Source organism: Barbus barbus, assembly GCF_936440315.1.
Source record: "Barbus barbus genome assembly, chromosome: 3".
Lineage (NCBI taxonomy): Eukaryota > Metazoa > Chordata > Actinopteri > Cypriniformes > Cyprinidae > Barbus > Barbus barbus.
This window is the reverse complement of record NC_136731.1, coordinates 37,105,658-37,249,361: the sequence shown is the minus strand read 5'-3', so window position 1 is coordinate 37,249,361 and position 143,704 is coordinate 37,105,658. Positions and strand designations below refer to the sequence as shown.

The following is a 143,704-nucleotide window of genomic DNA, read 5'->3' as shown; positions in this document are numbered from 1 at the left end:
AAGGAGGATGCAGACCCTGAATTTGGACACAGCCTAAGAGGGCTTCACACGAGGGCTGCCGCGACCGCTGCCGCGGTATAATAACCTTTTTTATACCAATCCAACAAATCACTACTACAATTCAGCTGAACCCACTTTCCTATTAATCACTAAAAATGGCCAAGCAAGTGCACACACCGACAAGATACGCGATACAGTATGAGACCAAACGCGATTTCGATTTGACATATTTAATTATTGCAGGTTTGCGTCATATTCTGAGTTTGCATTTCACTGTTTTAATTAATTTTGATGAATACTAAATCTGTTTTTTGCGAGTGGGATGAATTAATGCACATTCACATTTAGCATAGGACTACAGTAACAGCACGTTCACACAGCGCACTGTAGGGCTGCACGATTAATCGCATGCTATTGTCATGCGCATCTCGTCAGTAAAGCCGGTTCTTTGATTAGCGGTAAAGCTCCATCACCTGCTTTCAGATGGAACGGCATTTAATACACGGAGCCGTAGTTCGCTGACAAGCCACGCAAAATCGCCTTCATAATCGAATGCGATTTACCGCTAATCAAAGAACTGCCTTTACTGACGAGATGCGCATGACAATAGCATGCGATTAATCGTGCAGCCCTAGCGCACTGTCAGTCAATATATGGGGGAAAAAAGTAACTGGCGTTTTTTGAAAAAGTAACTCAGATATTTTCTTGCTAATTAAAAAGTAATGCGTTACTTTACTAGTTACTTGAAAACAAGTAATATTATTACGTAACTCGCGTTACCCCCAACACTGGTTATGTTTGTGAAGGGAAAAACGTTTTTTTTTTATATTAGATCTGTATGGCAGCAGCGTAATTATACAACTAATAAATCAATAAGTCCACTGCTCTTGTCTCCTCTGAGACTGAGACTCTAAACAGTGTTCTTTACTCTTCAGTATAGCCAAAGACAGAACAGTTTGCATGCTTTGCGCAAACTTTCGCCATGGTGTTAGAACTGGTACACTGTTGTCGCTTGCAAAAACACAATAGCAGCACTGTGGGTGGAAATGTGCAGATTAAGGGGCTGTAATATTATAATAAGATCCTATGTCACAGGGGGAGCGATATCTGAGCAGCTAATTTTTTCACAAGCTTGCAGAGAAAGGCTTACCAAAACAAAGTTACTGGGTTGTCCTTTTTCATGTTTTCTGGGTTGGTAGATGCACCGGGGACCCGATTATAGCACTTTCGTGACAGGTCACCTTTAAAGACATCTATAATATTATAATAAATGCTGTTCTTTTGAACTCGCTATTAATCAATGAATCTTATAAAATTCATTGATTAATAGAAAGTCAAAAAATACGTAACAGTTTTCACAAAAGTATTAAGCAGCACAACCATTTTCAACATTGATTTAAACATCAAATCAGCACATCAGAATGATTTCTCAAGGATCATGTGACCATGAAGACTGGAGTAATGATGTGGAAAATTCAGCTTTGCATCACATGAATAAATTACATTTTAAAATATATTCAAATAGGAAACAGTTATGGTAAATTGTAATAATATTTAACCGCATTACTGATTTACTGTATTTTTGATCAAATAAATGCAGCCTTGGTGAGAATAAGTGACTTTTTTCAAAAATATTTAAACATCATATTGTAAAATCTTGTTAAAATTGTTCCAATTTTTGTCATTTGCAATTGACAGTAAACTTGTGATGCATTAAATGTGATAAGACAAAGTAGCTGTGCAGTGCTTTATATTACACTTGTTGCATTGTATGTTTATTTGCAATTGTTCATGGAAACACCAATTTTTGTTCCATTTTACCACCTGTACTATTATGGTGGTTATCAGTAAATTTTATTACACAGAGCGGCTTTTTGTAATGGAAATGTTGATATATTAACGCATAACAATTAAAGAAATACATATTTCTGTACTGTAAAATTTGCAGGCACCAAAATGCCACCCCAGAGAATTTCTGGCATAGTTGCCAGTTTACATTTAACAGGATTTATTTTACAGTGAAGGATGAGAGAGGCAGAGGGAGAGAGAGAGAGAGATGAGCCTACATAGAAATTCGTTCTGATCGTGTTTCATGAATGAGGCCCTAAGTGTTTCTAATGATAGCAGTTGGCCTCAGTGAAGCATAAAGCACCTTACTGTCCATGTTTTCTGAGAAAATCAAACTGAACATCATCTCATCCATGCTGCTGCATCACTTACAAAATGCAGGAGAAACAAAGAAATTCACAGAATCCACTTTTGTATGAATGCATATCTTTAATCAGCAACATGTTGCATCTACCAGACTTTATCATGTCGTAATCAACATTATGTGACACTGCATGGCAAATATGCATAAGTGGTTTATACTTTATTTTCAGACTGTATTAACAATCACACATCAACTGCGTATCTTAATAAAGCTATTGTTATGTGATGACATCATTCATGCAATATAATATATGTCTACGTGATTGCATGTGAACCCACATATCATCACTCTGCATGGAATAAATCATTCTAAATGCATGGGTGGAATAACAGATGATGTTTTCCTCCATCCCGATCTGTTCGTGCAGAGGTTTTGGAACGGGACGGTGCTGAAATGTGTGTAAGAAAGGAAGCGCCCATGCTTATTTGCAGCATGGCTTATGTGTACCATCTAAAATCTATCTGAGGAAATGGCAAGGAGACCTCTTAGGTGCAAGACATCCATTTTCCAGGGGCTTGATGCCAAATGTCACAAACACAAACAGGACGGTGCCAAATGCACAGACCCAGGGCTTGACGCTTACCTTTTCCCCAAGGAGCACATGTGCTCCTAAGTCAAAACATTTAGGAGCGCATTAAAAAAATTTAGGGGCGCAATGCAAATTTTTCAAATGAGGTGTTTTAGCTTAATAAGGGGATACAAAGAGACATTTACAAGCACAATTATTTAATTTATCAGAATACAGAAAGTACACAAGGTTTTTAAATAATTTTACTTCAGACACTATTTAATAGACTAATTATGTAATTAGTTATAATCCTATTAAACTGTGTCGGTATAAAATTTTCACAATAATCATAAGCTTTTGTCACGGTATATGTTTTTGTTTTTAAATCACAATATATAATTTCTAAGTGAAAAAAAGTGTTGTCCTCCTAACAGGTTAAATAACTTTATTAAAGATAATTTACTAAAAGACTTTTATAAAAAATACATAAAAATATAAAGTAAACGAGTGTTTCAAGATTAGAGTGCAAAAGATTGTTCAAATGAACGAAAGAGCAATAGGTAAGTAAGGTCCCATTTGTTAACATTAGTTAAAGCAGGTCAACATTAACTAAAAATGTGCAATAGCTACTTGTTGCAGTAGTTAATATTCTTTGTTAATGTTGATTAATAAAAAATACAACTATGTTAGTTAATGTTAGCTCCATTGAATTATGTTAAGACAACTTTTGATTTTATAATGTATTATTAAAAGTTGAAATTAAGATAGCATTATTAATAAATGCAGTCATGGTTTTTTTTATGTTAACTAATGGACCTTGTGTTACTGAACAATAATAACGAATCAGTCGTTGATATATAGATAGGCCCACTGTTCTCTATTATAGATCAGTGGATGGGCCATGTTTTAGCTTAGAAACAATTTTTGAAAATAAATAGCTCATTAAGTCTTTAAGTCAGAATTATTTGATGCTATTGTGAAGACTAAAGCGAATATAAATATCTAAATGACTGTGAGTGTGAAACATTATTTGCACAGTTTTAGGAAAGTAGCGCAGCTGATTTGTTTACTGGGTTACCGGGGTAACGGCAGCGGCAGCGCCCTCTAGTGGCGAATGTGCGTCATTCAGCGCGTCTTCACTTTAACTCGCTCCGCTTTTCTTCTCATCTGTGCTCATTTAAATTAAAACGTTGCCTTTTTAAAGTTCTTAAGTAATCATATGAGGCTGCATCGCAATTTTTCCATAAATAAACAGAATAAATTAATACGTTTGTTATAGGCTACTGTATAAGTTAGGCTGTTTTGTATTTTGTTTTGTATTCGCACTTGTGCTCCTAAATACATTTTCCAGTTCGCACACATCTATTTTTAGTCGCAAATGCGAGTGAAATGCTCGCACTGTCGAGCCCTGAGACCATGTATCATGAGCATAAATACTCTGGCATAAAGAAGAAATTTATTGCGGCATAGAAATGCTGTAGCGGACATAATGGATAAACAGGGTTACTGTGGCTCAGCTGGTAGAAGATGGCGCTGCAAGACTAAGTTCATGGGTTCAAATCCAATGGAACATGCAAATGTTTTTGAATGTATTTGCCATAAAAATAGCTGATGCTCAAAATTCTTGTATTTAGTTTTATAATTCTCTTTTGCGAGTTTTGTGTTTGCATGTATGCATGGTATGTGAGGATATTCTCTGAGGTGCTGCTCTACTAACTCTCTCATTACTCATTTTGATCCGCACACCTGGGCAGCGGCGAAAATAAACGACACACATTCCCCCGTGTGCAATCCCACTCTTCTGTTCCGTATCAAACACTAATGTCTGTTCCATTACAGCTACATGTTCATTTTCTGTTGCTTCTGTCTGTCTTTGGAGCAACCTCGTCTCTAACATTATGTGGCTACAGTAGATTTAGGTATAAATCTCAGATCGCTCCATCTACTGTATCAAGATTACTTATGTCTGTGCTGTATCTACTTCATTACTGGACACACACACACACACACACACACACACACACACCTGTTAATCAGCAGTTGGTCCTTGTGCTGTAGTTGATGAGACTCTTGATTGTCGGTGGAGAGCGAGGAGAAAATAGCAGAAGAGCTCGTCAACCCCATTTACATAATGAAAACACAACAAGAGGCTCAATTAATGCTTGTTATTTAATTCTTTTGTGAAACTGAGGCATTATGTAAAGCTATTTTGTGTATTTTGCAATTTCATGTAGCTATTTTCTTTACTACCTCTAAACAGAAACACAATATACGGATCTGGGTAGTAACTGATTACATGTAATCTGGATTATGTAATCAGAAGTATTTGATTAAATTACATTTTAAAATACTCGTATCAGACTCCTGTTATTTTTTTTTATTGATTACATGATTACATATTCACACAATAGCAAATAAATGATTCATATTTTATTGATTCTCCCTAATCCCTCTTTTTAAAACAGCCTGCCGCTTATATAAACTCAGACAGTCTTATGGACATTCACACAGAGATCAGTCATTTGATCACTGGATTTTAAAAATCATTTTATATTTAAGAAGCGTTTCAACATTGCATCAACAACTGAGTAACACATTTATGATTTCATTCAATTTTAGCTTTTCATTAAACTCACAGACCCTCTGCAGTCTGGGAAACCTTTATGTAATATAATGTTTAATTGCACTTCATGTTGTTAATAACAACAAATGGAATATATTTTCTTGCTGTTTGTATTTTTGTATCAATATGGTAAAAGAATATCCTATTTAAATCAATGTGATAACGAGTTAGGTCAGAAGTAATCTAAAAGTAATCTGATTATATTACCTAAAATGTGTAATGTAATGGATTATGTTACAAACTACAATTTTTGTCATGTAATTTGGAATCAGCCATACACAATACTAGACTTTCTTTCTTTCTTTCCTTCCCAGACATTTTATTCAGCAAGGATGCATGATGAAAACTGTCTGACAAATCGACTGATTTATGTAAATAGATTTATGTCACAAATGGTTTCTACAATGGTGTTATTATTGACCTTTCTATTCATCAAAATGTCCTGAAAAAATATTAAGCAGCACGACATTGATAATATATTATTATTATAATAAGTAATGTTTCTTAAGGAGCAAATATGAGCATATTAGAATGATTTCTGAAGGATCATGTGACACGGAAAACTGGAGTAATGATGCTGAGAATTGTGCCATCACAGAAATAAATTAATTTTAAAAAATATATATTGCATTAGAAAAGTTTTTAAATTCACAATTTTAAATTGTGCTAATATTTCACAATATTATGTTTTTTTTTTTTTACTGTATTTTCAATTAACAAAATGCAGCTTGGTGAGCATAAGAGAGCTCTTTCAAAAACAATACAAAATCTCACAACCCCAAACTTTTAAACAGTACTGTATGTGTTTTAAAACAGTAGCACTGAAACAATGACCTTCATTTAAAGAGAGAGAGACAGAAACAGATACAGTTAGTGAAGTGAAGTGACATTCAGCCAAGTATGGTGACCCATACTCGGAATTCGTGCTCTGCATTTAACCCATCCAACGTGCACACACACAGCAGTGAACACACACACACTGTGAACACACACCCGGAGCAGTGGGCAGCCCGGGGAGCAGTTGGGGGTTCGGTGCCTTGCTTAAGGGCACCTCAGTCGTGGTATTGAGGGTGGAGAGCGCTGTACATTCACCCCCCCCCCCACCTACAATCCCTGCCGGCCCGAGACTCGAACCCGCAACCTTCGGATTACAAGTCCGACTCTCTAACCATTAGGCCACGACTTCCCCCAGTTAGAGACTTTGTTGCACTTAGTGTTTTGCGTTTATGTTGCACATTTTCAGTTTTTATTCCAGCAGGTGTCATTTTTTACTTCTGATTAAGCAGGATGAATGCAGGTCTGTCAGAAAGATTGAGAGAAAGATGAATGGCAAATAAGGTGTGAAACTAGTTTACAGGAAGGAGGAAAAAACAGCACAGCATATTTGAGGTCACACACTCACACACTTCTCTACTAAGTAGATCATGCTCAGTGCACAACTCTCTCTCTCTCTGTGTGTGTGCGTGATATTTATCAAATTCACATTGTATAAATGGGCCTGTGTGCTCTTTAAATTTGGTATCATTCCCTGTGTGATGCATACCTACTGTACTCCATTTATCTTTAAAAAGAAACGTGTGAGAACATCTCAAACAGGGCTACAGTGATGAAACACATAGCAAACAAAAATTAATGTAAGCGGCAACACATGAGAGAGTCTGTGGCCTAAATTCCAAACATGATGAATATTGTCCCATGTGCCTCTGTATGGCATCAACATGTGTGTTGTGTTTGTTTGTAACGACTACACAGTAAAATCACACAAGCTCCTGTGAAAAGCCAAACAACTCAGTCAACTGACCCTTTGCTAAGCTTGGTTACAAATGCAAGCTTTACATTCCCATAGGAATGAACTCTAAATGTCTAAAAGAGCAAAAAATTAGCTCGAGAAGTGGAAACAAAATTTAATAGATATTCTTATGTGGGCTGGAATGAAGTATGACATTGGCAAAGCATCTTTATCTGCCATTATTCTTTAAAGAAATTGGTAGATTATGCAGTAATATGATTAAAAGCAGAGGTGGCTGTGAATCAAAATTGAAGCAAATGGTTATTTAAAGCCACATTTAATAGCAGTAAAATTCATGTAAGTGACCTGAATTAATATGTAAAGTAATTAACATAATTTAGGGCTTGATTAACAATTTACCTTTGAGAAAATGTAAGTGTGATGTTACATTTTAATTTGGTAATGAAGGCACACGCATAGTTTAATACAAAGCAAGAACATTTCATGATTTATTTAACAATCCTGAAATGGGAAAAAAAATATCATGCAACAATGTTTATGCATATGGATAAATGTTTTTAAACTATACTCCATATATTTTCAGAAAAAAGCTGTCGTCTTTGGTGCAAAAGCTAAAAGATACATCTTTGTACCTTATTTTCCCTCAAATGGTACATATTAATAACTTAAAGGTACTTGTTATACTTCAAAAGTAGTAAAGTGTACACACAGTATTAGTACCTTGACAGTTTTTTTCTAAAAGTGCAGACTTATATTATAAAAGAACAAAAGCTGGACTAATAAAGCAGACGGCAACAGTTGTTAAGGTATGATTGGTCAAGTTTTTTTTGAGGGAGGACATTTCACTGAACCCATAACTATGTACACACTCACTTTTGCCCATATCTCTTTCAATCAGCCTATTTTCCACTCATCTTATTTTCATGCTCCATATGGCATAAAGTTAGAAAAAGGGACACACACACACACAGTCACTTCGATTAACAAACTATCAGTGTTTAGTTGCACAGATCTTAAGGAGGACAACATATAAAAGTGAAACTTCTTTCACATCTGCAAAGGGCCAAGATTATCTTCACAGCAGTAAAACATTCTCACTGTTATTTCATTGATAAAAAAGGACACACTGACATGATTGAGTTTATGTGTGTCTCTACAGTAATAATTAAACTCTAGTCCATATGGACCCTTGAATTTCCACAACAGACATCTGTTCCTCTGCCTCAGGGCCAACATGCAGACATATTTCCTAATAAATATTACAACAAAATTACATGCACACAAGCACTTGACACCCTGGAACGACAATATAGCTTTGTGCAGAATAAATGAGCAATTATGCAATGGCTGAATTAGGCTGAATAGGTGTGCTTTAATGCATAGTGTTCACACATTGACCATTTTGGCTTGTGCACTGGTGTGAAGATAAATGAGCATTCATAATTTATAAAGAGCTGAGATGCCTTATTAATTACACCATTCTGCATGCAAAAAGTGTTTCTCCATTGATGGCCATTTAAAGTTGTTTTATGATGCTGTTTAGAGTGTGATATCTCCAGCCCTCATTCTTTTTCATTGTATTGGAAAAAACAGCCTGGATATTCCTCAAAAATTCATCTTTTCTGTTCAACAGAAGAAAGACATGTAGATGGGTAAATAATGATACTCTTTCTCAATAATCACAGAGGCTCTAAGGCAAACTTGAAGAATTCTGGGAGCCAATAACTGATCAAAGAAAAAAGAAAAAAGAAGAGAATGAATTATAAACTGTAAGAGGGAAATAATTTATGATGCAAATCTAATGCAAATAATACACATGGGGGTTTTACTGTCCAAACCCTTTAGTTATAATTATCAGTATTCAATTAACTGTACAGACACGCTAATAATGGACTCAATTAGACTCAATTAGTCAGCATGCAAAAAAAACAAATATGACGTGACAAACCACAGGCTGGTTAAATCACAGTCAAATCTAAAATAATTTTTCTTCACAAATAATATTCCTAACATTTTTCTAAAAAAAAATCTGAATTAGTTTATAATTTATATAAATAATTTATTTCTCAAGATCAAAGATCGAACAAGACAACTCAGTTCAGTCATACACTATACCAGAGGTCCTCCCACTCGGTGTCCTGCAGAGTTTAGCTCCAGCTTGCCTCAACACACCTGCCTTGAAGTTTCAAGTATACCAAGCAAGACCTTGATTAGCTGCTTCAGGTGTGTTTGATTAGGGTTGGAGCTAAATTCTGCAGGACACTGGCTCTCCAGGAACAAGTTTGGTGACCCCTGCACTATACCATTCAAATGTTTGAATTCAGGAAGTTTTTTATGGAAAGAAATTTTATTTAACAAGGATGCATTTAATTGATCATTACAGTAAAGATTTGTAATGTTAAAAACTTTTCTTTTAAATAATAAATGCTCTTTTTTTTTAAACTTCTGAATCCTGAAATTTTTTACTGTATGATGGTTTCCACAAAATCTAGCAGCAAACAACATTGATAATAATAAGAAATTATTTATTGAGCAGCAAATTATAATGATTTCTGAAGGGTCATGTGACACTGAAGACTGGAGTAATAACTGCTGAAAATTCATATTTGCCATCGCAGGAATAAATCCAATTTAAAAATACATTAAAAACAGAAACCGCTTATTTTAAATTGTAATAATATTTCACAACATTACAGTTTTTACCAGTATTTTCGATCAAACAAATGCAGTCTTAGTGAGCACAAGCAACTTCTTCCAAAAACTTCTTAGCAACCACAAATATTTGAACAATACAGTATATTGTATTGTAAAATATAGTAAAGCATGCTTTAAATTTAAATTCATTACTCTACACAGATTCATCTGGTAAGTTTGTTGTTTACAGTAAACTTCAGTCAACTCTTCGCTTAATAACAGATCAATAGCAGTCCTTGTAGAACAGTTCCAAACATAGCAACCAATGCAAAACATGAAACAGTATCAGGACAAGCCACTGCAACCCAAGCTGACATCACAGTCAGACAGCCTTAGTATGTTTACGATGAGAGTTCAACACATGGCTCTATCTATCTATCTATGGCAGTAGTTGGCGGAATCTTTTCACATAGACACTTATAAAGCCACATACACATGCACACAGGTTGGAGTCGGATTAATTTGCCAGCGTGACCAGGCATGACAGATGAGCATATTCGTGTGTTCGTTTATTTGTAGAGGTTCTGGTTGTCCTGGTTCTGTCACCATCCTTGCATGTGCAACCCAAACCAAAGAGCCAGCCTCTTAAAAACGATTATTCATCTGAGAGCATGTTCACACACACATACACTAACCTTATGCAAACACTATGAAAAACAGTGCACACAAATCCCTGTTCCCAACTAACAGAAACCCTCAAACACTAAGGATTTTTAATACTGTAATGTATTCAGCCAACGTAGAGGGCAGTAAAATGTACTTATTTTGGGTTTGAGCATGAACAGGCTGCTTATCAAGAGCTCTGTGTTTGAGGTAGCATCGGTGAGACCGTGGTCCCTGCAAATGCCAACTTCAGAGAGAGAGAGAGGGAGCAAACGAGAGAGCGAGAGAGTGTGAAAAACTGCAGCAAAGATCAGATAGTAGACAAGGGTGAGAGAGGGAAAAAAAGGAGAGAGAGAGAGCAGTGTTTTAAACGTTCAAAGAGAGAATCATTGGCAATGTGTCGCACTGAAACATTATGGAATCACTGGACATGCCAGACCCTGAGGGATGACCGAGGAAGATTACTGGAACGTCAGAATCAACGCTAGGGAACATTAACGGAACATTCTGAGGCTGTTAGCTTATAATCTGCAGCCTTTAGATAAGAACCTCCTTCGAATACATGCGTACATGTGTGCGAGTTTCCATCTGTGTATGTGACATTAAAGATGAGGACCTCGCTGGACAGTCAGGATCCCTTTTTTTCTTTAAATCTGTGATTTTTCCTGTAGGAGAACTGTGAAGAACTCAGTGGAATCATGCTTTAGCTCAACTTCAGATCTCTTTCTTATATATTTCCATGCACACGAAGGGAAGAAAAAAGGTAAGCAGAATGTGTATGTATTCTTTCAGCTTCTGTGAGCTCTGTCTCACTCGCATGGACAGTCTACAGGTATTTTCTGCAACCTGTAGGCATTTTGTTTTATGTCTGCGTGCATTCTGGTGCCTTTAATGCGCCTCACATGAATAGAGTCATAATGAGAATGTGATGGTGATCATCATTGCATATTCTGTACTTTCCACTGTGTGTCATCAACTCAATGAGGGGACTGTCACACCCAAGACAGCATTCCCACAATGACAGATGTCCCCTGAATGCTGGAATGTCTGCACATGTGGAGCGCTTCCTTGATTTTAAAGCTCTATGTGAAAAATCATGCATGCAGTTCAATGGAAATACAAATTCAAATGAAGTCTAAATATAGATACGGTCAGCGTAATCCAATTCCTGATTGTGTAAAGGCTGTGCGTTCAACACACAGGCACCTGTTTGGATGGATATAGCATGCCAAAACAAATCAAATCATACAAACCTTCTGGTTTTTGAAAAGCAGACTGGCAAAAAAAGTCACTAGATGCAACTCCATTTCAGCACTGCGCATATGGCGATGGTGATAGGAGTCGGAATTCATAAAGTTTATTAAAGGAGACTGATGCAGCTCTTCAGGGGCTGTGGAAATGTTTGGTGGAGTAATATCTGAAGTCTGTCAACTGCTTGTCAAAGTTCTTACAATCTGTCATCACTTTAATTCCTCATCATATTTGCCATTTCGGGACTGGAGGAGCTGTGGGATGGGTAGAATATGTTAATTACATTCGACGATTAAAACGACAGCTGTCCCTTTTGGTTCTAAGAGTGCATGAAAAGCAAAAAGGAAACAGAATGTTCTCTTCAGATGAACTTTCCATCGACCACCGCCATAGGGCACAGGTATTTACGTCAGATGCCCATAAGCGAGATTATCTTCTATATATCAGAAAACATCTATACCCACAATTCTTTCTGAATGCAACAAAGTACAAAACCTCTTCACACTTAATATTTTTATTGGTGCAAAAGGAACCCAATTTACAGCCCAATTTTACCCAATTTTGTATTATTTTAGTGCAAAATGTTCAGTGCATATTGGAGGGTTCAGAGCAGAGATCATTTAGAAATTTTTGTTTTAGCTCAAAATGCACAGGAAATAGATAAAATATTATAAATTAATAAATGTTTAATTCATATTTGATTGAATTCATAATTTTCAAATAAATCTTCAAATTTTCTCTGAAGATTTACATACAAACTATACATATAAAGCACATATTGAATTGAATATATATATATATATATAAATAATTATTCACACACACAAACACACTCACTTTGAGATATATATATATATATATATATATATATATATATATATATATATGATAAAACAGAAACTTGACAGAATTTAATTTTAATATATTTTAGATTTAAAATTAGATTTGGATATTTTATATGTAATTTAATTTCATTACATTTCAGAACTACTGGAAATCTCAAGAAATTCAGTGGGTCTCAGAAAGTGTCACTAAAATGAGCAAAGAGAAAAGAAAAATTGATAAAATAGGAGCTAAATATATATATATATAAATATAGTATATATACTGAGGACCGAGTGTTTATTAGTTGTCACCTTTAGCTATCACAGAACTTGGATTAGCTTATCTTTACTCATCACAGTACTGCTATCGAACCTCTAAGTGGTCACTGGATCTGCTGACATTTAGATTGGAATTAGCTGACATCACATCAGGATGTAGTGAAGATCCGACCCCACTGTCTCCCCTCGACTGGAAATCGACTTTGTATTCTCACGGCTATCATTGAAAAACTTATTAAGTGCTCAACTGTCTCTCTCTCATCTCCTCTCTCAATTTGGAGTGATTGGCCACCTGGATGATGACTAAAATACCACCGCATGAAGCCGACAGTCCCCCCTCAAACAAACACACACACCTACACACACAAAATTTCTACCAGACAGGTTTCCATGGAAACCTCTATATCCCAGTTTTTCATGTGATTCTTTTAGTTTAGAGTATTGTAGAACTAGGCTGCATTTTTGTGCAATCATGGGTACACATGAAGAAAATGATATGTTTTCTCATTATCACTCTCATTGAATCTGCGGCTTCTTAGCTATTTGCACTCACCAATATAGCAGCACCTGACACTACCCAGCCCCCAGTGTGTGAGAGTGTGTGTCTGTGTGTGCATGGGAAGTTTGTGTGTTTTGATGTCTCTCTGTCAGTACAGTATGTCTTGGAGCGCAGATTCTTGTAAGTGTGTGTGTGCGTGCAGTAGGCGCACTGAGACAGGAATCTATTATTAGAAAGACAGATCACTTGACACAGGCGCTGGCTAGACGCCTAAATCTGGACCCCACCGGCAGCTCTCGGCTCAGAGCTGTGTCAAAAAAAAAAAGTGCAGTGAGAAATTTCGGATAATGATAATCATGATAACCATAACATTAAGGCCCGCAGTACAGCTCCTCTCGGGGCTATGAGGTGTGCACACTTCAGCACTTCACTGCGCAAAAGTGCGAAATTACTTTATTTAGCTACATCTGCTGTGAAAAAAAAAACACGACAGATCTGCACATCTGCTCTTTCCTCGCTCACACTTACAGAGTAGCACTTTTGCACACACTCACGCAATGGAGTAACACACGTTTTTAGCTGCAGTGAGAATTCAGAAGATTTATTTTGGGACTATTTTGGCCTGCATCACTTAGGTTTCCCTTTCATTGACTTTCGATGTTTAAATACTAGAAAATGTATTTATAAAATGGAGAGTTCGGACGGACTGGATGAGACATTTAAAGATAAAAACAAATGCAGACAGACTACTGTAACCACATGTTTTATATTAATGTGCCACGATGTTAGGATACCATAAACAATCTATAGTTAGAGCAATCAACTAAATTACTTTTTAAAGGGGTTGTTTATTTTAATTATTATTAATAGATCCTGAAATTTGTTACCATTTTTCATCATACTACCATTTTCTAAAAGCATTAAGCCACCTGAGGCCCTGTGTTACAGTGATTTTACCATGGAGGCTTTGCGTCTTCCCAAAGAACACCTCTAACCACCTCCCGTGGCTTATTGCATTAGTTTTACATTTTAAATTATTTCTTAGTTGTTCTCAAAATTTTACATACACCTTGTAGAATGTGGATTTTTAAAATGTTTTAGTAAAGTCTGTTATGCTCACTATGGTTGCATTTATTTGATCAAATGACTGTAAAAACAGTAATATTGTGAAATAATTTTACAAGTTAAAAAGCTTTCCTATATTTTAATGTATTTTAAAGTGCCATTTACTCTTTAGATGGCAAAGCTGAATTTTCATCAGCCATTACTTCAGATTTCAGTGTCACATGATCCTTCAGAAATCTTTTGTAAATGACTTTACTGTCACTTTTGATCAATAAAATGTGTGTATTGATTAAACATTAATTTTAATAAAAGGTTATTAAACAAAATATTAAGAAACTTTTAAACATTTAAAGTTTATTTTAATTTCTATAAATGCATTCTATCTGTGGAATTTACTTAAATGTGTGTTATGCAACCCTTTTAGGGCACTACCAAATAAGAGGGATAAGATTTTATCCAATTTATTTGGTAACACTTTAGTATAGGGACCAATTCTCACTGTTTACTAGTTGCTTATTAGCATGCCTATTATTAACATATTGGCTGTTTATTAGTGCTTATAAAGCACATATTCTGCATGACCATATTTTACATCCCTAATCCTACCTAATGCCTAAACTTAACAACTACCTTTCTAACTATTACGAAGCAGCATATTAGGAGTTTACTGAGGCAAAAGTTGTAGTTAATGGTTTGCTAATAGTGAGAATTGGACCTTAAATTAAAGTATGACCATTTATTAAAAAAAAAATCTGCAAGGGGGTTGAAAACATATGAGCATAACCATATGACACACGATATACAATGAACAAAGACTGCATGACTGATCTTATGTTTTGCTTCACCTTCAGGCAACGCAAACTGATCCAGAGCTGCTTTGGTACACTCTCTCACTTACGGATTGGTTCTGGTCGGGCAGAGTGGCATGAGTGTGGGCAAGCCCCACCGCTACAACATCGTGTCATCGTCGGAGGAGGACGTGTACCGGCACGGCAACATGCCCGCCCTCGGCAATGGCTTTGGTAACGGCAAGATCCAGACGCGCCGGAAGGTGCGGAGCCGCTTCGTAAACAAGACAGGCCAGTGCAATGTCAGGTTTGCTCACATGGACGAGCAATCTCAGCGCTACCTCGCTGACATCTTCACCACTTGCGTGGACATCCGTTGGCGCTGGATGTTTGTCCTTTTCTCCCTTGCATTTGTCCTGTCCTGGCTCGCGTTTGGTTTCGCCTTCTGGCTTATTGCTCTTGTCCACGGTGACTTAGACCGGCCCATTAAAGATGACTTCACACCATGTGTCATGCAGGTCAACAGCTTTGTTGCAGCGTTTCTGTTCTCAGTTGAGACGCAAACAACGATCGGCTACGGATTCCGCTGCGTAACTGAGGAGTGTCCCTTAGCAGTGTTCATGGTCGTCTTCCAGTCCATCGTGGGCTGCATCGTTGACTCTTTCATGATCGGTGCCATCATGGCCAAAATGGCGCGACCCAAGAAACGGGCAGAAACGATACTGTTCTCACACAATGCTGTCATTACAATGCGCGACGGGAAGCTTTGCCTCATGTGGCGGGTCGGGAACTTGAGGAAAAGTCACATCGTAGAGGCTCACGTGCGGGCGCAGCTTATTAAGCCCCGAATCACAGAAGAGGGCGAGTACATACCGCTAGATCAGATCGATGTCAATGTGGGTTACGACCAAGGTCTCGACCGCATCTTCTTGGTTGCTCCTCTCACCATCCTCCACGAGATAAACGAGGAGAGTCCTCTATATGGAATCAGCAAGCAGGACCTAGAGACATCTGATTTTGAGATTGTGGTCATACTGGAAGGGATGGTCGAGGCGACTGCGATGACGGCTCAGGTGCGCAGCTCCTACCTGGCCAGCGAGATCTTATGGGGCCATCGCTTTGAGCCCGTGGTGTTTGAGGAACGCAGCCAGTATAAGGTGGACTATTCGCACTTTCATAAGACCTACGAGGTTCCCTCCATGCCACGTTGCAGCGCCAAAGACATGGAGGAGAACAAGTCCTTAGATTCCGCCGCCAACTTCTGCTATGAGAACGAGTTAGCCTTCATTAGTAGAGATGAAGAGGAGCAAGAAGAGGACGGGGGTGAGAGGGGGACTGAGCTAGAGACCCTTTCAGCCAATCTGAACTTCGATCAGAGGTCATATCACAAAGAATCCGAAATATGACCCTTGATTGTCACCTTAAAGACTTTGCTTTATCGTAGACTCAGCCTATTCTTCTAGTGTCGGTTGTAATGGTTAGCTACAGAGCAATGCAAGTGCCATATGAAACCCTGACCCACTGTCCTAGAGCCATGCTGTAGTTGGGGGCAGGTCAGGAAAAGAAAGTGCTTTTTGTAGTTGTTGGAAAAGTGAGGCCTTCCTGTAGGAAAACTTGAAATCTGATTATATGTTTCATACTGTAGTTTGAAGTGATAGCTTTAAGTAGTATCATTATGCAATACTAAGCTAGCCTGGGTGCCATATTGACTAAATCTCTCTCTTGTTAACAGAATTTGCACAAAATAGGTTGTCAACCACTAGTGTGTTTGCTTGGATATAGAGTAGAACATGATACACTCTTGTTTTGGTGTGATTTACAGCAATAAAGTGACTTGAAGACGTTTATCCATGCTCTCTATATTCCACTGATTTTTTTTCCCTTTACGTCAGAGCAAAGACTGCAATGTCTGATAGTTTTATTCTTACCATTTAATGAGGTACTACTTTAGAGGTGTGTGAAAGATAATTAACACCTACACAGACGCTGATTTACTGCTAACTGACAATGAGCAAAATGGTTCCCAGGCTAGCAAATAGACACAGACACAAAGCTATTTATTCAGTATTAGAAAGCGAGTAGAAAATATATACTGTGTGAGTGGATGAGTGAAAGATAAGGCATGATGGGATACAGTAAAAAAAATAATTCACAACAAACCACCATTCAACATTCATGCTCAGTCCAGACGCCCTTGAATAAAACCACTTGTATACTTACAATGACAGCCAGAGAAAAAACAACAGTTTCATGTTGCTTCAGTGTCATATTAAACCCATAAGTTATGAATTTCTACATGTTGCAGACAAATTTTGAAGCTCTAAAACAAGATATTTACAACATTACATGTTTTGCTAAAGCAACAGTTACATTGTGCTAGTGTATGTGTGCTTTATGAGGTATGAACTTCAGTTTGACCTTTCTTTATTGGTGTTTCTTTCCTCAGTATCAAAACAGCTGCCCACTTGCGAATGTGAAAGGAAATGATCAATACTAAAAGCTACTTCTATGGTAGATGTTAAAGAATGAAAAGCCAGTATTGGATTAAGGGCACACTGCAAAAAAACATTTCGTTCATCAGTGTTTTCACCTTGCAATGAAAAACAATATAATGAAAAGCAAAATTGCGTAACATTATGAATATATTTCAATGTTTATTTTCATTACCTCAGAAGTATTATTTTCTTTAAGTTGAAAGAAAGTTGTAAAAGAATGTTGTAAATTTGAAAACTAAATATGAAACGTTGAGCATAATACGACAAGTCCATTTAATTACGCATCTAGTTTTTTTTAACCTAAGAGCTTTTAGAAATGAATTTCAACATGCAACTAACAACAGACCAACACCAACCACCCACCTCTGGTATCTTACGTGATAATTAGTGATCGTGACAATCTCCCTCCTTTTCAAAATCAGAGCAAAGTGAATGGAAGAGGTGAGAACGAAAGCCAGAGACAAAGAAGGAACAAAGGAGAGCGCGTTCTCCCACTCACCTCATCCATCACTTTACTCTGTGGGGGCAAATAAGTGTGCCTGATTAAATAAAGAAGGCATTATATAAGATGATTTAAATAAATTAATCGTTTCATCAAGGTAGATTATAGCCAAAGTCATCCTCGTTCGCAGAGAAGAGAGGAAAGAGAGATGATCCTCTTGACATCATCCTCGCAAAGAAAATACAGTAAACTACGGCACGAAACCATCACATAACCCACAGTCGCACAGTTTATTGTTTTTAAAAGTCTGTCTGGTTATGAAAGGAAAATGGAATCATTATTCACACTATTTTATGCAGCTGCTGTTTTCAGGTCACGTCCTCATAACCTCTTCAGCTGAGTTTCTGAGGGTGAAAGTGAGTCAGCTTATGGTGATTTCAGCTCTTCAGAAAAGGTGGCAAGATAAAACAGTGAGGTACTTTACAGCAAATGAGCTTAGCCCTGCAGGAAAAACCAGGCCATACCAGTTTAAGGTGCTGAAGCTCAATTTTAGATTATGCTAGCTGTTTTTTGCTGGTCTAGAGAGATATAGGGAAAGGGGAAGTGGTGTGTGGCCAAGTATGGTGACCCATACTCGGAATTTGTGCTCTGCATTTAACCCATCCAAGTGTACACACAAAGTAGTGAACATACACCCGGACAGAAATTAAATTTTAGGGTGAACTATCCCTTTAATGACAGTCGGCTGCATGTTTAGTGTCCTATCCCTTTAAGACCTGCGTGTATCTGACAGGCACGCATCCATTTTTCTCTCAACTGTTTACTTTCATTTTAGACATAACCAACTGAGTCTATATGTAAACCTTGTGTATTTTGACCGTATTAACACAAAAGATAACTTAGTTGAGTAATCAGGCGCTGTTAGACATGCTTTTTAGTGTGCGTGTGCTTCAGGTGTAACTTACGGGCTCAGAAAAAGCACATGTCAGACCAGCGTGTGAATGAAACGTTTAACCGGCAAGGCTTAAAAACACATGCAAATAATATACTTTTGTGATTGCGAATAAGTGCAGTGTCCCGTGACAGTTACTCCACCGCTGAGTCAAACACTGATGTGAATGTATGTGGCGTTGTACAGTATCTTGATACGGCGACGACATAACTGCAGCTAATAATGTGCGCTGTAGCACAATACTACGATATTTCTTCAAAAGCAGATCGTGGAGACGTTTTTATCGTGCACGATCAAAAACGTCATATCGAACACCCCTATGGTCAACCAAGCAGCTTTTGAGAGAGTTAAAAACCACTAATGATCATATAAACCCACCTATGACAAGATCTGGATTTTCCAGCAGAGAGAGGAAAAAGTGGTGATACAAATAAAGACAACACAGAAATTCAAAATCTGAAATGCAATAAAAATGTTCTTCTCAGCAATAGGATCCAGAAGTGTACCTTACCAAATCAGAACTACCTGCACGATTTACATTCTAATATTGAACAGAAATAAGCAATAAACCCGATTAGAGATGTGTAACTTTGTGCAGACGTATGTTAGATTTGAGATTATTTGCAGCAATGAGTTCCAGGTAAATAGGTGCAATGTATAACCATAAATCATCAAATCTCACCTCAAGCTGAATGAAGTAACTGAATTGCATGATTTAAACACGGAGATAGAGAATCTGGAAAATAATTAAACACTGGCATGGCATGAGGGTACAACCAAGGAAAAAACTGATCAAACAACAGTAAAACACAGATGAATCATTTTCTGTCAGAAGCTGTGTAATCTAGCATGAAACAAATGTCATTGTAATGCGAGGGAGTGAAGTGTGAGTACTCAATGATTAATATCTCGACACTCTTATATTCAACTGTATTTAAGCACAAAAATGACTAAAGAAAGAAGAATGAAATCTAATTTGAGCGATAGGTGAAGCTCATGACTTTACAATTGTAAAATATTCAAATGCTGTCTTATAACAAATCTTGCTATTGAGCTACTGTCTGTCATCGGAAGAGAATCATAATACATAACCATGGTGACAAATGTAACCACGGAAACAATCTATCTATAATTACTGGACGTATAGGCCCATCTATAGACTTGTTTCTCTGGTGTTTCCCTGTTGCACCACCATGCACCTTAAAATTACACTGTTTATTTTCCAACAATGTCTCATTAATTAACAATAAATGCAATTGTATAATAATGTAAATGAAAAATTCAGACTTAAATATTCCATTCAGTATAAAGCAAATGCCAATTGACAATCGACATTTGATCTTTAAACAACATAAGAATTATGGATTGCAATTTTAAAGACTAAAAATTAATGAAGTGAACATCCAGTATAGGCTGCATACTCTGTTCCTATGGCCAGTGGGAGGGAGAGGAAGTCCACATGCCCCACTATCACCGGTCAACGTCTGTGCTTTGTGATGTCTCTAATTGCCGTCTCTCTTTTAGTACATTATAACTATGGGAACCAGAAGCACGTGTGCCCTATAGGTTCAAACCTAAAAGCTTTGAGAATACTTGTCACATACAAAAGGTCAAAGAGATCATGTACATTTGCCTTCTGAGAAGGCTGGTAATTAATGCCAAATATAACATAAAACCAGGAGGGGAACATGGAACCGCGGATTCAGCATTTACACGTCTACTCGAGCACTCCTTACATAAACCATGAAAATGTCAGCAATGTAGGGATTTCTAGTTCTGAGTATTCACGGTTTGAGATTATTGTTTTAAAACTACTTCATGTGAACATTAAGTTTTGATATTGAGCCCAAGACTTTTAGAAAGACAAAACGATCAACATGCACATCACAGAAAAACAACACACTATGACGAGATAGAATCCAGAAGTGCACCTTAAATCAATCAGAACCGCACAATCAGGGGATTTACATTCTAAAATTAAACAGGAAAAGTATTAAACCTGAGTAGTTGCGTGACTGTGTAGCTGGATGAAAGAGTGTGTGAAAGCATGAGGATATATACACTACTTCCTGGAAAACATTTTACAAGCATTGATCTGTATCAAATCTCACCTTCAACTGCATGAAGTCATTAAATTATGAAGTATTAAATTATGTGATTCCTGTACTGTGTGTATACGTGTGTTGTATGACGTTTACTGACGTGCTACTGATACAGAAACCAAATTCTCCATTTCATGACCCTCCCTCTTTGCTTTACACACAGCACAAACACACGCTTATTTTTCCTTTCATAATAGAGACCTCATACAGACTAGGCTAATATTTCCACTGGTATATATGCACTAAATATGATAAAATGCTTATTTTCTAAAAATGTTTTATTAATATTGGAATGTCAATATCTTAATTAATTACTCCATAAGTTTCAAGAACTGTGTAGTCTTTGAAAAAAAGTTTATAATAATATATTTTTTATTATTATTTTAAAAATATACATCTTCCATTTATTAGCATTTAGCATGTGATTTAGGTTATTTTAACATAACTTAAATCCTTTTAAGTCATGCTTTGGCGCCCAAATGATAGTAGCTATGTTTATTAAACAGGCTTTCTCATAGGTACTGCTGGCTGGTGAAGATATTTTGGTCTACTTATTTATATACTCTGTGATATTACATAACCAACCCACTATTGCATTATATATTCATTGTCTACAAAGTTTAAAATGGGTATTTGTGTAATATGCATACATAAGCTTTCTAAGAGCCAGACAGAAAGAAGAAAATGTTCCACTTACAACTACTACAAGAGTGCTAACTTCTCTATGCTGAGAAGAACCTCCTTTTTTCCTTTCCTCTAACATCTTGGCCAGGCTAAAAAGAGTTGACAAGACATGAAGTAAAAGTTACACAAACCAAATGCAGAGCATCAAAGGTAACATAGCCTCATGGGGCGATTCCGTCAATGTTTAAGTTAGTCAGTATTTTCCTCAAAATATCAATTTACCTGTTATAAAACAGGACTTCTCTTACCATTCCTTGTAAAACGATGTAAACATGGTTCAGGTGGAGGAGCTGAGAGCTGAATATGTAAATACGCTTCCAAGGCAACACAGAGCTGAATAGGATGGACACTCACACACTTTTGGTTGGAGAGAGAGAGAATTAAGGGATTGTCATTTTTAAAATTAATCAGTGTTTTGAAAATTTAACATAATGAAGAGATCATCGTTTCAAAGCAACATGCATTATTCATAAGTAATTACTGACAAAGCAGCCGTCAGAAATTTAATTAGCAAGTGTGCACACCTGCCGCGCTCCCCTCTCCCTCTCTGTAGCTTATACACAGACCCCAGACATGAAAACACAGCTTTACTGAGACGTATTAGCCAGCAAAACATTTCGAGACTCATAAAGGATGTGAAACGATATGGAGCCCGTATTAAATGAGGGGAAACAGCTACCCGTCCTCATGTTCAGATGCTATCGCTTAATTGGTTTTTTGGCTAAATGCTTTCGACGCTTTTGCAGACTCCGTAGCACATAATGAAACGTATTAAATACCTGGGTCAAACAGGACTCCTTAAATCTCCGACAAAACGTCCGACAATATAAACAGTGGTTGGGTGACTTTTTGCACTGGCAACTTTGTGCTGAGGTGAATCACGACATCTAGTGGTTATAAAGGCACTACAGAGATAGCAGCCGCCAAGTGACTTCACGTAGATTTGACTTTGAAGCAAATGCGAAGTAGCACATACTAAATAAATGAGCTGTTATAAGTGCTGTGAAAAATATCAGGAAAAGCTTGGTAAAGGAAGATACAGGGTCACGTACAGTTTATCAGATACCTTAAAGATTAAAAATAATCCGCCTTATAAAAAAAAATCCTAAAGGATTCCAACAAGAATCTAATTAGAATTTTTATTATAATTTGGAACCATTTCAATGAGATTCTTATAGAACCTTTTTTATTTTTTTTAACTGGGATCCACTGGCAACCTAATTAAATCAATCATTCTCTTTAATAAACATCGTCTCAGCAAACAAGCTACTGCAAAGAAAATGAACAGGATAAGAACTAAATCCTTTGTTCAGAAAGCCCTAGATAGGAATCTTATAGGAATGGTTCCAAAATATAATTGGAATTCTGTACAGTTTTCTTATTGGAATCCTTTAGGATTTTTTTTCACAAGGGATAAATAATGATAAAATTGCAGTGTGCAGTATTTAAAAGCTTCGCATATGGGTTAAAAAGTTACACAACCAAAAACCTAAAGATTGGAAAAGCTTGGCTTTATTCATAATTAGAGATGAAGCAAATCGAACAGATTCTCAATCAGGCATAAACATGTAAATATAAACAAAGACAGTTTAAGATTTAGAGAGAGAGTCATATCAAAAATCAATTCTACTCTCTAAAGTAGTAACGCAAACAAGAATTAAAATGACTGGCGTACGTACACACACACCTGTGACTAAAGGTATAGTTAGAATTCACTGTGTTATAAAGATATACAATTAAATAATTTAACCCACACAAGACATTAAAATGCTCCTCTTTCTCTCTCTCTATCACACAGACACACACTCAAATCTTTTGCGTGCTGGTTAATTCAAAAAGCTTCATCCTCTCCAGAACAGTGAGTCCATCTTTAAGACTCTGAGAATAAAATGAGAGATAGTGAGAAAGCTTAAATTTTAGGGAACGTCAGTATTTTGTTCCATGTAAAGGCACAGATGATCCCACCTTGGATCCGACAGGCGGCGTAAGTGTAGAATGGTCCTTTGGGAAGTCCGGGTTGCTCCTGGATTTCATCAGATCTGCACCAGGCATTTACAAATAGTGAATAAGTGCTTTGCCTTCACAGTAACATGTCTGTTCTTGTAGATTTGCTTACCATATTTTAAACTCTGTTGTTTTGCTGGCACCAACCTTGGTTTAGTGAAGTCACTTGGAGTTTTGACTTCTGAAGCAACCAGCTCAGAGTCTAGCTCTTTAAAATACTATTACATTTTTTTAAAAATAGAAATAAAACTAGTGACAAAAACATTCAACTTTGAAGTGGAAGTGTATTCTCCATGTAAGCATTGGTTGAATTAGCTTATTTGGAAACTGTTATGGTTAACATTTGTGATTAAAACAATATCATTTTTACTTATTATAATAGATTTTTGTATTAATTGACAACAAAATTACTCAATATTCAACGATTAATATGTTTTGATTGAAAAAGGTGTTACCGTATTTCCTGCCTGCAGTTCCAGTTTAAGTGAGTTGATCTCCTGTTTTAGACACTTAATCTCGGATTCCTTTACTCTGAGATTTACCTACAGCATCAAAGAACGAGACAGAGCACATCTGTTTTTACGCACGTATACTTTATAGCACCTTTGATGGAATGTACTCTGACATAATCTCATCTGAGCAGTAATAAAACCCATGAAGGTTTCTTTTGTGGAAGCCGATTAAATGTACTCAACCGAGAGTGCAGATAACTTTAATCTGTGTTCAGTCAACCATCCCCTGCTAATTTTAGTAGTACAAGTCAAATTTGGGCACTTTGCCATATGAAAGGGTGTCAAGTTTTACCTCCAGCTGATACATGTCTTTCTCCTGAGAAGATTGGGAATGTTTCACATCCCCATTCATGCGTGAATGCATAAGGGATAATTCAGCAGCCAAAAAGTCATTTAATTCCTTAGAAAAATATGTGATACATTTGTAAGATAAGCAGTGAAACAATGGTTGTATAAATATGCACATTTAGTGTGTGCATGTGCACCTGTACCTGGTTGTGAATGCGAAGCTCCTGGTTCTCTCTCTGTGTTGTACTCAATGCTTCCCTTTCTGTTCCTACAGTCCGATTCAAATGAGTATTTTCCAGGCATTTCTGAGAATACTGCTCTGACAACACTTCCAGCTCCCGGTGTAATGTTTCTAGCTCCTCACTGCAGACAATGCACAAAGAGGCATATGGTTAATATATAGTTCTGCAACCATAAATTGATTTTTGATGTTGTGGCTGACAGTTCTCAGAGTACTGAAAGACATATCATATACGCACTTGTATTGTGCACGAAGCTGGCGGATGTCCACATTGGCTCCATTTTGCAGGGCTTTCTGTGTCTTGTCCATTTCCTCTTTATGAGCTTTTCTCATAGCCTCAATGGCTTTGAAAACAACAAATCATATTGAAATAAAATGGTCGGACAGAACTGTCAAGATCAAGAAGCAGAGATGCTAGATCGTCATTTGTATGTCTAAGCATGCACAGAACAAATTTACATTTATTCATTTAGCAGATGCTTTAATCCATAGTTAAACACAAGACAGTAGCACAAATTTGGAATTTTGTACTTAAAGGGACAGTTCACCCAAAAATAAAAATTGTCATCATTTTCTCAACTTCATGATTTACAAATCTATTTGACTTCTTATGAGGAACTCATAAGTAGTTACTTAGCAGAATGTCCAAGCTGCTCTTTTTCTCACAATAACAGTTAATGGTGACCACAGCTGTCACGGTTTCCTATTCACTTTCACAGTATTGCAAAAGATCAAGAGTGTACATTTTAAAGGTTTACAATGAAAAGTATTTGTGAATGGGAGCTGAGAGTAGTACCTGAAATAGTGGCATTCGTCTCTTCCTGCAGTACTCTTTCTCGCTCCTCTGTCAGTCTCTCCACCTCTTTCTGATGCTGCCTCTGCATCTCCTCAATCACTCGCTGGTGGCTGTCTTCCATAATGCTGAAACCATGCTCATACGTGGCCTAAGACACACAAAGACATGGTGTACCTTCATCTTTGTGTATAATTACATGTTAATCTCACGCTCTAACAAGAAGGCTGTGTATACCTTGATGGTTTCTAGGTCAAGCTGGAAGGCTTTGACATCCTGGTTACTAAGATCCTCCCTCAAACAGGTCACCTCAGTCTCAAGCTCTCCGATTCGGTCTTTCAGAGCAGTCACAGAAACCTGCTCAATCTCTTCACTCTCCTCTAGTTCTGAGAGAGTTGCAGCTTTTGGCCTTGAAAAGTTTTGAATGTAATATTCATGGAGATGGCTCATCTCCTCTTCATGGATTTTCTGGAGCTCTTGGAGCTTCTCCTCAAACTCCAACTGCAATTTTTCGGCTTCTTCCATCCTCAATTGAGCGTTGGTCTCCGCAGAAACACGCTCCTGCTCAGCCTTTTCGACAACAATACGCTCCTTGCGCAGCTTCTCTTCGTAACTCTCCGTTTGTTCCTGGAAAAGAGTCTCCATGCTACGACACACAGCACGACACTCGCACTCAGCCTGCTCTCTCTGCTTGCGTAGGGCACTCAACTCCTGCTGCAGGGCCGAACGGAGACGACAGCCCATGTAAGCCAAAGTGGCCTGACAAATTGCAGCCCTCAGGATGGCTGAGGGTAGTTCAGGAAGGTCGACCTCTCTAACATTAGACTGTAGCTGTGTTGAGAGGTTCTGCAGTGACTGGGCCTGAGCACGGAGCTCTGCCACCAGACTCTTTCTGCAAGCAAGCTGTACCTCAGAGCCCTCAAGGAGAAGATCGGTCGCTGGTTCGTCATCCATTTGTTCACTGTAAGGTGCAAGTTCTGGCGGGCTAATATCAGCAAGTCTGGACCCCTGCTTCGAACAGTTTTCCATTTTGGTTCCAGATGAGGAACTCTCTGGCCAAGGCAAGACATAAAAAAGCTCAGATCCCTTTTGCTCCTGTGAGGGATGAGTACAGAGCGTATGTATGAGGTATGTCATCTCTGCTCTTACACACAGTCTATGGATTGCACTTTCACTCAGCGTATTGTCTACCAGATCTTGCTCGAGAGGGTCCAAGAAGATCTGGGAGTAACTAGGTTCCACAACCCCATTATGACTGCCTCCTTGAGCCAGCCTAAGCACCTGGACATGCACCTCTGACAATTTATTAAGTAACTTTGAGCTGGGATACTCAAGTGCAGAGGCAATCCTTTGGATAATTAGTGCCTCCAGTGACAAAACTCTGCTGGCCATCTCTAGAGCTTGATTTCTCCCTGAACTCTCGCCAACCAACCTCCAGCTTGCAGGTTTTTCATCATCATAAAGGGAGATTTTAGTTTTGTCTGAGGTTCTGTCTAAAGCTGTTCCCTGCAGGCTATGCAAAGTTTCAGTAAAACTAGGCAGAGCACCCACAGAGAGTCGACCCTCCGGATTCTGGAGGGAACTGTGCGAACACCAAGAATCATTGAGTGCATGCGGTCCAGCGTTGAGTTGTTGCTGTTGCTGAAGATGCATGGTAAGCTCTCGAAGTCGCTCTTCGGTGTCACATAACTTGCGCTCTAGTGCCTGGATCACAGAGATCACTCTATGTGACTCGTCTGCCTGAGTAGTAGGTTGCAATTCTGAATCACTCTGCTCTTTCTGTCTGCATTGTTGTGGCTCAATCAATGTCTCACAGAGAACATTAGCTTCAGAAGAATGGGTTTGAGCTTCCTTAAGCCTTTGTTCAGTCTCCTCTAGACTACTGCCCAGGATGGCCATCTTAAGAAGCACTTCCTGTAGTTCTTGTTCCTTCCGGTCTATCTCTTGCTGTTGCTGCACCAACTGGGTTTGAAAGCGCTCCTCACTTACCCTCTCACAGTCCAGCAGAGCACCTCGCAAACTCTGTATCTCCTCACAAGCTCTTTCATAATCATGCTCCATGTCATAATAAAGAGTCTCTTCAGTTTGGAGGCGTGCCTGCAGACGACAGACCTCACTGTCTGACTCTTCCAGCTGGTTTTGTAGCTCCTGGCACCGTCGCAGAAGTTCATCAGTAACGTCACCTGTTGGCCTTTTCTGCAGCTCAGCCTCTTTCTGCCTCAGACGCTCCTCTAGTTCCTTCGATCGGTGTTCTGATTGGTCAAGGCTGTCACTGAAGCTCCTCCTCTCTCTTTCCTGGCTCTCTTGCAGGAGCCGCAGGTGCCTCTGTAGCCTGACCTCTTTCAAGGCTTGCGCCTCTTCGGTTGCTTTAAGACGACCCGTTACCTCCTCCAACCGTCCACGCAGACTCTCCAGCACCTCGTCACGCTCCTTCAGAACAGTTTCTGTCTCTTGAATCTTTAACTCTGTCCTATGAAGACATTGCTTGCTCTCATTGAGCGCAGCTTGGAGTCGGGCCTCACTGAGTCTTAACTCACTTTCTTGAGTGTGATTCCTCTCGTGCTCAGCCTTCAATTCTCTACGCAGGCTCTGAAGCTCCACATCCCACTGCCATTCTGTCTGCGCCGAAGATGAAGAGAACGTGACTGGCAATGGAGATGTGGAGCGATCAACCTGTAATGAATTGTGAGACTTTGTTTAGAACCATGACAAATTATATGTAAATAGTGCAGGGGAATTAAGCATGTAGACATTGGAACACCACAACCATATGCTTGTTACCCTACCTGCTTTTCTTCTTTGGGTTTAGCTTCCAGTAGTTCACCACGGCCGTCACAGTGGACATACACGGTTCCTGCATCAACCTCTAAGCTGTCTGGGCTGATTGATTCTGGGGAGGTGCGACTGGACACTGTCATAAGTGATAAGTTTGATGATATATCAGCGGACATGATATTTAAGCTTTGCCTCTTTGAGATTCTTTTTTTCTGAAGATATTCATTCTCTGATGACTCAGAGGTTGAACGTGTGATCTGCTCTTCAGGGGATGGTGCAGGTGCAGGAGGCACCGAGCGCTCACTGTTATGGTTCCACGGTCTTCTGGATGGATCATTTGACAACTCCTCTTTGTGCTGTTTACAACTTAATTCTGCCCAATCAAAGGTTTTGTAACGCCCCTCTCTACGGCGCTCACGGATGCGACTCCTTTGCTCTGCCTCCTGGGGAATTGTACTGCATTGGCAGGAGCTTGTACGAGCATGTGCACTAGTCATTGGCACCTTTTGAGGAATTGAACTAAGGGAAGAAAAGAAGTGGCTATGATTGACCTATTATAAATTATATCTCTGATATTGTAGTTGTGCGTGTTTTACCATACACTTCATTTAAATTAAAAAACACTCTTGGTCATGAAAACCCGTTCAAACCTGGGTTTTATAGCAGGATTTTTCCTTGTTTAGCATGGGGAAAAAGACAAAAGTTAGAGTGAAAGAGTCAACCCACTAACATGTTATGCTGTTTTGTGAGAAAAATACAGCAATAAATGTATTAGGCTTTGATATCAATGTACAAAATATGTGTAATGGATAAAATATATTTTTGGTAATGGCAGCTAGTTTTGATGTTGTACCATGTGACATCAGGGGCAACGGTTGGACGGATGTTTTTGATTACTGCCTGGACCCAGTTGCGTCGTATCCCATAAGTCATTGCACAGAGGGTGAAGACACCATCCTTTGTCTGTTTGAAAAGAGTGATGAATAAAGTCAATGCAACAGACAAATAAATAAGCTTAAAGTTTAGCAAATATACACTCACATGAATCTGAAAGCCATAGTTCCTTTGTACAGGGTAATCTGTAACATCGTAGCAAGTAGACAAGTCGATCTCACCATCCACATCAGCTGCCTTAAGACACAAAACACAGAAAGACCTCTTAACTGAAAATGGCAAATCAATTTTTATGATGATTCTTTATAGACCAAACATCACAAATCACTTAACCTCTTCTGCTGCAGAGTCACGATAGAATCTCAAAGTCTGGTCCGTAAGAACAAACCAGTGTTTCCGCCACTAGAGACAGAGAACATCAGACCACTTCACACAGAAAAAATCATTAACAAGTAGACTGAGATCATGCACTCAAATCTCAAAATCACCTTTCCATCTTCTCCCAGTCTAGACATCCAGCCCTTTTTGAAATTAAGGAGGTCAGGCTGAGAGGAAAAGAGCATTACTGTAGCAATGACATGTGTGATATGAATGATCAATTATGATTAATTTGATAAATTTGTCGGCACATGCCATAAATTTACTGGATTTAAATTTATAATCAGTTTACAGCCATAATAAAAATACACATTAGAATCATTCTTATTTGTATTGGTTGTACTTACTGTGGGCGTGGAATCAAGCGGCCTGCGCTCCAGCGATTTGGAGCGGAGACTACATGACATTAAATGTTGTGAGTGATCAGCAATATCATTAGGGAAGGAATCCTGAGATGTACTGACAGTTGTCTTATGGTCATTTTGTTCAGTGGAGGAAGTAGTGAAGGTTGAGAGGGGGAGCTTGGTATCCAGAAATGAACCCTCTTGTTGAACAACTTCCTGAGATCTCCTAGAAACAAGCATGCAAACATATAAAAGGCAGTAGATATACATTTTAGGTTAAACTTTGAGCTCTACAAAATGAAAAAAAAATCAGAAGTTCTGAATAGAAAAAACAGAGACACACCCCGAAACAGAGGGTAATATGCAATATAGGCCATTTGGAATTCAGTATGCACGCATTATACTGGTTTCATCAATATCGAGAGATATATACAGAAAATATACAGAACACCTAAAACTGAAATGATCAACAAAACTGTTTGAACAAACTGCAAACATTTGTTTGAGGAGCATCAATGCAGTGCTGCCAAGCATTTTAACATTTAAAGACATTATAACTTTGACAAACATAACATGATTATATTTGGACTAAAATGGCAAATGGGAATGCAAGCAGCCCGGTTTGATCTGACTGATGGAGATGGGATGAAGTCTCCTGAAAGACAAGCAGAAATGAGTGCTTTTGACATGCTGTTGAAGGAATGGCAAAAACATGATGAACACTAGAGGGAGCCACAAACATTACACATAAAATCCAACTCTGTGTAATGAGAGAATCAGGAGCAAAATGAACCTGTCTTACCTGTGCCGATTTCCAAACAGCCGGTGTACTTTTCTTCTTGGGCTGGGCGATTCATGTCTGAGGGTGTGTGTCATGGATGTGTGTGATTGCCTCTCCCCATTGGACTCCAAACTTCTCTCCCAAGAGAAACCTACCACATCTTCAGGATCAACCCCACATGTCCCCTGTGAATTGTGATTAGTTGGTGGAGGGAAGGGGGAGGGGCTAAGGGACACTGAGGTAGGAAACATACACAGATGTGAGGCAGGTGAAGAAACAGAATCACAGTCACACCTGGAGTCAGTGTGTGCTTGTGCATCCACAACACTTGGACTTGTCTTCTCCAGAGACGAATAGCCGCTTTCAGTACCCAATCGATTCTTAGTACCTGAGAGAGCAAATAAAGGGGGGGGGGGGGCTTAAGCAGTAATAAATATTTCTCATGCCTAGTAAAAAGTGCAATATGCAGAATAGCATAAATGTAAACATTGTTTGACATTTCACACAAAAATAAAGTTCTGTCATTATTTACTTTTTTACCTCCTATGACTTTCTTCCATTGAAACAAAACCTCCTAAAGAGCAGATGCCATAATGAACTTTTAACTTTGAAAATTGTTTAGAAAAAATAAAAAATGTTTTGTCAGCTGAACATCTGCCATGTTGTTAAACAGTGCAATTCTTTGAACACACTTGTACATAATCTCTCACAACCTTATTTTCATTACTTTCCAAACTTGTATATGGCAATACCCTGACGAAGGTCTATGCAACTCCAGTAAATGAATAATGGAGCCTTTACATTTTATAAATAACATAAGTTTTGTAAAAGTCACCCAAATATCTGTATGAATAAAGATTTGGGTTAGAAACTGATTGAAATATGCCCTCGTTGTCCTTCAAACAGAAGTCGTCAGATGTCAAATTTATAAAAGAATCATTTGAGCTGGTAAACCTGATTGTCAGATTCATTAAAATATCACTCAAAAGAATGAACTGACCACAAGTTTAACAGGTTTAGATTGATGACAGAATTTAAATGTTCATGCAAACTATTCTGAATTCTTTACAAGAAAAATGAACAATATTCTTAGCTACCACCTACCTTTATTCCCTAAGCTGACAAATCAGTACCTACTACAACCATAAACAAGTACATCCAGTTCAAGTCACAATTCCACACATAAAGGCCACTCTGAGATCATACCGTCTGTGTCGGAGCAGCCTGAGGACTGACTGAGCGATGAAGAGAGAGAGGACCCAAGCTTGGTATCAAGTGATGAAGCATTACCAGTGCTGGAAGGATCCCCGACTTCACCACTGTGTGACTCCTCCTCCAGCTCCTTCTCTGAGGACTGCACCAAGACCTCCTCCACCGTGCTCACAACGCTACATCTTCTGTCATTTCTGGTGGCCCCTTTAGTACTACTGATGCCACTTCTGCTGCTGCCTTTACTGGCACTGCCGGTACTAGAGCCAGCATTGTCGCTGATGGAAACTTTACCGCCACTGTTACTACTAGAACCGATGCTGCCTTGTCTTTTAATGCTGCTGGTGAAACTATTTCCAGAAGTGCTACTCTTCTTAGCAGCAGCACCACCACTGCTACTACTACTGCTGCTGCTGGAGGTTTGGTTTTCTGCTGTCTGCTGAGAGAGAAAGAGAGAGGCAGAGAATATAGGTGAGTAAATCAGCGATTGACAGGTTGCACACAAGCGCTCGGCCAGCAAAATCCAATTGGCACGGGTGGTATAGGAAAAGCCTCTCTTTCTATATACAACCTGCCTGACAAACAAGCACACGTCTTTTGCACTCTGCACCCACTTTGCAAACTCTTCACCCTCCCCGGGGGAGGGGGAGTGCTCAATAATCCTGTCCAGATCACTTAGGTTAATTCTATTAAACTTCTATCTGACTAACGCTTCAAAATACACAAAAACACACAAAATACAGGAACACAGCATTTCATGAACACGCTGTTAATTGTTGCAGCATAGTGGAATGGCACTTTCACACACTAGATCAATTTGCTCTGTTGTCAGCAGAAAGAATATGCAGAAGGGAGATAAAGAGGGATTAGTAAATCAACCAGACAGAAAGATGGACACAGCACTTAGAAATGTAATTAAAGTAAAGAATAGGTGGAGGAGGAGCACATTTAAAGGAGCAGTACTCCAAAACAGCATAATTCTTTCAACATTACTGTGACCATCTAAAAACAAGCATCTTCAGGACGAAATGACAAACTAACTAGCCTTTTTGCACTTAAGTCTACAAATCTGTAACAAATAATGTATGATTATTTATATACATAAGCTGATAAATCAATTAGTTAATAGAAATGTATCTTGGTATCATATGGTATTCTAAGGGTGGTCTGAGATATTGTGATCTCCAAATCTGGATATCTAATCCATTTAACGCTGAACAATAGTACTAAATCTTGCAATAGGTTTAGTGGATCTAAACCTTGCAGATCACAAATGAAATACTGACAAATCAGAAGACAAGAAAAATTTGCAAACTGGAAATTAGACAAATCTTTTGCACTAAAATATAATTCTGGGATAAACTGCGGAGGAAAAACTGGGAAAAATAAATATACTAAAAAGTATTTGAAATACATTTATTTCATGCTAAGTATACTACAAATACATTTACTTATGTGCTTAATAAAAATACCCTGCAATTGTGCGTTTGGTACTAAACTGCTATCCTTAAAGTCTCCTAAACTGGAACAACTAATTATGTACTTAATGCACTTTAGTTGTGAGGAAGTAGAGCTGAAGCCCATCTAAAGATATACCCAAGTATATCTGATTGTGCTAAAGTGGAACTATTGCAAGTATACTTCAGGTACACTTTAAATATCTTGCATTTAAAGACTGATATTATTCAAAGATCATACAATCCTCATCAATAGTGACATTAAAAAAACATTTTAGGCTTAATATTATGAAATGTGCATTGTGCACAAGCAGAAATTAAATTTAATTACAATTTTTATATCAGTAAGTCTCAATTGAAATGTTAGTAAATACTTTAATAAATTTGAACTATACTTAGTATGAAACAAATATATTTGATATATATTCATTTTTTACTAGGGATACTACATTAAATGTTCAATTTATTCATATTTTACCAAAGGAAATATGCTGCAAAGACATTAGAGAGGATACTGGCATTGCCTGTCACAGAACATGATTGTACGAAATGGCATTAAATATGAATGAGACTCACTTGCGGTGGGTGGGCTGGATCCTTCCCCTTCTTCTTCTGATTTGATTTAGCAGCTTTGGGGTAAACAATCAGATTTTCTTGCCACCTAAACGAAACAAACAACCTTAAATTCAAACACACGGCAGACCCCAAAAATGACCAAGGCTGGAAATTGCACGCATATGCAAACTCATAAGCTTTCAGATTTCTCTTACTTCTGCTTTCTGGACATCACGCTTCAAGACTAAAAACCACCAGTTGCAAGGAAATAGAGAATTACAAGCAATAAAAGAACAACCCTGAACAATCCCAACAGAAACAGTTCTAAAGCTGGTGTTCTCAACACAGACAGAAACACACACACGCTAATCCAAGACTCCTTGACACCTTTTATTACACTCTTAAGGGATTAGATCAACCTTGCTGAGATTTAGTGACTTATAACACTTAAGCAGAAACAGAGGGATGAGACTGAAGACATAGAGAAAGAGAAGATTTCAGCTAAACTATTGAACAGAGCTCAGATTTTGGCACAAAACAAGAAATATATAAACTTGGCTTCACCTCTCTTGTTGCATTACATCACAACATGATTGTATACTATAATGCATATCAATTGGGATAAAAAAAACACAACTAGTGACAAAGTAGGAGTTATGTGTGGCCAAGTTCACACCACAGGTCAGGGAGTGCATTACCTACTGATGCTGAAGCTGTCTGTGCTCTCTGTTCGGATGTAGTAGTCTCTGTCAGTGAAGCACAACCTCAGACAGTTCTGGAAGCCAGTTTGAGATGAAGCATCAAGAACCTCACAGCATTGGGACATATTTACACTTCCTTGGGGCAATGTACCTGGCTAGATGAAAACAGTCACTCTGTCATTCCACAGAGTGGAAGGTAAGATTTTAATAATCATACATTTTTGATGCACAATCCAAAGGTCAATGGAAAACCCTAGTGGGTTTTTGTCAACCAAAACAAGGTGAAGATGTATTATTGTAGGTCAGCCTGGAAGTTAGTCTTCAAAAACACTCTATTAATGATAATGCCAAATAGAAATCAGTATGAAAAGAGTTAAAATAAACACATTTCTGATCTGGTGTCAATGATAGGGATACTTAAGCTTGGGCTAGTCAGGTACATAAGACAAAAAAGGTTAGGAAACACTGCATGAAAAGCAAGTAAAACCTCACCATCTCATCCAGAGAGTATCTTAGAAGCCCATGCTCGTAAAGCACAAAATATCTCCTCTGCCATTTCTATAACAGAGATGGCAAAGAAAGATCAAGACTAGAGTTAAAACATGGCTACATATCAATGGCCTGTATCTGATGGAAAGGATTTCTGGAAATGCCAGTCATCACCCGTTTCCTGAGGCCACAACTGCTGAAGTCAGTGTCCTCTGGGGCCAGGAGGAGCCAGCCCACCTGAAGAGGCCTAGTCTGAGACAGAGAAAGATAAATAAATAAAAAGGTCAATGTCAATTAAAAAGTCAAGAAATTATATGCTCACCTGGAACAGCTCTGCTTCGCTGAGTTTGTGCGAATCCACGGTTTTGAAGCAGTTTTGACATTTACTTTTATTGAAGATGTTGGCCTGAAAGCGATGACACCGATTCTCGCGTGCAGAAAACATCGTTTTGGAGGTGAATGGTGAGTGTGTCGACAACATTTACTTTTTCTTTTAGTAATGTAAAATGGCTAAATAACTAATTTCAAGTGACGATTGTGTGTTTACTTTCTTAAGAACGGTAAGGTAGGTTCTCGATGTCTTCATTTATAAATGTGTCCGTGCCGTTCATGTGTATCTTATTGTCTTTCAGTCCTTTAAATCATTTCACTGACTGTTACAGATTTGTGGAGTCTAAGTAGAGGGACACCTGAGCGATACACGGGTCTCAATGCGATATTAACACATGATGGAGAATTCAGCTGCTCTTAAAAGAAACGCCGAAACAAACCACTGAGCGAGCGTGGTTGCAGGGTTGCCAGGTTTTATCGGCAAAACCCTCCCAATTGCTGTTTGGGAGTGGGTGGATGGAATCGTATTCCAGGGGGTAAAATACACATTTTTTGGCGGGGTTCCCCTGGTAAAAGTCGCATTCCAGGGGCGAAATATCACATTATTGGGGTCGCCTTAACCCGCGGAGATGAAAAACATTCCGTGGAAAGAGTTTTAAAGTAGCCCAGGTCCGCGTGAAACCCGCGGACTTGGCAACACTGCGTGGTTGTCAAGGCGTCACTTAGCTGTACTGCTAACTAGTGCTTTCTTGGTAGGGATTTTGATTCATATCAGCGATTCGATTCTTTCGAACCTGTTCACCAGAAAGATTTATTCAGATTCGTTCAGGGACCCTTTATTGTTTTTGTAAAAACAGATTTGTAAAACCTGCAATATAACTTTTGTTGAAACTAAAAAGTTTAAAGCCCTGTAGAAATACACGTTCTTTTACTTTTATGTAAAAATTATATGTCTTATAGCATAAGTGCATCTCTTTTTGCTTTGACTTCCTAAAGGGGCTTTTTTTATGTTTTCAAACTTTAAATTTGTATACAGTGTGGTATGCTGCCACTTGAACTCATTACATTTTCAATTTATTTAATCAAGTCATGTCCAGTTATCATTTTCATTTTTTCATTTTTTTGTGAAAATGCCCTGAACTTGCAATCAAGCAATAAATTAAAAAGATTTATAAAATCACTTTCAGTTCGTCAAACTAACAATAGAAAGGTCAGGTTGTGTGCAGTTGCATTGTGGGGTACATTTGAGAAAAAATGAATATGATTAATAAAATATGAATACGTCAGTATTTTAATTAATTTTATTTATAGTTAAAATACAATACATAAAGGAATATACAGGTTTGATTTCTATATGGTGAGTGGTAATGATGAAATATGTCTATTATCAATGACGTAAAACCAACAAAGATCATTATGGTTAAAAAGATCTTCATTCCACACCTGTCTGTTAAAGCCTTAGCATAAATGCTTGTCTGAATGTGTGAGTGAAAGTGATATCCATTAAAATTCTCCACCCTCTGCTTTCACATCAACTTTCATCTTCTGTTTCTTCATTATGGCCTCCAACTCAGTGGCCTTCCGCTTATCCTGAAGATAGACATGAAGAGAATCATCATTTATGTCTCAGACCTCATAAAAATTCACAGTTACTATCCCCAGTCGAAGCTGACTGACAGAAGAGCCCTTTTCTATTAACTGAGGTCTGACAACTGAAACTGCCAGAGGGGAAAATGAGAGAGGTATTTTGTGAGAACATGTCTGGGGGTGAGTGATTTACCTCCAGCAGTGCTTTCTGCACCATGATCTGGCTGTAGACTCTGGTTCCCTCTTCTGGACAAACAGTACGCAGCTCGTCCTTATTCAGAGAGAAGAGCTGAGCTCCCGTTAGGACACCTAGACTCTGTACAGTGCTGAGACACAGATAGAGATTACAACATGAGCAAAGGTCTTACATCAGTTTCAGCTCCAGATTGGGATGTGTGTATTTTACTCACTAAGCATTGAAGCCTTTGGCCCTGAGCCACTCCTGAACCTCAGCTGGAGGGGAGTGATAGTCCAGCGGTGCGGTTGTCTCATTTGCTTTGTTAATTACCACTGGGCGTATCGATGCTGATTTACCATTGGCCAATCTTTGCAAGAGCTCATCATTCATCAAAAATACTGTTAACACATACATATTACAGTAAGAAATCAAATAAAATATGCATTTTAAAAGTGGACATTTATTACATTCTCTGATATGATATATGTCACTCTGGACCACAAAACCAGTCGTAAGAGTCAATAAACTTTCCATTGATGTATGGTTTGTTAGGATCGGACAATACTTGTCTGAAATACAACTATTTTAAAATCTGGAATCTGAGGGTGCAAAAAAATCTAAATATTGAGAAAATCGCTTTTAAAGATGTCCAAATGAAGTTCTTTGCAATGCATATTGCTAATCAAAAATTAAGTTTTGATATATTTACGGTAGGAAATTTACTAAATGGAATATGATCTTTACTTAATATACTAATGATTTTTTCTTTCATGACAAAAATCATTAGGATATTAAGTAAAAATCATGTTCCATGAAGATATTTTGTAAATTTCCTACTGTAAATATATCAAAACTTCATTTTTGATTAGTAATATGCATTGCTAAGAACTTAATTTGGACAACTTTAAAGGCGAGTTTCTCAATATTTAGATTGTTTTGCACCCTCAGATTCCAGATTTTCAAATAGTTGTATCTCAGCCAAATATTGTCCGATCCTAACAAACCATACATCAATGGAAAGCTTATTTATAATTTATAAATCTCAGTTTTGAAAAATTGACCCTTATGACTAGTTTTGTGATCCAGGGTCACATATCGGTCATTATAAAAAAATCCCAGAGGGGTCTCATATCATTCAGTGTTGTTATTTTTCACTAAAACTATGAAATATAGTTTTTTGGTAATTAAAATAAATATATACATTACATGAAAAACGTAAACTTAAAACACTGTTGCCTTGGCACCTAACTGCAATAAATATGTTTAAGCTGAAGTACTAAAATTCCAAATTTAAAACACAAATAAAAATTAATTAAAGCTATACATAAATAATTTAAAAACAAAAACTGATAAAATGACAAATTTCTTTGAATAAATAATGAAAATCTAATACTAAAAGCTACATTAAAATATTAATAAAAACTATAATAGTATATAAATAATACTCAAATAAAACTAGTATGAATAATGAATGAATGCATACATATAAATAATACCTATTATTTAAAATCAATATTTATTACTGCTTCCTATATAATAAATACTAATATTTGAATTGAACTAATATTAAGAAAATAATTAATAATTAAGATAATAATTTAGTTATGTGAAGAAAAAAGATTCCACAGAATGCTACATGATACAAGCATATTGTTAAAAAAACATTTGCACAAATGGTCAAACATACAGTTTAGTGGACATTATACAGACATATTTGACTGAAGAATGTTACAATTGACCAATCAAAATCAAGTATTTCAAAGAGTCAAATACTAATACTGGAGAAAAATCAGGCAGATGTTTATGAATAAGATTCATTTTAATAAAATCATTTTCAGAAGGACACAAAACTGTTTATTTGCTTGCATACAATACTGATAAATAATGACTTCACCATCCTCCATAACCTTGAGGTATTTGACTTTTACTTCTGAAGCATTGTCTTTGTAATCATACTTTGAATAAAAGGCATTTATTAAATAGTTAGAAGTGACTAATTTAGAAATAATGTTGTAAGAAACAATACCTTTATCTCCGTCATCTCCAATTGATGGCATGCTGTGGGGGCGTGGATCAAGGTGGAATGAATTTTTGCCTGTAGAGCTGGGTAGAACACAGGAGACTCTGCCTCCTCCCGGGGGAGGAATAGGAGCTTTCTATGAAAATATGATAGGAATTAGTTTATGAATTAGCATGTGGGTTTGTTGCTGATTACATATGTGAAGACATGACACCTTTACCATTGACTGGTTGCGCATTACTACGTTGGAAGTGTCAACTTCTGCGTGATTGATAGGCTCGAGGATATTATGTGGAACAAAACCAATTTGGCCGTATTCATTCTTACATTTCCACCATCGGTTTGATGACTCTAACACCTAAGACAGAGAGGATAAGGCACACAGAGACAGACAAAGGGTAAAAGGAGTGTTTGTCAATATTAAAAAATATATGGTGGATAAGAACCCATCCTTATGTTGCTTGTCAATTGTAAATATTTTTATATAATAATACGTTTTAAATATTCTATATTATAATAACAATATTTTTTAAATAATAAAATATGTTCACCAAACTACTTTTTAATACTGTGAAATATTATTACATTTTAAAAAATAGTTTGGTGACTATAAAAATCTTACAAACCCCAAACTTTTGAATAGTAGTGTACATGTGAATTAAAATAAGAACAAAATATAAATCAAAATGGAAAAGGAAGCCGTGTGTATGTCAATGCAAGATACCTCCAGAGTTTCTCCATGTAATACTGAGAGTTCACTACTGTTTCGTGCCACAAAGTCATAACTGCAACAGTACAGCCTTTCTGCATGAGGAGGCAGGGAGTCTTCCATCCTACACCAAAATCACACACACACACACACACACACACACACACACACACACAATGAAACAAAGTGGCATCGCAAAGACACACACAGCTGACTGGTCAATACTAACCCGTCATGTTCCTCCTGGTATACAGTTAGACGTGCCTGATCAATGACCTGTGGAAAAACAAAGGAAGGAATTGAAGGTGGTTTGTATTGCGGCTGTGTTTATATCAGAGAATGAGAGGTTACATACCTGCTGAGTCTGCATAAGGGCTTCAAGTTTGTGCTGGGACTCTACAGGGTCCTTGATGGGTTGTCCATGCATGTCTATGGCCATCGGCTGCCAACCATCCAGAAAGACAGGTTTGTATTGAGGCACAATCTCGCTGAGTTGAGAGCTGACAAACACACACTGGAGTTAACTAACCACTCTTTATTAGTTAATGCCTTTCATTTGCATTAATAGAGAATTTACACTTTTTATAATGTGCTTTTCTTTCTTTTTGAAGCTCAAACACTCCTTTCCCGTTAAATATAATACTACACCACCCTGCATCATATTTGCTGAATGAAATCCAATACTTGTTTCTTACTCATTTTGTTTGGGGTGCTGATTTTAAAAATAGTGCCTGTTTTGTCACACTTTCTCAAAAAATCTGAGCTTTTCATAGCATTTTGCTTTCAGTAGCAGTTTGTAAGGTGAATAGGTCTTAGCCAGTAATAACCAGACATGATTCCTATCTTCCTCTGAGCCATGTTGCAAATATTTGTTCAATTCCCAGCCGATTTTGACATGTATGAATAATTATGAAGACATTACTTTATGCCTAAAGATAGAATTATAGCCTTTGACAGAAACAGAAAACTACATATTTGGGGAAAATGTTATTTGGTTATGTTTATGTAATGTTATTTGTAAATGGAGTATTTGGACATATTTTTCCACTCCTTTGCAGATTGTAAGTTAAATTATATACAGTATTTTGAATACTAAATTCAACTAATTTTGTTATTTTAATACGTGCATTAAGGCTAATATGTATTCACATTATTCATTTATATTTTAGACACAATTTTTATATATATATACATATTTTTTTTTTTAAATATAAATTTTTTAGCATAATCCAATTAGGTAACAAAGCATTTTTTTTGTAAATCAGCTATTTTTTTTTTTTTAAAGATGCAGGGCTGTGTTATAGAAAAGAGCAATTTATGTTGTGTTTTTTTGTGCAATGAATAAGAAAGAAAGTTTTCAGGTTTGGAACAACATTAGGGTGAGTAAATAATGACAGAATGTGCATTTTTGGGTGAACTACCCATTTATAAGTGAGGTTCAAACTGAAAGCAGGTATCAGTTTGGTCATGTATTATAATAGTATAATTTCCATTCAAATTTAAATTCTCTAGTTTTGTTACTGACTATGGCACGGTCCAGTTTGGGCCGAGTGACTTCCACAGTGGTTTCTCTTGTTCATTAAGGTTCTGCTGTAGTAGGGAGATTGCTCCACTGGTCATAGCGGGGCTGGAGACTGTTGCTGCCAACTCAGGACCACCTGTGGTCTTTACCATCTGGTGAGCATACAACAAATCTTATACACCATATGGCAATTACATATTCATTCCTTACTTTGTGGGAAAAAGTAACCTCTGTTTTCTTCTAAATTAAAGTTAGAGAAAGTTATATCTATGTTGCCAATTCTATGTTCTAATATACTAATGCTTTTTGAATTAGGCATATGAATGTTATAGTTTGGGTGTGTTTTCTGTGTATATCTATTGTGTGTGTGTGTGTGTGTGTATGTGTAATACTCTTACCAAGTGCAAAGGGATGAAGACATGGTGCAAGAGTTCCTCTGAGGTTGGCTCTGAGATTTTCGTCTTCAGGCGATCCTACAACACAGACACACACACGGGTCAAGCACAGTAGTTTTATGAAATTCTTAAATACGTCATTTGTGCTCTACTACACAAGCAACCAAACAAAACTGCAAAACAATAACTGGAGAGAAAATTAAACACCTCCCATTTGGGGGGATGAAAGCCAAGATTTAGTAAGACTTGTCGAATTCATCACCTTACCAGTAGACAGAGAGAATATTTAATCTTCTGAAAAATATCCACAAACTCTTGTTCTGATGGTGGCGTCACCCTTTGTGTGAGAGGGCCATCTATAAACATATGATTTATGATTTACTATGTTTCTGAAGGTCTTGGACAGGCTTGTGAATAATGGAGATCCTCGAGGGCGTCTCTCTTACCATCCTGCTCTTTCTTCTTCTTGCTTTTCTTCTTTTTGCTGTTCTTTTTAATGCTCTGTTGCTCTAGAATGTTCTTGGCTTCTGCTGTCTCCTGCAGACGGGCCATGAAACGCTCCACATCAACAAAACAGTGATTCACCAACTCCTACAAGAGCGGGATATGAAAAAGAGTCAACTGTAAGGTTTTAAGCAACAAGTCCAACTACACAAACGCAGTTGTATTTTCAATCACTTTTATTAGTCTTTTCTCTAAAACTAAAATCCCAATAACATCGTATTTTTTCAGGTCAGGGCAACTCGTCACATTTTTATTGAGGTAAGTTGTCATGTTTTTTTTGCAGTTTGTAATTTTATATAATGTTGTACTTCAAACAATATTTTCGTATTTGTAGTGTTATGTTTTACATTTTTTTATGAATTGCTTTATCTTTTTATATTTGTTGTTTTGCTAAATATAGGATATGTTTAATGGCAGATTTCAAAGTGAAAACGTATCCCATATACCCTAATAACAGTGCATGCATTCAATGAACTCTACTTTTTTTCTAAACAATAATGTTGAAAATGATTGAAAAATACTTTCCGGGTGTGTTTATACACCCTATTTTTTAAATCTCTTTTTAAATAAACAAATAACCTTCAGAAATATTCACAATGGTGTAACAAGTGTGACAACTAGCCCCCGATCTGTTCTATTACAAAACTAACTTTTTTTTATTTTTAGGTCTGCATTCTATTCAACAGGAAGTGTCCTGTTTAACAGTCATACTTACAACTTCTCTCTGCGCATGCATCAGATTTGTATCTGTTTTCACTCTGTCTGCTCCATTTACTAAGATAAGCAAATATAGAGCAATCAAATAATGTATTTATATATAAATATATATATACATATACATGGGTATGACAGAGGTATTACAATGTGAAGGTGGTTTATGAGGACACTGCCTATGTCTCCTTAATTCAAAAGGCTTAAAAAAAACATACTAAATGATTTTTTTTTAGAAAATAAAAAAATGCAGAACATTTTCTGTAAGGGGCAGGTGTAGGTGTAGGGCGATAGAAAATACAGTTTGTACAGTATAAAAGCCATTACGCCTATGGAGAGTCCCCGTAAACCACCAATACCAGCATATGTGTTTGTGTGTGTACATTTTCATAAATAGTCAAAACTATGTATTGTCATTATGTATATATTTAATAAAACTGACATACAGAAAATAGACATATACACACATGCATTGACACCTATGGGATGTGAGTTAGCAGCTGTGTTGTTTGTAGACTTAGACTGTCTCCTGGGGATAACTTGGGGAGCAGCCATCTTAGATAGCGAAATAATGAAGATGGAAAAGACAAAAAACAAAGGAAGTTATATAGACAGTGATAAAAAATTCCTGTCATCCAATTGACAGCTTTACCTGGTCACCTGCTCACACACAGTCAATGTCAGGTCTGGTTTGGCTCAACACTGATGAGTCACAAGAACAACAAAACCATGGAAAGCTTGGACAGGTATGTGGCTTTTTAAATGCATTTAAGAGAACAAATAATGTCTGAATTTTTAAATCTATTTAAATTTTATCTGCAGTTCCTTGGTCATTACTCTACTTGAGACTAAACTTTCAGTTAAACAGCATTATGCAACCACAACCCAATTATCAAAGAGGATTATTGGTTAGTGGACTATTGGGGAGAAGACATCAGAAACCGAAGACAGAATTTCATTCAACAGAGCTGGCAGGCAGACAAAGAAGTGAGACTATGCCAAGGAGCCTGAGAGAATCTCTTTATATGGTTTGATGGTTTAATAAAATAAGCTTTAGGATTGGGGCTGCCAAAACTCCCTATAATTAAGACACGCCTGTTCAGATTTATCTTTTTTTTCTCAATGAATGGCTTTTTTGTAAATCTGGTCTTGGCAGGATTGCTTGAGAGTTTCACTCCTTCGTTGTTTTAAGACTCTGGCATAAAGAAGGTAGACATTCCACACATAACCAATACATTACTGCACATTAGCTCAGTCACAGCTATGGCCTCCAACTAGCAGAAACCAATAAGCGTTTGTCAGATCTTTACGATCAATTAGCTTCTTAGTTGTGGGGTCACACCAGAGCTGTTACAGGGTCTCTGAATATTTCTTTTCAGGATGTTCACAGTTTAAAAAACAATAATAATAGTCATTAAAAATTTGCAATTCAACTTTTACAGATGGATTTCAAAGTCTGAGACCACTTAAAAATACTTAATAATTTATTTTCCAGTTTTATGTAAATAAATAAATGCCATATCACCACAGCCCTATATAGGACAAGCAGTTTGCAAAATGTATGAATGGTTAGAAATAAATAAATGAAAAGATATAGACTATAAACCGCATAACAGGTTTGTGCAAAAATGAGTGATCATGTTCTACAGCATGATTTGAGATGATCCATAGAGCATTGCATGCTTCAGTGGAGGCAAGAACATCTTACTGTCTATACAAAATGGCATGATCTATGTCACAAATGTAGTTATTTGATTAGTGACCTAGAAATAGTGTAGAATCTAAAACATTTGTTTTCCATTTTATGTCATAATAATTCTTAATCTAATGTTTGAAATGTTTCAAAATCCTAATCCTTTTTTATTTCATTGGTTTCCAATGTGGATTTTTGGACCCTGACTATATTCCTGAAAAGAAGAAATTTCCAAGAACCCACCAAAATCACCATGTCAAAATCACTGCATTGACTAAACACTGGTGTGTTGTTTAGAAGGAGTGGCAGCATCTATAGCCAGGATTTACAACACAGCTGCTATTATTAGCAGAGATCTATTCAATGACACTCTCATGTCATTGTATCACCAAAGAATAGGTACAAGACAAAATATAGCTCTTAGATATGAGATTATAATGCATTGAACATTGCTATAGACGAGTGAATACTTTTCAATCCTTCAGGGGAAAGCATTCGTTACCAATGTGCATCGCAACTAGCATCTGCATGTGACCATAAAATCATAATATACACCTGTTGCCTTAATTGCTAGTATTAATATAAAGTGTCAATTTCCATGGTATTAATATACAGATTTAAATGTCTGGTTTAAAAGTCTTACCGTGTGTAAGATTTGTGCACCTCCTTTTGTCACATCTTCTGTTTACACCTAACAGAGAAATGCAAATACAAGAAAAACAAGTTGATCTGTTTAACTTGAAGAAAGCCTGGACTCCCTCTCTCTCTCCTGAGTTTCAGGGTATGAAGAGCATAGAAACCTGGGTGGAAGTGGGTTAATACATTCTGATGACTGCATTCCTCTTACATTCCTCTGTGAGACAATAAACACAAGATCTTCAAAGAGATCAGATTTTTATGAGAAACTTTGAGAAGCCCAAACTAGATTATAGAATATATATATATATATATATATATATATATATATATATATATATATATATAAATAATGTGTAAAACACCACATAAACATATGTATTCACACATAAAGACACATAAATTTAATACTCACAGAGCCACAGAGTCTTCGGCAGTGCATCGGTCACTGCTTCAGTGCAGTGTGTTCAGGCTAAGCTTGTTTGTCTAGATTTGTCATTCTTCTCATGCCCTCCCTCTCTCTTTATTTTTTTCTCTTCCACTGTTCCTGTCACTCACAGGAGTAAAGAAATGCTGTTACCGGTGTTTGCTGCCAGCACCCAATGCATTTAGAGAGATATTATCTTATTGCAATGCTTTTGATGCAGAGATTGTATTAGTAATGTATTGTTGTTGCTTTGCTTTTTTTTAAACAATCATATCTCTGAATATTTGCTATTCTATGAAACTCTGTAGCTTGCTCAGTTGTTGGAAATTGTGCAAAACTGTCCTGTTCCTGCTAAAAATAAGGACATCTATTATTAGATATTATAGAACAGGTATAGAATGTATATAGAAGAATTTCTCAAAAGTAAATAATCAACATACACTCCCACGCTTACATAACCTCTAACTTGCAGTGATTGTGTCATTTTGTTATGAATTCTGTCTGTTGCCTCAGACGCCTTGCCAAGTAGAGCACAAACGCTGTTCATCCTACCAGGAACTGTGAATCAAGTTTCACATGACACTTTTTGTACCTGCATTTCCTCTTTTCTCTCATTCAAAGTGCTACCTTATGAATCTGTATTTTGAATCTTTAAAGCGACGATTAATTAAACACTTAGTCTGCAGTCTCTAAGTAGATTTGTAGATGTGCAACTTTTAATAAAGTTAAAAATTACTTGTTTCGTTCGTGAACAACTTCTGTGTATTTAGCGAACAGGTTGAGTGAATGATTCAATGATTCACTCAAAAAGTCTTGCTATCCGCACATACCGTGGAAACATGCACAATTTATTAGGGCACCAAACAGGATATGATGTCACACTCCAATGGCTTTTGTTCATACTGTACATTTAGACTGTGGAAAATATAGTCTTTCCTCAATTCCACTTTCAGAACTGGGTAGTAACTGATTACAGATTCCAAAAAGTGTGTAGGCCTATTTTAAAATACTCAGACTACAGTTCATTTTTTGCCGATTACATATTATTCACATAATAACAATAAATGATCCATAATTTATTGATTCTTCCTAATTTCTCTTTTAAAATGTACTTTCTAAAATAGCCTACCACTTGTATACTTCAGTTTTGTGCACATTCACATTCATTTGACCACTGGATTTACAAAAATCATTTCAGGTTTAAGAAGTGTTTCAACATTGCATCAAATACTGATGAACACATACATTTTTATTTAAATGATCACTCAGTGGGTTATTTAATCACTATAGCTTTGGAAGGCTTCTGTCTTTCAAATACATGAAAATGCACAAATTCACGTTATTTCTTACATTATTCAGGCATGTCATCTAATCATCTTTCACCTAATTAGTATTGTTTGTATTATTAAGTATTAATACTGTATTTTTTAAATTTATAAAATACAAATTTTAAATAAATATTTGAACAATTAAGTATCACATTTGCAAGTTCATGGTTCTCTGACTTTGGTTAAAGCTCACATGACATGCAGGCAATCAAATTAAATATTTATATGTGTTCTATTTTGATTGATGTTATTTTAATTTTCCTTTTCAATGACTTAATTATCTTTTCACTAAAAACTAAAAAAACCTACAGTTCATTTACGAACCTCATGTGAAACCTTTGATGTAATGTTTAATGCACCTATCCCATAATGTGAAGTTAGGTCAAAAGTAACCAAAAGTAATCGGATTTTATTACCTAAAATGTGTAATGCAATGGATTACGTTACTAACTACATTTTTTGTAATGTAATTTGAAATCAGTAACGGATTACAATTTGTAAGTAATCTATCAAGCTCTGTCCATTTTTCACAACAATGCAAACCTGCATCTTTGTTTGCGACATCGTCCTCTCCTCGAATAATCAAGCAATATTCCCTAAACTTTTGTTTAACAAGAAAGTGCAAGAAACAACATAATGACACTGCATACAAGCTTCAAACTAAATTTCTTCTAATGGGCTTGTTTCTGGTCTCCAGATATCACACGCGACGCGAATGAATGCAAGTCAGAGGAACGCAGTGGCTGCAGAAAAACTGAACGAATCATTGAATGATTCAAAAGAATCGACTCACTTGGTTCAATTTGAAGAGCCAGCACTGTCAGCCTTTCACAATTTCATCCCAGACATGATATCTCCCGTCCCACAATAAGACAGAGTAATGCCCATATCCGTATAACTCTAAGGCATTTCAGTAAAGAACCATAGCAATAATAACACTGATAATGCTCAAAATGTAATAATTTTAGAAAGCCTCAGCCAAGTTAGGCAATGGCGCCCTCGCGTGTCAAAAAGTGCAATGGGCCTTCTTGGCAAGAATGAGTCGAGTCGATGTTATGTAACGCCTGTCGGAATGCGTCTTCTTAGAAGAACTAGCTACTTCACTTCTGCTCTTCTGCTTTAGATGTAGTATCTATGCGTACCCACAGACTTTCTATCAACGCATATGAACAACAATGTGCTCATTCAAAATATAAACAAGAGGTGTGGCGCGTGCATTACCATTCATAACTATCCACAGAAGCTCCCTAGATGGTATAATATCAGTTTAAGGGACTTTATACACTTACTGCTTTGTAGGTGTTTATATAGGTGGGTATTTTGATATTAAAGAGAATGCAGACCCCAAAAGGGGAGCTCCGCGTGTTCTGTAATGTGACACAAAGAGCTGTCAAGAAGGGGAGGGCACGTTACAACATAGGTAAAAAAGCTCATGAGTTGTTCTCCAATGACAGGGGTCTGGCGTTACATTTGCCTTTTACCAAAGTTGTACAGTCGGAGACTGGCCCTTCAACGTGGCGATCCCCCAGCCAACCCAAGAGCGGGGTAAAAATACTGCAGTGGGTCTGAACGACGGGACTTTTAGCTGAATCGATAAACACAAAGGCTTCCAGTCGAAGATTAGCGGTTTAAGCAAATCAACCTACTACAGGGCAACTCCCCCTGAAACGGGCTGCAAGGTAAGGGTCAAAGAACTGCTGCAAGTTTTCTCACCAGCTGCAAACGAGAACTTTTCGACTGAATTGCAACATGTGCATGTGTGGATATAGGAGTCGGATGTTCTTATTTTCTTACCAGGTTCTACCAACAAACGAGTAAGAAACTATCAAATTGTGTCCAGTTGCATTGGAGGCTTGGCATAAAAGTTTTAACTCAGTCACTGGTTTTGGTCTTTAATACATTACATCGGTTCTATGATCAATTCTGTTTAATTTACTCAGTATTTACTGTTTATTTACAGGCTGAAACAAAGAGTGTAAATGCATTGGTGGTGTGTGATATATTATATTCCTGGTTGGTTGGAATGGTATGTTCCTAAAATACCATCAGCTGCCAAATTTGCACTAAGCTGGTGATGTTGCAGTCAAAAATATACCTTGGGTATATTAATTTAAACTTCAAGTCAATATGTATGTTTACATAGCACAATAAAAGCAATAGAAGTTGACACAAAGTGCTGCACGATTTAGAAAATCATATAGAATATGTATACACATTTTCATATAAATATCAAATAATAAATTTTTACACGTTCAGAAACATTAATCAAAAATGAAGATTAATGGCCAGCTTTTGTTGCTGACAAAACATTTTGTTTTATCATAACATTGGACTTGTAGTTAGTTGTTGTAATACGTGAAGTTGTTTCTTATCTTTCTTACCCTGAAACACAAGTAATATTTTGCTTCTTTTAAGATGACAAATATAAACAGTGTTAGTTAGCACATGGACAGCGAGAGCAAAAGAGAGGGTGTCAGTTTCAGTATTTCAATCAGTGGTGTTGATACTGTCTACACGCATAGTCATATGTTCTCATGCAGTTGCATAAATCAAATGAAACTGGCACAGAAAAATAGCACAGCCAGTCAAATAACTGCTTGTGTGGGAAGGTCACTGGCACTTGTAGAAAAGCCACTCGGAGGATTAACAAAGAGGCAAAGAAAATCTGTTCACTTTCCCACAGGTTCAGTAGCATTTGTCTTTTTTTATTGTGCAATTGGCCGAGTAGTCGTGCCAAACAGCTAGACATGCAAGGGCACGGAGACAAGAGAGGGATGAGATGTTAACATTTCCCCTGTTGCGAGATCATCATAGAGACATCGGACACCTTGAAAACTTTCCACCTCACAAAGTCCGCTTGTCACTGACGCAGTGACACACCTCTCTGTCCTTCTCTCACATGCTCTCTCACTCTGTCTTTGCTATAGAGAGGGATTTGGACATCGGTATTTTTCCACTCTCACAGTGGAGAGCGCTTAGAGACCCAACACTATGTATGTTTTGCAAGACCCCTCTTTCTATTAAACATTTTATTGGACGGCCCCACTTTTTTAATGCAAGTAGACCACATTTTTATGTAGTAAGCTCATTCAGGGAATTGTTTAGTGAGATTTTACCAGATAATGTTTAGATTTTTTTATCATATGTAAAAAAAAAAAAAAAAAAAAACTTGTATTTTTGCAACTCATGAAGATAGCCTCAGATGCTGACATGGCATTAAAATACTAGATCCCCCAAAGCTGGTCCCTTCTTCAAACGGTGGGTAAATAGTGCTAGACCTGACTCTTTCTAGTCAACGTTTACCCATATAGCCTCTTTAGCTGTGAAACCGTATGCAGATGCATGACTTTGTTATGCCCCAGTTCAGGGGTTTTCAACCTTTTTAAACCCCTTTAATACCTGCAAATATTATGATCCCCTTTTATAAATATAGAGGCAACTATTTATATGCATACAGAACCATTTATACTTTGAAAAGCATTGAATTATAAAGACAAGTCTGTCATTTATCAAAATTATTGAAAAAATTTGGAAAATATATTTATTTACCCAACATTAGAGATTTTTTTCAATTAAAAATTCATTTTAGAATTTTTTTTTCTTTCTTGAATTTTTATTTGTTCATTGTTAATCATACAGGAAAAACACATACAATAACCAACACAGGCATTATTTATTACAATAAAACAAACAAAATTGTTAACAGATATGTACGTTGGAAGCCTGGAAACAATTTCTTTAATTTTCCAAATGCTTTGTATTGTACAGCACTTTTCATATTAAATAGTGTAATAGTGAAAATAGATCTTATGATGTAGAATAACTCACTTGACTAGAGGTTACATAAACATTTTACAGTTTATAGTACAGTATTTGAAGTGCTTTTCACTTTAAATTAGCCAAATAAATGAGTTACTATAACATTGTCAGTAAAATGTATTTGAATATAAATTATTAAACATTTTTTTATATTAGGCTATATAGAATTTTTTTTTTTTTTTTTTTTTTACAGCTGTTTAATTATGTCAGTGTTATACATTTATTTCCAAACATTAAGTAAGTTCCCCTCTGTCTAGACTCTGGAGCCTTAGCTTGGAAAGAAGCTACATCTCAAAGAGCTTTTTCATTTCTAACAGTTGGAAATAAACAGCAATTAACTGGCCTAAAGTTTCTTTTACAGTCCTGGTTGTGTTTCACAATCACAAGGAGGGCCTCTGTATGTTGATGAATCTCAGTTTTTGTAAAAATGAGTTTTGAACCAACAAGACTGATGCTGGAATTGTGTTCGCGTGCTATAGTTGTGGTTGCCTTCTGTTTACTTTTAAATATTTGGCCCGATCTGCATGCAAACATTTATTATTTGTAAATGTATTATTTGTCACCATTTTGAAATACACACTTCTATGGTTGTCATTCTCCTGTGTTCAGCTGAGCTCTTTATCTTCTCTGGAGAATGTCTGGATTATTTCTAAGATAAAGAGGTTTAGATGTACTGTACCGGTTAGTGACGAAGAAGGACTGAAAGAAAGTATAAATAAAACACAAATTATAAACTGATTTTATATTAATAAAATGTTTTTTTTTTTTAATGTTGAATAAAACAAGTACATGGACCTATACATAATATAAGGCAACTAATTAATTTAGCCTTTCTACACACTCTTCACTCTGGTTTTCTGCTCTCGGTGTTGTTCATTCTACACCATAATCTTCTGTTTACCTTGAAGTGAGAAGAAAAGTGATAGCTGGAGGGAAACAGGGAGATGGCAAGTTTGTCTTGACTTTTTGACTTTACTCACTCCAACTTACATAAAGAACACAATGAATCCTTTCACTTCTCTCCAGGGAAGAGGGAGAGAGTCCAAGACAAAATGAGAGAAGTAAATACAGTGAAGTGGAGAGATAGATAAAGAGAAATAGAGGGTTAGCGGTTCCCCATGGTTTTCTGGGAAACAGGAGTACTTGTACAAGAATGTGCCTTATGTACTGTGAACATCATGTTGAACATATTCTTTTCTCTTGTATGTCACTGTTTTAGACCTTGTTGACAATATAATTGCTGAGAACCTGAAAGAAACATTATAAAAATTAATCGCTTCACCATTTTTTCTATGGTGGTTAAAACAAGGAGCTATGCTGGAAGCAGTGTTGTTATTGGTAACTAAAACTATTAAAAATTGATTTCATTAATAGAAATAAAGCTGAAAAAAAAGATTAATAATGTAACAAAAATTGAAATGTAGCTAAAATAAGTAAGTTGAAGTAGTAAAATTGCTAAAGCTGAAATAAAATGAAAGATGCACTATATTGCCAAACCATATAATGATATTCTAGGGAATTGTGTGCTTCTAATAATATAGCAACAGTTTGGACAGGACCCTTTTCTATTCTAACAGTGCCTCTGTGTATAAGGCACGGTTCAAAAAGACATGATTGATTGAGTCAGCGTGGAAGAACTTGACTGGTCTGCAGAAAGCCAAGTCCTAATCTCATCTGAACACCTCTGGTGTGACTTTAAATGCAGACCTTGAGCCAAAAACTCATCACCAAACACCAATGACTTGTACATTAGAGTACTGTCATTTTAGACACGTCCAAAACTGTTGCAACAGAGATGGAAATACAAGTTTTAAATACATGAATTATGTTTCCATCTTTGTTGCCAGAGTTTTGTTAGTGCCTTTTTTTGTTCTAAAGAAGGGGGTGTCCCAACACTTTTGTCCTTACAGTGTCTATACAAGTCATTGGTGTTTGGTGATGAGTTTTTGGCTCAAGGTCTGCATATAAAGTCACACCAGAGATGTTCAGCTGGGATCAGGACTTGGCTTTCTACAGACCAGTCAAGTTCTATATTAAATATTAGTATATGAATCATACTAAAATAACACCGACTGGTTCATGTTCTCCAACATTTAGTGACAAATGTTGTGTCCTCTCTAGATGGAGAAGCCGCCATTGCCCAATGATGAGGATGGCAGAGTATTGGCTGAGATTCAATCAGACACGGCTCTGGTGGCGGCAGATGAAGAAGAGTCTGCAGGTGCTGATGGGCAAGAGGACGACAGGCCAGCGTGGGACAGTAAGCTGCAATACGTGCTCGCCCAGGTGGGCTTTAGCGTTGGCCTGGGCAATGTCTGGAGGTTCCCCTATCTCTGCCACCAAAATGGAGGAGGTGGGTACTATTGTTCATTACATATGTGTGTGAAATTGCATCTGTAGAAAAAACGAATCCAAGGCAATTCTATTTATTTTTTAACCCCACCAAAGAACATCGTCTGGGATCACTAAACGGAGGTCCTTTCAGCAAGTAGCGCTCCAAGATATTTTCCTTGAATTGTTTGTTAACATAATCAAACACTCTCTGTCTTCAGGTGCATTTATGTTACTGTATGTGATGCTGTTGCTCATTATCGGGGTTCCTCTGTTCTTCATGGAGCTGGCCGCTGGGCAGAGCATCCGTCAGGGCAGCATCGGGGTCTGGAAGCACATCTCACCTCGCCTCGCCGGCATCGGTTACTCCAGCTGCATGGTAAAACACTCTCTATATGAGAATAACTAATATCTGGAATCTGAGAGTGCAAAAAAAGCTAAATATTGAGAAGATTAAGTTTTGATATATTTACGGTAGGAAATTTGCAAAATATCTTCATGGAACATGATCTTTACTTAATGTCCTAATGATATGGCATAAAAGAAAAATGGATAATTTTGACCCATACAATGTATTTTTGGCTATTGCTACAAATATACCCCAGCGAGTTAAGACTCGTCTTGTGGTCCAGGGTCACACACACACACACACGTATATATATATAGTAGACATTATAACATTATAACAAAGATAGACAAAAAAATAGTGTGTTGACATTTTTTCAGAGATATTATTGGTGAGTTTATATTTAAAACAAGCTGAAAGGTATAATGTTTCGTCTGGTGGTTACATGACATGGGATTCTTTTAACTTGATTTATGGGCTTCAGCTTCTGTAAAACCCTAGATTAGTTGCAACAGGAAATGTGTCTGTGTACTGGCAAAAAGGCCACAAATATTTTGTGGCTGCTTATGCAATAAAATTAGAAAATGTAGAGAAAATATTTGTGTCATGCTGGGTGGAATTGTCAAAACAGAAGTGTCAGTTTTATTCTGATGCAGCTTTAAAGAACGCAGCCAGATTTAGCTTACTGTTGTGAGAAGTGTTTCTAAAATAGCTACAATATATACATACATGTTAAGATAAATTCTGTGTTTGTATGTGAGGAGTGGGAGTGTTTCCTCTCTGTATGAGAATATAAGGGGATTTCCTGTGTGCTTTTGTATATGTGTGCTACCATATGGCACAAGTTCCACAATGTTGGTATCTTACACGATATTTGAGGTTATCTACGTTTGTCTTTCGGTAACAGAACCAGTAAAGATAAAGACAATGACTATTATCTGACTTTTCTGGTTGATGTAAAATGTGACATCTACACAGGCGTTTTCCTGCTGCTCTTGTTTTTCTCAGGTTTGTTTCTTCGTGGCCCTGTACTATAATGTGATCATTGCCTGGTCTCTGTTCTATATGGGGAATTCATTCCAGTATCCATTGCCATGGGAACAGTGCCCTATAGATATGATCTCAAACCAGACAGGTATGTTGCCCACAAACATATAATCACTTGAAATGGCATTTTTTGAGTAATTTTGTAGTCGTATACACATAAAATGAGTAGTTTCTTACCATATTACTATTCAAAAGTTTGAAGTCAGAGAGTTTTTTTTTTTTAATTAAATAAATTAATACTTTCAGCATGGATGCTGATAAAAGAGCTGATAAAATGTTAAACTGTAACTTGAATGCAATGTAAGTCCCTTTGGATAAAAGCGTCTGCTAAATGCATAAATGTAAATGTAAATGGATGCATTAAATTGATCAAAAGTGACCGTAAAGATATATAATACAAAAATTGTTAAATTAATACTGTTCCTTTGAAATTGTAAGTAATATGGTTTTTCACAAAAGTTTAAAGCATTACTAACCACTGTTTTAAACACTGATAATAATAAGAAATGTTTCCTGAGCAGCAAATCCGCATATTTGAATGATTTCCAAAAAAAGGATCATGTGAAGTTTTTCAATCTCATTAAAATATATTAAAATAGAAAATAGTTATTTTAAATTCTATTGCACTGCTGTATTCTTGATCAAATAAATGTAGCTTTGGTGAGCATCATTTTAAATAAAAAACATTAAAAACCTTACTGATCCCAAACTCTTGAATAGTTGCATGCTATTTATATGTAGTTTTATTTTAAAGCATTATATCAGCAATAATGGTTTCCAAAACACAAAAATGAACAAACAAGCGAAAACTGTAAATAATAAATAAAAAATATTAATTGAAACGATTAAGGAAAATTAAATGCACGATATGTAGTAATGAAAACATCAAGTTTTTAAAATAACAGTAAAACCCTCTGCTTTAGGTCAAGGGTTCAATGGAAGCATACATTTCACTGTTGCCTAAGGCAAAGGCACAAATGAAAATCAGTTTTTCTATTTAAACGTAAAAAAAAATTGAATAGTGTTAGCAATCCACTAATGAGCACTCCACTAGTCACTTACTCACGTACATCCCTGATAATTATACTCTATGTATATTGCGTGACTTCGATATAAAGGGTTTTTGTACGGCTGTGTTGTAACACCTCATCTTCCTGTCTTAGTGAAGGAATGTGCAGCAAGCTCTCCTACCTCATATTTCTGGTTCAGAAAGGCTCTGGATATCTCAGACTCCATAGATCAGTCAGGAGAGTTTAACCCCATCATGACTGGTTGCCTGCTTGCAGCCTGGGCTATAGTGTGTCTCGCAATGATCAAGGGCATCAAGTCTTCTGCCAAGGTACAACATGCACACATATTTGTTTCTCTATCATAGTGGAGACTTTTCTTGTAAATCTATTGTTTGTTACTGAGCTAATGATATTTTCTATCCCCTAACCTCAGATAAACCTATTTACATTGTAAAAAAATAATAATTTTATCAAGCCATTTTCTTTTCAGTGTTGCTGTTTTGCTATTTTTGTGATGTTTTAGTATCCTTTAATGGACATTTGGTTCCCAGAGTATTCAAAATTGTTGCCAAAACTTGTAAATGAATGGAACAGATGAAATTAAAACATAAAAAGATAATGATCTGTCTCTTCTTTTCTTTAGGTGATGTATTTCTCTTCTGTGTTCCCTTACGCTGTGCTGATCTGTTTTCTAATCAGAGGGCTCATGTTGGACGGCGCTATAGAGGGCATCAAATATATGTTTTACCCTAAGGTGACAACAAGAGCTCACACTACTCTCATAAACTGCAATTAAAATGTATCTAAATGCGATTGTGTAATTGTAGTTTATTTCTCCCTGTCTATATTAGGTGGAGATTTGGGGGGAAGTGCAGGTGTGGCGTCAGGCTGCTACACAGGTGTTCTTTGCACTGGGTCTGGGTTACGGCTCTGTGATCGCTTACTCGTCCTACAACCCTGTGCATAACAACTGCCACCGGGATGCCATCATGGTCTCAGGCATAAACTTCATGACCTCAGTATTGGCCTCTTTGGTTGTCTTTGTGGTCCTTGGTTTCAGAGCCAAGAACATTGCTTTGGATTGTGTTGCAACGTAAGTGAGAATCTGTGTTCATTTTCCTCCTTTTTTGCTTGAAATGCAATTGTATTCGATCTGTCACCTTAATTTCTGAAAGTGTTATGAAAAGGACACGATCAGTAATATTTTTTAAATGTTTTTGAACAGTCTCACCAAAGCTCCATTTGAACAAAATCAGAGTAAAAACAGTAATATTGTGACATATTATTACAATTTAAAATAACTTTTTACATTTGAATATATTTAAAAATGTCATTTATTATTGTGATGCAAAGCTGAATTTTCAGCATCATTACTCCAGTCTTCAATGTCACATGATCTTATAAATAATTCTAATAAGTTGATTTGGTGCACAAGAAATGATCAATGTTGAAAACAGTTTTTGCTTATGAAAACTGTGCACATAAATTTTTTCCAAAATTTGTAGATGAAAAATTGGAAGTTTAAGAGCAGCATTTATATGAAATAAATATTTGTAACATTTTAAATGTCTTTACTGTAACTTTTGATTAATTTAATGCATCCTTGCTGAATAAAAGTATTAATTTCTTTAAAAAAAAGTACAAATCTTAACCTTTCGAACAGTAGCGTAATTTACATATCACAACGCTGTTCAAAAGTTTAAGATTTGTACGTTTTTTTTAAAGAAATTAATACTTTTATTCAGCAAGGATGCATCATTTGTCCCTTCAGATGTATTTACAGTGCCCTTTACTAATATTGGCACCCTTTTATTGAAATATTGGAAATTTTGAGCAAAGGCGGCTGTGAAAATAAACCTGCTTTGTTTATCTTTTTGATCTTTGATTAAAAAAATTAACTAAATTCTAACCTTTCATTAAAGGAAAACAATTGAAAGTGGGGGAAACTCACATTATGAAATAAATGTTTTTCTCCAATGCATTTTAGCCACAATTATTGGTACCCCTAGAAATTCTTCATAACATTTATTTCATAATGACATTTTCCCCCCACTTCCCATTGTTTTATTTCAATGATAGGCTAGAATTTTTTATTTTTTTTGGATGAAAGATCAAATGGATAAAAAGATGCAGATTTATTTTCACAGCCACCTTTGCTCATATTTACCAAAGGTGCCAATATTAGTGGAGGGCACTGTATATACAACAGAATCCAGATAATAGTTTTTATCTGTTCCTAAAAACGATTTCATAATTTCTTTATATTGATATTACATGTAATGTTAATATCACTCTGTAGTAATGTGGCCAGGATGGAAGGAATGGCAACAACAGGTTCGACAGAGCATTGGTGGCCATGGTTCAACATTTCAGACCCCAAATCTGTGACTCTTCAAGACTACAGAGAATGGTACAGCCACTATGGTAGCCTTCTAGGGTCAAATATCACTGACTGTGACCTGGAGAGAGAAATGAGCAAGGTGGGATTCACAAATATGCATGTGCTTCAGTGCATATTCAATATCCAAATGTGTCTCACTATCATAATGAAATTGTTTCTGGTTGTGAGAGCCCATCTGTCCATCTGCGTTGTTCCTGTTTCTGTTTCTCTTAGGGTGTGGAGGGCACAGGTTTGGCGTTTATAGCATTTACAGAGGCGATGGCATTCTTTCCTGCAAGTCCATTTTGGTCGACTTTGTTCTTTCTCATGCTGCTGAATTTGGGCCTCTCCACCATGTTTGGCACCATGCAGGGGATTCTTACCCCACTCATGGACAACTTCCGAGTGCTGGGGCGCCACAAGACCATGTTGACGGGTACACACAAATAGACACGCTAATACTAAAGGATACTGTGCCGTGGCAGTAATTTGACTGTATCATTTGTATAATTTGCAGTGTGTAGCTGTTTCCTGGGCTTTTTCATTGGCCTGCTGTTCACTCAGAGAAGTGGCAACTATTTTGTGACCATGTTTGATGACTATTCTGCCACACTGCCACTGATCATCGTTGTGATTTTTGAAACCTTCAGCGTGGCGTGGGTTTATGGTGCTGATCGGTGAGATGATAGATTTCTAAGATGATTATCCTGGGGTTAACACGGTTTGTGTGAATGGCCGTGTGTAGTTTTTTTAAATCATTGTATTTGCTGTTCTCCAGTTTCTTGGATGATGTGGAGGTGATGCTGCACTGGCGCCCTCCGGTGATTTATCGCTATTTGTGGAAGTATGTGTGTCTGCTCGGCATGGTGGGACTGCTGGCTGCTAGTCTTCTCCGCATGGTCTTCAAACGGCCCACTTACACCGCTTGGAACCACACCACGGTATTATACACTCTCAAACAAGATGGACCATTATAAACTAACTTCCGTGTAAAAAAGAGTGTTGTAGACACCATTAAAGGCATAGTTCACCCAAAAATTTTAGTTCTGTCATTAATTACTCTCATGTCGTTCTAAACCTGTAAGACCTACGTTCATCTTCATAACACAAATTAAGATATTTTTGATTAAATGCAAGAGCTTTCTGACCTTGCATAGACAGACAAGGTCTTCCGGGTTTGGAACGACAAGAGGGTGAGTAATTAATGACAGAATTTTTATTTTTGGGTACACTAATCCTTTAAAGGGCCAAATAAAATCTGTCGTCATTTACTCACCTTCATGTTTTTGCAGACCTGTATGACTTAATATATTTTGAAAAAAGTATTTTTACACACAGCCTATGCTGCTGTTCAAAATGATGGGTTTTAATGTTTTTGTTATCTGAACAAAATACAGTAACTATTATTATTAGTATTACCATTAGCAATAGCTGTTTTCCATGTAAATGTTTTAAAATGTAATTTATTCCTGTGCTTCAAAGCTGAATTTTCAGCAGCCATTACTCCAGTCTTTAGAGTCACATGATCGTAATATGTTGATTTGCTGCTCAAGAAACATTTCTTCTTATTATAGGGTGACCATACGTGCCATTTTTCCCGGACGCATCCTGGCCAGGATTTCTATATTACCTAAAATATCTAGGATTTGGCTTTGTTTGCGTGTGCAGACCGATCTGTGTATGACATCAGTTCCTTATGTTTTTGAAATGCTATCGAGGTACTTTGAATCAAAGCGATACAGAAATCCTGGCCAGGACGAGGGCGGGAAAAATGGCACATGTGGTCACCCTATCTTATTATCAATGTTGAAAACAAAATGTTTTTGTGGAAACCTTGATACATTTTATTGTTCAGTGTTCTTTGATGAATAGAAACAATTTTATTAGTTTCTTTAAAAACATTGCATGTTGGTGTACAATGAAAGTCAAGGGGCTACAATGTTGTTTTGGACCCCATTGACTTTTATTGTATGAACAAAAATCTGATATTGCTACAGTTTATCTACCCAAGTGTGGTGACAGTATGTCTCTTTGTCAGGGATCTGAAACTAGCCTTGAGTATCCTGGATGGGCTCTAGTCATGCTCTCCATGCTAATCATCATAGCATCTCTCCCCGTGCCCATTGGCTACCTGCTCTCCTTCCTCAGAGGTGGACAGAGCCTACCAGTGGAGGAGGGTGAGATTGTGCCTCCAAGAGAGCGATACTCCAAATGCAATTCCACTGAGCCAGAGCCGAATGACCATCACTCCCCACTGGACGAAGACAGGATCCGGCCACGCTCCACCTTCCTTCCACTGGGTGCTGAACACTACAGGCTGCTTCCGCAACAGGAAGAGGGAGAGGAAGAGGAAGACACTGGGCTTTAAGGAAATGCAGGGGCAAAATTGAATTCAACAGGTGTTTGAGCAGAAAACGACAAGACTATTTATTGATCAGTATTGGAGTTTTTTTTTAATGGAGTGGAGGGAGGCGGACTCCAATTATTCTCATTATGCTAATGAAAATTCATGAAAAATAGTAGTCAATCAAGGCCCTATTTGAGAGGGATGCTTTTTGCAAGTGCACCAATCACTGAATTGCTTTGTTCTTGAATCCCTACATGTACATGGTGATGTGCTCTGTACCAAAAGTGCCTCTTAAAGGGACAGTTCACCCAAAAATTTTAATTTGCTGAAAATGTACTCACCCTTAGGCCACGCAACAGATTTGAAGTTTATATCATCTTCATGAATTTCTTTCTTCCAAACACACAGATTTTCACCTCACAAGACATGAATTGATGGACAGGAGTTGTGTGGATTATTGTGATGTTTTTATAAACAGTTTGAACTCTTATTCTGAAGGCACCAATTCACTGCAAATCCATTGATGAGCAAGTTATGTAATGCTAAATGCAAATTTTCATTTTTAGGTGAACTATTCCTTTAACAAATATGCACACTTAGAATTATTAATATCAAATTACAGCTTCTTCAAAGGACAGCATGATATTACACTCATGTCATACAGAATATAGCTGGTGGAGGCAGTTTTTAATAATATATCAGAATTATCAATGTTACTAGAGTACTAATATTTTTGTATACTTTTCTGCAAGGAAATGGTATTTAGAGGTTAAAAGTTTCTTTGAGTATGAAACTATTAGTCATTAACTTTATTAAGGAGCTAGTTTTAGCCTGGAAATTAATATCAAGAGAAAATTGTGTTATATATTATTAATAGAGTTACCTGAAAAGTCAACAGTTATGATTATTTATAGACAGTTAAATTATTTTCAGGTTTTCAGTGATAGTAAAATACTACAATATTTTTAGTAAAGCCACAGAAGATAGTATAAATGACAGATTGCACAAATACTGTATTAGGTTAAAGCTACTTTGTCAAAGAGAAAGCACAGCTCATGAGTGAGCATCACCCACCCACTCTGAATATCTACATGTATAAATTCATTTTCCGGTTTGTACAACCCCACTGGTACATGTAATGCAATGCAATTCAAGCCATGACTCCATAATGCCAAACTTTGACTGCACAGGAAGAAAAGGCTTTACATTCATAGTGCACAGTTTGCAGTGTCATTGAATTGTACTGTGATATCAGAAGAACAATGCAGAACAGTTAAAATAAATGACTGCTATGTGGATCCTCAGCTTGAATCAGGTGTGTGAACACAAATACTACAGATTGCAGATTCATTTCATGGTCCTTTGATGGTTATTAAGGGTGGAAAAGCTCAGCTTTTGGTCCGTCTCAGACCAGAAAGATTTTAGTCTACATTTTAGACTGATCAAGAGAGGATTTAGTCATTAGACTGAACATGAAAGCTTTTTTTTTTTTTTTAACGTTAATGCTGTTGATCATTCTTGGGTTTGTGTGTATACATTTTAGGGGGTGTTTGCATGTTTACTTCATTTGTGAGTATTCTTTTTATTCATTCACTTCTGTTGTAATATGACGGTACATACAGGATGGATACTATAAGGGTTTGTGTGTATGCGTGTAAAATACAAGATTTTGTAATTACCGTCACAATTTGTGCCATGCTGAAGAGTCACTGTATATAGTCTGTACCAAATAAAAAGTTCTTTGGTCATAGATGTGAGAGCATGTTTCTTTCATTAATATTTATTCTGTTTAGCATATGTTTTTTTCTGTCCTGTCATATGTATAAAACTGAAGATTATAAATTCACTTTTTTTCCTTTTTTTAATTCATATATTTGTACAAAACTGTACAAATTTTATAGTTTTCATAAATATTGTTCCAAAGGGGTATAATATGCTTCCACGTGTAATCTAACACCATCATCTGACATAAAACGGCATCAAAACTGTGTAACGTTATGGAATAAAATGTCGACCAGTGAAGAGGTAATAATGACTGTCAAGCTTTAGGGTGTTGATCGACTCCATCTATGTTTTAATTATCATTCTGAATCCAATTCATAGTCTTTTTCAGCTTTTTGTTCAAAATTTTGTTTTTTTATTTATGAGACTTACCCACATTCAGGTGTTGAAAAAAAGTATGCATGAAGCTAGAATAAAATGTGTTTGTTTACAAGCAGATACCCTGTTCTTTCTTTGTATGTTTTGTATGTTCAGATATTCATAACAAAATATATACAAATTAATACCTAAATAGGGACATAGTAGTATACTTAAAGCATGATGTAAAGAAAACTTACGAGTATACTTACAGTATAAAACTACTAAACTAGTGGTTTACTGAGACTATACTTCAAAGTGTACTAAAAATGCTACTACAAGTATTTAATTAGTAAACTATCAGTATACCTATAAGTTCACTTTTAGTATAGTTGCAGTACAAGCTAAAAACATTGATGTAAACTAGTTGTGTACTCAACTACTTTTATACTTAAAGTATACTTTTATATACTAGAAAGTGGGCCAATTTAGTCCCAAGGAGTATTGAAATAGTACACTTACTCGTATACTACACTGATATTTGTATACATACTGTAGAGTATGCTTAAAAATATACTTGAACTTTACTTAAGTATACTTAATAAAATAAACTTGAAGTATACTACTTTTTGGTAAGGGAAGTGAAAATGTACGGCTGTTACCTTAGTGAGCTATTTTTACCTGATTTTTAACTTTTTGTTAGTGTAACCATCCCAAAAAATATAGACAGGTTGATTCAGTCTGTTTTCATGATATGAAAATAAGAATTTGACCTTAATTAGATGTTGTATGAAATCTTAAGTTCTCTGGCAAACAGTTATAATTAAACTGTATAAACTATTCATTATTAATGAATTGCCAAATTATCCGTATTATTTCAATCTGCAAACATCACTAAAGTAAACGCAAGGTGGCGATAGACTGCACATAAACTTTCACACAGGGGCCTCAGGGACCATCACATGATGCTGAGAAACTCTGCGCCCAAACACAACTTTTATTTACAGGTGACAGACTGTGTGATATAGCCTACTGTAGAGTATTAAAGGTTAGTTACATGATGAATGTAGCAGCTAAACAAAAAAAAGCTTTTATTGATTATATGTCAATATTTAATAAGTCTTAAATTTAAGTCTTCATGCTTTATGAGGCATCCATTGTTTTAGTTTTTTTAATGTATGTGTGTTTGTGCGTGCGTGCGCGCAATTATTGTACTTATTTTATGTAATGTGCAGTTGTGTAAATGTTATTGTGTGTTGTTCACAAGTTCAAAAAACAGAAACAAATGTTATAAAGATCTACCATAGAGCTCATTCTGATTCATAGTAAAAACAGTAGGCATATATATATATACACCTATATATTCTGGACCACGTACAGAGAGAGAGAGAGAGAAAAGAAAGACAGAGCGGCGGATATTAGAGGGATAACTGAACTACAGATAGTAAGGGAAATCTCTGTGTGTGTGTCTGAGAGAGAGAGAGAGAGAGAGAGAGAGAGAGAGAGCGCACGGCGCACGGGACAGGAGCATACCGGTCGGACTCGGAAGTCGCGAGGATGGAGATCCGTCCAGACCGCTTTAAGGCTCAGGCAGGAAAAACTTTGGGGAAAATACACAGGTGAGGAAGTATCTTACTATCCTCAAAGCATTCTGGTACTTAAAGAAGTTTTCCTTTAATTGTTTTATACTTCTCTCTTGGTTTCTGTGTATTCTTGTTTAAAGACGAAACATGGTGTTCAAAAGTGATTTACATCGAAATTGAGGTGTTATCTGGAATTCAAAGGCGTTGAGTTTATGACAGTGACCGGGTCTGACAGCATTTAGCTACTGAGGGAAAATGCTGGTGGAACCGTATTATAAGGTCACTGTACCCAAAAAGTGTTTGCGTTCCCTTCTCTGTGCATGTGTATCCTGCCTCAAGATGTCAGGTGTAAACCCTTGTCGTGACTGACTCTCAGTCAAAGGTGTTCTTATGTAATCAGTTTGCACGTAATGCGTCCACTCAGTCCGATTGAGGAGATTGTCCAGATGGATCAGATTAGTTCCCGGCTAACCCTGTGCCACAGACATCCGACGCATGGCGTTGGTGGCTTGCTCTCTCTAATATCTGTGCGCGTGAGCGAGTTCATATTTCAAATGAACCTTTTTATTCCACCTGAGCGTCAGGTAGCGTTGCGCATCACCGCACAGCTCGCGCGTCCCGGGACATCTGCAAGTTCTGATTCCACGCACTGGAGAACAGAAAGTCAGTGGCCAAATTTGGTCTCAAAACACCATGAGTAGCCTACTTAGTACTAAACAAAATACAAACGAAAAAGAACAAGTAGGCTATTTTATATTAGTAATAATGAATGATTAATAAAGACATTTATTTCAACTAAACTAGGCTAAACTAAATTGTAGGCTATATTTTTTTTTTTACAACGATCTTAATTAGGAAGGAAGTATTTTGTCATGCTGTTGGTGGCGGGCGAGCGTTTTAAATACCTTGTTAAATCTTATTAATTCGATATTTTAGGCGCAAATTCTGACAGGATGGACTGCTCAAAGGTCAAAGTACATCCCTTTCGAGAAAAAGTTAATCTAATGCCTGGAAGAAGGTTTGATAACCACTGATATCGATGTCTTGTTTTATAAAAAGTAGGCTGTTTAAAATAAATTCAACTTTTTGTAGGCCTAGATCATCACACAGTAAAGTCAATATCCAATGGTGAAATTAGTTTGGCATAACCGTGCGCTTTTTCGCATAGGCTACTCTTCCAATAGATTTTAGGTAGCAATGAAACGTTTAAATCCAGCTCGAAAATAGCCCATGAGAAACACACCCACACACAGCTGTCGCCCCGACAAATCCCTGCACGCCCCCTCCCCATCACTTCCTCGTCTCTGCGATCTCTCTAGATTAAGTGAAGGGCGGCACGCGACTCGTGGTTTTTAGCAGCGCTGCACGTGCGCAGTAGTTTCCCCCAGAGAGTGAATTTAATAGAACTTTTCGAATAAATCGTGCTTTTGTCTGCATAATAGATGTCTTATATCTGATAACCTGTGCCTTTAAGTGCAGTTTGAAACTAAAGTTTGTGTTAAAAGTAAACTGCTGATCTGGATTTCTGCCTCTCGTCTTTAGCTGTGACTCTGTGTCCCTGATATTATTTTAGAGAAAGCATCAGCAGCTGATTAATCATTTAAAGCTCAGCAATGCCTGCCTCTCCTTCTACTGTTTCAGCCTCACAGGCCAGCAAGCACACACCTCACACCTGCAGTTTTCCCTCTGTCATCCCTACTCCATCTCTCCACCTCACTCTGCTCATTCAGTCATTCCTCACTGAGGAATAGATGCTTTTTCAGACATGTGATTTTTTTAAATTATTTTTTTAATATAGTACATTCTCTTAAAACACACATTTCACTGGATATTGGCAATGGCCAACATACGGCTCATGGGTAAATTCAAATTTTTCTTAAAAATCATTAACATCTTATCCACCAACATTGTGTTTATAACGGTCTGTATACATTGTAAACATTTTTAAGACTCTTTTTTTTTTTGCAAGGGATAATTCCATAGCTTTATGATCCTAAATAGACAACTCAAATGCTATTTTCACACATAGTAGCCTAAGAGTGCTTAAGAGTTAGATGCTGAGAATTCAAATGAAACCGCCACGCAGTTCTATGTAAAAATAAGAAAACAGTACGATGGTCGCTGGAGCTCACAACTGTGCCACTTAGGTCGAGAGCATCATGTGACTCCAGCTATTCAGTTTACAAATTTTTTTTTTTTTTTTTTAAGTATTTCAGTGATTTTTACACATCACATCTTATATTTCAAAGCATGCACTTAATCTCTCTTTCATAAGCAAATACACTAACTTAAAAAAAAAAAAAAAAAATTTGTGATGACAAGTTTAGATTATCATAATTTTAACAAATGAAATAATTAACATTTTATTATTAATTTTCATATTTTAAAATGGAATTGTTAGGAAAAAAAAAATTAGTTTTAATAAAAAATAAGCAAACATGTTAGTGCCAGTAGTTTAAGAAACACTCAAATATCTTGTACTCATTTTGTTCCATTATGAATTAAATATTTGTTCAGATTTCTGACTCGTTCTGATTAGAAGAGAAACATTTAGGTCTTGCATTTACAATTATAATGTGTGGTAGGATAATGTTTCCTAACAGTGCCAGACACTATTTTGCACAAATTTTTATTCTTGTTGTTCTTGACTAGACTGCTTATCTGAAAGCATGTGAAGGTCAGGCTGCTGGGATGTGTATACGTTTCCGTGTGTGTGTGAGTCAGGAGGGGGGAAGTATCTCCCCAGGTGACATGGTCCCACTGAGACCCAATCTGTTCAATAGACGCAGGGGAGGGTCAGAGGAGTTTGGCATAAAAATCATAGAACGACACTGATGGTAGAACAGAAAGAAATGTGTAGGGGAGGGGCAAAAGAGATTTGTGTATGAGTTTTAATCTGTTACCTTTATACAATATCATCAGAATTTTTCATGAAATTAACCAAACAAGGTCAGAGTGGCGAGTAGATTCAGAACACCTCTCTGTACATGAAACAACAGGAGAGTAGTGAGACAAGATGATAAAAGGATGAACAGAACATAGATAAAGTGATGGTCAGAGAGAAAGAGAGAGGAGGCTGTGAGAGAGAACTGTAGGATTATGTATTTTTTTTACTGTTGTGCCTTCATCCTCTTACAGCAGGATTAACTGGGAAAGAGTGCATGTGTGTCAATGTATGTTTGATGCATCTGTGTGCTTAGAAGATCTTTGGTGTCAGTAGAAATCTACATAGCTCTTAAATACAGTTTTCAACAGTAATGAACCATGTAACATGATCCTGCACAACAATATGAGATGCAGTCCAGCATGATATGTAATTCTGTATTGTTTTTTCATTTGTGATGGTTACATCATGGTGTATACATTCATCATAAATAATCATAACGCTGTCCTGCAACATGTAAATATTGTAAAACTGTCACTGTTCATTGTTGAAATGTAGACTAAAATGTGGCTATACTGTAAAAAGTGATGCTGACTTAATTTTAAAAAATTGAGGAAACCCGTTGCCTTAAAATTATTAAGTAAATAATAATTGAAAAAAAAAATTAAGTGACAATTGACAATTCACTTATCCTTTTTTTTATTAAATACTTAATATTTTTAAGGCTACGGGTTTCCTCAGTTTTTTTAAGTTAAGTCAACTCATCACTTTTTACAGTGATAAGAAGCCTATTTATGAGATATTGTGTGTCATCAAGCAGCACGCAGACTCAACCAGAGTAAAACAAGCAAAGTTTCACAAAAGTCAAATATTTCATTGTGTTTGGGACAAATATCTGCACTCCTTGAATGCCGAATTTGGGGTCTGTAAGCTAACTGCTGTAATCACTGTAAAAAAAAATCATAATAAATTGTTTCATCTTAAAATAATTTGTTAGCCTGCTGACTTTAAAATTTCAAGTTGACTAAACTAAAAATTTTAAGTCAGTGGGGTAACAAATTATTTTAAGTTGAAACAACTTTTTGAAATATTTTTTTTACAATGTATGTCTGAAATAACATACTCTCTTTTGAACAAGTACTTTGGTTAGTAAGCACTTATATTAGTACTATAGTATGTAGTATGAATGCAATCTGGATGTACTACATTAATTATATTGTAATTTTCATGTAAGTTTTCGTGAGTACGTGATAGTACGCATGAGCCAATATTCATAAATCATTAGGCAAAAAATACCCGGATAATATACTACTTTTGCAGAGATTATGAAAGTCACTTTAGTATTGCACAAGGCCATGGGACAGTAGTTTTAAATTTTGAAAATATGTAAAATTTAATTTAATTTGGATATTTTCTGTTTTCACATTAATTTATTGTGTTTTTATAATGTTTATAATTTTTATTATATATATATATATATTAGAAAAATATATTTAATTAAATGTATTTATTAGTTTCAATTTATTTAGTTTTAATTGTTTTAGTACTATAATTTTAACTAAATAAAAATGAGAAATGTTCCTTTGGCAATTAGCTGAAATAAATATTTTAGTATTTAATTTTATTTGTATTTATTAGCGGTTAACGTTAATTTATTTCAAGTAAGAAAAATGTTTTTTAATTTTAGTTTTCGTTAATACTAACCTTTGAACATTCAAAGCAAAATCTATGCATTCAAAGCAGTCAATGCTGATGAGAAAGTGAAAGAGATGTGTGTAGGAATTGTACACCTGGGCATGCTGGTCTTGAAACAGTCAAGTGATGAATCTATAATATGCAAATGAGATCAATAAAAACTATTATACATTTGCTGATATAGTGCTGTTATAATGAGTATGCATGTGTTGGCATCTGATCCAACTTTAGTAACTGTGTGAGATATTTATAATGTGCTGACATAGAAATAGATGCTATTGGACAGGATTCTGTCAGCATGTCTTTTATCCATATAAAGTGTTTGTCGAAGCAAGGTCCTCATGCCACCCCCTTCTGCGGTACACCTGTCTCTTAATAGTCTCTAAACACACACACATATACACATACAGGTCAGCGGGTGCGTCATGAACCATGCAACGAGATGCAGAAGTGCATGATCTGTAATCCCGGATTTATTTATTTTGTGGTCACATGGTTTAAAGAGGTAAAAATTCACTGTAAAATAAATATTAATTACAGCCAACAGTCATTCTCATTAGTAGGTAGCATATGTGCTGCTGTTGGCAGCAATCTGTTTTTAACTAGCTTTAACCTTAATTACACATCTTCCCGAGTGAATGTGTGTGCGTTATATTGAAGACAAACACTCACTTCTCTCCTCTCTCTCTCTCTTGTTCCACTCAGTCACTCTTTTTTTTTTTTTGCTCATATTTATCTCCGGAAGTCTATAATTTCTGTAATCCTAATCTGAGGGTGGAGCCACAGATTATCAGTGGATAAGGGATGGAAGAGGGAATGTGAAGGGGAGGGACATGCATGATTCATGAGAGTTATAATTGAAACACATTGCTGTGTTCTAATGTCCATGAGACACGTTTTTAGTTTGTGTACAGCACATCATGGCTGCAGAATGAATCTGCTCCTCAACATACAAGCACACATGTGCAATCATCTCCCTCTCGTTTCTCTTCTCTTGTCTCTGATTGTGTGTCGTTTGAGATTGAGGGGATTATAAGGGATCTGCTTTTGTAGGAACAGTGACAGAATGAGAGAAATATAGAGAAAGAAGTATAGAGGGAGAATGAGATTAAGACAGATATTGTGAGATGTCTATGAGATCCATGGAGCTCAGAAGAGTTCTCTGTATTTGATACAACTATATATGTGACCCTGGACCACAAAACCAGTCTTAAGTCTCTGTGGTATATTTGTAGCAATAGCCAAAAATACATTGTATGGGTCAAAATGATAGATTTATCTTTTATGACAAAAAATCATTAGGATATTAAGTAAAGATCATGTACCATGAAGATATTTAGTGAATTTCCTAACAAAAATATATCAAAACTATGCATTGCTAAGAACTTCATTTGGACAACTTTAAAGGCGATTTTCTCAGTATTTTCAAATAGTTGTATCTCGGCCAAATATTGTCCGTTCCTAATAAACCATACATCAATGGAAAGCTTATTTATTCAGCTTGATGTAGAAATCAATTTGACACTTATGACTGGTTTTGTGGTCCATGGTCACATATTACATTTTAAGGCTGCATTTATTTTATCATTCATACAGTAAAATTTGTATTATTGCAAAATATTATTATAATTTAAAATAACTGTTTTCTATTTTAATATGTTTTAAATTCGAATTTATTCCTGTGATGGCAAAGCTGTATTTTCAGCATCTTCAGTGTCACATGATCCTTCAGAAATCATTCTAATATGATGATTTGCTGCTCAAGAAACATTATTACTTATTATTACTTTATGTAAAACCATGTAACATTTATTTGAAAGAGAAGTCATTGATTTTGTTTTTCTTACATTCTTGATGTGATTTGTGAGAATTACACATTTTGGCATTATGTAGTTACACTGAGAGTGTCTGTGTGTAAAGGACAGATTTAATGGTGAGCATTTTCTCTGCACATTAAAATCATATACTTATTGTAAGCTTCAGAGCATATGTCTGTGAAAGTGTTTGCTCGTGTGCTTCTATGTAAGCGTGTTTTTATTGGCTGAAACGTTGCAGACAGGTTGCATACCCAGATGGTCTCTCTTTAGGTCTCTGCTGGACTCCCATGTACTGCTATCCAGTGAGACGCCTCATTCTTGTTCCATGTCCTCTCTCCCTCTGTGTCTTCCCTCTGCATCCCACCTGCTTTTAGGTGTGATGTAGTTTCATGACTTATGAGGGTTCCCTAGTGGATGTGACTTCACAGCCTAGCTCAATACCTGTTAAGTGCAATAAAACATAGCTGATCTGACTGGTTCATCAAATATTTTAATAAATAAAAGCTAAGCGCATGGTGCAATAACACTTAAAATGGCTGCAACATTTTTCATTAGTGGGTGAATGGTAACCAAAATTAACCTAGTTTGACCCCCACAAGGAGCAAGACATAAACATGCACCATTGTGTCCTTGAGTAAGACACTTAACCTCAGATTAATCCAGGACTATCCTTATAGTATGTGGCCTAAAAATAGCTTCGGATTAAAGTATTTTTGACCTTTGACACCCAAGGATTTTTCACGCATGAAATAGTTAACAATGTGTCAGTCTAAACCCTGGCTAAATGGTATTCAAATTCATAATCTGACATTTCACACCGCAGATTTATAAACCCTGGGTTAACGTTCTTATTTGCATATTTGTGGTGTCCTACAACACAACATTTTGGGACATGTACAGTGTTGTCTGTACATGTTGTCCCCAGCTTTATCATAACTAGTTACCTAGCTGGGGACTACTTTCAGGTGCTGCGTAATATCATTGCGCCTGCTGCACCCATGGTACGGTAGCAAAATTCCTTGAATATTACGCTGGAATGAGAGTATAGTTCGTAGCCATATCAACCTAGAAAATTGCAACTTTTAATTTTTGGTCAGTCTTACTACACGATGTAACTACAGAAGAGTCAAGCTTTAAATAGGAAAATTATCGAAACTCTTTAGTCATTTTTGATGACCAAATGCTAATGGTCTAATCCGATTCAATGACCTAGGCTAAGCTAAGCTAAAAGTGCTACCGCCAGACCCGGAGATCGGCTGAATGGATTCAAAAACGGTAAAACTCAACTGTTTAACTCTTGGGGAGTTGTAAAATGAGCCTATTTCCAAAAAAGTGGAGTGTTCCTTTAAGTCTAGCCAGAATTCAAGCACTCTCAAAAACTCCCATTATAATCATTGAAGCTGTTTACACTGTAAAATGAATCTCTGACTTACTTCGTTCGCACATCTGCACTTTGTTGTTTCTGATGAGAGAATTCTCCAGAGAGCAGAATTCAGACAGCGCCCACACTCACTGCTGACTCATCTGAATGTCTCCGATTGGCCATTGAATTCTTAAGCTCAAAAGAATTGTGTGTGATTGGCTATAATGCGCAGCGCTGTAAAAACGCATCTGTCTCTGGCTCAGTGCAGCCACAGCGTGGACGCATATTTGAATTTAGCAGCTGGTGATGTGCTGAACATTGTAATCACACCTGTGTGATTGTATTGCATATAAAAATATATTATTCAGTTATTTTTTGACTTTTGGAAGCTGTATTCAAAATCCACTTGGCTCAAAAATCTGATGGGGCACGTGCCGTAGACTCGATTTGAATGAGTATGACACCTCTGATGATGAGTAAACGTGAGCACGCTCTGGTCACTTCAAAATACATAGTCAGATTCACGTATCTGAATAGTTTAGGACAAGAAGCTCTTAAATTTGCTGGCTATCAGTTTTTTTTTTTACATGTATAGTAAAGCTGCAGATTTAAAACCTCTACTCTGCTATTCCCTTGTTGCGGTATTTAGACGCTTTGATGGGTTTTATATTTCTTTATTGTCACTTCCTTGATTATAATATCTTACTGAGACTAGGTAGGAAAACTATTAAATATTAGGGCTCGACAATAAGGATGCCCGATAGCCCGATAGCCTGGGGCCAGCGGAAAAGACACTCGTGACAGTTGACGGATTTCTCACTGGTTCAATTGGGCCACTGCGGTGTACTCAAAGTTTAGCATTTGCACGTTATTAAGCTTTACCAAATTAAACATTCAATCAATTTCAAAGCATTAGAAGACGTGAAAAGCACACAAAGCGCAAGACTAGGAGAAAGACAACTCCATTCAGTACTCACACAGCAAGCCCTGAAGTGAGTTTCTCTTTCACATTTTCTTGCGCTTTAACAGACAAATACACCAGGCCAATTTGAACGTCCAAGCGATGTTAACCTATTCAAGTGCAAGAAGATGTGAATAACAACTCCATTCATTGTGTTCTGTGAGCCCTGTCTCTGACAACACACAAACCCTGAATGGAGTTTCTGTACTTTTTCTTTCTGTTTCTTTCTGTACTTGAACACCTACAAATTCCCACACCTATATTTGTTCCACTTATTTATTTGTGCTATTGCTTGTAATTTGTTCATTTGTGTTTTTCTTACTGACTGTTCACTTGTCTTTAATAATGTTTGAACTTTGTTAGGCTAATAGTTTTTGCCGTGGTATTGAAACTAAAATTAAAATTAAAACGTAAAAACATTTTTTTTCGCTACTTGAAATAAAATATTTCAGTGTTGCCTGAAAAAAAAGTTAAGTAATAAATTATTTTAATTACATAGTCTAAGCTAGTTTCTTTTAATTTCTTAATAAGCATCCAAAACAACAACAACAACAACAAAAAATAATGGTTCACCTGGAAGAAGGGGGCCCAAAATTCTGTCTTGCATACTCCCCTTAAAACTCTTCTTGGCATCCCTGCATCTAGCTGTGACACTGTACGTTTGTCTACACTGCAAAAGCGGCTCTAAGCCTCCTCTGGAACAGGTGTAAAACGTGTAAAAAATAAATTACAATGTGAAGCGTTCCTTTACTTGGGGATAAGTGCAGCGTTTAATGTTTTTATATGAATTGAGAAAACACTGTTATGCTATTTATTTGAATTTAACTTATGTTGGCCTTTACTTTCTGTGTTCACGTCCAGACTCCTGGAGAAACGGCAGCAGAATGGTGAGACTATCGAGCTGTCAGCGGAGGGCCGCCCGGAGCTGGTGGAGGAGAAGGAGCTTCCCGTCGTGGACTGCACGTGTTTCGGGTTGCCACGTCGTTACATCATCGCCATCCTGTCAGGCCTGGGCTTCTGCATCTCGTTCGGCATCCGCTGTAACCTGGGAGTGGCCATCGTCAGCATGGTCAACGACCACACCATTTACTACGGAAAGAAACCTGTTATAGTGGTCAGTGTCACTACTGGAATTCAGCTTAATTAATAAAGGACATCCGTTCGAGTTTAAGAAAACGAAGGGAAACAGAATGAAGAAATTGTTTTTTTAATAAAAAAAATGTAATTTTTTAAATTTTTGATTAAAACCTGAACTGACTAAAGTATTCTCAGATTTTGCACAGAAAGCGTTCGAATACAAGTTAGATGTTAGATGCGAGGAGTTTGACTCTCTCTTTTCCCACCCAGGCTGCTCAGTTCACATGGGACCCCGAGACAGTTGGGATGATACACGGCTCATTCTTCTGGGGTTATATCGTCACACAAATACCTGGGGGATTCATCTGTCAAAAGTTTGCCGCTAACAGGTAATGCGATCAGCGAATTGATGTTTTGAAGTGTTTTCTTTCTGAAGAGTTTTATGAATGAAAATTTAGTATTTAAATGGAAGGGGTCCAATTAAGTCAAATGTCCAGTTATGGAAACGTGTTTTGTCTTTTGATCTGGCTGTTGTTGCATTGTGGCAACCCCATATATAATGATAAATATATAATAAAATTATATAATGACAGTGTGTGTTTAGCAAATGTCACAAATGAAACCCTGGTGGACTTTAAGGTTTGCTTATATACAGAGATTGACTTTCAAAAATAAAAACCAACCTCGATAAATTTTCAGTGAAAAATGACAGCCAGCCCCATGTGGTGAGATATTAGCATGGTATTTCATTGGGATTAGGCCTCAGTTGACTGTACTGCATGCGTGTTTGGTCTCAGGGTGTTTGGCTTCGCCATCGTGGCCACGTCGACACTGAATATGCTGATCCCAGCAGCAGCAAGAGTTCACTATGGGTGTGTTATCATGGTCAGGATTTGCCAGGGGCTTGTGGAGGTATGCCATCTGTGTGCATGCGTGGATTTGTGTGGACCTGAAGTAGTCTGAAATATTAATGTTTTATTAGTCCAAATGCATGGCATCACACTAAAGAATTTTTTTTGTTACCATCATGGTCACATATATATTAAATGAGTTTATTACTCTATTGGAAGGGTGTGTCATATCCTGCATGTCATGGCATCTGGGCCAAGTGGGCTCCGCCGCTTGAAAGAAGTCGATTGGCAACAACAGCATTCTGTGGTAAGATGTCTATCAATCATTTGAATCCATACATTATATAAACCTTCTGATATAATCAATAGAATTTATATACATATAATTTATTTTTGTGATTATTTGAACCTTGAATCAAGTTCTGATTTTGTACAAAGCTGACACTGATGATAATTTAAGTGAATAGCACTAATAAGAGGAAGCATACTAAGAAACTGTATGTTATAGGTTCATATGCCGGTGCTGTTGTAGCAATGCCTTTGGCTGGAGTCTTGGTCCAGTACACCGGATGGTCCTCAGTGTTTTATGTGTATGGTAAGTAGCATATACACGTCATTTTAATTATATACAATATTTATTATAAAACTTTTGTTTATTTAATAAACCAAGTTATTCCAAACACTTGAATATATAATATACAATATACACACGCTATCACTCAAACCTTTAGGGTCAGTTTATTTTTCTAATACTTTTACTCAGAAAGGATACATTAAATTGATCAAATATGACAGCAAAGACATTTATAATGTTACAAAACATTTCTTATTCAGATAAATGCTGTTCTTTTATACTTTATATTCATCAAAGAATCATCAAGCATTAAATCAGTATGTGACCCTGGACCACAAAACCAGGGTCAGAAGGGTGAATTTTTCAAAACAGACATATATACATCATCTGAAAGCTGATTAAATAAGCTAAAAATAAACCACTGATGTATAGTTTGTTAGGATCGGACAATATTTTGCCGAGATACAATTATTGGAAAATCTGGAATCTGAGGGTGCACCTTTAAATTTGTCCAAATGACGTTCTTAGCAATGCATATTAGTAATCAAAAATTAAGTTTTGATATATTTACAGTAGGAAATTTACAAAATATCTTCATGGAACATGATCTTTACTTAATGTCCTAATGATTTTTGGCATAAATGAAAAATCAATCATTTTGACCCATACAATGTATTTTTGGCTATTCCTACAAATATACCACAGAGACTTAAGACTGGTTTTGTGCTCTAGGGTCACAAATTAAAATGATTTCTGAAGGATCATGTGAAGACTGGAGTAATGATACGGAAAATTCAGCTTTGAATAAATTACATTTTAATATTAAAATATATAATAAATTATATATTTAATACATTTAATATACTTAATTATACATTTAATCATTATATATTTAATAAATTACATATATATTGAAATTGAAAAATTTATATTTCACAATATTACTGATTTTACTGTATTTTTTAACAATACAATACAGTAAAAAAAAAACAAATTTTTTAAAATCTTGCCGCAGTGACCCCAAAAACAGACCCCAAGCTTATACTTTAGTGTATATAATGTATAATTTTCATTATATATAATAATTCTTATCATGATTTTCTCTCCTCACAGGGTGTGTTGGGATATTCTGGTATCTCTTCTGGATTTTAGTTTCCTATGAGAGTCCAGCTGCTCACCCAACCATCACACCAGAGGAGAGGAAGTACATTGAGGATGCCATCGGGGAAACCGCTGGCCTGGTCAACCCTCTGCAGGTACAAACACAGGCATTATTTTTCTTTCTTAGTCACTCTTTCACACATTCCATTCTCTCTGTCACACACACACACACACACACACACACCAAATCTTCTCTCATTTCTCATCTCTCTAATTGCTGCCTGCTGCACTGTTCTGGATATGTTCGACCTCTGGTTTTTCGCTACCCTGCAGAAATTTAAAACTCCCTGGCGACACTTCTTTACCTCCATGCCTGTGTATGCCATCATCGTAGCCAACTTCTGCAGAAGCTGGACCTTCTACTTGCTCCTCATCAGCCAGCCCGCTTACTTCGAGGAAGTGTTTGGCTTCGAAATCAGCAAGGTGAAACACACACACATGTTTGTTTTTGTGAAAAGTGGGGACATCCCATAGGCGTAATGGTTTTTATACTGTACAAACTGTATGTGCTATTGCCCTACACCAACCCTGCACCTAAACTTAGCCCTCACAGGAGACTGTGCATTTCTACTTTCCCCCCAAAAAACCTCACTCTGTATGATTTATAAGCGTTTTGAAAAGTGGGGACATGGGGCAATGTCCTGAAAAGTCACCTTCACCTTGTAATACCTGTGTCATACCTGTGTCATTATTTGTCACAAAAACGCACACACACACACACACACACACACACACACATAACCCAAACATAAATCACATGTCTGTTATGAAGGGTTGCAAACTGCAGGGAAAAGCAATGCTAAATATAAACAATAAAATATAACAGCATATTGAAATTTGTAAATCATTTGTGGTGATCTTTAAAGAGTTTATAAGGAAAATGTATGTCCTAAAACAAAACTAGTTGAGAAACACAGTATGCACATATATAATGCAGGTTTTGTATGCACACATATAATGCTACACATATATTTTGCAGGTGGATGAAGATATTTTGTTCAGTAACTAATCTTTTTGTTCCTTCTGTTGCTTAGGTGGGGCTGGTGTCTGCACTTCCTCATTTAGTGATGACCATTATCGTGCCAATTGGAGGACAACTTGCTGACTACCTGAGAACACATAATCTAATGACCACAACGAATGTCCGTAAACTCATGAACTGTGGAGGTAGGAAAAAAAAAAAATATATATATATATCATACCCATGACTAAATACCCATAATATGAGATAATTGTTTATTTTTATTTATTTATTTATTTTGTTGGTTAACTTCCCCTATAATAAATGTCATAAATGTAAATCCAGCACACAAAGTGTGTTTTAATCAACAGAGCGTGTGCAGAGTCAGAAACGGTATATGCGTGTGAGACGCAAATCAGATTATCTGCCTATTTTTGCTTTGTCTGGTCCTGCAATGGCAGCTGGGGCAATAATCACTGATGCATCAATGCATGACACACTCACTCTCTCACAATCATCTGCACACATAACATACAAACATGCACAACACAGAGACAGATGCATCAGAGCATGCAGGAAATGGATGGCACAGGTATACACTGACCCACAGTAAACCTTGTATGTTATATCCAACAGACTGTACTGTTGTGTGTGTCTGTGTGTGTTTTAGGGTTTGGAATGGAAGCCACTCTACTCTTGGTTGTTGGTTTCTCACATACCAAAGTAATAGCTATTTCTTTCCTTGTACTGGCGGTTGGTTTCAGTGGATTTGCAATTTCAGGTTAGTAAAAGAAAAGATTAAAGACAAAACACACTAAAGAAGTCACTTATCTTTCATGTTTTTAATTTATTATGCTCATCAAGACTGCATTCACGTGATCAAAAATACAGATAAAACAATCAAATTGTGAAATATTATTACAATTTTAAAATTTTAAAACTAGAATAGTTTTCAAGTGAGTTTTCAGCATCATTACTCCAGCCTTCAGTGTCACATGATCCTTCAAAATGCTGATTTGGTGCTCAAGAACCATTATCTTCTCGTTATCAATGTTGAAAACAGTTGTGCTGCTTAATATTTTTGTGTAAACCATTATCATTTTTGTTTCAGGATTCTTGAATAGAGAGTTTGGAAGAAGCATTCTTCATACAGTAATATTATAAATGTCTTTAGTCTCACTCCTGATCAATTTAATGCATCTTTGCAGAAGAAACATATTAATTTCTTTAAAAAAAATTCTCTTATTGACCCCAATCTTTTGAAAAATAAAATTGAATGACCCCGAACAGTACATTACTGTACATACAGTAACTGTGCTGCATCCATAGATGACAATTATTATCCTTAGTTCTCAGGTACTATATCTTCAGTGGAAGCCTATTTCTGGCTCTTTTTTTTAATTTATAAAAAAGTAATTGTAGGATAATTAATAAAATCAAAAATAAAAGTGACATTGTAAAATATGAAGTAACATTGTGAGACATAAAGTCACAATTACAAAATTTAAAGTCACATTAAAAGAACTAAAGTGTGATTGTGAGATATAAGGTCACAATTATGAGAATTAGAATTAGTAGAAGTTGCAGTTTAGGCAAGATATGAATTTGCAGTTTTAGATACATGAAAAATACATTTCTCTTTCCTTTTCAGGGTTTAATGTGAATCATCTTGACATTGCTCCACGTTATGCCAGCATCCTGATGGGAATCTCCAATGGAGTGGGAACTTTGTCAGGAATGGTATGTCCTCTCATAGTTGGAGCCATGACCAAACATAAGGTACAAGCTAATACCACACAACCTTCACATGTCAAATAACTGATTTCTATAGTTTATACGGTTGTTAATTGGCTTTATTTATTTATGTATGTATGTATTTTTGCCTGTAGACACGTGAAGAATGGCAGTATGTCTTCCTCATTGCATCACTGGTGCATTATGGGGGTGTGATCTTTTATGGTATGTTGTGTCCAGCAAATTATAATTTCAACATGCAAACATGTTAAATCTCTTTTTATTTCACATATAATGAATACTCTAAATTACTTTTGTAATTTCTCGCCTGATATGCCAGATTTGACTATGTTCTCAGGGCTCTTTGCATCAGGTGAGAAGCAGCCGTGGGCGGATGCTGAGGATACCAGTGAGGAGAAGTGTGGCATTCTGGGAGAGGACGAACTGGCCAATGAAACGGAAGAGCTGTACAGGACTGGCGGACAGTACGGAGCTATAAACAATCCCCATGCTGGTGGTCCGAATGGAGGAGGTGCTGGGGCAGAATGGGTATCAGATTGGGATAAAACAGAAGAATATGTTCAACCGGTCGGGACAAATAGTTATTTATATGCTGGAGAGGGAGAGAGAGAGCTCACATAGTGCGAAGAAACAGAGTCTATATCTAAGCATTAAAGGAATAAAGATCAATACGGAGTAAATAAATAGACAGAGTGAGTGAGTGAGTGAATGTGTGAGTGTGTGAGTGAATTATCAACAGAGCAAATGAGTTTCCAAACTGATGATCAGATTATGCAATGATTGTTCTATAAGCATACACACTGAAGTGTGTGTATGTGTGTGTGTGTTGATGCGAGTCATTTGTGTTTCAGATTGAGAATACAGTGGTGCTCTGTGAATTATATGTTCAGTATTTTAGGCTTCCTGCCAAAATCACTGTAATGCACTTAACATGACAAAGCAATATTAGACATGTTGATGGTTGTGGTGTACGAGTATACAGTATACAAGCTTCTGTGTGTGTGTGTGTGTGCTCATGGTGAGTGTGTATGTGTAAGTTTCCATATTGTGCTCGGCTCCTTTTGTTTTATCCAGTGCTTTAAATGGTAAAAGGGTTCAAGCAAATCTATGGACGTGAAGACATTTATTTGATCATAAGTTTGTGCACTTATGCATATTATCCTTAAAGGGACAGTCACCAAAAATTAAAATTCAGAAAATTTTATATATATATATATATATATATATATATATGTATATATAATATTAAATATTTTAAATATATTTTAGAAATATGATTAATAAATAGTGATCGAATTTCCATTTTGGCCTAAACTATTCCTTTATATATGACTGAAAGTGTGTGCGAGTTTAAATGACCCAGATCCTCATCATTGGGTCAGTGCACAAGCGTGTTTTCATCCTTTGATGTACTATATTATTCACATATACATGTTTTCACAAGCTTACACACATGCACACAAATCTGTGGATAAATCTATTTTACGCATGTCGAAGGTTTACTGATATTACTGCCAGGCAAACTTGTAATCATTAACTCATTTCATTTGCATTTATGCATTATCCAGAAAGTATACATGGGAACTGAACCCATGACTTTGGCATTGCTGATGCTGATGCAATGAGTCCAAATATATATCGACACGCACAAACACAGAAAAAGCCATGTGAATTACAAGGTGTAAGTGCCGAAATTCTGAAAAGTTGATGGGTTGTATTCTCAGCATATGCAGATTTCATCATGTGGATCCATTTAGAGGCCATTCAGTCAAGAGTGCAGTATGATCATAGGGAATCAATCAGAAAACAGCATTAGGGAATGAAAGAGGACGATTAATTAGTGACCAACTTATTCTGCCCTTTAATTTGATGTTACTCTGCTTCATGTGTTTGTAATTTTTTGTGCTTATTTCCTAAATCTTTAATTTGTTTCTTTATTTTGTTTTCCTAAATGTAACTTGACTTGTCAGCACAAAACAACAAAAACATGTTTTCCCTTTGGAGGAAAAACTGACATAATAATAATATTATAATTTAAAAATGTGTACAAATTGTATATGTGAACATTCCCTGTGTACAATAAAACTAGCTAAATGTATAAACTGTGTATTATTTATTCTAATAACCGAACAAACAGACACAAGAGACTACTCGAGATAGCAGACTTGTGGTAGGCGATGTGTCTGTATGAATCTGCATTACAATACAAGCCAAATTTCATTTTTTTCCAGCATCACTTCTGATTACTTGCCCACCTGCACACCACACTCATCAGTTTTTTTTTTTTTTCAACTTATACCTTCATTCACTCTCTCTAATGCTCATCTCCACCCACAGAGGGCATCTGCTGTCCTCTAATCTTTGCCTAAAATCACCAAGATAATCCCTCTATCCATCTGTCATTCAGAGAGAAGGAAAGCATCTTTGCACCAGAGAGGTTGTTGTGTTGTCAGCGACATCTAGTGGTTAAAATGAGTAAACTAAAATAAGCTAAAAAATAAATTAGCGCTTTAAAATTGGTAAAAGGCTTTTTAAAAAGTCCCTCATTAACCATAAATTAAATCTATTATTATTATATCTAATTTTAATGCTGTAAAAAAACATTTATATAACATCTATTCAATTTTTTGAAGCACAGGTTGAAAATTAAGCTGACCCCTTTCCTTTTCATCTTTTCATATTTTGATTCCTAAATAGGTAACACCATTCTTAACAGGGATGCCATTAATATCAATAAATTGACAGTTTTTTCAGAGGGAACAACTCATAATTGTTTAAATTAAATTTTAACCCTGAAACCAATGAAAACTTATTTAAACAATCAATAACATTTTTTACTTCTAATGAATCTCTAACAAATATAGTCGTATCATCTGCTTTCAAAAATCCTGATTCCGTGAAAATGATATTTATTAATGTAAAGAGAGATTGTTTGAGTTAAAACAAAGTAAAAAAAAAAAGGGGATATTGGGGGCTAGGTGAAACTTTAAGGTGCCATAGAATGCATTGATACAGTATTTTAAATTGTTCTCTGATATCTACATAGAAGGTATGTGGCTTAGGTAAGGGCAAAAAATCTCCAGAAACGATTTTATATGTCCATTTACTAGGATTTCTCCCTAAAATGAAACGGTCTGTCATTGGCTTATTTAGCAGGTTCATGAATAATAATGAGCTCTGCTCTGATTGGCTGTTTCACAGTGCTGCTCAATGTTGAGCTCTGCTCTGATTGGCTGTTTCACAGTACTGCTCATCAGCAAGAAGGCAACACAGGGAGGAAAATATATATTTAAATACTTCCTCTCGCAGTTATATCGTCGAGTAATTATACTGTATATAAAATGCGGGCATCAGGGAGCCGTTATTAATATGCCAGGCATTGAAACTGCTTTTGAACGCGTTATAGTTTCACTTTCAAGATACACAATCGCACGAAAATTGTTTATATTATGGAGCTGCAGCACTTACCACACATTTTACAAGATCAGATGCTTGTCATGTACAGAACTGTTATTATTTAACTATGCCAAGGTAAAGACAGTTTTTCATTCTATGGCACCTTTTAGGCTTGACTTGCGTCTCTGGTCTTTTAATATGTAAAGCGATTCCGATTGGTCCATATTCAAGGGGCGGGACATGAGAGAGAAGTTGGAAAGAGGCATTGCATTTTCATTGGTCAATTCTTACTTCCGTTTATTCCTCGCCCAATAGAATGTACAAATCCGACGGGCCGGCTAAATCTCATTGGCCATCTCCCTCAGTGATCCCGCCCCCTCCTCGCCCTCAGTGAATCTGGGAGAGTCTTAGCCGAGAGGAGCTAATGCCTCTACGGGTGGATTTATGTGGGTTATCGTAATATTTGAACAGACTGGAGAAGCATAGTTAAGATAAGAAGAATTTTTGGTGTTTTTACGGGTGGATTTTCATCAGCCCGAACACTTCCAGCCTGTCTTTGACTCTCGGGAGAGTTAAGTTTGTCTGGTCGATCGTAATGTGGCTCAGGGGCTAATCCTTGGACTTCATTCAATGCTAATTCATCTCGAAGCGCTTCGTTTGGGCGAGCCGAACTGATTCAACAACCACTCACGAGGTAAAACACACAAATAAGACGATAAATAACTTCGTACCTGTTGATAGAAGTTGAGATAAAGCTATAAAGAGCTTGCCGGGTAAATAAATGTGATAGGAACTGATTAAACCTTATCTTAAATGTCTTTAAATATGATTTGTTGACATAATGCAGCAACTTAAAATCTCAGTCGACCATCTTATGTAAGATGTATGTTCTTTTCCGGTTATTAAAGGAACAGTTCACCCAAAAAACGAAAATTGTGTCATCATTTACCCACCCTCAAGTTGGTCCAAGCCCTATGACTTGTCTTTCTTCCGTGGATCTAAAAAGGAGATGTTACGCAGAATGACAGCCTCAGTCACCTTTCACTGAGTTTGTTTTCCATACAGTGAAAGTGAAGAGTGGCTTATCTTTTTTGGTGTTCAGTTTTTTTAACACTGCTATAATTTGTATGTGTATCAGTCAGAGTGGGAAGCTTGTATCTGTAAAGGTTATGTTTTTCCCAAGTTGTAGACTGCTATTTTCTGTTTCTAACCTTCTCGCTCTTCCACCCAGAATGACAGAATACAAGCTGGTAGTTGTTGGGGCTGGTGGCGTTGGGAAAAGCGCTCTGACCATCCAGCTCATTCAGAATCACTTTGTAGACGAGTATGACCCCACTATTGAGGTAAGAGTTCACCTTCTTTAAAAGGGTAGTCCACCCAAAAATGAAATTTGTGTCATCTTTTACTCCTCCTCAATTCAATCATGTATGAATTTCTCTCTTCTGGAACACAAAACAAGATATTTTGAAGAATGTTGTTAATCAAGCTGTTTTGTTACCTGTTGACTTCCATAGTATGGACAAAAATATTATGGATGTCAATGGGAGCCAGAACTGTTTGGTTATCAACATTCTCCAAAATACCTTTTCATATTCCACCAAAAAAAGAAATGCATAAAGGTTTGAAAAGACATGAGGGGGAGTGAATGAGGAAACAAAATTTTGGGGTGAACTATCCCTTTAAGATAATTTAAAATTAGTTTTTATTTGTTTATTCAGCTAATACTTTGTTGATCATCATAGCATGTAAAAGCTCAGATATGATTGAAGTTCTTTTTATGTCTATTCCATGCAGGATTCTTACAGAAAGCAGGTTGTGATTGACGGAGAGACGTGTTTGCTGGACATCCTGGACACCGCAGGTCAGGAGGAGTACAGTGCCATGAGAGATCAGTATATGAGGACAGGAGAGGGCTTTCTGTGTGTGTTTGCCATCAACAACGCCAAGTCCTTTGAGGACGTACATCTATACAGGTACATAGCCAAACACATGTGGACAAACTGATATACGTAAACAATATTCAGCATCGGTTACCATCAAATAATCTTCTGGACGATAAGATAATCCATCTGAAAATTAAGATTGTCATTATTTACTTATTTTCCTCTGGAACATTAAAGATATTTGGAAGAATGCTGGTAACCTGACAGTTTCGTGTTCCATTCACTTTTGTTGTATGGACAAAAAAAAAAACAATGGAAGTGAGTTTTTTTTTTTGTGGACTGTCCTTTTAATACTCCTATATTATATCTGGGATTTGTGGACCTAGACTGCATGATCAAGATGGGTGGGTTGGGTCTGTGTCGACTAACTGCAAATGTCCTTTTTCCTTTCCTTCCTGAAAACTTAGAATATGATCAAATGTTTTACTAGACTGATTTTAAGCTAAAAAAAAACAATTAAATGTCAATTCAGCAGGATGAAGTCTCTGAACTGCATTAATATACCAACTTCCTTTTTTATGTGATTTAAAGTTGATGAGTAAGGAAACCATTGTGGGACTAGAGAAAGGCCCAGTAGAATTTCCTAAATCACTCTGTGTGGAAAAAATAAACTGTGTTGTGCTTTGTTTCTGTGCAGGGAGCAAATAAACCGTGTCAAAGACAGCGACAATGTCCCGATGGTGCTGGTGGGGAACAAAAGTGACCTGGCCTCTCGTACTGTAGAGACGCGTCAAGCCCAAGAGCTGGCCAGAAGTTACGGCGTCCCGTTTGTTGAAACATCTGCCAAGACGCGACAGGTGTGTGCCACTGATTTTAAAGTTATACAAAACAGTTTTTTGCATTCCACTGCTCTGCCGTACCATGGGTGCAGAAGGCGCAATCAGTGCTCGAATTGAATCAAGTCTTATGGGGGGTCCCCACCATCAGACTTTTTTTTTTTTTTTGGTGGGGGTGGGGGTTAGTCTCGCAATATACAATTTATACAAAATAAACAATATATTTGATCATAATATGCATAACTATATACTATTTAATGTTGCATAACAAAGAGAGATAAGCTACTATTCTTCTTTTAAATGGCTTACTCCAAGTAAAAATGTCTGAGGGACCCCCCTAAGTCTATTTTTTACTTCTTATGGGGGGTCCCTAATGCCTTATGGGGGGTCCCGGATCCCCCCAGCCCCCCTTCAATTCGAGCAGTGGGCGCAATGATATTACGATTAGTCCCCAGCTATATCATAACTAGTTACTTAGCTGGGGACTACTTTCAGGTGCTGCGTAATATCAAAGTTCGGCAGCAAAGTTCCTTGATTATTACGCCGGAACGAGAGTATAGTTCCTAGCCATATCGGCCTAGAAAAACGCAACTTTTCATTTTCCGACAGTCTTAGAACACGATGTAACCACAGAAGAGTCAAGTTTTAAATAGCAAAAATATCGAAACTCTTTGGTCACTTTTGAGCGAGATGCTAACGGTCTAATCTGATTCAATGATCTATGCTAAGCTGTGCTAAAAGTGCTATCGCCAGACCTGGAGATTGGCTGAATGGATTCAAAAACTGTAAAACTCAACTATTTAACTCTAGGGGAGTTGGAAAATGGAGTTTTCAAAAATAGTGGCGTGTTCCTTTAAAAGAAGTTCAAAAACCTGTTTGTAGGCATTTTATGTCTATTTAATTCAGGATTCTTACAGAAAGACGGTTGTGATTTAATGTTTATTGAACTAATGTATAAAAGCAATATCACACTCACAAATAATGCTGTTGGGCTGAATACCGTCATATCACTCAAAACAACAGCAATCTTAGGGGGTGATTCACACAGAACCCACTTTTTTTTTTTTTTTTTTTTTTTTCCAACTTTATTAGGATAGTGTAGAAGTCACAGGAAGCGAAGTGTGTGGGGGGAGAGAGAGAGAGAGGGGGGGGGGGGGGGATCACAAATGTGTTGTGTGTAAATGTTCCTTAATGTATGAATGTGGCTGCATTAGATGCCGAAATATGGTTGAGAAACAGAGCACACTAATCAATTTCACAGCAGTTTGATAAGATTTGAGATTATAAACCCACCACTGGGCTTTCCAGTAGCTCAAATAGTAGAGCATGGCGCTAGCAACGCCAAGGTCATGGGTTCGATTCCCAGGGAAAGCAAGAGCTGATAAAATGTAAAAAAAAAAAAAAAAAAACTGTAACTTGAATGCAATGTAAGTAGGGATGGGTACCGAAACTCGGTATTAAATCGGTCTCGGGGCTAAATTATGAAAGACCGGAGTATCGATAAGCTCTGACGTTATCGGTACTTCTGTCGGTATTGGAGAAATTAAGAAAACACACATACATTTATTGTTTCTCTCTTTCTCTCTCTCTCTCTCTCTCTCTCTCTCTCTATATATATATATATATATATATATATATATATGTCGCCAGCTGTTTTTATGTGCAATAATATTCAAACATTTGTCTATGATGCATTTTTGCTATGCGCAATTCAGAAGCCAGATCGCGCTCACGCAGAGGAGCACACGCAACATGAAAGTCCTGTTTAATTATGATAGAAGAGAGAACCAACTATTCAAACATCTGCTCACACTTTAGGCCTGTGGCTGTTATATTAAGCTAAGTATTTTTTTTTTTTTTCGATTTTGGCTTCCAAGGATTATAGCCGCATTTCTTCTAGCACAACTCCCTTCATAGCGGCGCGGATTCGTTCCTCTGAATCAAAACTTAACTTATCTGAATCAGCTCAATCAGTGATTGTTATAAAATGCCGTCTTTACTGTTGCTACATTGCAGGACATATTTGATAGTAAAACGTTGACAGTACAATCTGAACAAGTGACGCTGTTCCCCAGGCTGAAATGTGTGTGCGCGCGTGTGCCTGCGCGGCGGCGTGCTCCAAAACGGACAAGCACACTTTGAGCTTCGGGCGCGTCGAAATAACACACAAAAATATGCCAAAAAATACACACACAATGTGTCAAAATGGCCGGTTATGAGAGTCTTCACTTTTATGTTTTAAGTGGACGAGAACAGTTGGGAGAAAATCCGATGCGTGTCAGTATATTGTCTTAAATTGTCAGACTGGAGCTTGAGCCATCAATGTTAATCAAAGAACAAAATACAAAGAGAAAATCACCCACAGCTCTTAATCTGAACAACGTTATAGCTTTAATAAACATAAATCTATCAGTACATACAGTGAAAACTATGCAGTGCTCATTTACATTTGATTACTTTTGTAACTATTACTTACCTGAACATTAATATTAGTAGACCTTCATGGAAAAATGAAAGCACTGTTTATTTCATTTCGTTTGTGTGTTTGTTTTCTTGTATTTGTCCGTTTGTTTTACTTTGTTTCTTTGTTCATGTTGTTACTGTATCTTATCTTATGTATATAAAACACTAAAAACACCTGCACACTGGTGCATTTACAAATTGATGAAGAGCAGGCATTTTTAGTGTTTTATATACATAAGATAAGATACTGTAAGAATATGAACAAAGAAACAAAGTAAAACAAAAAGTACCGATAAGAATACCGTAAAGTACCGGATCGATAAGCAGTATCGATAAGAGTAGTAATACCGTTAAAACCTTAACGATACCCATCCCTAAATGTAAGTCGCTTTGGATAAAAGCGTCTGCTAAATGCATAAATGTAAATAAAACAGTTTACACTAGACTTCAGTCACACACCCTCTCCAAAACCCAACCCTCCAGAAACACGTCAGCAAACCTGAAGACACAATGATGGCGATGACAGGACCAGTGTGCATTTGTTTATTTTTTTGTGGGGCAAATCAGAGTAAAAGTATCATGTTTGTAATTTCATAATGTGCATTAGACTTTTGTGATTTCTCCTTAGCACCATTAGTTCTAAATCTTGTCTTGTCTTTTCCTGTCTGCAGGGAGTTGAGGAGGCGTTTTACTCTCTCGTGCGGGAGATCAGAAGATACAAGGAGACGAACCGCAGCAATAAGAAGAGCAAAAAGCACACACAGAGACGCTGCACTCTTTTATAGCGCTACACACGTACAGCCTCGCACTGCACCCCCGTGATAGCAATGCACTCAAGGTCACACACACACACTACTGTAGCATTACGCATACATACACACACACACACACACACACACCATTTCCTTTTCTTACCACTCTCTCTTACGCCACCAGCCTTTGAGGAATAGGAACCTGACTGGCTGTTGTATGTATTTGTGTGTATGTGCGCATGAGACCTCAATGGGAATCGAGCAACTGTGGAATTGCTTTGGAAAAGACATATTTTCAAATTCGTCTAGTCTCAAGTGGACTCGTCAAATTTGAGCTGCTGCTTCCCCTTCTGTGCTAAAAAGACCTGATGTGTGTCATAGTTTTACAGTCGTATTTAGAGTCACAGCAGCAAGGAATCTTGTTTATAACAAATTAAAGTGGTGAAGGGATAAACTTTAAATCGGTAATGGGTAGCTCTTTTTAAGTAAGCCTGATCATGTCTCATCTCTTCAAAACTTTGTGAGCCAGTCAGCACATCCGTGTGGCTCTGTTAAAGGTGGTCGGGAATGAGGAAGCTCAGAAGTCCCCTAAAGTTTTTGTGGCCTGTGAGAAGGCACATTAGAGCCACTAATATACCACTAATATAATGTTTTGTACACCTTAAGAAGTGTTTCCACCTCATGCATTGTGGGATTTATTCAGGAACTATTTTTAGTACTTGCTAAACATGTATTTCATGAACTTCATTCAAAATGAATTTACTTAGCCATTCTATAATTATGAAATTCAGAAAAAATCAAGCTTGCTTTTTTACTTTTCCCAGCAGTATTTTATGGTAAAATCCTGTAGTTTTCTAACTGTTAATATTGAACCATTTCAGTCCACATACCACATACCAGCATTGTATTGGACATAACATTTCATGTATTATGATGAATTGTGTAATATGCCAGTTGTTCCCACCTGTGATTAGGCTTGGTTGGGAGGATGAGACTTTTTTTTTTTTAAGATTGACAGGAGAGACAGTAATAGTTTTGGTTCAGGCTAAACATGTGACCAAAACTTGTGATTGATGCATTCCCTTTGCCACATTTCTAACTAGTTATATGTTTTGTGAATAAAGAGACTTTTGGCTAGATGACTGTGTGATTACCTCAATATTCATGGTCATACCAGGACAGTCGCATCAGTTTTTCTTAATATAATCAGAAAGGCTGATCTAATGAGTTTAATTTTTTTGTGTGTATTTTTGAAATGTCATTCTCAAAAATCAGATACGTGCTATAAATGGTGAGTGCTCGGAGTAATACAAGTTTCTGGCCAAAAGTAGTTTTAAGAGACAAAAACAGTTGCTTAAGTTAAAAGAATGAGGAACTGTTAGCAAGAAATATTACTTTAATTCCTATAATGTCACCATATGACCTAGGTTGCCTGAGAAAGATTCTTGTTCTGGTATTATCCATGTGGGATTTCAAATACCTGTATGTAACCCCTAATATAGTTTGGACTTAGGAATACAATGACAGAAACCAAAACATGCATGAATCCAATGTATGGGATATATAAAATATTGCCTAGGGTGATGTTTGATTTTTTTTCCCCTCTTTCCCCTTGTTTTCTGAACCCTGTTGAACTGAAAAAAAAAAAGGTTACAAAAGTAGTTTTACGGTAAAGGATCACTTTTAAGACAAAAGCTATGGGTTGAATCTCACCATTACTGCAATTATTGGACAAGCATTTTTTTTTCACTCCTAAAAGTCTATTTCTAATGATAGCATTATAAAAATGTTATACTACGGGGTTGTTAAATGCTTGAATCTGATTGGCTGATGAATGTTCTAAGGTGTGCAATTATTTTCAGGGAAACACACGGCGAATGTATTGCAGACAGGCCTTGAACACATTACATGTCTGTATAACTTCGCCAAATGACTTCAGTTAATATTTCAAAAGGTAAACAATTTTATTGTCAATATGTAAGGAATAATTGACTCCAGGCCATTGAATTGTTAGAAAAAAAAAATCCACACCCGAGACGTATGGCACTATTGTTCTAATAAAATTCAATGGCCTGTCGTCAGTTATTACTTACATATTGACAATAGAATTGTTTATGACTTGAAATATTTTTTTCTTCATGACTATGGGAACAGCCATACCCTTATTTCACATTTAAAATCTGTGATGAATAAAAATGTTCATAAAAAAAAAATATATATATAATGTTAAATCAAGCCAAGAGAAGACAACCATTTTACAAAAAATTCACTTTATTTATTTATTAAGCCACTAAAAAAATGACGATTCTTTACAAAATGAAGTGAGATACTCTCCTTCACTGAGGTAAGATGAAGAATGAATGTTGACAAAGCTGAAGGCAAAAAAAAAGATCCTCTTCCATCACCAACCAAAACGGGAGATGAGCTTCTCATGATCGTCTAAATCTTTCTGCACTTTCTTCCTCATGTAAAAGATGGGACAGTCTCGACTGAAAAATAAAAAATTGTTTTATTCACTGGTATATTCACTCTCACCAACAAAGAAATTATACTAGAGAGAAAATTTGATATATTGTCCAGGCCTAGTGTGTAAATACCTGGTACACAGCACATCTTCATGCAGTGAACCTTGACAGCGCTGACACTGAGTCCACAGACGAGAGAATTTCTCCTCCAGAGTCGACAGATGAGCGATCTAAAGGACACACATCAACAATCTTCAGCCCCACTTATGAAGACAAGTTTGCCATGATTTATACATAAACACAAAACACACCTCTTTCTGATAAAGCTCCGACTCTCTCTTTTTGCAGAAGTCACATACAGCCACTGTAGAGAAGAAAATTATAAGTACGTCAGTTTTGTAATTTGTGGTATTACTGAGACCTAAACACACACACACACGCCTAATACATACCATCATTTTTGAGCACAGCTCGGCAGCCAATGCAAGTGCTTCGTTTCTGAGCAAAAGCCATGAGACCACCAACTCTAGATGTCAAGACCGTCTTACAACGTGTGTGATCGCCCTCTGAAACAGCACAGAAAAAGCAGACGTATTAGCGGACTTTTATGAGCTGGCTGTTTTAATGAATCATTCATAAACTCATAAGAGTCTGAAGAGTTTGAATCAGACTGAAAAATCCTTCACTGAACTGGCCAAAGCGGGAACTGAATTAACGCCTGGCTCACTTAAAGTAAGGTCACGTTTACTCTTGTTTGGTGAATTTTTCACAGTCCTTTCAATAGGATTCCATGTGATTGGGAATTTTGTATGAAGGCCAAACATGTTCCCAGCCAGATTCTGCAGCATGTTCAAGTGGGTCAAGAGAGCTGCTTTGTTTGAAAGTGACTTCTGTGTGAGCTGTGCTTCATTCATTGCTACACTATTGGCAATGAACAATGGACCTTTTTTTGCCCACAAAACTTCAGCTGAATGAAACACCTTTCACAAAACTGCATGTCATTACTTTGAGTGATGTCTAACTTGAAATATAGCAAGAACTGCTCTGTGTACTTAAGATCTGTGGAACTTAAATCAGCATTATAACTGGCAAACGTCAACAGAGAGAATTTCACAAAACATCTTTATGAAACATAAGTTAAAAAAAAAAAAGTTCCAAAATAAAACATGAAATAATCATTCATTAGAAGATCTATAACATGCATTTATAATACATATCATTTTCATTTCACGCCAACTTCAAAGCTTAATAGATGATACTCACTCAGCAACACACTCTCAGCTTTGCTCTCGCCCAGTATGGGTTCAAAGATGCGCAGTAAAGGTTTGGACAGCTGCTGCTCCAGGTAGTACTGTGTGTCTATAGGGATGTTGTTCTCCAGCACATAGATGGGGTCCTGAGAGATATAACTCAACCTAAACAACTACAGTACAGGATATCTGCCACATAAAATCAGGCAACACACCACACTGACCTCTGATTTCATATATGCTGCCACTCCCTTTGCTGCTTTGATGATGACGTACGGGACTCGATCTCCGAGGTTTGGAGCACTACCGGCATCACGCTTCCTCATCCTAAAACCCACATTTGTGAGAAGTGTTTATATGCTCAAGTGAATTACTTGCATACCTCCAAACCCTGAATTTATCATAAATGATTTCTTGAAACTAGCAGCAGCAATCGTTTCGGAAAATTACATCCTAAACTGTAAAACTTTTAAAAATCTTTTAAAATAATACAAATTTCAACAAGAATAAACCACTGTTAATTTAGAATCACTAAAAAGTTTTTTTTATATTTTGAATTTTCTGTTTTTCACTTTAATCATAAAACTTTTAGTATTGATTTGAATTTGTCATTTTTATTAGTTTTTTTATATAATAAACTATATTTTTTATAATAAACATACTATAAACTAAATATAAATATAGTTTATATTACTTTAGTTTTAGTTATTCTAGTGTTTCTAGATAAACTGAAAAATGATAAATGTGTTACCTTGGCAGCTGGCTGAAGGAAAAATTTATTTTTAAATAATATTTTATTTAACTTCCATTTTGTTTTATTTCAAGCAACAAAAATGTTCTTATGGTTTTAGTTTTAGCTAACGAACCCTGCACTGAGCAAAAATGGCCATCGAAATGAAAAGTAGGCCACTCTCTGACAGTAGGTGGCGTTTATGAAAAAACTAAAATACAGAGGTTACCCTGATTATCCCTGTGCACAAAGCAGCTGTACCCGGCATCATACAAAGGTATGCTATCTAAACCTTTCTATACATAGTTCCCTTCAGGTACTCGTAATTAAAAACTCCTCAGATTTGTCTCAACCACGTGAATGACACATTTCAGTGCCAGAATGGAGATTTTTCACTTATGAACTAACAGTCCAGATGATAAAAACAAACACACACACCTCTCTGCTAGCTCGACGTGGGCCTGTTTGCCGGCATACTCCTGTGCGGTGCGTGTGAGCTCTTTAGTTATGACCAGCTGACTGATGTCAATGCGGTTGCACAGAAGGTCAGAGATCACCTCTTTAGCATGAGCTACTGCTCCATCAGGGTCTCTGAAACACGAAACACATCGTCACGTTATGTGAGTTAATGCGTGTGTTGGTATGTAGCAACCACTACATAAACAAAAATGGCTTTTGTTAAGGCTTGTAGAGTCATGTCTTCACTCTTACACATGTTAGTTTGTGCGTCACTGTTGCGTATCCAAGCACATGGGGGTTTTCTGAGTCTGCAATGTTTGTACCTGTCAATTAGGATGTTTTGGAGGCATGTGTTGATAAGGTTGGCCACTAGAGGGCAGTTGTCTCGTCTGACGGTCTCAATTCCTTTGCAGTCCATCTTATCATGATGTTCAGCATTAGAAGAAAAATACAACCCGGCGTACCGCTTCTTATTGATCAGAAGATATGGGTAATACACCTGAAAAAGTGTGAAAGAGATTATAATATTTGATGGATTCTGTTGTGAAATCTTGGGAGTTATTTCTGTACCTTCTCAAACTCTAATTTGATTGGTGGGATGAAGTGGGAGGAAACCCAATCAGCAGCCTCCTTTCCCAGATTCATTGTTTCCTGCACTGTGGCCACACCTAGTTTCACCATCACAGAGTCAGTGTCTCCATAGATGACCTGAAACACATTTGACTTGGATCACTGCATGTTTTTAGTGCAAGGTAAAAACACGTTCATGTGATTAAATACCTTTGCATCTGCCTGGTAACCATTAGAGATGGTGTATCTTGATTCCACAAGCTGTTTGGTCTGTTCAATCATCTGCCTACCAAAGCCAGTGACGCTCTACAGATAAAAAAAATGAAAAACACTGCCTCTTAAAGCATCTCTGTTTGAAACCATCTCACAGTATTTGTCCATGTGTGAGTGCCGAAACTGACCTGAGAGATCTCCAGACAGGGCAGTTTGCCCACCTGAGCCCCGGTGAACCCGTACACGGAGTTTGCACTGATCTTCAAAGCCAACTGCCTTCCGTCCAGCACCTGCTTTTTAAAGGGGTCTGTCTCTTTCTTCAGCTCTGCCTTCGCCCTACAGGCGCATCAAACGATCAAGAGTCAAAATTTGAATATTATATATATTCATATTCAAATACTGGTAAAAAACATTGTGACTTGATGATTTAATGACATGATGTTGAAGGGACAGTTCACCTAAAAATGAGAATTCTGTTATTATGTCGTTCCAAACCTGTAAGACCTTTGTTTATCTTCAGAACACAAATTCAGATGTTTTTGATGAAATCTGAAAGCTTTCTGACTCTGCATAGATAGCAATGCAACTGATGCGTTCAAGGCCTTGAAAGGTAGTAAAGACACTGATAAAATAGTCCATGTGACATCAGTGATTCAACCGTAAGAACAGAAGAAATCGTTGAATAAAGTCGTTATTATGCAAAAAATATTCTTGTAGCTTCATAACATTGCAGTTGAACCACTGATGCCACATGGACTATTTTAATGATGTCCTTACTACCTTTCTGGGCCTTGAATGTGTCAGTTGCATTGCTGTCTATGGAGGGTCAGACAGCTCTCGGATTTCATCAAAAATATCTTAATTTGTGTTTTGAAGATAAACAAAGGTCTTACAGGTTTGGAACGACATGAGGGTGAATAATTAATCACAGAATTTACATTTTTGGGAGAACTATCCCTTTAAAATAAATAAGACACAAATTTGAGGCAAAATAATACATTTTTAATTACACTGAACTATTCATCATCAGCAGTGAATAGTTTAGAACAATCTCCATTCCTTTTAATTGTTGAACTCACCTTTTCCTGGCACCCAGCAGGTTTTCCAGGATCTCAGGGAGAAGGCCCTTCCTCACAGAGCTCTTCACAAACAGATCACCTGTGGGGGTCTTGATGAAATCTTCTGGAGCCAGACTAAAGATGTGCACGTACACACACAGAAAATAAAAGGGAAACACATAAATAAATGGAAAAATAAAAGGCAGTTTGAAGAAAGTATCACTTTAACACTTTACATAACACACACACTTCTCTCACCCGAGTTTGTCCACCTGGTTTTTCTGCAGGAGTGTAGTGTAACATAAATTATGAGCCATCATGATGGAGGGATACAGTGAGGAGAAATCCAGAGTCGCTATAGGAACACTGTAATACCTGTAAACACACACACACACACACAGTTTCTACATTGGTGAATCAACTACAAAGCAAATCATCTGCAAAATCTAAATGTTGCTTCAACTTTCCCACCTTATTATTGCATTTTTACATTACATAATACACAAAATATTAGTTAAGGTCGTTTTTTTATTAGCTATCAGAAAGAAAAGACTGAAAGAATCTGTTGTCAGCCACTAGAAAGTCTTTGGAATGAATGAATAAATAAATCTCTCTTAAGAACTTGTATTTACTGACACCACGGGTGAAAAATCTGGCGTTAAAAAGATTTTTTTGAAATGTTTTTGAAACAAATTCATTATGCTCACCAATTATAAAACAGTAATATTGTAAAATATTACTACAATTTAAAAGAAACATTTTCTATTTTACTATTTTCTACACCAATATCCTGTCTTCAGTGTCACATGATCCTTCATAAATCATTCTAATATGATGATATGGTGGTACTCAAGAAACATTTATTTTTATTATCAATATTGAAAACAGTTGTGCTGCTTAATATTTTTATGGAACGTTCAACACAAATGTTTCACAAATTAACTTTATAAGTGTCTTTTTTTTTTGTCTGTCACATTTTTATCAATTTACAGACACCTAACTTTTAAACGATTGTGCATTTATGTGAATTTAGAGGACCAATTTTTATTTTAGTCCTCAAGATATGCGATTTACATGCTCTCTGATTTGAGAATGAAAATATGATCCCACAGGAAGCGGGTACAAACCCTTTCTCTGGTTCTATGACAGTGGCTCCAGTGTAGTCCTCTCCACCCTCTGTCCTCACCACTGGCATTACCAGATCCTGCTTCATAGCCTATAATGAAGCCATTAAAAATAAATTTAAGCATAATTGTTTGCTAGGTTTGTTATATTAACATGTGTTACAAAGAGACATGCGCAGACCTGTCTCAGGAGCTGTGAAACCACTTTGATCTGCTGTCCACGAGAGAGCAGGTAGGTCAGGGGCACCCCAGTAACTCTGGCCATTTCCATGTAATTAATGACGCACATTAACTTCTGCAGCAAGCGCAGGGGCAGATACGCATCCTTCAGACAGTACACAGCCAAACGCCTGCGGGTCTGCTCATTCCCATTCTATTAAAAAAACAAAAAACAAGATAAAAGACAGGGTTTTTTTTTAATTTTATTTTATTTACTGCTTTAGATGGAGTTGAGGGATCTGATTGGCTATAAGAATAGGACAGAGATCTGATTGGCTGCACCTGTAGGTCTGTGATGATCGAATGCTGCACATCCTCCTTCTGCTCCTGCAGAAAATGAAAACTGACGGCGTTTAGTGTGTAAGAGCGCAGTTTATAATCCCTCAGCAACACCTACAAAACAGAAAAACTGGGGTGAGCCACAGCATGTGCAGTCATGAATCAATATGATGCCACAATTTGAGAGTTTAAGTGTGCGTACCTGTAGTAGGTCAAACTGCACACGTCCCTCCATATTGACTGTTTTATTCTCTCTGCGGCCCATCTGCTTGCTCTGGAAACTAGAGTCTTTCAGGACCGATTTAATGCCCAGCACACGGCCCAGATACGGGAACAAATTCACCTACGGAGGGAAAATAGTGGCTCACAATACCATTCACCTGCCTGAATTATAATTTAAAGCCTTCGGACATGTGCCAACAATACTCCCACTTGGTTTATGTTCACTTTCCATCACAAAACATAAAAAATAAATACAGTTTGGTGTAAAAACAAGTTGCCTTCAAGGTTGCAGCTCTGTTGAGGAGGTACGGAAGATCAAAGTTCTGGATATTGTAGCCGGTGATGATGTCAGGATCCACTGTCCTTACAAACTCAGCCCAACTCTTAAATAATCACACATATACATTATTATTATTATTATTATTGCACCATGTACATTTACATTTAAAAGAAAATGCACATGTAAGCATTTCAGTGTAAGTATAGTGAATATGCACCTGCAGTAGCAGTTTCTCTTGAGTAAAGCAGAGAATCTGGGAGCCCACTATACTGGTACAGCTCTGTAAGGTGAAGACCGTCCGAATAAATGGCTCTTTCTCTCCCTGACGCTGCACCATAGAGGCGATCTGAATCACAGGGTCGATCTCTGGCTCCGGAAACACACCTGAAACACACAGAAACAGTTCCATTATTTACACAGCAGGCTATAATACAAAAGAACAAGCACACAAGTGGCACATTGTGGCTACTACTTACTACTTGGAAAGTTAATTTGGTAATGTGTTACACTGACAAATAGGTTGATATATATATACAGTCATGGCCAAAAATATCGGCACCCTTGTTAAATTTGATCAAAGAAGGCTATGAAAATGAATCTGCATTGTTAATTCTTTTGATCTTTTATTAAAAAATCTAAAATCTAACCTTTCATTGGATAACAAGAATTTAAGATGGGGGGGAAATATCACAAATACACGTTGGACACAATTATTGGTAACCCCAGACATTTTCATGAGTAAAATATCTCTGAAGTATATTCCCATTCATATTCACAATTTTGAGCACTCCAGGGTGATTATGAACATGAAATTATCCAGCCATGGCTTCACAGAAATATAAATAGGAGGGAAAACAAAGCCCAAATTCCCTTAATCATCCAACACAATGAGAAAAACCAAAGAATATATTTCTGATGTGCAGCAAAAGATAATTCCGCTTCACAAATTAGTGAAGTGGCTTTAAGAAAAGAGCTAGAGCAGTGAAAATTCCAATTTCCACCATCAGGGCAATAATTAATAATTTCCAATCAACATAAAATGTTACGAAACTGCCTGGAAGAGGACATGTGTCTATATCGTCCTAATGCACGGTGAGAAGGAGAGTTTGAGTGGCTAAAGACTCTCCAAGGACCACAGCTGGAGAATTGTAGAAAATAGTTGAGTCTCAGGGTCAGAAAACCTTAAAAAAAAAAAAAATTGTCAAACAGCACCTACATCACCGCATGTTGTTTGGGAGGGTTTCAAGAAATATTCTCCTAGTTCATCCAAAAACAAACTCCAGCATATTCAGTTATCTGACATGACTGGAACTTCAAATGGGACTGGCTTCTATGGTCAGATGAAATAAAAAAATGAGCTTTTTAGCAGAAAACCCTCAAGATGGGTTTGGTGAACACAAGGATAAAAAGTACAATGAGATATACTGCTGTATTTTTGATGTTGTGGGCCTATATTTCTGCTGGAGGTCCTGGGCATCTTGTTAAGATACATGGCATCATGGATTCTATCAAATACCAACAGATAAAAAATCAATAAGTGACTGACTCTGCTAGAAATCTTATAATGGGCCATGTTTGGATCTTCCAACCGTATAATAATCCAAACACAAACCTCAAAAACAACACAAAAATGGGTCACTGGGCACAAAACCAAGCTTCTGCTGGCCATTCCAGTCCTCTGACCTGAACTCTGTAGAAAATGAGTGAGGTGAACTGAAGAGAAAAAGCACCAACATGGAGCTGGGAATCTGAAGGATCTGGAGTGATTCTGGGTGAAGGAATAGTCTCTGATCTCTTGTCAGGTGTTCTCCAACCTCATCAGGCATTATAGGAGAAAATTTAGAGCTGTTAAACTGGCAAATGAAGGTTTCAAAAAGTATTGAATAAAAGGGTGCCGTTAATTGTGGCCAATGTGTATTAGAGAAAAACATTTATTTCATAATGATATTTTCCCCCATTTTAAATTCTTATTATCCAATGAAAGGTTAGACTTCTGTGAATTTTTTAAATAAAAGATCAAAAGGATTAACAATGCAGATTAATTTTCACGGCCTTCGTTGATCATATTTACCAAGGGTGCCGATATTTTTGTCCATGACTGTACATAAATATAAATAGGAATATATATAACTGAAAAGCTGAAGGCCAAATTCAAATAAAACCCAATTTGGTAGAAATATAGTTGGGTGGAAAGTATAACGTTAGTTTTATAACTATAAATGAGTTTTTAGATTATTAGATTCAAGAAAAAAGTAATTGTAACATTTAAAAAATGTTAATAAAAATGTTGTAAAATGTTTTGGTAATTAAATATAAAAAATATATTTGATTGTTAAAAAATATATTATCTAAAACAATGAAAATGTGAACATGTGGATTGCTAAAGAGTGATAATACCGATACCAAAATTTCCAAAAGGAAATACTGAGGACCAACACAATCAGTGTGTCAGATTCACAACTTCGTACACAACTTTCTACCACATGGTTTTACAGGCTACCACCGAAACCAAGCTAAACTAAAAGAGCCTAAACAAAGAGAGAGAAAAAAACGAAAAACAAAACCGCAGACAGACCTTTTCTTCCAGCACACTCAATATCAAAGCTCAGGACTCTGAGAGGAGCGATCCTCTGCCACTCTCCTTCAGCTGGATGACTGACCAAGTGATTCCACGCCACATCCATCTCATACTGACACAGCGACACCTGAGAGGGAAACACAGTAAAGACACACCAGATGAGTGCTGCCATTCCCACTTCCATCGCTCTAATGCCTTAATTGATTGCTTTTATATTTTTACCTTTCCTGGGTATTTTGAGTCTGTCTGCCTTTCACTCCTCTCCTCTCTCAGCCTGTACTTTCCTTTAGGAAGCTCAATCCAGCAGCAACCGACCACATCACTGTCCACCATGAACCTGCCATCACGCACACATACAGCAAATCTCACATGCTTTATCGGGTCGAGCAAACAACGTCCACCACACATCACCAGTTTCAGAAACTTTTAAACACACACCTGATCTCAAAGTCAATGTTGGCTTCATAGGCCTGGTAGCTCTGGGTGGCGAAGTTGGCAAATTTAAAACCCTGCTCAAGAAGACGCTTCGCTGGGGCAATCAGACGCGGCATTGCCATGGTGATGCGCAGGAATTCAAGAGGTTTGTTTCCATGGTAGTGATACATACCTTAGCACAAATAGGGAAAAGTCAGTCAGCTGTAACACATCATAAAAACAGTTTCACTTGCAATATTATTAAAAAGCAGGGGTCAGTTAAGATTATTGGTTTGAAAGAAAGAAACAAATGAATTACTATTAAATAAATAAATTAAAGCTTTTTATTCAACAGGATGCATTAAATTGATCGAAAGTGACATTAAAGACATTTCTAATGTTACAAAAGATTTCTATTTCAAATAAATGCTGCTCTTTTGGACTTTTTACTTATTAAAGTATCCTGGAAAAAAGTATCACGTTTCTACAAAAATATGAAGCGGCATAACTTTTCTCAACATTGATAACAACAATTGTTTCTTGAGCATCATATTGGCATGTTAGATTGACTTCTGAAGCATCATGTGACACTGTAGACTGTAATGTATTGAAATAGAAAACAGTTATTTTAAATTATAATAATATCTCACAATATTATAACTTTTACTGTAATAAGAAAATCTCACCAACCCCAAACTTTTGAAAGGTCATGTATACACAGACAAATTTACACCAAGACAACTTACTTTCCTTCTTGGTGATGTCCACTGCCAGCACAGTGATGCCTATATTGTCTTTATTGGACCGCATATCCTTCAATACAACAGAGTTCAGCTCTCTCTTAAACTCAGACAAGTGTGCATTTGTAAAACCTAAGAAAGACATAGACATACCATTGAAGTCATGAAAGATGTGTTTAATACATCTCAGTAACACTGAGCAGATTCCCGTTACTGGCAGCTCACCGTTGGGGGCGGGAACATAGAAATACGGGGCGAATCCATGAACATGGCAGCACACGCTGTTTCCATTGTCCGTCACACCAAACATGCGCACTATGGGCACTTTGCCCTGCACCTGCCCGGGCATTCCCGCCACCGCAGATCCTAAACACCGGACAACAACACACTGAGGGAAAGACCTAGATTATGGACTTATGTGTGTGCATTTGTGACAGCGCATGTGCGTCTCACCCAAGTAGTAATCCAGGTCTATCTGCTGGAAAATTAGTGTGTCTGAGTTTGGCTGCAGAAGAGGCGCATGAGGCCGTTTCCAACGTGGATTTAGATCAGTAGAGAATAAGTCACCTGAGCAAAAGATGGTAGATCATGTGTGTATGTTTTTTTTTAAAGTATGTATAGGTTAGAATGTAGTTCGTTTTTTTTTTTTTTCTTTTGTACTATAAGATAGTTATGGGATTGGCTTAATATGTTGTTTTGAATATTTTGCAGACAAACTTTTTTTGTGTATAATAATAAATGCAATTTAATTAATTACAAAGAAACAGACAAAACGTACTTACCCACTGGAATGACATCATGACCTGCTTGCCCCTCCTCTGACTCCGCCTCCATTTCCATTTCATCAAATAGAGCGAGTTCCTCTTCAAACTGGGAGGGGCTATCCTCCCATTCTGTGTTCATTTTCCCCTTCTTGACCTGTGAAGCCCCACCCATTGCAGGGCCTCCATTGCGCCTTTTAAACTCCATTCTAAAGCAGCCCTGCAAAAATAATGTCAGCTTTTTATGAGCAAATCATACTCTTACAAACACTCACTTCTATCTTGCCAACTGAATGTGTGTTGAACACAGTATGGGTAACAAAGTATTTATAAAGGAATAAAATAAAGCGAAGATATAGCGCACGTCACACAATTAAATGTCTCAAAAATAAAGAATAACATCAAAACAACCTTAAAAAAATAACATTAAAACAACACTTAAGAATAACATCAGAACAACCTTAAAGAATAACATTAAAATGGAGGGCGTGGCAGCACTTTAAGGTCATTTGCATAAAGGGGGCGGGGCCAAGGAACCAGGCGTACAAATTAGTAAAGGGGTTTTTCCAAATTAGCTGCTTGATTGTTTCTTCGTAGGTTTGTGGAGTTTGACAGACACGTGAAATATATAAATTTGCAAAACGTACTCCTTCACTAGTCCTACCTGGAAGTATTAAGAAGCTATTGTTTTATGCATAATCAGCAATACTTCGTTTAACAAGCAGTGCACACAATGTACAGGTTATTTAACTTTTGCACACAAGTAACGTTATTCTTTCACTTATAATTAATGGATAATTGAGCAATCAAAATAAACATTTATTCAGCAACAGAACGATCGCATAAACAAGATTTAGGCTCATAATGTTTAACTTCACATCGCAGATTATTAAATGCTACACTAGGCGAACTGGACAAACAAGAAACTTAGCAAAATATGTTAGCAACATGCAAAACAACAAAGAGAGGCAGCAAAGTCATGCTACATTGCAAAATGAGCTGCGCCAGGCAATGTAATATCTTAAGGTGAACTCTAGCCACTGAACAAATGCATAATCTTTCACCTTTTATTCCAGCTCGATCGCTTTTACTCCACATATGTACTTCACAAATCTCCCGCCACTTCACAGTTGTGTCAGTTTCCACCGGAACTGAGCAACATCCGTTTTCCCGGTAAAATTGCGTAGGGTCCACGAAGGACTGCAATTGGTCGAAATGTAGGAAGTGAATCGCTTGTATATGGACGACGATTACTGCCATGTTGAAAAGGTCGTGTTTGAGAAGAGCGATAAAAAAAACCTGTTTTAATAGGAAGTATGGTGACCCATACTCAGAATTTGTTCTCTGCATTTAACCCACCCAAGTGCACACACACAGTAGTGAAATTTAAATGCAGCCAAATAGCTCTTTGTACTTTTTCCCATTTTTATCTATGCTGTTACACCTGAATATGAAATGGTTGAATATTACCAAAGACTATTACGTTCAATTTCATTAAGAATAATAAATAATCATATGTCATACATAATAATTACAATGCAAATATTGACTTTACATATTTATTTTACCATGCAAGTCATAAAAAAACAAAACAAAGTACTTTATTTAACATGATTGTTTTACATTCAATATTGCCAAAGCGTACGTATGTACATGAATAGTTGCCATAGGGAGGAAAAAATTAAATAATCGCATGCATTTATGTGTTGAAACATATTGCTGTATATACCCACTCTGCCCTTTCAATTTAAAATTTAAAGTAGCCTACTTTACTATCATTCTTGTGTTTACAGACACAATATTGCCAAGGCATTATACACAAAACAAGTAATAACAAGAAATAGATATATACAATATTAAAATAAAAAAATAACAATATATGAATAAAACAGGAAAAGCATAGAACTGCAGGAGAATAGTAAAATATATTTGACCCTGGACCACAAAACCAGTCATAAGTCGCACTGGAGGTAGCTGGTTTCTGAGGGTGTGTGCAGCTATTGGAAAATGCGCACAAAACGCAAACGCCAGCGGCTTACTTTCCCTGCGAGTTGCAAGAGGAAAATACTAGCAGGGATGCAGTTTTTTCCTAACATTCTGTTTGGCCAATCAAATTCTTCATACGGGTAAACGCCTGTCTCTTGGGGAAGTGAGCGGAGAGGAGCAGACGCTGCTCCTTCATTTACCGAGAGATCAAGGGGGAGGAGTCGGCGTCAGATAAGACACGCCTACAATTCCTGACGTACCCTGACGCGTACGAGCTGTCACCCTGACTGACAGCCGAATAGTCCTATAATACAAGGCTAATTTGCGCAGGAGGCCCCGCCCACTGTCAAATCATCCTCCTGGTGATTGATTCCAGCAGATGTGAGGCTTGCGCCGCTGAGCGAGGAAAGACGCTACCACAGAGTGAGTGCATAACTTACTGCTTTTGTGTGTTGTCAGTCTGAAATTACAAGTCCGTGACTATTAAAACCCGTAGAGGAACATTACCATCCATCTGCAAAGCCCGTGATTCCTGTCACGCGCGGTGCTCTTGGTTTACCCGGGTCAAACCCACTTTTACAGCCTGCGCTCGACTGGCCAGTCCGTCCTTCCTCGAGCGTGCAGAGGAAAAACTTGCGTATTTTATGCACTTTCATATTTATGTCCAGGAAACGCTTTACTTGTTCTGATGTTATGGTGACTGTGGCGTTCTGCGTTCGACTGTTCCTGTGTGGTCCGCGCGCACGTACGCTCTTTCTGCGTCTGAGAGAGAGAGAGAGAGAGAGCGAGACTATTAAACACTGCGTCTCAGATATGAATGACAACTCACTAACACCGAGGAATACTACATAGGGGCTTCATAATTCATGTGGGCACTGCGTGAAGGCGTGTTTATGTTGTATAGTGGACCTTAAAGTACCTTTATTTCATTCATGAAGCCTCTCTGGGTTTATAGGGAGTATAAGCCTCATCTCTCAATCACTTTCTGTCTTTCTCGTGAAACAGGCCTCATGTTGTTGCTCAAGGTATGTTGTAAGTGGAGGGTGTGTAAGTAATGGTCTGAATGATTACATGGTGTTGTGATGTATAAAAGGTCATGCCTAGACTTGAGGTGAAGGCACAATGTCACAATGTATTTGTAGACATCACAACTTATGATATGATTTGAACATGCACTTGCTCATCGTACTAAAGATGCTTTTTCATATGTGTTTGTGTTTAAATCCGAGAAAAGGAGGAGTCAATGAGCAATGTTGGAAGATGAGTCACTTTGGTGAATTGCAGTTGATATAATTTTGTGTCAGGAGAGAATAAGGAAGTGTGTGTGTGTGTGTCTGTATGTGAGGTGCTTGCTTGAAGGTCATATGCTGTTGTAGATGGCTTTTGGCAGTGGTACCATCACTTAAGGTTCACACTTGTATGATGGATATAAGCTACGCCTACATATTAGTTCAAATGTCCGGAGTACAATACAAATGAAACGATTAATATAAAAATATGGATGGATTGATTGATTGATATTATTGTTATATTTTATTACCCAGCATGCCACTGGCGCGCAGTTTGTCGGTCACCTCCCTGTCCGGCCTGGAGGAATGGGATGAAGAGTTTGATCGGGAGGATGCAGTCCTGTTCGAGATCGCATGGGAGGTCGCTAATAAAGGTGTGTAATAAAGGCATGTTTCTTTTCTTGGATATGATGTTTCATTGCTAATGTGTCATCACACTCATACCTTTCAAAGATCTACACTAACATCCCAAAGGTTGGGGTCGGTAAGATTTTTAAAATGTTTTTCAAGGAAGTTACTCAGAGAATGCTCATCGAAGCTGCATTTATTTCATATAGTAATATTGGGAAATACCATAACAGTTTAATATAACTGATTTCTATTTTAATATATTTTAAAATGTAATTTATTTCTGTGATGCAAAGCTGGATTTTCAGCATCATTACGCCAGTCTTCAGTGTCACATGATTCTTCAGAAATCATTCTAATATGATGATTTGCTGCTCAAGAAATATTCATTATTATTGTCAATATTAAAAACTGTTGTACTGCTTAATATTTTTGTGGAACCCCACCAAAAAAAAAAAATCAACAAGGGTTCTTTGCATATAAAGTTCAGAGTTTATTTGAATTGGAGATCTTTTCTAACATTGTAAAGGTCTTTACTGTCACTTTTGATCAGTTTAATGTTCTCCTGATGAATAAATGTATTAATTTCCGATTAATTAAAAATAAAAATTGAGCAGTAGTGTAAATTCAGCTTTAAAGGGGTCATCGGATGCCCATTTTCCACAAGTTGTCATAAAAGATTCATAAAAAAACCCTTATACTCACTTCTTCTGTAGATGAAGTTGGATCACGAATGATTCACGTGAACATGGATGCATTTAGGCAGATCGGGGATAATTGCATTCCTTTCAAAAACGAAAGTAACGTTAATCCTCTGCGTCTTCAGCGGCTCAGATGTCGGGAGTAAATGACGACAGCTATATTCATTATTACATCCAACAATTAAACGCCTCAATCGCTTAATCTTCATCTTCTCTTCCCCCGCACCGGAGACTCTTTAAAACGGTTAATTGTTTTTTACTCTCTGTTAGAATTGAGCACCAAGTGGGAGATAAATAGTTTAAGGGTTATAATATTTGACTGTTTGCAGTTTATCTTCTGTTTCATGAAAGGTTAAAGGTTTAAGCTTCAGTAACCAAAGCCAGACTAGTAAACAATTCAAATTGCATTTTACAAAGCCTATTGAATTTTCAGCAGAAAGTGTCAATATACTCTGCGAATATTTGAGATAAGAAGTGTTTGATATAATGTAGTTATTAACCAACAATAAAATGTATACAAAACGTGATTAAAAACACCAATGTATTTTTCATCCAAATTATTTTGAAGGGTTTTATGAGAGTTATTAGGTTGAACACAGTCTACAATCATCTACAATTTTGGAAAGGAGAAACCAGATACTGTTGTTATTGTCACAACACAAAAACCTATATGCCACATGACTCAAGTGCCAAGCGTTCACAGATACTGTATCCACATACTCAGGGGCGCAAGAGTCATGTGACTCTGGTGTTGGTATTTGCTGTACTCTGTGAATGTTATATATAATTGACAGCTAGATTAGATAAAGGTCAAGGAGGTCGAGTTCAAAAGGCTGGGTAGCCTTCTCTTTCCTGGACCTAAACATCTGTTAAAGGTTAACTAACCATTCTCGTTTTGTGGCAGTTGGTGGCATTTACACGGTGATCCAGACCAAGGCACGTCTGACCTGCGAGGAATGGGGTGAGAACTACTTTCTGGTGGGCCCGTATGTGGAGTCCAATGTCAGGACGCAAGTGGAGCTGATCGAACCCTGCAATGCGGCACTCAGGAGAACCATTGATAAAATGAACAGCAGTGGGTGCAAGGTATACGAATTGACACACTTCAATAAATATCGAAAAAGAAAGGCAGTTTCTAGCTTTAGGTTTGTTCACCTCTCGTTTATCCACACTAATATGTGCACACAGACACCACACTGCCCATTTTAATCTGCTCTTATCCACAGTGAAACCCTAAACCTTCATTCTGGAGAGTGTTTGTGTGACATCTCTCCAGTGTGTGTGTGTGTGTGCACGTTAAAGGTTAAAGGCTATATCAGTGTCCAACAGCCAGTCTGAGGTCTATTTCAGTTCTTTGAGGAAATTTCCCCCCGAGAGACGCTGTGTAAATTGGTGCCCGAGTTATTGCAGTCACTTTGCCGTCAACATGAACAGAAAATGAGTTGGTATAAACCAAAGCCACACATCCAGGTTTCTCTTAGAAAGTATTAACTAAAAATGTTTGTCAGCTTGTCCAAGTGGCTTCATCTGTTGTTGATACACAGTGATGTCTTCAGACTAACAAACCAGGAGTTGCCTTCCTAATAGTTTGAATTGTGATCATTGAAAAATTGAGGCGAAACTGTATGAGGATTGTATCAGTATGTGCAATCTCAGTTTTCAAAATGCTGTTTCTGTTGAATGGTATCATTTTCAATCTCTAGCGAAGTGACAAAGTTTCACTTTGTCTCCCTTCCTTCCTCTCCCTTCGTCTCTAGGTATATTTTGGTCGATGGCTGATTGAAGGCTCTCCATATGTGATTCTGCTAGACGTGGGCTTCACGGCCTGGTCTCTGGACCGCTGGAAGAGTGAACTCTGGGAGAATTGCAGTATTGGTGTTCCCTGGTTCGACAGAGAGGCTAACGATGCTATTCTCTTTGGCTTCCTCACTGCATGGCTACTGGGAGAGGTTTAGTATTATTTATATACTGTTGTAGAATCCTATTAATATTTTGAAATCGCTTTTATTATTGTATTTTCAGTTTTCATTTTAATTTTAGTTTGTTTTATTTATTTTATGTTTTGTTGTTTTATTCTTTTTAAAAATATATATATTTCTATTAAGGTTTAATTGATTTTTAATTGAGCTTTAGTTGTAGTAATTTTAGAACTTTAACATCAAAATTATTTATTTCAGTTAAGTTTACGTTTTTAATCTAAACTTTAGATTTTCTTCTCAGCTTTATTTTACAATTTACAACAACTTTTTAAGTTTTAATTTTGGTTAACTATAGCAACAGGTGTGTGTCATTCTGTCTTTTTGTAATATCTACATTAATATTAATTATGTGAGCGTAAACATGCATGTTATTTTCCCAACAAAACTCAATGGGGAAAAAAGTTAGTTATTTAATAGAAAGTAAATAACCATGTGCTTATGCCCATTTCCTATATTCCTATACAGTTTTTTTTGTAAAAGATACATCAGCTTGGATTTTGGACCCCCCCGCCCCCACACACACACACACACACGATATTGTTGATTCTCATTAATTATTTATAATTTGAATATGTTTGAATATGTTTCAGTATGCAGCTCAGTGTGACGAACCTCCTCACATCGTAGCGCATTTTCACGAGTGGCTGGCAGGTTTGGGGCTCATCTTATGCAGGCAGCGCCAGTTACCTGTAGCGACCATCTTCACCACACACGCCACACTGCTCGGCCGATACCTGTGTGCCGGGAACGTTGACTTCTACAACAAACTCGCTGAGGTTTGTGTGAGAGAATATGCCAACAGAGCAATTTTGTCTTAACTGTTCCAATACTTTTGGATGGCACTGTATGATACGTCCTCATTACTGTTTATACTGTTTAACCCACACCTCCTCGCCAGATAGAATCAGATTTCTTTAGAAAACGTTCCCGTTTTTTAGGCATATTTTGGTTTGACATCAAGATGATGCTCTAAAAGGATAAACAGATAGAGTTCATGAAGTTAATTTAAAGAAAGCTTCCTGAAGTGTCTGTGGTTATTTCTCCATGTGTAGTTTAATGTGGATAAAGAGGCAGGTGACAGGCAGATCTATCACCGGTACTGTCTGGAGCGCTCAGCAGCCCGCTGTGCACACGTCTTCACCACCGTCTCTCAGATCACCGCCATTGAGGCCGAGCACTTACTAAGACGGAAACCAGGTGACTTAAGTTCCTGCTTGTACTGTTTTCTCTACATCCTAATGGCAACAAAATGCAGTCATAAATCAATGGCAGAATTTAAAATGTGCAGATTCATCTGGTATTGGAAAGGATTCTGGCTTCATTTCATTTCTGTGGATGCTTCCTAATTTAGTTGAGAACTGGACTTTTGCCAGGAAGCTGCTGCTTTTTGACCCTATTTGGTCTATTTGCTAAAGACACCCACGCTCCTCTTTCTCTGTCAGATATTGTGACTCCAAACGGCCTGAATGTGAAGAAGTTCTCAGCCATGCACGAGTTCCAGAACCTCCACGCTCAGAGTAAAGCGCGCATCCAGGAGTTTGTCAGAGGCCATTTCTACGGGTCAGAGCTCATAAGACACGCAATCGTATTCATGTGTCCATATGCAAAACTCTCTCTCATGCATGTTTTGTCTTGTTGTTTTGTGTGCAGGCATTTAGATTTTAACCTTGACAAGACGGTGTTTCTCTTCATTGCTGGACGCTATGAATTCTCAAATAAAGGAGCTGATATCTTTCTTGAAGCATTGGCCAGACTTAATTACCTGCTGAGGGTAAGTATTTGTGTTTTAGGATGTCCATTTGAACACAAAATGTTACAATATATCACGATGAAGAATCTTTGTTGGAAAAGATTTGAAACACAATTCTTGTATGTCCAGGTGAATCACAGCGACGTGACTGTAATAGCATTCTTCATCATGCCTGCTCGTACCAACAACTTCAACGTGGAGACCCTGAAAGGCCAAGCCGTACGGAAACAGCTCTGGTAACCATGACAACTGCACTGTGAGGACTGCTAACCTGACTGTTTAGCTCAAACTACTCGCTTAATATAAACAACCAAGTTCAACCAAGTTGTGTTGAAAGCCGATTTATTTTAAGTTATTTATATACAGTTATAGTATTTGAATTAGCTTTTATTATTTTTGTTTAAGTTTGAGTAATTTTATGTGCTTTTGTAATTTATTAGTTTGTTTTTTTTTTAATATTATTAATTTAAAATTCAGTTTTGTTTTAATTTTAGTACTTATTATTTGTCAACTTATTTTCAGTTAGTTACCAGATGTTTAAGTTTAAGCATCTCATCTAATAAATATTTTCAGCATTTAAAAAAAAGAAAATTAATGAAAACAATTTTTGATCGTTTTAGTTTTACTTAACAATAACAACACTGGTCTAGAGCATCCTAACACAACTACCCGTTTTCTTTTGCCATTCTGCAGTGAATGATGGATATGTGATGTAGGAAGGAATATATTTATTTAGTTTTACTAACAATAACAATACTGGATGTGTGATGATGTAGAAAGGAATTAATTAATTTGTTTGTTCATTCATTCATATTTATTTATATATTTAATAAATGGTAGTCATATAATGTCACCTGATTTAAAAGAGTAGTTAAAATGATTAAAAATCAATGTTTTTTATTTATTTTTTTACTCATTCAAAAACCCATATACAATTATTTTTTTTTTTACTTGGACTCAGGGACTGTTGAAATGGTGAATACATTTTGTTGCGACATTGCATCTTTGTTGTATTGTCAGGGACACTGCTCAGTCTGTGAAGGAGCGCTTTGGGAAGAAACTCTATGAATCACTTTTAGTGTGAGTTGGTTTTTGTATTTTGACTGTATTATGTCATCTCTTCTGAGGCATGACGTTGCTCTCTTTCTTGTTGTTAGAGGGCAGTTGCCTGATGTGTCTAAGATGTTAGATAAAGAGGACTTCACCATGATGAAACGTGCCATCTTCGCCACCCAGCGCCAGTGCCTGCCCCCCATCTGCACTCATAACATGCTGGAGGACAGCAGTGACCCCATCCTCAACTGCATCCGCCGTATCGGCCTCTTTAATACTGCTCAGGACAGAGTCAAGGTACACACACACACACACACAAACGCTATACTATAATGGGATGTATTCAAAGGTAATTTATGTAAAATAATACTTAATACACCTTTAATGCCTCATATTCTTCTACTAGGTGATCTTCCATCCAGAGTTTCTCTCCTCCACTTCTCCTCTCCTGCCGATGGACTATGAGGAGTTTGTGAGAGGCTGCCATCTTGGAGTATTTCCATCCTACTATGAGCCCTGGGGATACACACCAGGTAAAACTACACTAGTGATCTAGGTACACTAGTGATCGATATGACCTCTTCATTCACTGCTACTAACTGATGGCGGTCAGATAAGTATGATTTAAACTGGATTTAAACATGCTAAGGCACTTCCACTAATGCCAACAAAGTGTTGTAGTCTATTTTAAAGAATATTGTGGTCGATAGTGTCGAACGCAGCGCTAAGATCCAGTAGAACTAATAAAGAGATACAACCACGATCAGATGACAGAAGCAGGTCATTTGTAACTCTAATGAGAGCAGTCTCAGTACTATGATACGGTCTAAATCCTGACTGGAATTCCTCACAGATACCATTTTTCTCTAAGAAGGAATATAATTTTGAGGATACTACCTTTTCTAGTATCTTTGACAGAAAAGGGATATTTGAGATCGGTCCGTAATTGACTAGATCCTTGGGATCAAGTTGTGTTTTTTTAATGAGAGGCTTAATAACAGCCAATTTGAAGGTTTTGGGGACATATCCTAATGACAATGATGAATTAATAATAGCCAAAAAAGGATCTATGACTTCTGGAAGTAGCTCTTTTAGTAGTTTAGATGGAATAGGGTCTAACATACATGTTGTTGGTTTAGAGGATTTAACAAGTCTATACAATTCTTCCTCTCCTATAGTAGAGAATGAGTGGAATTGTTCCTCAGGGGCTCTATAGTGCATCTGATGCGATACTGTAGCTGACGGCTGCATGGTTACAATTTTATCTCTGATAGTATCGATCTTGTAAGTAAAGTAGTTCATAAAATCATTACTGCTGTGCTCTTGGGAAACTATGTATAGGTTTCTATGTAAGTACTGGTAACTCTGAATGGGTTGAGGCTGGGATTTAGCGCATTTGAAGTGAAAGTACTTGATGAATGTGTGGAGAGCATTCACTCCGTATCGTTATCTCATTTTTGACCAACATGGCTTTTAGAGGCTTTTGCACTGGAACTCTTCATATATATTTACAATTACATTGTCATTTAGCAGATGCTAAATATCCAAAGCGACTTACAAATGAGCACAATGGAAGCAATCAAAATCAACAAAAGAGCAATGATACGCAAGTGCTATAACAAGCATATATATGTACATGCATGCTCCACAGATTAAACGTTTGGTCAGTAACACAGTAACGTTTTTTTAGTATATAAACAAGAAATTATATATCTTGTTATAGTTACAATAAATACTTTTTTCAGAATTCATGCATTATATTTATCAAAGTGAGAGTAAAGACGTATAAAAAAATAGTTTTTACATTGAGAATAAGAAATGTTTCTTGAGCACTAAATCAGCATGTTAGAATAATTTCTGAATGATCATTTGATATTTTAAAAACACATTTATTCACAGTGCTACTAGTTTAACTGTATTTTTAATAGAAAATAAATGCAGCCTTGGTGAGCATAAAGAGACTTCTTTCAAAAACATTTAAACAGTCTTACTGACTCCAAACTTTTGAATGGTAGTTTGTGAACTCTGTATTAATAACGTCCACTCAACACAATGCGCACATCTTTTTCTCAGCTGAGTGTACAGTGATGGGTATCCCATCGATCTCCACTAACCTGTCTGGGTTTGGCTGTTTCATGGAGGAGCACATTGCTGACCCGTCAGCTTATGGTGAGAATTGTACATATACAATGGAAATGATGAACAGCAGCTACAAGATTCTCAAATTTTTTTGTTTGAATCAGCTTTATTTAGTTTCATTAAGTGTAATGCACCTTTTTCTTAACTCCCTCCTTTTCAGGTATCTATATTCTGGATCGGCGGTACCGTGGGGTGGACGAGTCCTGCAATCAGCTGACATCTTTCCTGTTTCAATTCTGTCAGCAGAGCCGCAGGCAGAGGATCGTTCAGAGGAACCGAACAGAGCGCCTCAGTGACCTGCTAGATTGGAGATATTTGGGCAGGGTCAGATACCACACACACACACACACACACACACACACACCCAAAACACAGAGTGAATTGCTTTTCTGACCACCAAGGACCCAAGTTGTGTCCAGTTAACTTTCTGTATCAAAACAACAAAATTAACAGGTTATTGTTCATGAACTAATATAGCATATTTTTGTTTCTTAGTATTACATATCTGCCCGCCATATGGCTTTAGCAAAAGCTTTCCCGGACACATTCATCTATGAGCCTCAAGAACCCACTTCGGTAAGTTAAAATGATGAAGGATGAAATTGAAATTGTTCATTTTATTTTATTTTAATAAAAGTTTGAAGTTGAATGATCTAGATCAGTGATTCTCAACCAGAGGGCCAGGGCCCACTAGATTCAACATAGATTAAGATTCAACTTAAAATAATTTCAAATAAGACAACACAAGCATTACCATAAGCTAAAATCAGTAAAATAAGTCAAGATATTTTTTGTTTTAGTTCACCTCCTCAATATATTTTTCCTTTGAAAACCCTGGATATGAGATTTAATAAATGGGATATCTTATCACATTTAAATAAAGTATTATTTCCATGCTAATTTTAATGTTTAAGGAATTTATATTTACTTATGCCAAGCTGTAAAAAAAAAAAAGTGTCAAAAAAAGAGAACATCTGACATTTAAATTTTTGTTGACATTTTATTCTTTCATTTACATTATTCAGGCCACAGGCTTCCGTTACCCACGGCCCGCCTCAGTGCCCCCGTCTCCCGCCCACTCACTTCACTCGTCTCCTCATCACAGTGAGGCTGAGGATGAAGAGGAACCATATGATGAAGATCTGGAGGCAGAGAAAGACCGAGTCAACATCCGCCAACCTTTCAACGTGCCGAACCGGAACAAGAATCAGACAGTTGGTCTTCCTGAGAAAAACTAAAACGCATCCCTACCCTACATGCATACCTACAAACTCTGTAGCTTATACTGTGAGGCACTTATATACACTGTGACACACACACACACACACACACATAACACTCCCATAAAAGTGAACGTAAAGCCTGCAAACAGTATGTCTGCATGTTAGTTTTCTGAAGAGAAATAAATAAGATATTTAAGTATTTGGTGAGCCATAGTATGTTATTCTAAGACTTTCTGTCGAAAGGTGTCTCTGGTGTCTTTCATATGAAGCATAGTAAAAGACAACAACAGAGAGCAAAGGATTAAATGGTAACTAGAGTTATTCATATGAAACTTCATATGGATTCATACCAAATTGTCATCTAGCTGTGTGCCAGTGATGCCAATTTAAAGCTGAAGTTCAAATGGCCACTGTTAAAAGACGTTAAACGTTACGAACATTATTTTAAAGAGACCTTTATTAGAAACTCCACAGGAATAGTTTAAGAAAAGAATCATTATTGATACACTCTTTAAAAGAGCTGTATGACTTTGTTCTTCTATGGAACACAAAAGAAGTTTTGAAGAATGCTCATGTTATATTTCTATATACAAAATTAAAACAGAGGGCCATCAGGGCCAAAAAATTACAATACGAGTATCACACAACTAGTCCTTAACTCGCACTTTAAGTCTTCTAAAGTCATACAGTATCTTTATATGAAGAACAGACCCAAATTTAAGCTATTTACTTTAAATCATGGTTTGACAGTCATAGTAATTATCACTTTCACAGTGCAAATTTCAAAGAGCTCAAATTTTCCCTGTGTTTCATGAAAGCAAGAAATTTATAAAACGTTTAAAAGACTTTAGATTGCATAAATGACAGAATGCACTGTGTTCTGAAAACATTCTTACTATGCTTTACTCACTGCCAGATTTCCCTTCACAGTATTATGCACTGTCACAAACATAGCGACTATCCAGCAGTTTTCTAGGGTTGTTTTAAAAAAACGGTTTAATTTAAATGACAAGCAATTGATGTAGCTAAAGCTAACCAGCCAAACGAATACACTGGAACATCATCGGTACTGTAATACAAATATACACCAGCACTGTTAGAGTTTGTCATGTCTGTCACAGCTGTCAAACCGAAATTAAAGTCTACAACATTATTAACATGACACTTGTTTTATTAATTTATTATGCACTACATTATGTTTTTCTTCAGTTAATTTGTACACTTTCTGCAGCAATCCACTGTTATCAACACAGATATACCCTCCCTCCATGACCCTTGCAGACTGAAAAAAAAGACAAACAGAAATTCAGACATATAATAAGAGAGAGATATGTAACCGCATATTCATGTAGCATTTTGGAATTTTTGTAAAATTTTAGCAGAATGAAAGCAAAGAGGACAGTTCCAAAAGATGTCTTTTTATGCCTGCATTCTCTGTGTAAACCCAGATTTGGCTAAGGATGTTCAGTGCATACTGTTTTTTTTTTTTTTTTTTTTTTTTTTTTTTTTTTTTTTTTTTTTGGCCAATGCACTGCATCCGTTTACTCCATATGTCTTTCTTATACAGTACATACCCAGTAAGCTGCTCCAGAAGAAATTGTATGTGGCATTTCCTGTTACAGCTCCCAGTTTGGCGGGGTTTTGTCTCACTGTTTTCACTGTGAACCCATCTGGACCAGTTACCTCAACCTCCACAATATGGTAGTCTGATAATCTGGAGAGAATTGGAAAGAGAGATTCCTGTAACGCTTGCATAAAAAATCCTATAGCTCATACTAACGGTTAGGGATTTGAACAAAACCCAAACCATAAGTATTACATTTTCTTTACTTGAGCCACCTAGCAGTATAATAAAAGTCATTCTGAATCCTTTAGATATTACAGGACACAGCAAAAATCTGTTTTTGATCCTAGTTTCCACAATGAAACCGAAGTAGCGACATATCTTCTCTTCTGTTTTGTGACATACATCTGAGTAAAACATTATCAAAAAAAATAAAAATTATAGGGCGGGGACTATCAGATGGTTTTTCATCAGATGAAGACAGATCTGAATGCGAGTCTGCAGTTGATTGTAAGAAGGGAGCAGAGATCAAGCTGACTAAATGATTTGAGAAGTCGGGCATTTCACCATATTTTGATTAAGAATTACAACCTTGAATAAAAAAGAAAAATAGAAACATGCATGAATGAGTCATTTATAGTAAGATCAATAGGTTTTAATATCATGCCAACTTTAAAAGTGTCCTGATCTATGTATGGAGACAGTTTTCTGGAGTTTTTGTGTGAAGGAAAGGTTTTGTGTTAATGTCAGATATTTGAGGGTCCAGTTTGCGACTCACGCAGTGTCTGAGACTATTTCTCCGGTAACCCCATTGAAGCCCAACATTGATGCGGCTATGGCCGCAGCTGCCATAGTGTTCACATTATTTGGGGCGATGGGGCAGAGCTCTGCTACTGAGCCGTGGTACAAAACCCGCCTCCCTTCTCCCTCCGTCCAATCAGAGAGCAGACCACCAGTCAGCCGAAAGCAAGAAGGATGTTTAGACATTCGGATGGAGAGAGCCTACAAGAGAGACATTTGAAATGTGTTTCATGTGGCAGGAACGATGAAACTTATGTTATTTAGTATTTTTATTTAGGCAGACCACCTCTTGGAGATAAATATTTTTTATGAACAGTTAGATTTAATTTTCAGTAGTGGTTGTGTTTAAAAATAATTATAAGAAAACAGTCTTGCCCGTAAAGTTCCACTGTCATTCATTTTTTGAATATCTTGGCCACCCCATAATGCACCACTGGGCACATAAAGCGTTTTCCCATGTTGTTTTGCAGCAGTGCGAAGATCTTGCTCAAGCTGGGGGTCAGAGAGGGCAGAAGGGCTGCCCACCTGAGGAAGGGAAAAACATGATTAGAAACAGATAACAATTACTAGAATTACTAATAACTACAATTTTAGCAATACAGCTAATTATCATCTTGAAATAAATGTAAATACTAAAGCAGACAAGACGTGTGATTATATAAATGTAACCGATTAAGTTACCAGGAAGTGAGCATGTGACAGAAATCTGAGCCCAAACTCTTTAACTATCATTGGATGGCACACCTCCACTATTACATCAGTGTCTCTGAAACACCAAACACATAAAACACCTGTAAGTACCGTAGTAATGAGTGTCTCTTCCATTTAAACAAATATTCAACATGTGCACATATATATATATATATATATATATATATATATATACACAAATACAAATTTACCTGCGTGTGAAATCTGAGAGGTCATGTAGAATCAGCTCTTTCGGCAGGGAATCTCTAAGTTTCTCTGCATTTCGGTTCCAAACAAATGCTAACTGCAGCCCTGCCTCAGGCCCTTCCTTTTGGATCTTCTCCACAAGAAACTGGCCTGAATAAGGAGAAAAGATTAAATACAAGCTTCAAGGTCTGACTGAACATAAGTGATTGCAGCTCTTCTACTCTTCTTGACCAATGAATTTGCCAGATTTTTCAAATCAATTAAATTGAGACAGATTTGTAAATCAGTTTAAAAGAAAAGAACAGGCTCAACAGACTCACGCATGCACATATGGCTTAAAACAAACTCATGAGCAATATCTATCAGCTGAAATATTAATGTGCAGATCATATGTAAAACTGCATAGTCACTATATACATTTTTATGACTTTTTATAATTTATGAATTTCTATGAGGCTTTGAAAACACATTTTTTAAATTCCCGATACTTCCAGGTTTTACATGATCTAGGCAAACGTGTGGTTCTTCTACGCTCATTCCTTGAGAAAAATAAAAATAGTTTTATTTTTTACTACTATTTTATAACAGTAATGACTACCAATATGGAAAGTTCTTATTTTGTCATTGATTAAATTTGCACTGAAAGTCTAATATTGCATAATAGCAAAGTAGAGGAAGTTGTGGCTCTTGAAACAGAAGATTTTGTTGGAGAACTCACCTAAATGTCCATATCCCACAATTCCAACCTTTAAAGCTCTATCAGCCATATCTACAAAGTGAGATAAGGGATTCAGCAGATGAACCATGAAATCATTTTTCTTATTTGTTGGTCTGCTGAAGTAGTTCAAGAGAGCTTATTATTATCACATCTACTCAATAACAACTGTAATTCTGTAAACTCTAGAACGTCAAACCAGCATGCACTGGATTTGCTTTTATACCCCCCCCCCCCCCCCCCCCACATGCTCTTGATTCAATCTTTGGCTCCTCCCCTTTTCCATTTTCTCCACCTCTCTGTTAGTGTCCAACTATATACTTTCTTTTATCTGATCTCACCGACACAATCTGTCCTCACAACCTTCACTCACCTGCTAATTCCTCACCTTTTCTCTCTTTCTTCTCGACGTCCGTCGATCTCTCTTTTCGCTTTTTGAAGTTGAGAAACTGGGATAGAGCAGGTTAAAGTGCATGATGGCCAGGATTGTTAATGATTAGACTCTGTGTGAATCCACTGGCTTTGGATACTTCAAAGGAGCACTGTAGCATTATTCATGATGGAAACAGTGATCTTGAAACAGGATATTTTAGTTTGAGTTATTTTAGTGTCTTTGAGGTACTATTACGTTTTATTAGTAGTTTGATTCATTTTAGTTTTTATATTCTGCATTATTATTTTTGCTAAAGGTTTAGTAATTTTAATGTTTTTATCATTTGCAAAATTAGACAATTGCACAAATGTACAATTGCGAAATATAGTTTTTATTTTAATGTGATTTTAATTTAATTTTAGTTTATTTTAGTACATCAAGTTTTTAAAAAATATATTTTAATGCATTTTTTCGTTTACTTTAGGCTATTTCAAGTAACAAAAAAACAATCTACATTTCTACACCTCTCAAACATACTATGATTTTTTTTAAATATTATTGTATTATACTTTACTGACAAAAGTATGACAATAATTCCCCCTTTTTATATCATAACACTGCAGCTCTGTGGCGTCCTCAAGTGGCCAAAAGTGGGGGAAATGGCAATATCTCCAGAATCGCAGCAGATTTTACAACCATGCTGTTAAAACCACTAACACCCGAGAAGCTAACGATCGATAAGCATTACAGTAATTATTAGAATAATTACAAGATGTAAAAAAATACATATATTTATATAAAATGATATGTGTTGTCTATCCTTACTGACACCTACACAAACATCAAAAAAGCTAATAAAGTGAATGAGCTGAAAGAAGCTGAAAAGACATAAAACAGACTAATTTTCTAGCATTAATAATAAAAAATAAAAAAAAGGTTTATCTCTCTGAACTTGTCTCAATCATCAAACCTTTGCTCTTAGCGATGATGTCACTACAGGGTAATAGGCCATAATGCAGAGAGAGAGAGAGACAGGCACAGAAACAGGGAGAGAGAGTGAGGGGTGTATGTTTTTTATGACAGAACAATCTGACAGATAACGCATCACTCATAGTGGTCCAAAGTCCAGGCCTACCCCAGCCAATGAAACACCCGGGCATACATAGTTTACAGAGGCATTACAGATCTCCCAGCTGTGGAACAGGTGGCCCACATCTGAGAACGCTGCCTGTATAACTGTTTAGGCCAGAAGACAGAGATGGACATCCTAGAAACAAGTGCTTACGACCGCAGACAACGCAGGAACACGGTAATCACAGCAGACACACACACACACCTGTGCATAAATACACACACCTGTGTTCTGCTCTTGTGGGCTTATTTGTGCACTTCTATTACATCCGGTTTACTCATTTAGATCCACATTTAGTCACAAAATCATTTTTCAAACTTAGGATCACAATGATTTTCTTTTATAATAAAGATATTTGTATTTAATGTTTAATAAAAGCGTTGTAATACTGATTGAAATGCAGACTGTTTGTTTTTTAATAAAAATCATGCCTGTATTGTTTTCATTCTTTTCTCCATCTCTTCTTTTCCAGACCTGTGTGCTGTTTTTTTATCTCCTTCCTTTTTTTGCATCCTGTGCCTTATACTTCTACCTGTGGATCCAAGACTCCGCCCCCTCTCTTCTGGCTGCTGGCATTAAGGCCGCTCCCATCCTCTGTCTGGTCCTTCTGGTGCTCAGCTATAATGGGGGGCAGAGTCTAGTGGGCGTGGCTGGAGGGTTGCTGCTCTCAGCGGGCGGAGACTGTTGCCTTATTTGGCCAGAACTTTTTATCCATGGTAAAGGTTTTCTCTTCCTGTCCTATATCTTTATTTAAGGCTATCAGGGTTACTGATACAAAGCCTACCAAAACCTCCAGGTCATATTTCACTATAAAGTTAAGAGGGAAAAAAACGTTTCTTACTTTTCACAATAATATATTATTATTACCATTTAAATTGTGAAGTATTTGTGTATCACACTGTACATTTTTTTCCTGTTTTTGTTTTAAGCCTATGTGTGTGTGTGTGTGTGTGCATACAGTATTACAGTAATACGAATAAAATGAGAATCACCTTTCAGAATAATGGAATTATATATTAATTTATATTCACATTTGTTATTATATTTTCTATTTGGTTTACTTTACATTTTATTTAAATGTAACAACTGATTAGTTATTATTAATGACTAATTTCTCCATGGCAGTGTTGTTGTAGTATTAATAGTTTGAATTAGTTTTTTAGTTTTTTCTTTTTTTTTTCTTTTAGTTTTGATCATTTTGTTGTGTTTTTGTCATCTAGTTTTTTTTATGGTTGTAGTTTTAGTTAACTTTAATAACTCTGCATCACAGTCTTATCTCTGTCTTATTTTGTTTTTTAGGAATGGGCTGTTTTGCTTTGGCCCACTTGCTTTACTCTATTTCCTTCCTGTCCTCGCGATATTCTGCAGCATCTTCATCTTTTTCATTCTTTATCCTCTACCTCATCCTGTGGTTGTTCGGCATTGGAATGTATGCTTACCTGGTGCCCTTCCTTCGGCTCGATCCAGAAGCTGACCTTCTCGTCCCAGCCATAGGGGGCTACATGCTGCTGATTGTCCTCATGGCCACACTGGCTGCTCGTACACGGCGGCCGCTCATCCTGCTGGGCAGCCTGGTCTTCATGGCTTCTGACCTCACGATTGCACTGACAAAGTTCAATGTCTTAGATGTAGAATACAAAAAGCACATTATTATGACCACATACTACCTGGCACAGCTGTTGATTGCGCTGGGTGACGTGAAGGCAGTGCTGGAGGAGGAAGCTGATGATATCCACAAGTGGAAGAGATCATAAGACTGCTGTTGGTTCAGTGAAAGATTAATCACTGTATAAAATGGGGCCACCACTTTGGAAAAACCTGCATCTGTTTCACAGTAAATGCACAACTACTGGACATGGCTTACTGTACATAACTAAATATAAGAAATATTACACAGTCTGACTTATCAACTAAGACTTTCATCTAGCTTCACAACAGCAGATGAACTCGGCCTAACAGACTGTGCTGAACTGAACTGATCTGTTTACATTTGAAACAACTTGTATGTAGTTTTGCCTATCTTTGGGACTTTGGAGCACCCAACAGTTAAGTGAATGGAAAACCACTGTCGTTGTTGCTGCCGTAAAGCAATCCGCCCTTTTCGCGGAATTTCGTACCCCCTTAACAAAAAAATCACTTATTCCCAGAACATAAGTTTGGGACGAGTTTGAGAAAGAAACAGAATACCTTTTGACTTATTTGAAGTCAATGTACCTTCAGAATGAGTTTGATTTTTGACTGGTATTTCAAGGTAATAATCTTAAATACAAATGCAAAAGTGTATTAATTATTTTTTTTGTCCAACACACATATTTATGCTCATATGCTCCACATTGAACCCTTAGATTCTAGAGCAGAGAAGAGTCTGCATAAATATGAACTTATGCATAAATAAAGCAGATAAAGTCACAGTGTTACAGATTTGTGTTTATTGACTGATTCATGGTAGGCTTCTTTCTTGAAGGCAAAAAAAAAAATAAAAAATCCAAATGTAATTCTGCTGACTTTATGTGATGAATATATCAGCAGACTTATTTAGGCTAAACATCATTGAATGTTTTTGTGTTTTATAACATATTTTTGTAGCATGCAATGGGGACCACTTTTAAAATAAAACAAAATTAAATAAAAACATAGCGAGAAATTCGTGTGTTTTTAAAATCAGCCATTACCATTTGGTGATCAATTTTATATTAGAATTTGTAAAATAACAAAGTAAAAAGCATTTTACTAGATTGTGGTTAAAAATAGCTTAATGTTTTGGATCGAAATGGATTAAATTATTATTATTATTATTATTTTAAACTAGAAAGACCTGCAAAAAAAAAAAAAAAAAACCTTTCGCATAGCGCCATCTGTAGTTAATATTGTGTATAAGAGAGTTCCCAAATCACACCAGAACTGAGAGGCTTCTCTGCGGTGAAGTTGGTCCTCACGACAGGAATGAATTTGTACCAGTTTAATCTGTGAATGAATCATGGACATTTTGGAAACATCACAGGCGTTTTTGGGTAATGAAGAAACGTTCATATCCCGACGCTAGGAGGATATAATGATTAAACAACAACGGGTGAGTAAATTGAAATAAATAAATACATGTGTTTATGCTTTCAAACCACCAGCATTTATAAAGCGAGTTTTCATCTTTTCTGTCAGGTAAGTAGCCCTTTTCCCAATTAAGTTCCTAAACTTAAAACATATTTATTGAATATAATTGAATATAGCCTAATAGATAAATATATAGTGCAGATCACACACACACACACACACACACACACACTTAATTAGTATTTGTATAGAGATAATGAATGATATAATTATTGGACTGTCAAAGAATGATACATTGAACAAAGCAAATAATCTATACAAATCAGATGTGTACCAATCGTTTTGTTATTATTTATTATTCCTGTACATCTGAAAAATAAAGGCTAGTGTGTGTCGTAACAAAACCAGCAGTTGCTTTATAGTAATTAACCTAACAAGTGCCCATTTATCCTCAAAATAACTCCACAATCAGCAAGCATAATGATAGCAGGGTGTCAGTTGTAATGACTTGTTGTTTTCTTCCTGTTTCCTTTTTGTTTTTGGAGGCTTGAGCTGGTGTGCTTTTCCTCCTCCTGATGTTCAGCTTCCTCTGGGAGGGTCATGCTGTGGCCAGCTGCTTTTCTCTCACTTTCATGCTTCTGCACATCTTGGATGTGTGTATGTCAGAGTCCCACCATGCAGAATGCCCAGAGAGCTGCTTCTGCTCGGAGAGTGTCGACGGTGGGCTGATGGTCCGTTGTAGGGACATGAACTTAATAGCGGTGCCACATGGCCTTCCGAACAACACACGACATCTATACCTAGACAACAACCTGCTTCTTACCATATCATCTGATTCATTTATAGGACTCCCACTGCTGTTCAAACTAGATCTTTCCCACAACAGGTTGGTCCAGCTGGAGCCTGGAGCCTTTCGAGACCAAGCAGACTCATTAAGCAGCCTGGACCTTTCTTTTAACCTACTGGAGACACTGGACCCCGAGGCGTTTGGTGACCTCAGAGCCCAGACTAACCTCTCTCATAACCCCTGGCTGTGTGACTGCCGTCTGCAGCTGGCTATGCCACAGCTGCTCTTAGATCCCTCCTCCCTCGCTGAGGTTGTGTGCAACACTTCTGAACCTGAGGAGCTGGGAGCTCAAGGTATGCCCTTCATCCTGGTAGTGACTGATCTTGACTTTTGCGCAGCACTCCGGAGGACCACTGACATTGCTATGCTAATAATAATGTTTGGCTGGTTTACAATGGTTATATCCTATTTAGTGTATTATGTAAGGCACAACCAAGAAGATGCTATTCGCCATCTAGAGTATCTCAAGTCTCTCCCAAACAGGCAGGGCAGATCTGAGGAGTCACTGACACGTAGCACCTGGCTGTAATGTAAAGAAAAAAAAAATACTGAAACTACTTTAAAACTTTTTTTAGAGTGATAAGATGAAAAATAAAGATTCCTTCATTGTGCCCATTAAGGGGGTAGTTCACCCAAAAATGATTCATTACTCATCCTCATGTCGTTACAAATCTGTAAGACCTTTCTTTCATCTTTGGAACACAAATTATGATGTTTTTGATGAAATCCGAGAGCTTTCTGACACTCCATAGACAGCAAAGTAACTGACAGTTTCAAGGCCCAGAAAGGTAGTAAGGGCATCGTTAAAATAGTCCATGTGGCATCAGTGGTTCATTCTTAAATTTATGAAGCTACGAGAATATTTTTGTTTCAAATTGTTACAATTTGAATGCTTGGATTTCTCACTTGATTGTTTTATGCTGTTTTAGTAAATCACTTTTATATGTGTCTTTAATAAGTTTGAAATATGCATAAACAAGTAGTTAATAGTTTTTTATTTTTTTTGCTTTTTAGTTTATATTTGTTGGCTTTGAGTCATCTGTAAGTTCTTAATGTGGACAAAATTTATTTTGAGCAGATATACACCTTTATGTTCTCTTCTATAAAAACAGACAGTACAAACAATACAGGCGCATCTCAAAAAATTAGACTATCGTGAAATTTTTAATTTTTTCTTGTAACTTTCATATATTTTAGATTCATTACATGTAAAGTAAAACATTTCAAAAGTTATTTTGTTTTAATTTTGATTATTAGCGCTTACAGCTCATGAAAGTCAAAAATCAGTATTTCAAAATATTAGAATATTTACATTTGAGTTTCAATTAATGACCATCCCTACAGTATAAATTCCGGGTATCTCTTGTTCTTTGAAACCACAATAATGGAGAAGACTGCTGACTTGGCAATGATCCAGAAGACGAACATTGACGCCCTCCACAAAGAGGGTAAGTCACAGAGGGTCATTACTGATAGGGTTGGGTGTTCAAGGAGTGCTGTATCAAAGCATATTAAATGCAAAGTTGACTGGAAGGAAGAATTTGGGTAGGAAAAGGTGAACAAGCAACATGGATGACCGCAAGCTTGAGAATACTGTCAAGCAAAGCTGATTCAAACACTTGGGAGAGCTTCACAAGGAGTGGACTGAAGCTGGAGTCAGTGCATCAAGAGTCACCACACTCAGACGTCTTCAGGAAAAGGGCTACCAAGCCACTTCTGAACCAGAAACAAAGTCAGAAGCGTCTTACCTGGGCTGTGGAGAAAAAGAACTGGACTGTTGCTCAGTGGTCCAAAGTCCTCTTTTCAGATAAAAGTAAATTTTGCATTTCATTTGGAAATCAAGGTCCCAGAGTCTGGAGGAAGAGTGGAGAGGCACAGAATCCATGTTGCTTGAAGTCCAGTGTAAAGTTTCCACAGTCAGTGATGATTTGGGCTGCCATGTCATCTGCTGGTGTTGGTCCACTGTGTTTTCTGAAGTCCACAGTCAACATCTACCAGGAAATTTTAGAGCACTTCATGCTTCCTTCTGCTGACAAGCTTTATGGAGATGCTGATTTATTTTTCCAGCAGGACTTGGCACCTGCCCACACTGCCAAAGGTACCAAAAGCTGGTTCAGTGACCATGGTGTTACTGTGCTTGATTGGCCAGCAAACTCGCCTGACCTGAACCCCATAGAGAATCTATGGTATTGTCAAGAGGAAGATGAGAGACACCAGACCCAACAATGCAGATGACCTGAAGGCCGCTATCAAAGCAACATGGGCTTCCATTACACCTGAGCAGTGCCACAGGTCGATTGCCTCCATGCCACGCCGCATTGATGCAGTAATTCATGCAAAAGGTGGCCCAACCAAGTATTGAGTGCATAGAAATTAACATACTTTTCAGAAGCCTGACATGTCTGTTTAAAATATCCTTTTTTTTATTGATCTCATGTAATATTCTAATTTTCTGAGACACTGAATTTTGGGTTTTCATTATCTGTAAGCCATAATCATCAAAATTTCAAGAAATAAAGGCTTGAAATATTGCACTCTATGTGTAATGAATCTATATAATATATGGGTTTCAGTTTCTGAAATGAGTGAAAAAAAATATTGACCTTTTTCACGATATTCTAATTTTTTGAGATGTACCTGTATTCAAGACTCATCCTGCACTACACAGATATCATAAACTCTCAAGAATGAAAATGTCACTCCCATAAATACAGCGTGCCATTGACTAGCAGTAGCAGCTAGCAAATCATAGTTCATGGCTTCTTGTTAAAAATAGAAGATCTCTTTGATGTCCTGACAACCATAAAAAAGAAAAGAGTAAATAGTGAAAAAAGTCTTTAATGGCATGGTGGAATATGCATTGAAAACAACTGAGAATGTTTGTTCATTCTTGATATTTTGTTAACCATTTCTTTTAGACAGAAAGAAACCTGCTCAAAAAGAGGTATAGTCATGTTCATTTTTATATGAGTGAAAAAGCTTTTCTTAAAGGATTCCTTGGGTTAAAGAATGTGCCTTTCAAAATAAGAAACACATGTTGTACATATATTAGATCCTGAGAGGTTTTTGCGGGGTTTTGTTTCTCTTGCACAACTTAGACTTCAAAAACCCTGCATGAGATTATGTGTATCGTACTGTATCCAGTTGAAATAAAGAGAAATACTGATCTGGGCTTGGGTTCAGTGCTTCTTAGAAGAGTAGATTCAGATTACATTCAAGAACTACATCACAGTTGCGATCAGGACTCTAACTCTCTGTGTTCCCCTGAGAGGAAGCCCTGAGACTTTTGGAGGTGCAGATATCTGTTGGAGGGCAACACTTGACTGAGCTTGAGCGCTTCAGATGTCAGCAACATTTTTTGTGACTGTTGTTTAGGCCTGTTAGGCAGGACAGCCACCAACACCTGCTCCCCATGTGTGACTTCTGCCATTAATATTATTGGTTGAATATGTCAGTCAAGGTCTTTATGATATTTAGGCCCTGTAGCTTAAAGGATTAGTTCAATCCTGAATTAAAATTTCCTGATAATTTACTCACCCCCATGTCATCCAAGACATTCATGTCTGTCTTTCTTTAGTTTAGAAAAGGAAAACATTCCGTTTTTGAGGAAAACATTCCACGATGTTTTGCCATATAATGGACTTCAATAGTGGCTTATGGGTTAAAGGTCCAAATTGCAAATTGAGAGTTTCAAAGCAGCTTTAAAGGGCTCTACACAATCCCAGTTGGGGAATAAGGGTCTAATCTAGCAAAACGATTGGTCATTTTCTAAAAAAATAAAAATGTATATACTTTTTAACCACAAATGCTCGTCTTGCACTAGCTCTGTGAATAAAAGCCTAAAAGCGAAAGTAAAATGGGCGGACATGAGCCAATTATACTAAATGATACAATTTTAAATTAACAGTAAAATTACATTTTAAAATTAAGAACTAAAACTGAAATTTGGGGAAACATCAGCTGGGTGAAAAGCTTTCTTAGAGATCTGTACAGTGTTCTGCGAACTTCAAACAAGTGAAAATCTGTACAATGTGTGTTACAAACATTTAACATATCTAGAAATTAGAGTCTTATTCTTATAGCCTATTATTATTATATTTTTCTTGATTGAGTTTGCCATCCACATACATTCTGACTGCTTACAGCAAGACAAAAAATACACCATACACCTAAGTGGAATATTCATTTAAGTTCAACTTTATTTTCACTATTTCTTGCAGAGTGAAATCCCTTTAAAGCTATGTGCAGTCCAATTACATATAATAGCCTTTTGCACATAATGTATATATATTACACAGTGTACCTACACAAATGCATCACTGAGTGAGTCACAACCATGTTAATGTAAAACACTGGCTGGAACAAACTGGCACAAAGGCTGGAAAATGTACATAGCATACAAATGAAGGATGGAAGGATTGTTCGTAGCAACCTGTGTTTTGCTTCAACAGAGCAACCATACATTTGTGTTGGTGTTTTATTTTCTTTCTTTTATATTCATTCATTCATTTTTTACATTTTTAATATGTGATTTAAAAATCATTATTTAAAGCATATTGTGACTATGGCTGTTGTAAAACTCTCAATCCCACACTTTTGAATTTATGTTATAAAGCCGACTTTAAGTGAAAGCTTTGGTGAGGTTTTTTCATATGTGTATCTAACAATATGTTATATGGTGTGCACTGTCTCATTACATATTCATATTTTAGGGTCATATTAACCCCACAATACAAAATAAATTCAGTAGTGATTTTATAGGTACAAATGAATTCAAGGGCCTTTTAGCCTTTTTGGATGTGCATTTCAGAAAGGGTAATGTATGACGTTATTACTAGGAAACTGCAGCGTTTTTTGGGGTGTTGGGGGCTTATTATGTAATTGATATTAATAAATTAGCTTCCACATACTAAATCAGGACATTAATGGTTACAAGTGATAACATGCAAATGTAAAAGGCAAAAAAAAAAAACTCAAAATACACAAACTTTAATATTAAAAAAAGAAGTGGTCGATGAACTATTCATAATAAGCATGAAGCACTTGACCCCAGTTTGTTTCAGATTTACTTTCCTTTATGAAGTGTACTGTAAGTTGCTTTATAGGAAAACCTCTACTGAATGGAAAAATGTGTTCATTATGTCCACTTGGTGGCAGAACAGCTTCCCATAGAGCTCATGGACTGTTGTAAAACATTGTTTCCTTTTTGCAATTTTTTTTCTTTGACTGTTTGTCACTCTTGTGAAGTCCTTCAGCCTTCTGCATTCCTTGATTGTAACAAGTGGTTATTTGAGTTACTGTTGTTATAACAAGAGGGAATCTGGCCTGTAGAGGCTATTGACAAGAAGTATAATACTATAATACATACATAATCCACTGACGTATTGATCATTCAAATGAAGTGCAATACACAAAACTATTAAGACTTACATGGGTGTAGATCACAGAGCCCATGCTAATACCAGCTCATGCCAAAAAAAAGAAAAAAGAAAATCATATTTATGACCAAACTAGGTTTATTGGTAGTAATGATGCTTTTAGCAGTGGAATCTGTTCATGTATTTATATACACATGTATTTATATATACACACATGCTAATTTTTAGTAGTGACAGCTTCATTCTACATCTAAATTAGAAAAAAATTCAGGTAGTGACAACTGCATTTACCAAAACAATGTGGGTACAGAAACGAACTGCACAACAACTACAACCAGAGATGTAGGCTCTCTCTTCTGTAAGTGCAAGAAAATCACAGAGATAGTCTTGACTCATTTGCATATTTTGACACAGGTCTGTCTCCACATAATGGGGGATGCATGGCCTTGTGCAAAGTTGACATGTGAGGCCCTTTGCAAAGGTGTTGGATGGGGTGATGTTACTATAGTAACAACAAACACAACTTTCATGCGCATCTAATTAGATAGACTAGGACAGACCTGGTGGGTAAAATATAATTCACCTGAATGGTGCACATCCATTAATGTGACGTTCATCTTGCATTCTGGGTAAATGTTTAGTTTTGAAACCAGATTAGGAGGTTTGCGCTGCTTTTCTGAGTTTAAGGCGGTGTTTTGATTGTCTAACCTTAACTGGACAATGCAATAGCTTACTGTTTTTTACAGGTTGAGGAAGTGACAAGAAGACACCCGATAAGTCTATTAATAATGTCACTGATTAAACCCATTGTCTATCATTCAATAAAATAATCACATTTCTGTGTGTTTTTGAAAGTTTTGTATTTTGTTTGGTTTAATAATTTACATGACCTTTTTGATTATTTCTCTCAGGATATTAGCAGAACTTGCACGCAGACACTACAAAAATGTTCATGAGATCCTAGGGATTTGATTTTGGCTGTAGTGTGTAATATGTGTGTTGGGAGTGGGGAGATGGGGCTCTGTGATTTCAGGCTTTCCAGGGAGAAATGTGAGAATGAGAAAGGTGTAGAAAATAGCTTAAATTGTTGAAAATGATCCATTTACATTCACCAGAATCTTCATTTTATGAGATGCATGGGGGCCCCGCCCTTTTGGTGGGCCCCATCGGAGGACATTCTAAAATGTATTCACAAATCACACAGAATGTTTGATAGATCAAGGCAGTGGTATTTTGAAAAAAGCAAGGTCTTTTACTTTTCTTTTGACTTGAGCGCCACATTTTCACAATGGCGTGTCATGCTCGAGACACTGTAAAAGACTTGAGCCCAAAGGTAATGCAGTAAAGTGTAAAAGCGTGTGAAAACTCCATTTCAAGTAAGTTACTGTAAAATTCATTGCGACATTGTAAAGTGATGAAAACCATTTAGGTTTAATATTATGTAATCGGCTCAGAAAATATGTAAATTTTACTAGAAACACCAGAGACTGGAAATGTAAAGCATTGTTCCAGAATGCATCAGGTGAGATTTCTGTGTTCAGGAGAAAGGTGGATAGGCCTGATCTTGATCTTATATGTCCTGCATTGTCAGTCAGCATCTGTATATTCAATATGCCTTATTGCTTAATAAAAATACAGGATATCTGCTTCCATGCTGTGTCCTGATGCAAAAGTGCTAAAAGGAGAACAAAGTCTTCCACCTGCAACTGATGCATCAAGACTAAAAGTCTTACTCCACTTGAGCTATTGCACGTTGTTAGTTATAGTGAAATTTAGTATGGCTAGAATATTTGCATGTTGAGCGTTGTGTAACAGTTAACTAAATTATTTATTCGGCTGTACATATAGACATTCTGGGAGATATTGATGATTCGCTGGTGAATGATTTACAATGAGCAGAGAAAAATTGATTAAAATGAAATTGGTGTACGAAAGGTGATGAGAAGAAATGGATTTAATCAATGACTCTCAAACAAGTTAGTCATGTTCCTCTATATTATGTGCAAATTTAAAAAGTTGGTTAATGTTATAAGATCAAGTGTTTGGGGTGGTGGCTGCTAGGTGATATATAAGTGAGAGCCCTGTGAAGGTTCTTTAAAGATCTGTTCTCTCGTCTTCAGTCAAACAGCTATGTCTTCTACAACACGCGAGGCAGGTCCTGCATTTACTGGTAGGGTGATAATGTATTTGTTAAAAATTTTATTACGGCAATTGTTTAACATTTTGTCTTTTCCTACTTTGAAAGACAGCTATTCATATATTCTTGTTTAAAGTATCTATGTTTAGAAATGTTGTCAGTGCAATGTAAGCTTGTAAAATTACAGAATTTGTCTAATTGTATAAATAAATATAGTTTTGTTTTAGTTTGTTTTGTAGAATTTTAACATACTTCCTCAATGCCAAAACATTCTGAAGAAACCAAGATGGAAACTGGAAACCGAATAACAAAGCTCAATGTCTCCACCACGGAGGATGAGGAGGAAATACTGAGGGCTCAAGGTTATCAGTTCATCAGTGTTGGTAAAAACCGGGTCCTTCTTTGGTACAAGAAAGAGTGTGGCAACAGAGCTGTGACCAGTGTTGGGTAAGTTACTTTCAAAAAGTAATTAATTACAGTTACTAATTACTTCATCAATATTGTATTTAAATTACTTTACTAATTACTCTATCTGAAAAGTAACTTAGTTACTCAATAAGTAACTTAATTATTCAAATCGCTAATTAGGCTACATCTTAAAATCCCTATAAACCTTAATAGAAATTAAACTCTATATTCTTTCAATTCGAGTCAAACATAGAATAGTTTAGCCTTTTAGCTTTAAAACAACTGGAATACTTAAACATTTTTATGAAAAAAATGTAACCACCTTTGGTTAACAAATAGAAATACTCTGCAAAATATCTGAATAACAAAAAGGCTTAAATGTTAAACAATACATTTCAGTTTGGCAAGATGTTCAGGAAAAGCCCAACTAGTAAAATCTGTTTATGGTTTATCTCTTTAAATCAGGTTTATGTCAAAATAACACGTTAACTAATGTAGGAAAGAATAAATTACAGAAATGATCTTCTCTGCTGCATAATGTCAGATCGCGCTGTTCTTATGAGGTAAATTTCTCATAGCAGGTCTTCTTTCAAAAATGATGAATATTAGATGATTTTGTTTTTTTTTTTCTTAATATTTAACTTTTTTTTTGTATCTAGGTGAGGGCATATGCGCGCAGGTGACTGCATATAATGAGCTCAGACACGGGAAAGACTGTACCTTGCTTTAGTTTCATATGGATTGCATAATCAGAAACATTAGTTTTTAATTTGAATTCGTTCAAGTGTCAAGTAGACACTTCAAGATTTTTAGATTCTATTGATTTTAGTCTTATATGTATGTATCTGAGTCAGAGCCGGCGCCATGCACCTCCATCAGAGGGGCATTTGAATTTCTGGGGGGGGGGGGGGGGGGGGGGGGGGGGGCACAAATCACGTTTTGTGTGTGTGTGGCGGGTGGTGGTGGGGGTTCGGGGTGGGATGGGAAGCGTGCAATCTGTGATTGCGTGCAGTTTCTGACGCTCGCTAAAGCGTGCAATCGCTTTCTTATGTGCGCTGTTTTACCGGTTTCACTTTCGCTTTCGAAAGGATCACGTTCAGCAAGAAGGGGAGAGGATGGAAAGTGGGGGGCACCGTAACTCTGCCCGCGAATGCCCCCTCTTGGTGCCGGCCCTGATTTGAGTATTTAAGGTTTCTCTGTGAATCAGGAAAATCTGAAAGTGAACGCACCCGCACGCGGAGGGTTAAAGCCGCTGCATTCAATATCTTTAGACGGTATATTTAGATTTCAAATTCAATATTGCTTTTAGAACTGTTGAAATTATTTACTGTATGTAACGCAAGTACTTTATAAGTAACTGTAATTAAATTACCTAAAAATGAACAGTAATCCCTTACTTTACTTTTTCAGTGGATAAGTAATTTAATTACAGTAACGCGTTACTTAGTAATGCGTTACACCCAACACTGGCTGTGACCAGGATCCAGTTTTCATTCAATGACAAAATGAAGTCTGGTCTGGCTGATGCTGGGTATGAGCTGGTCAACCGAGATCTCAATGCAGGAACTTGTGGAGATAACATCTTCTTGTGGTACTTCTACGGCAGCACTGAATCTGACATTCCCATTGTGAACCTCGAGGTAACCAAAGATGCCAAAGATGAACCTGCTCTGATGAAAGATGGCTGGGAGAGACTGGGCTGTGATCTGAACCGTTGGGCTGGAGGGAAGTTCATCTACCTGTGGGTGAAGAGAGAGAAGCCGAGCTACATCTGTGAGATCACAGCTACTGTTGACTTCTCTTCTGACAAGTACATGTTTGATTTGGGCTTCACTCGTGTGGATGAAGATACCAATCGCGACGCTGGTGGAAACTACGTCTTCCTCTGGTATCGCCACACAACTGATTACAACAAAGCTCTCACTGCTCTTAATGTATCCATTTCCCTCGAGGAGCAAAGCAGGCTTCAGGCTTCAGGCTTTAAAGTGCTCAGTGTTAATCTCAACTCTGGAACCGGTGGAAACAATGTCTATGCATGGTACAGGAAAGAAGGATGCAAATCACAGATCCAAGCCATGGTTCTACTGATCAACCCTGATGCCTGGAAGGAGTATGAGAAAGCTGGTATCAACATTGTCAAAATAAATCTGAATGAAGGCAACAATGGCTGCAAAATGTACATAGCATACAAGTAAAAACACAAAAATATATACTTCCATCATGGTATCTTTTCCAATAATCTAACTGGTACCATATTGCAACTATGAGCACTCTTGTTTGGAAATTTTAATGTGTGATTTATAAAAAGTCATTCTTTAAAGCATATTGTGACTGTGGCTATTGTAAAACTTTTTTGTGTTTATGTTACAATGCATTATGAAATAAAGCTGACATTACAACAAATATAACAATTCTTTGGTGAGATTTTTGGACATTTGTGTACCTGTCATTGGGACATATCTAGTGTGCGTTATGCATGCACACTACAAAATAAATAATAGTGATTTCCATTCAAAGGCTTTATAGCCTTCTTGGATGTGCATTCCAGAAAAGGTCTTGTGTGACATTATTATTAGGAAACTAAAGCTTTTCTGAGAAAAACGTGTCTCTTCTCATTATTGGCTACTTAATATATTAGGTATATAATATTATCTATATTAAAAACACTAACCTGATACAGCTGTGTTCAAAAGGGAGGTTAAACAATGTGCCTTTTTAAGTGGGACACACTTGTTGTACGTACATACCATATTATATGAGCCCTTTGTGAGAGACAACATCCCTGAGATTATGTAAAAAATATTTTTAATATTCTATCTAATTTGAAAAATTGATCTGGGTTTAGGTTGCAAAATTGAGGCAACTATGAATATTATTCGTATAAGATGTCTACTTTTAGAAGAAAGTGAGAGTTAGATTAAAATGACACCAAATAACTACATCACCTTGCAATCTCTTTACACAGCTAGAGGAAATCTTTTCCTTCGGTTCCCCTGAAAGGCACAGATATCTGGTGAAGGGCGACACTTGAGCTCTTCAGATGTCACTGTCATCTTTTATCACTGTTACTCTGGTAGACATGACAGAGCAACACCTGCTCCCCATGAGTGGCATCTGCTAATAATATTAAAGTCTGAATATGCTTATCAAGGTCTTCATGATTTTTAGGCCCAGTAGTTATACTCTGTATGGAGCCGTTTGATTAAGGGACTTTTTTCCATTTATATAATCCAGCTTCCGGATTTGTCTAAAATAGTTTTTAGGAAGTGAAATATTTTAGGTTGATAAATTTATCAGCACTGAATATTTTTTTACCATCTGAAACCTGCTGTGCTCAGCGTAGGTTACAGAAGCATGTGACGGATCAGGTGACAATTTACTGTATTGTTTAGGACTTTCCATCAAAATGTGATGTTGTTGTCATTTCTTAATTTCTTAAAAATGTTTTATTACACAACATATTATTTATGACTTTTCTCAGAACTGTGATGTTGTTCTTTCTTTCTCCTTTGATTTTCTTCCTCTTGTGTCATCTGACTATATGTCTACAGTAAAACAATAAGTGTTTTTCCACTGGACAAAAAGTAAAAATGAAAACAAGATAAATTGGTACTGTTTTTTTGGTGTTGTTGCTGGTTTATTTATATTCAGCATGCAAATGTATCATAAGTGATATATGTCTGTTTGTTCAAACTTGATATAGTGAGATTTGATAAATGTTTCTTTATGACACACCAATCGAAAATGTGTTACCTTTATGCCATAAAGAATTGAACTGCCAAATCCGATTGTATTAAATATTTTGAAGTGTAATGTTTTAGATTGATAAACTGAACAGCTCTTAATTTATGATTATGATTGCAAAACCTGCTGTGCTCAGTGGTACAGTATGTGGCAGATCAGATGGCAACTGTCTACAGTAAAACTAAAGGCATTTCCCAACTGAAAAAAATGAGAAATTAGTTCTGCATTGGTTCTTTTGCTTAATTTGTTAATTTGTTTTTAGCATGCAAATGTACAGTAAATGCTATTTATCCATTTGGACCAAAATAAAACACAGCAATATATATATATTTTTAAATTAGTGTTCTTTTATTTACTTTTTATGGAAATGATAAAGATGATTTTCATGTTCCTCTGAGTTTTCTAAATGGTCTTGTGTGATTATTCACAAAATTGTATTATCAGTTATAATAAAGGCTTTAGAATGTGCCCAGTGTCCAGTACTATGATTCAGCCTTGATATCAATTTGAATTAAACTGTGTTTTAGGAACTTGATTTTTATTAATTTTTTGCTAAATAAACTAAATAGCTCTGAATTCCGGGTAATATTATTTTACCATCTGAAACCTGCTGTGCTCAGCGTTGGTTACAGTAGCATGCGACAGATCAGATGACAGTATACTGTATTGTTTAGGACTTTCCCTCAAAACTGTAATGGTGTTGGCTAATGGCTTGTTCTTAATCTTTCTTTCTCTATGTCATCTGTCTATAGATATAAACCCCAAAAATATTTCCCATTGAAAAAAAATGTAAATTAACCCTTATGTTCATGCAATGGATGCCAGCTATAAGTGTTGTATGTAAACCAAACTAGTGACTGACAGTAGAGGCTATGGTCTTTAGCGTCATTAGTGTGCCCATCTCCCATGCCAGCTGTTGCCGGGTCAGGTCCTGCTTGGAGTAAAACCAGACACATGAGTGCTGTGACCTTGATGGGACTGAGGTTTAGGTATGAGTGTGATGGAGGCCAGTTGGTATGAACTGTGCAAGTAAAGGTTTTGTGTAAGTCTTCCCTGGCCTGCCAACATATAGAGTGAGATAAAACAAAAGAAACAGTTCAGAATTATTCAATTCTTTGTGTGAAATACGTGTTTTTATCATCTAATATTTTAATATATGTTGTTTAAAAGAATGTGACCAATTCCTATGGATTTCACTGATTCCTAGTTGGTGACATTATATCTACAAAACACACAAGTTTATACGTAAAAGCTCTAAATCTCTCTATTATTCTTAAAGTAAGAAAAGTCACTAATGTTAAATAAATACAAATGACAAATAAATAGAATACAGTTGTTTTAGCGATACCTCTTCAAATATATCTCTCTTTTTTACTCCTGAAAGAGTTATAACAATTAATCAAACTATTCTAATTTAGGCAAGGTCAAATGAAATATTTAATTACCAACAACAACAACCACAAAAAAAGCTAAACAAACAACAATGAATACGAAACATTGAGCTCAACAATGAATTGCCAGTGAGGTAAAAATGGAGAGATTGCCAGTGTATCACGAAAAATCATATCAACTGACAGAATGTCTAAATAAACACCTTAATTTGAGCAATCTGTTAACTTGGAGCACAGACAAATAATAATAAAAAAAGCAAGAAAAATTTGGTAATTATAAATCAAACACAGGGATAGATCAGTTTTTTTTTTACTTTAAAATCACCTTTGGCCTTGGAAAACCTAGTGGTTACAAATACTGAATGTTTCCAAGGGCACGTTTTGTGTGTGTGTGGCGGGTGGTGGTGGGGGTTCGGGGTGGGATGGGAAGCGTGCAATCTGTGATTGCGTGCAGTTTCTGACGCTCGCTAAAGCGTGCAATCGCTTTCTTATGTGCGCTGTTTTACCGGTTTCACTTTCGCTTTCGAAAGGATCACGTTCAGCAAGAAGGGGAGAGGATGGAAAGTGGGGGGCACCGTAACTCTGCCCGCGAATGCCCCCTCTTGGTGCCGGCCCTGATTTGAGTATTTAAGGTTTCTCTGTGAATCAGGAAAATCTGAAAGTGAACGCACCCGCACGCGGAGGGTTAAAGCCGCTGCATTCAATATCTTTAGACGGTATATTTAGATTTCAAATTCAATATTGCTTTTAGAACTGTTGAAATTATTTACTGTATGTAACGCAAGTACTTTATAAGTAACTGTAATTAAATTACCTAAAAATGAACAGTAATCCCTTACTTTACTTTTTCAGTGGATAAGTAATTTAATTACAGTAACGCGTTACTTAGTAATGCGTTACACCCAACACTGGCTGTGACCAGGATCCAGTTTTCATTCAATGACAAAATGAAGTCTGGTCTGGCTGATGCTGGGTATGAGCTGGTCAACCGAGATCTCAATGCAGGAACTTGTGGAGATAACATCTTCTTGTGGTACTTCTACGGCAGCACTGAATCTGACATTCCCATTGTGAACCTCGAGGTAACCAAAGATGCCAAAGATGAACCTGCTCTGATGAAAGATGGCTGGGAGAGACTGGGCTGTGATCTGAACCGTTGGGCTGGAGGGAAGTTCATCTACCTGTGGGTGAAGAGAGAGAAGCCGAGCTACATCTGTGAGATCACAGCTACTGTTGACTTCTCTTCTGACAAGTACATGTTTGATTTGGGCTTCACTCGTGTGGATGAAGATACCAATCGCGACGCTGGTGGAAACTACGTCTTCCTCTGGTATCGCCACACAACTGATTACAACAAAGCTCTCACTGCTCTTAATGTATCCATTTCCCTCGAGGAGCAAAGCAGGCTTCAGGCTTCAGGCTTTAAAGTGCTCAGTGTTAATCTCAACTCTGGAACCGGTGGAAACAATGTCTATGCATGGTACAGGAAAGAAGGATGCAAATCACAGATCCAAGCCATGGTTCTACTGATCAACCCTGATGCCTGGAAGGAGTATGAGAAAGCTGGTATCAACATTGTCAAAATAAATCTGAATGAAGGCAACAATGGCTGCAAAATGTACATAGCATACAAGTAAAAACACAAAAATATATACTTCCATCATGGTATCTTTTCCAATAATCTAACTGGTACCATATTGCAACTATGAGCACTCTTGTTTGGAAATTTTAATGTGTGATTTATAAAAAGTCATTCTTTAAAGCATATTGTGACTGTGGCTATTGTAAAACTTTTTTGTGTTTATGTTACAATGCATTATGAAATAAAGCTGACATTACAACAAATATAACAATTCTTTGGTGAGATTTTTGGACATTTGTGTACCTGTCATTGGGACATATCTAGTGTGCGTTATGCATGCACACTACAAAATAAATAATAGTGATTTCCATTCAAAGGCTTTATAGCCTTCTTGGATGTGCATTCCAGAAAAGGTCTTGTGTGACATTATTATTAGGAAACTAAAGCTTTTCTGAGAAAAACGTGTCTCTTCTCATTATTGGCTACTTAATATATTAGGTATATAATATTATCTATATTAAAAACACTAACCTGATACAGCTGTGTTCAAAAGGGAGGTTAAACAATGTGCCTTTTTAAGTGGGACACACTTGTTGTACGTACATACCATATTATATGAGCCCTTTGTGAGAGACAACATCCCTGAGATTATGTAAAAAATATTTTTAATATTCTATCTAATTTGAAAAATTGATCTGGGTTTAGGTTGCAAAATTGAGGCAACTATGAATATTATTCGTATAAGATGTCTACTTTTAGAAGAAAGTGAGAGTTAGATTAAAATGACACCAAATAACTACATCACCTTGCAATCTCTTTACACAGCTAGAGGAAATCTTTTCCTTCGGTTCCCCTGAAAGGCACAGATATCTGGTGAAGGGCGACACTTGAGCTCTTCAGATGTCACTGTCATCTTTTATCACTGTTACTCTGGTAGACATGACAGAGCAACACCTGCTCCCCATGAGTGGCATCTGCTAATAATATTAAAGTCTGAATATGCTTATCAAGGTCTTCATGATTTTTAGGCCCAGTAGTTATACTCTGTATGGAGCCGTTTGATTAAGGGACTTTTTTCCATTTATATAATCCAGCTTCCGGATTTGTCTAAAATAGTTTTTAGGAAGTGAAATATTTTAGGTTGATAAATTTATCAGCACTGAATATTTTTTTACCATCTGAAACCTGCTGTGCTCAGCGTAGGTTACAGAAGCATGTGACGGATCAGGTGACAATTTACTGTATTGTTTAGGACTTTCCATCAAAATGTGATGTTGTTGTCATTTCTTAATTTCTTAAAAATGTTTTATTACACAACATATTATTTATGACTTTTCTCAGAACTGTGATGTTGTTCTTTCTTTCTCCTTTGATTTTCTTCCTCTTGTGTCATCTGACTATATGTCTACAGTAAAACAATAAGTGTTTTTCCACTGGACAAAAAGTAAAAATGAAAACAAGATAAATTGGTACTGTTTTTTTGGTGTTGTTGCTGGTTTATTTATATTCAGCATGCAAATGTATCATAAGTGATATATGTCTGTTTGTTCAAACTTGATATAGTGAGATTTGATAAATGTTTCTTTATGACACACCAATCGAAAATGTGTTACCTTTATGCCATAAAGAATTGAACTGCCAAATCCGATTGTATTAAATATTTTGAAGTGTAATGTTTTAGATTGATAAACTGAACAGCTCTTAATTTATGATTATGATTGCAAAACCTGCTGTGCTCAGTGGTACAGTATGTGGCAGATCAGATGGCAACTGTCTACAGTAAAACTAAAGGCATTTCCCAACTGAAAAAAATGAGAAATTAGTTCTGCATTGGTTCTTTTGCTTAATTTGTTAATTTGTTTTTAGCATGCAAATGTACAGTAAATGCTATTTATCCATTTGGACCAAAATAAAACACAGCAATATATATATATTTTTAAATTAGTGTTCTTTTATTTACTTTTTATGGAAATGATAAAGATGATTTTCATGTTCCTCTGAGTTTTCTAAATGGTCTTGTGTGATTATTCACAAAATTGTATTATCAGTTATAATAAAGGCTTTAGAATGTGCCCAGTGTCCAGTACTATGATTCAGCCTTGATATCAATTTGAATTAAACTGTGTTTTAGGAACTTGATTTTTATTAATTTTTTGCTAAATAAACTAAATAGCTCTGAATTCCGGGTAATATTATTTTACCATCTGAAACCTGCTGTGCTCAGCGTTGGTTACAGTAGCATGCGACAGATCAGATGACAGTATACTGTATTGTTTAGGACTTTCCCTCAAAACTGTAATGGTGTTGGCTAATGGCTTGTTCTTAATCTTTCTTTCTCTATGTCATCTGTCTATAGATATAAACCCCAAAAATATTTCCCATTGAAAAAAAATGTAAATTAACCCTTATGTTCATGCAATGGATGCCAGCTATAAGTGTTGTATGTAAACCAAACTAGTGACTGACAGTAGAGGCTATGGTCTTTAGCGTCATTAGTGTGCCCATCTCCCATGCCAGCTGTTGCCGGGTCAGGTCCTGCTTGGAGTAAAACCAGACACATGAGTGCTGTGACCTTGATGGGACTGAGGTTTAGGTATGAGTGTGATGGAGGCCAGTTGGTATGAACTGTGCAAGTAAAGGTTTTGTGTAAGTCTTCCCTGGCCTGCCAACATATAGAGTGAGATAAAACAAAAGAAACAGTTCAGAATTATTCAATTCTTTGTGTGAAATACGTGTTTTTATCATCTAATATTTTAATATATGTTGTTTAAAAGAATGTGACCAATTCCTATGGATTTCACTGATTCCTAGTTGGTGACATTATATCTACAAAACACACAAGTTTATACGTAAAAGCTCTAAATCTCTCTATTATTCTTAAAGTAAGAAAAGTCACTAATGTTAAATAAATACAAATGACAAATAAATAGAATACAGTTGTTTTAGCGATACCTCTTCAAATATATCTCTCTTTTTTACTCCTGAAAGAGTTATAACAATTAATCAAACTATTCTAATTTAGGCAAGGTCAAATGAAATATTTAATTACCAACAACAACAACCACAAAAAAAGCTAAACAAACAACAATGAATACGAAACATTGAGCTCAACAATGAATTGCCAGTGAGGTAAAAATGGAGAGATTGCCAGTGTATCACGAAAAATCATATCAACTGACAGAATGTCTAAATAAACACCTTAATTTGAGCAATCTGTTAACTTGGAGCACAGACAAATAATAATAAAAAAAGCAAGAAAAATTTGGTAATTATAAATCAAACACAGGGATAGATCAGTTTTTTTTTTACTTTAAAATCACCTTTGGCCTTGGAAAACCTAGTGGTTACAAATACTGAATGTTTCCAAGGGCACGTTTTCCTTGTCAGTGAAGATGGAGAGTTCAGTCTACGTATTCTGTACAATAAAGGGATGAGTAAGAATATTCCTTTGCTCCCATTATTTTCTTAAACTGCCACACAATTCAACAAGATCAATACTGTATAAAGGTTAAAGAAACAAAAAGCACCAAATCTAGACATAAAACCACATCTTTACCGAAATAAGGAACTTATCACACCTAACCTGTTTGGACATTTTTAAGGCTCTGTAAATTCCTGCTCTCTCAGAAAGACATTTCTGTAACCATCTCATTGTTGGTCATGTGCTAGGTTGAGGAATAAGTTGGTTAATGATGATGTAACAGCAAGGGGCGTGCAAGGAGCAGATTATATGATATATAAGTGAGAGCCCTCCTCAAAAATCTGTTCTGTTATCATCAGCCAAAATCTTCTACAACAAGCAAGACAGGTCCTGCATTTACTGGTAAGGTAGTAATGTATTGATCTGAATTGAATCAACATTGAACTGACTTGAGCGGAATAATAACACTATTACCTTCTGTAGAGTTGCTTTAGAATTTAATTATCAAAATTTGTAGTTGTTAACATTAATTAATGCACTTTGAACTAACATTAACAAAGACAATAAATAAATCCTTTAATATATATTGATCATGGTTAGTTCATTACTTAGTTGTATGTTAACAAATGGGACCTTACTGTATACCAATTTATTTAGCAACACTGTTATTTTCCTGTATATTAAGGTGAGGCTGATTTGAAACAATATGAGGCACTATATACTTCAGATAAATGTGACTTTTATTACAAAGAATATTTAACGTAGTACTTTCCTACCTTGAAATACTTTGAAGTATATATGCAAATATATGTAATATGCCAAAATATGTATGTGAAGAGTATATATTACTCTAAAAGTACTGAAGTGCTTGTGACATTAGCCCTAAAACATTTTTTTAATTACGAAGATTTGAAATACTATGCATGTCAGAAATGAATACAGTGAATTAAGAATTTATATAGTTTTCTTATTGTGTAATCAAGCAATGAATAAACAAAGTTCCTTTTTTTTTTTTTGCAGAAAGTTAACCTAATTCCTCTGTGAAGAAAAAAAATGGCAACACATCTAATAACAAAGCTCAATGTCTCCACCACTAAGGATGAGGAGGAAATACTGGGAGCTCAAGGTTATCAGCTCATCAATAATGACCTCAATGAAGGAACTGGAAAAAACCGGGTCTTTCTTTGGTACAAGAAAGAGTGTGGCTTGAAACCTGTGACCAGGATCCAGTTTTCATTCAATGACCAAATGAAGTCTGGTCTGGCTGATGCTGGGTATGAGCTGGTGGACAGAGATCTGAATGCAGGAGCTTGTAAAAATCCCATCTTCCTGTGGTACTTCTACGGCAGCACTGAATCTGACATTCCCATTGTGAACCTCGAGGTAAGCAAAGATGCCAAAGAAGAACCTGCTCTGATGAAAGATGGCTGGGAGAGACTGGGCTGTGATCTGAACCGTAAGGTTGGAGGGAAGTTCATCTACCTGTGGGTGAAGAGAGAGAAGCCGAGCTACATCTGTGAGATCACAGCTACTGTTGACTTCTCTTCTGACAAGCAAAAGTTTGATCTGGGCTTCACTCGTGTGGATGAAGATACCAATCGCGACGCTGCTGGAAACTACGTCTTCCTTTGGTATCGCCGCTCAACCGATAAGAGCAAAGCTCTCACTGCTCTTAATGTATCCATCAACTTCCAGGAAAATATAAAGCTTCAGAATGAAGACTTCAAAAAGCTCAGCGTTAATCTCAACTCTGGAACCAGTGGAAACGATGTCTACGCATGGTACCTAAACGAAGGATGTGAATCGCAGATCCAAAACATGGTTCTGCTGATC

The 143,704-nt window shown here is 36.8% G+C and overlaps 12 protein-coding genes across 14 annotated transcripts in view; 8 read left to right on the top strand and 4 right to left on the bottom strand.

Annotated features, from left to right (window-relative positions):
* Window positions 1-15,233: 15,233 nt before the first annotated feature.
* On the top strand, window positions 15,234-16,502 carry LOC306850260 (ATP-sensitive inward rectifier potassium channel 12-like; the record flags this gene model as incomplete). Its single annotated transcript, XM_079385783.1, has 1 exon — window positions 15,234-16,502. One exon carries the CDS (start codon window positions 15,234-15,236, stop codon window positions 16,500-16,502), a length of 1,269 nt encoding a protein of 422 aa, XP_079241909.1.
* Window positions 16,503-23,262: 6,760 nt separating this feature from the next.
* LOC306858832 (uncharacterized protein) lies at window positions 23,263-35,637 on the bottom strand (the record flags this gene model as incomplete). The annotated part of the gene is made up of 22 exons (XM_079399587.1): window positions 23,263-23,649; window positions 23,737-23,810; window positions 23,888-23,993; window positions 24,231-24,317; window positions 24,580-24,687; window positions 24,779-24,938; window positions 25,055-25,160; window positions 25,613-25,760; window positions 25,847-28,282; window positions 28,396-28,903; window positions 29,238-29,347; window positions 29,426-29,515; window positions 29,612-29,680; window positions 29,767-29,823; window positions 30,004-30,226; window positions 30,803-31,016; window positions 31,988-32,429; window positions 34,024-34,108; window positions 34,701-34,858; window positions 35,196-35,261; window positions 35,367-35,444; window positions 35,515-35,637. 22 exons carry the CDS (start codon window positions 35,635-35,637, stop codon window positions 23,578-23,580), a joined length of 5,520 nt encoding a protein of 1,839 aa, XP_079255713.1. The 3' UTR covers window positions 23,263-23,577.
* Window positions 35,638-36,798: 1,161 nt separating this feature from the next.
* LOC306850761 (epidermal growth factor receptor kinase substrate 8-like protein 1) lies at window positions 36,799-45,942 on the bottom strand. Of its 3 annotated transcripts, XM_079386612.1 has the most exons (17): window positions 45,893-45,942; window positions 45,485-45,532; window positions 43,801-43,850; window positions 43,616-43,703; window positions 43,153-43,211; window positions 42,380-42,524; window positions 42,201-42,289; window positions 41,937-42,011; window positions 41,542-41,690; window positions 40,372-40,516; window positions 40,246-40,292; window positions 40,032-40,140; window positions 39,528-39,665; window positions 39,314-39,443; window positions 37,520-37,685; window positions 37,303-37,435; window positions 36,830-37,112 (listed from the first exon to the last, which is right to left on the bottom strand). In XM_079386612.1, exons 4-17 carry the CDS (start codon window positions 43,701-43,703, stop codon window positions 37,026-37,028), a joined length of 1,560 nt encoding a protein of 519 aa, XP_079242738.1. In that variant the 5' UTR covers window positions 43,801-43,850; window positions 45,485-45,532; window positions 45,893-45,942; the 3' UTR covers window positions 36,830-37,025. The 3 variants fall into 3 exon arrangements, with proteins under 3 accessions (XP_079242739.1, XP_079242737.1, XP_079242738.1); XM_079386613.1 differs by lacking the exon at window positions 43,801-43,850 and having other exon boundaries at window positions 36,799-37,112; window positions 43,628-43,703; XM_079386611.1 differs by lacking the exon at window positions 43,801-43,850 and having other exon boundaries at window positions 36,807-37,112.
* A 2,666-nt stretch (window positions 45,943-48,608) lies between these two features.
* Window positions 48,609-62,263, top strand: LOC306849534 (sodium-dependent neutral amino acid transporter B(0)AT2-like). The gene is made up of 12 exons (XM_079384643.1): window positions 48,609-48,911; window positions 53,173-53,404; window positions 53,604-53,761; window positions 54,737-54,863; window positions 55,939-56,114; window positions 56,429-56,539; window positions 56,637-56,878; window positions 58,085-58,265; window positions 58,400-58,601; window positions 58,683-58,842; window positions 58,944-59,106; window positions 60,204-62,263. Exons 2-12 carry the CDS (start codon window positions 53,173-53,175, stop codon window positions 60,531-60,533), a joined length of 2,082 nt encoding a protein of 693 aa, XP_079240769.1. The 5' UTR covers window positions 48,609-48,911; the 3' UTR covers window positions 60,534-62,263.
* Window positions 62,264-64,090: 1,827 nt separating this feature from the next.
* On the top strand, window positions 64,091-80,452 carry LOC306850654 (vesicular glutamate transporter 1-like). Its single transcript, XM_079386401.1, has 13 exons — window positions 64,091-64,210; window positions 73,756-74,008; window positions 74,242-74,360; window positions 74,769-74,883; window positions 75,042-75,129; window positions 75,331-75,417; window positions 76,510-76,652; window positions 76,831-76,980; window positions 77,592-77,724; window positions 78,189-78,299; window positions 79,170-79,297; window positions 79,408-79,477; window positions 79,611-80,452. Exons 1-13 carry the CDS (start codon window positions 64,149-64,151, stop codon window positions 79,892-79,894), a joined length of 1,743 nt encoding a protein of 580 aa, XP_079242527.1. The 5' UTR covers window positions 64,091-64,148; the 3' UTR covers window positions 79,895-80,452.
* A 2,600-nt stretch (window positions 80,453-83,052) lies between these two features.
* LOC306844467 (GTPase KRas-like) lies at window positions 83,053-89,742 on the top strand. Its single transcript, XM_079376624.1, has 5 exons — window positions 83,053-83,363; window positions 83,901-84,012; window positions 84,464-84,642; window positions 85,250-85,409; window positions 88,523-89,742. The coding sequence occupies exons 2-5, from the start codon at window positions 83,902-83,904 to the stop codon at window positions 88,634-88,636; spliced, it is 564 nt and encodes a 187-aa protein (XP_079232750.1). The 5' UTR covers window positions 83,053-83,363; window position 83,901; the 3' UTR covers window positions 88,637-89,742.
* Window positions 89,743-90,852: 1,110 nt separating this feature from the next.
* On the bottom strand, window positions 90,853-103,122 carry LOC306849328 (DNA polymerase delta catalytic subunit-like). The gene is made up of 27 exons (XM_079384275.1): window positions 103,030-103,122; window positions 101,987-102,185; window positions 101,658-101,771; window positions 101,430-101,570; window positions 101,211-101,336; window positions 100,489-100,657; window positions 100,273-100,387; window positions 100,048-100,177; window positions 97,690-97,856; window positions 97,471-97,575; window positions 97,173-97,313; window positions 96,974-97,084; window positions 96,654-96,845; window positions 96,476-96,564; window positions 95,607-95,723; window positions 95,370-95,483; window positions 94,479-94,626; window positions 94,288-94,383; window positions 94,078-94,215; window positions 93,831-94,006; window positions 93,487-93,639; window positions 92,543-92,645; window positions 92,332-92,464; window positions 91,521-91,634; window positions 91,380-91,432; window positions 91,201-91,298; window positions 90,853-91,092 (listed from the first exon to the last, which is right to left on the bottom strand). Exons 2-27 carry the CDS (start codon window positions 102,171-102,173, stop codon window positions 91,005-91,007), a joined length of 3,318 nt encoding a protein of 1,105 aa, XP_079240401.1. The 5' UTR covers window positions 102,174-102,185; window positions 103,030-103,122; the 3' UTR covers window positions 90,853-91,004.
* A 1,182-nt stretch (window positions 103,123-104,304) lies between these two features.
* On the top strand, window positions 104,305-115,594 carry LOC306849320 (glycogen [starch] synthase, muscle-like). The gene is made up of 16 exons (XM_079384262.1): window positions 104,305-104,374; window positions 105,496-105,614; window positions 107,194-107,375; window positions 108,047-108,238; window positions 108,859-109,044; window positions 109,321-109,465; window positions 109,711-109,828; window positions 109,919-110,039; window positions 110,148-110,254; window positions 111,039-111,098; window positions 111,176-111,368; window positions 111,478-111,604; window positions 113,145-113,240; window positions 113,371-113,534; window positions 113,706-113,786; window positions 114,236-115,594. Exons 2-16 carry the CDS (start codon window positions 105,497-105,499, stop codon window positions 114,446-114,448), a joined length of 2,103 nt encoding a protein of 700 aa, XP_079240388.1. The 5' UTR covers window positions 104,305-104,374; window position 105,496; the 3' UTR covers window positions 114,449-115,594.
* An 83-nt stretch (window positions 115,595-115,677) lies between these two features.
* Window positions 115,678-118,848, bottom strand: LOC306858824 (aspartate dehydrogenase domain-containing protein-like; the record flags this gene model as incomplete). Its single annotated transcript, XM_079399579.1, has 8 exons — window positions 118,784-118,848; window positions 118,414-118,464; window positions 117,701-117,845; window positions 117,543-117,564; window positions 117,174-117,323; window positions 116,776-116,999; window positions 116,008-116,147; window positions 115,678-115,715 (listed from the first exon to the last, which is right to left on the bottom strand). The coding sequence occupies exons 2-8, from the start codon at window positions 118,460-118,462 to the stop codon at window positions 115,678-115,680; spliced, it is 768 nt and encodes a 255-aa protein (XP_079255705.1). The 5' UTR covers window positions 118,463-118,464; window positions 118,784-118,848.
* Window positions 118,849-119,961: 1,113 nt separating this feature from the next.
* Window positions 119,962-122,318, top strand: LOC306848417 (lysoplasmalogenase TMEM86B-like). Its single transcript, XM_079382957.1, has 3 exons — window positions 119,962-120,092; window positions 120,388-120,631; window positions 121,215-122,318. The coding sequence occupies exons 1-3, from the start codon at window positions 120,042-120,044 to the stop codon at window positions 121,667-121,669; spliced, it is 750 nt and encodes a 249-aa protein (XP_079239083.1). The 5' UTR covers window positions 119,962-120,041; the 3' UTR covers window positions 121,670-122,318.
* A 1,220-nt stretch (window positions 122,319-123,538) lies between these two features.
* Window positions 123,539-124,339, top strand: LOC306858817 (leucine-rich repeat-containing protein 3B-like; the record flags this gene model as incomplete). The annotated part of the gene is made up of 1 exon (XM_079399564.1): window positions 123,539-124,339. The coding sequence occupies one exon, from the start codon at window positions 123,539-123,541 to the stop codon at window positions 124,337-124,339; it is 801 nt and encodes a 266-aa protein (XP_079255690.1).
* Window positions 124,340-142,075: 17,736 nt separating this feature from the next.
* LOC306860140 (uncharacterized protein) overlaps window positions 142,076-143,704 on the top strand; it is a 1,948-nt gene continuing 319 nt past the window's right edge. Inside the window, exons 1-2 of the mRNA XM_079401688.1 lie at window positions 142,076-142,273; window positions 142,892-143,704. The exon at window positions 142,892-143,704 is cut by the window's right edge and continues 319 nt beyond it. Of these exons, the coding sequence (XP_079257814.1) occupies window positions 142,925-143,704 (780 nt within the window). The 5' untranslated portion in view covers window positions 142,076-142,273; window positions 142,892-142,924. The remainder of the gene's footprint in view (window positions 142,274-142,891) is intronic.

What these genes read in the sequence shown, in the direction of transcription:
- LOC306850761 (XM_079386611.1), bottom strand. Translation starts at nt 43,703, where the DNA reads ATGGCTGCTCCCCAAGTTATCCCCAGGAGACAGTCTAAGTCTACAAAC. An exon ending in TCCCATAGGTGTCAATGCAT is followed by an intron (nt 43,212 to 43,615) that starts GTGTGTATATGT and finishes TGCTTATCTTAG; the next exon opens with TAAATGGAGCAGACAGAGTG. An exon ending in GCCAAAGGCTTCAATGCTTA is followed by an intron (nt 37,436 to 37,519) that starts GTGAGTAAAATA and finishes TCTGTGTCTCAG; the next exon opens with CACTGTACAGAGTCTAGGTG.
- LOC306844467 (XM_079376624.1), top strand. Translation starts at nt 83,902, where the DNA reads ATGACAGAATACAAGCTGGTAGTTGTTGGGGCTGGTGGCGTTGGGAAA. An exon ending in GAGGACGTACATCTATACAG is followed by an intron (nt 84,643 to 85,249) that starts GTACATAGCCAA and finishes GTTTCTGTGCAG; the next exon opens with GGAGCAAATAAACCGTGTCA. An exon ending in CATCTGCCAAGACGCGACAG is followed by an intron (nt 85,410 to 88,522) that starts GTGTGTGCCACT and finishes TCCTGTCTGCAG; the next exon opens with GGAGTTGAGGAGGCGTTTTA.
- LOC306849534 (XM_079384643.1), top strand. Translation starts at nt 53,173, where the DNA reads ATGGAGAAGCCGCCATTGCCCAATGATGAGGATGGCAGAGTATTGGCT. An exon ending in TATGATCTCAAACCAGACAG is followed by an intron (nt 54,864 to 55,938) that starts GTATGTTGCCCA and finishes TTCCTGTCTTAG; the next exon opens with TGAAGGAATGTGCAGCAAGC. An exon ending in CCGCTTGGAACCACACCACG is followed by an intron (nt 59,107 to 60,203) that starts GTATTATACACT and finishes TCTCTTTGTCAG; the next exon opens with GGATCTGAAACTAGCCTTGA.
- LOC306850654 (XM_079386401.1), top strand. Translation starts at nt 64,149, where the DNA reads ATGGAGATCCGTCCAGACCGCTTTAAGGCTCAGGCAGGAAAAACTTTG. An exon ending in TTGGCTTCGAAATCAGCAAG is followed by an intron (nt 76,981 to 77,591) that starts GTGAAACACACA and finishes TCTGTTGCTTAG; the next exon opens with GTGGGGCTGGTGTCTGCACT. An exon ending in GAGCCATGACCAAACATAAG is followed by an intron (nt 79,298 to 79,407) that starts GTACAAGCTAAT and finishes TTTTGCCTGTAG; the next exon opens with ACACGTGAAGAATGGCAGTA.
- LOC306849320 (XM_079384262.1), top strand. Translation starts at nt 105,497, where the DNA reads ATGCCACTGGCGCGCAGTTTGTCGGTCACCTCCCTGTCCGGCCTGGAG. An exon ending in ATGGGAGGTCGCTAATAAAG is followed by an intron (nt 105,615 to 107,193) that starts GTGTGTAATAAA and finishes GTTTTGTGGCAG; the next exon opens with TTGGTGGCATTTACACGGTG. An exon ending in CTTACTAAGACGGAAACCAG is followed by an intron (nt 109,466 to 109,710) that starts GTGACTTAAGTT and finishes TTTCTCTGTCAG; the next exon opens with ATATTGTGACTCCAAACGGC.
- LOC306849328 (XM_079384275.1), bottom strand. Translation starts at nt 102,173, where the DNA reads ATGGAGTTTAAAAGGCGCAATGGAGGCCCTGCAATGGGTGGGGCTTCA. An exon ending in CTGCTGGGTGCCAGGAAAAG is followed by an intron (nt 94,627 to 95,369) that starts GTGAGTTCAACA and finishes ATGCGCCTGTAG; the next exon opens with GGCGAAGGCAGAGCTGAAGA. An exon ending in CAAAACATCCTAATTGACAG is followed by an intron (nt 93,640 to 93,830) that starts GTACAAACATTG and finishes TTCGTGTTTCAG; the next exon opens with AGACCCTGATGGAGCAGTAG.
- LOC306848417 (XM_079382957.1), top strand. Translation starts at nt 120,042, where the DNA reads ATGGACATCCTAGAAACAAGTGCTTACGACCGCAGACAACGCAGGAAC. An exon ending in GCAGACAACGCAGGAACACG is followed by an intron (nt 120,093 to 120,387) that starts GTAATCACAGCA and finishes CTTCTTTTCCAG; the next exon opens with ACCTGTGTGCTGTTTTTTTA. An exon ending in GCCAGAACTTTTTATCCATG is followed by an intron (nt 120,632 to 121,214) that starts GTAAAGGTTTTC and finishes TTTGTTTTTTAG; the next exon opens with GAATGGGCTGTTTTGCTTTG.